Genomic DNA, 143485 nt, shown 5'->3' with positions numbered 1-143485 from the left:
AGAACTACATTCATGGAGAGTAAAAGGAGTCCACAAATAATAGACCCACTTTCTGAAGCTCTGTGGGGGACAATGAAAAGGTTGAGGACAGACAGACAGACTCTATATGGGTGGAGAAAGCAAAGCTTATGAGATCAGGCTAACAAAGGGAATAGAACAATCTTCTTACCTTGACACATAATTTGTACACCACTCCTCTTTGTTTCCAGGGTGTGATGCTCAGAAACCCAGTGTGGAATTTATAGGCAAATATGCTTAGGAAATGAAATTGTCATTTCTTGCAAATACTTTTGCGGTATTGTTTGCATGAACTGTGACTGAGCCCGGAGGCTCTTAGCATCCTTTTATATAACCTGCCTGAAACTGGAAGACATAGAGGTGCCTAATGCTCATCTTTGAGCAGGGATTCACATTATGTAATCACAAAGGAATTTCTCCCATTTATCTCTGCCAATCTGCAGCCGTGGAGAAATGTATCGCCCTGCTCCAGTGTCAAGGTGAAAAGATAATAAAATTGCAAGTTTTCTGAGCTGTTGATAAAAAGCTGGCCGGACTTTGAGATGAAGTCTATTTATCAGCCTGTGTGTAATACATCTGCAGTAAATTCAATTCCTCTCAGGATTAACTTCTGAGTAAATGTACTGGGGGCTGAGGGAGTAACGGTGGGAGGAGGGGGTTGATGCTCCTAAAAATACGGGGAACTGAGTTTATGAATCAGACATCAAGTTAACTGGTAGACCATTTCTGTATTCTTGAGATATTTTCAATTATAGGCAGTCCTTGACTTACAATCAATCACTTAGCAACCATTTGAAATTATGACAGACTTCCTTGGGGGTGTGTGTGCTTCCATTCCAATTCTGAAGTTCCAAAAGCTGTGCCCTGATTAAGAGAAGTGATGATAGATAGCAGTCTTCAGTAGTTGGGGGGCTATCACAGAGAAGAGGGGGTCAACCTATTCTCTAGAGCACCAGAGGGCAGGTCAAGAAACAATGGATGGAAACTAATCAAGGAGAGAAGCCACCTAGAACTAAGGAGAAACTTCCTAACAGTGAGGACAATTAATCAGTGGAACAGTTTATCTGCAGAGCTTGTGGGTGCTCCATCACTGGAGGTTTTCGAGAAGAGATTGGACAGCCACTTGTCCAGAATGATATAAGATCTCCTGCCTGAGCAGAAGGTTAGAGTAAAAGACCTCCAAGGTTCATTCCAACCCTATTATTCTATGTTCTGTGTTCTACATACAGACACACATGGACACTACCTCATCCCTTTAACTAAGACAATATTTGGAGTTAGTAATTCCAAAGATGGGTTTATCTGTATTGTGCTTCTGAACCAAAATTTGTAATGTGCCTAGTTGATACTTTAAAATGCTTGCCTTGAAGACTGTGGGCTGCTCTTCTTATCCTCAGCCCTTCATCTCTGATCCTCTTCCCATGCAAAAGAGGGCAATCTCTCCCCTCGGCTGTACTAAATTCCTGCCTCTTCTTGCTCTCCTTTCCTTCAACAAAATAGACCTCATTGGCCATACCTATGTGGGATCCCGGCCTGCAGGCACAAGAGAAAAAGATAAAGCATTCATGCAGATGACTCAGTTTCAAAAGCAATCAAGATGCTTAAAGTCCTGCAGTAGCTGTAAAGAATAAAAAGGCTCCCTCTTACATGTGGATTTTTTAAAAATAAAAATAAAATAAAAGACGGTCCGCCTTCGCATAAAGAGGAAGGTCACCATTTTTTTTCAACCGTTGCGCGGGAATCTGGGAACAAGAAAGGGCAGACATGTTTGCCTGGACAACGACAGCTCTATCGTCCTGCTTTTGTTCTTCTGAAAAGGGATGGCCTTCAGCCATTCTGGGAAAACGCTGAACAAAGTGAGTTCAGTCCAACAAAGAGAAGCAAATGGGATGTTTCCAAGGTAGAGAAAACCCATTCCTGGTGTGAGATTGGCCCATTAATCATGCCCAAGTCAAAGGAGCTGCCAGCAGCATGGAGAAGGTTTTGTGTAAAGAGGGAACGGGAGGCGGAGGAGGGAGGCAGCCAAATTAACCGAAAGATGTCTGGTAACATTTGCCAACAGACCAAGTCACTTCAGATTTTCTTCATCCAGTTTCCCAGACTTGCTACACTGGCGATATTTTCACCCAAGAGGATGTTGAACAATGGGGGTCTCATTTAGAAGATGATGTCTCGCCAACTCAGCACATTTAAGTCTTTGGGAAGAGGGTAAAATATCGCCACGGGTTCTGAGTCCTTAAGCCTTTGTGGAAAATCCTGCAAATAATCTACTGTTGGTTCAAGTTCTCTTGGTCTGAATTTTAGGCAATGGATTTGCATAGTTTTGTGTATAAAGGCAAGACCTGTTACTGGGAATTTACATTCTTTCTTTGTTAGCTAATAGATGAATGTGTCACATCACAGAATTGGAAATGCCTCTTAAAAGACAGTGTGTACCATTTCTGTTTTCAATAAGCAATTTTACTGTCTTGTCAGAAACTGAGCAAAGTGGAATCTCTTTAAAATTTGGATGGAAGACTACCAGAAAACCCCAAGACTTGACCAGGAATTCAGAAACTTATTCCAGAAGAAGATGGCTTCTGTATAGGTTTATCCGGAAGTCAACAAGAGTTAAGCTTGACTCAAAGAAGACTCAACTTAATTAAAAATGTAATAAAATCACAATTTTGTTTAATTGAAGGAAACTTGGAAATCATTTTGACCAATTCAGCTAATTAATGATGATGATGAATTGTGTCCTTTCTCTTATAAAGGCCTTGATCCACAGAGATGTGTGCAGTTGGGTATATATGGAATACAGAATAACAGAGTTGGAAGGGACCTTGGAGGTCTTCTAGTCCAACCCCCTGCTCAAGCAGGAGACCCTATACCATTCTGGACAACGGTTGTCTAATCTCTCCTTGAAGACCTCCAATGATGGAGCACCCACAACTTCTGGAGGCAAGCTGTTCCACTGGTTAATTGTTCCCACTCTCACGAAATTTCTCCTTATTTCTAGGCAGTTTCAGGGATTTTGTGGAAAAGCATTAACTTGAAAACCAGTGTGAAAAACAGAAGGCACCTGCTTGCCAGTAAAAATCCTCCAGCATCTCTGGCCAAGTCCATCTTCTACCATCTTTAAAGATCAGGCGCTGAACTCAAGAGTTTAGATGTAGAGAGTTACTCTCACTACCGTCTCCACTTGAGGTTGTCATATACGCTCCTTTCTCCTGGGCCCAACATAAATTTATCCTTCCCCCCCCCCAAACTAGAGATGCAGCTGAATAAAAATGCCACTCAGTTGATTACCTGCTATACTAAGGCCATATTCCACCCTCGCATTTTCAATGGATGGAAAGGAAGGAAGGAAGGAAGAAAGAAAGAAAGAAAGAAAGAAAGAAAGAAAGAAAGAAAGAAAGAAAGAACATCTGCAGAAAAATGTCTAAGTTTTACGTTACTAACACCTTCTAATAGATGGAGCCTTTGTACACATTCTTGCATAGTTTACACAGCTGCTAATAGAAATTGCCTGGGGAACATTGATTTTGAAGAAGCGAAAACCCTGCTTTCGTTCTGACATGGAAATTTCCTCAGCATAGGCTTTAGCACAAACCTCTTGCCTCCTGTGTGGCCCAGGCTGAATCAGTTGACCATTTTGTGTTTTGACAAAATGGCCCAGCTGGTTTATCAAGAGAGAAGATGGTCCCTTGCTGGCAATCAGCTGTTGTGGCTGCGTTAAGATTTTTCTCGGCAAATAGATGACACATATGCAAAATGAAGCGGGACTCTGTGTTGGAAAACAGCCCCCTACTGAGATATGATTAGCACAAATGTGGGATTAATAATGCTAATGAAATTACAGAGGGAGGCAATTGCTCAGGGAGAAGACCTGCAGTTCACAAATACACATGGCACAACTGTTCAAAGTTGTACCCTTCTGATCCCTCTGGAGAACTCAGCTGGAATGTAATGATCTTTCATTCAACGGTGACCATTTGACAACATTTCAATCACTTGGTCATCTGTCACGTTGGCATCATTGTACCACTCCTACAGATGTTCCAGCTGCCTTTCCTTTCTGCGCTAAGACAAGGGTTGTCTTTCCTCCCTCAATAAGAAACGCAATCCACTCAACAACCCATTTCAATCCAGTTTGGGTTTGGGTAACTCTATCCTGTGTGCTTCCAGCAAAGTAGCCCTCTTAGTTTCTTGAAAGGAGTAACACGGAAGACTCCTACAGTGGTTGAAAAGCAAACCAATTTATTGCCAATTATTGGGAGATGATGTCTGCTTTATTTTATGTTTGGAGTAGAGTCCCGTGTGAAAAACACTGAACTGCATATATTTCTAGGGGTTGTTCGAAGGGTGGATAACAGATTGCATAATTATGTAGAAATAAGCATCTTAAGTCAAAATGCCCGTAGATTCTAACAATGCCTAGATCTTTTTCATGGACGTTGTTTTACCTGCCTAGGTTACCAGACACTATAGCTCTCTTGTTCCAATGCCAACTTTGATTTGTTTGTGGAAAGGTTCTCCTTACCTGAACAGATTTTTTTTCTGCAGATTTAGGAACTAGCCATGCAATGCATTATTTCCACTTGTATTTTATATTTTTCAGCTTCCAGCTGGGGCAACCAACCAACCAACCGAAGACTCTAATGTAAACGTACAACGAATGCTGCAAGTCTGTTATTTTCCAGTGAAGTGTGGAATAGAATAAACTCCTGTTCTGGTGCAGCTTGAGAGAAAAAGAGAAAGCTTTCATATTGAGAGTCTCCAGCAAACCCACCAGACCAAGCAAAGAATTATTAACAAAATCCAGAAGCCAGGAATCAAGGTGGAGCAGGGGAACACCGTGGTGACTTAGATGTTCGCTTGATATAGCAGACGATGGTTAAAATGTTTATTTCCAAGACCCTCGCTGACTCATAAGCTTTAGCAAATATGTTCCCAACAATTTTCATCTGGGATGGATGGATTGCCCTTTTTTGCCCAGCTTGGAAAATGTTTGGACAAACCAACTGTTTATCCAGACAAGTCTGAACTGGTGTTTCTGAGGAGAGAACTTAAGTTCTGAATGTTGGACTAGTCTGGCTATCTTGTTTTCTTTCTTTCTTTCTTTCTTTCTTTCTTTCTTTCTTTCTTTCTTTCTTTCTTTCTTTCTCTTTCTTTCCCTTTCCCTTCCCTTCCATGTCCTTTCCTTTCCTCTCTCTTGCTTTCCTTTCCCCTTTCCTTTCCTTTCCTTTCCTTTCCTTTCCTTTCCTTTCTTTTCTTTTCCCTTTCTTTTGTTTAACATTAGGCTTGGCTGTTGCTAGGCAGAGACCACCATAAAGCAATCAACATCTCCAGAGAATTAATTTTATTGTAGTATTGATCACAAGATGAAAGGAATAATTACAATGAGGTTTGATGTCAGTCTTAATCAGTTGGAAGCCTGGCTGTGGTGCAAATTGTTGCTGAAAGTGCTGCAATGGGTTTGTGTTGCTTTTATTTTGCTCCTGCTTTTTAAAAATCCGGTGGCAACTTTAATCTATGAAGCTTCCCCATTTCTGCTGTTTCCAGCATTCTCATTTAACTACGTAGCGCTAGCCAGCAGTGAAGAAAGCTGCGCCAAAATTAATTTCAACATTCACTTCGGTGTTATGCGTAAAAATCTGATCATAAAAAAAGCATGGAATTTACCAAAGAAAAATCTGCAAAATGGAAAGTGGAGGAGGGGGATTTTAGGACTGGCCAATTCTGACTGGAGATGAAGAAGAGAAAAATGGGGAAAGGAATGCTTTGTCCAATTAAAACATGAAAGAAAGAGTACTGGATGAAGAACGTCCCCAATTTAGTTGGACTGATTCATAGAACATAGAATTGTGTGGCTAGAAAAGATCTCGGAGATCTTCTAGTCCAACCCCCTGTCAAGGCATGAGACCTTATACCATCCTGCTCAAATGGTTGTCCAGGCTACTCTTGAAAACCTCCAATGAGGGAGCACCACAACTTTGGGAAGCACGTTATTCCATTGATTAATTGTTCTCACTGTCAAAAAACTTCTCCTTACTTCTAGGCTGGATTTCTTTTTAACAAGCTTCCACCCATTGCTTCTTGTCCTGCCCTCTGGTGCTTTGAACACAGAACATAGAATAATGGAGTTGGAAGGGACCTTGGAGGTCATCTAGTCCAACCCACTGCTTGAGCAGGAGAACCCATACCATTTCAGACAAATGGTTGTCCAGTCTCTTTTTGAAAGCCTCCAGTGATGGAGCACCCACAACTTCCGGAGGCAAGGCATTCCATCGGTTGATTGCTCTTGCCGTTATGAAATTTCTCCTTATTTCTAGGTTGCTTCTCTCCTTGGTTAGTTTCCATCTGTTGTTTCTTGTCCTGCCTTTTGTACGAGACCCCCTTGTCTTTATAGGATTCCCTGAAATATTGAAACACTGCTATCATGTCACCCCTAGTCCTGCCTTTCATTAAGCTAGATATACCCAATTCCTGCAACATTCTTCTTATGTTTTAGCCTCCAGCCACCTAATCATTTTTGTTACTCTTCTCTGCACCCTTTCCAGAGTCTCAACAATCCTTTCTTCTCTGTGACAACCTCTCAAGTATTGGAAGATTGTATCATGTCACCCCTTCTCCTTGCCTTCATTAGACTAGACATTCCCATTTCCTACAACGGCTCATCATTTGGTTTAGTCTCTGCTCCCCTAATCATCCAGAGTCACAGGAGCCGAGGAAACAGCAGTTCTAGGGGATTTGTTAAATTTGTTGGCCACAATAGCTCTGCTACTGTCCAAAAAGTGATTCTGCATCTCCTTTCTTTTGTTCTCGCTTTTTTTTCTACCCTCTACCTTTCATTCTTATATACTAATGGCCAGAAAAACCTAATCTGCAATTTATAGCTTCTGCCACTGCTCAAGGCATAGATTGATCAACTCAAATGGCTCCAGTGGAAAACTCACTGCATTAACAGAGCAACCGATAAATTTTAATTTAGCGCTCTTTTCTGATGAGTCACCAAGGGCTAATTATTCCTATTATTTGCAGAATAAATTGTCCCCTTCCAAAGGTGGCGAATATTCATGGCAGCCTAAGATTAATCTTTCAAGAGGAAGTTCTCCTTCTTGCTCTTAATTAAAAATGTAAAAATCAGTGTGGGGTAAAAGTTAAGGAAGAAATAAGGAAGATGGAAAATGATCACAGTTCATTACCAAATGAAAACTAACCATCTCATAAAGCAGAGTTTCTTTTATAATTTATTTCGACAGCAAACAGAACCACATCTGGAATACCACATCCATATTATAAAAAATAATTTGAGACTTTGGAAAGAGAGCAGAGATGGGCAACTAAGATGATTAAAGGCCTGGAGATTAAAACATATGAAGAACGGTTGCAGGATTTGGGTTTGGCCAGTCTAGAGAAAAGAAGGACTAGGGGGGGACATGATAACAGTGTTCCAATATTTGAGGGACTGCCACAAAGAAGAGGGAGGTCAACCTATTTTCCAAAGCACCAGAAGGCAGGACAAGAAACAATGGATGGAAACTAATTAAGCAGAGAAGCAATCTAGAATTAAGGAGAAACTTCCTAACAATGTGAACAATTGAAGGAGTTTGTTCTCACTAGATCTCCGCTACTGACCTGGATGTTGGAGGTGTTCAGTCTATCTCTAGATACTCAGCCTTCTTGATATTGAGGTGCAAACCAAACTGGCTAAGGTGATAAGTCCATATCCAGACGTAGCACTGAAGTTCTTTCCTGGTCATAACTGTGAGCAGGACTCCCCATTTATCTGCAAATATTAGCAATGGGTAATACTGAGGAGCAAGACTCTAAGTGTCTTCTTTTCTTAGCACAGGCCTTAAAACTACAGAACTCTTTTAAATCTGAACTGAGCTATTATAGACACACATATTCCTTGTGTATCTAATCACATTTGGCCAATCAAATATTCTATTCTATTCTATTCTATTCTATTCTATTCTATTCTATTCTATTCTATTCTATTCTATTCTATTCCATTCCATGTAAAGGAGACATCCCTCCTTTTTCCTGATTCCTGATTCCTAGCCCTAACCCTAACCCCTTTCTCTTGGATAAATGTGAATTGATATCTTCCCAAGAAGCATGCCACAATGCCATAACTCAGCTTATGCAGAGCTGTTTCTGTACAGATGGCTCATTCTCAGATCATGTTACCCTCCAACATCATTCCTTCCAAAAATAAAACTGATGACTTGGCTGGTGAGCTGTCCCCTTCCCCTTTTCCTTTCTCTTCTGGGGAAGGTGGGAAGAAAATCTCTGGACCTCACAATGAAATCACCTATAGTCTCAGGAAGTAGCTGAGATAATAGGAATGGCTTTTTGGATTGTTCATCATTTTACGGAGAAAGCCATAACATTCTGTCTGAAGAAATTCATAACCATTAGATTATGTATTGGCAGGAGAGAAAAAGATCCATCTTACTAAAAAAAAATAGTAGAGCTGAAAAAATAGGAAATATATCTTGAACAGAACATCATGATAGCAAGAACACAGCGATCAAATTACTTTCCTAACCTTGGGGGATTCTCTGCAGAGAGAAGGATGGCCAGAGGTTTATTGGCAGAACACTGATGAAATGAAAGTTGCCTCTGCCTATATTTCTTCAAACAGTTTTCATCTTCTTGTGATTACCACTTACATTCTCCCCAGAGAATCTAAGAAATGGCCAAGCCATTTTCAGGTTGAACTCAACATGTGCTCAGGACAGAGATAGATAGATAGATAGATAGATAGATAGATAGATAGATAGATAGATAGATAGATAGATAGATAGATAGATAGATAGATAGATAGATATAGATAGATAGATAGATAGATAGATAGATAGATGATACAGAGATGATAGATAGATAGATAGAAGGTAGATGATAGATGATAGATGATAGATGATAGATAGATGATAGATAGATGGATAGATAAATAGAGATGATAGATAGATGATAGATGATACATAGATGAAACATAGATAGATAGATAGATAGATAGATAGATAGATAGATAGATAGATGATAGATAGAAGGTAGATGATAAATGATAGATGATAGATAGATGATAGATGGATAGATAAATAGAGATGATAGATGATAGATGATACATAGATGGATAGATAGATAGAGATGATAGATAGATGATAGATGATACATAGATGATAGATAGATAGATAGATAGATAGATAGATAATAGATGATAGATAGATAGATAATAGATGATAGATAGATAGATAGATAGATAGATAGATAGATAGATAGATAGATAGATAGATAGATAGATAGATATATGCAAATGGAGCAGGAACCTCCAGTGATGGAGCGCCCACAACTTCCGAAAGCAAGTCATTTCATCGATTAATTCTCACTCATTTCTCCTTAGTTCTAGGTTGCTTCTCCCCTTTATTAATTTCCATCCGTTGCTTCTTGTCCTGCCTTCAGGTGCTTTGGAGAATAGCTTGACTCCCTCTTCTTTGTGGCAGCTCCTTAGATATTTGAAAACTTCTATTATGTCACCCCTAGTTCTTTTCATTAGACTAGACACACCTAATTCTTGCAGCCATTCTTCCTGTTTTTGCCTTCAGTTCTCTAATCATCCTTGCAGCTCTTCTCTGCACTCTTTCTAGAATCTCAACATTTGTACCTATATATATATCATCGTGACCAAAACTGGATGCGGTATTCCAAGCTTGGTCTGACCAAGGCATTACAAAGTGGTACTAAAACTTCACTTCATGAGAAAGCTGCATCAGAGCTTGCAGGGCTTTCAGCTTTATTCTAGTTCAACCTTGATTTAATTTTCTGCATCTCAGCAGATGATACTGAAGTCTGCAAGAAGTTTAAATGACACCCATTAGGAGCTGGATGGATGTGACTTTTCTGGCTTGTGGCAGCTAAAGACACTGCACACTTTCCAGGGATTCTCAGAGCACAAAAGCATGGGTGGAGCACACTCTGTGCATGGTTTCACTCAAACGTCCTTCCACTTCATTCAAAAATTCTCATGGCAGCAAATTGGCAGGAACTGGATATATGTAAAGCCAGCCAGCCAGGCAGAAAAGTGGAGAGTAAATTAGCTGCCCATCAAACTGTCCAGGCAGAAGCAGAATCATTACTTACTGTCAAGGATGGAGGTATTTGACGGTAATGATTTGCAAGTTGGAAAAGAGTCTTTTCTACATAGGCAGGTCATCTGTGCCATTTTGTTTCCTCTCTCATTCTTGGCAATCCTCAACTAATGCTTAGTTTGTATTGTTCTTTTATAGCATTAGGTTAACTGTATGCTACTGGTTAACTAACAGAGAGGTGTTAAATCATATAAAATGAGACACATCACTAGAAGCTAAAAATCATAAAACTATGTTTGATGTACTTTGGTCATGTTATACATGCAAATACATTGGAGAAGGAAACGATGCTAGGAGTGGTTAGTGGAACAAGTAGAAGGGGCAATCAAAGAACACGCTGGCTTGATAACACCAAATCTGATACAAAGTTGAACATCCAACAATTGAAAGAAGCTGTGCTGGACAGGGAAGCATGGAGAGCATTTGCCTACAAAGTCAGCAAGAGCTGGACACAATTAAATGGTTAAAAACAACAACAAGGCTACTGATTGCCTTTCACCTTGGAATGTATGGATGGTTTCATTCATAATGTAGAATAAGTAACAGATTGCTTTGTGGAGTTACCACTTGTGATGATGAGTAATTATTTCAAGATGAAGTTCTCAAGATGATGTACCTGGAGTGCTGAAGTCCTTCCTGATCTACAGGTTAGGAATGTATGAAGGTTACCCCGGGGAATTTTGCCTTGACCGTGCTTTAGGCAAGATATCCTTTCCAAGCTGCTTCACAAACTGACAACTGACAACTGCTTCACAAACTGACAACTGATCTGCACAAAAGGAGATTATGTCATGGTACAAACTACAGGTAGCTCTTGACTTATAGCAATTTGTTTAGTGACTGCTCGAATTTACAACACCACTGGAAAAAAAGTGACTTATGACCTTTTTTTCACACTTACGACCGTTGCAGCATCCTTGGGGGGGGTCACGTGATCAAAATTCAGACGCTTGGCGACGGACTCATATTTATGATGGTTGCAGTGCTCTGGAGTCACGTGATCCCCTTTTGCGATCTTTGGCCAACTAAAGTCAGTGAGAAGCCAGATTCACTTAACAACTGTGTTATTAACTTAACAGCTGCAGTCATTCACTTAACAACTGGGGCAAGAAAACTCATTTAACAAATGCTTCACTCTGGGGCTCAGTTGTGATCATAAGTCAAACTGTTGTTAAGTAAATTGACTTTAGTTGTCAGAAAGTTGCAAAAGGAGATCACGTGACCCCGGGACAATGCAATGGTCATAAATATGAGTCATTTGCCAAGTGTCTGAATTTTTATCATGTGACCAGGAGGTTTCTACCACGCTCATAAGTGTGAAAACTGGTTCGTAAGTCACGTTTTTCAGCGCTGTTGTAGCTTTGAACAGTCACTAAACAAATTGTTGTAAATCAAGGACTACTTGCATCTGGCATCACATTATGGGCTTTACACTCTTTCTGCCTCTCTCCTCCCAATTTATTCCTATTGTTTTTGTTTTTATTTATTTATTCAGCACGTGGCATACAATGTCGGGGGGGGGGTTACAAACGCTAGACACAATGCCATTTTGACAGCCTAGATTGCTAGTTCAGTCTAACAATCTGTCATTCCTTTTTTGGCAGTTGGTCGATGGTGTTCACAGCCGTTTTAAGCAAAATTAATGCCAGCATATATTAAGCGTCCATTTCTCTAACTCTTATTTGCAGATTAGAATCCTGGAACTGATCCCACCACTTTCTTTTGTGTCCTTCTCTTTGCCTGGAAAGGAGAGGAAGGTAAATTCCAAGGCGGGATATTCCAAGCTGTCTTTCATTTCCTCCCCTTTGAAGACAGAAATGGGAGGCTAATTTCCAATGGCCATTTCTTACAGCTGCACAACGGCGGGGAGCTATACAACCTTTGCATTCCGAGACCACCATTCCACCACAGTTTGATGCAGCTGTGCACACATTTTCCAGATGTTTTTTTTAAAAAAACAACAACAAGGGAGTACTCTGAACGTTCCCAGTTTTCCAGCTGCACCATTTGCACTAGGAAAACAAAGGAATGCTTACTATATGTAGAAAAAGACTCCATTTCAAACTGTTGTTTATGCAATCCTGCAGAATGTGGTTTCTGCAATTGTTCTAGTCCAGCCCTCTGCTCAAGCAGGAGACCTATACCATTTCAGACAAGTGACTGTCCAGTCTTTTCTTAAAAACCTCCAGTGATTGAGCGCCCATGATTTCTGAAGGCCAGCTGTTCCACTGGTTAATTGTCCTCACTGCTGGGAAGTTTCTCCTTAGTTCTAGGTTGCTTCTCTCCTTGTTTAGTTTCCATCCATTGTTTCTTTGCCCAGAATGATCTAGAATGATTCTTGTCAAGCCTAGAATGACCACCAGAAACATCTTTGTTGCTCTTTTCTGTACTCTTTCCAGAGTCTGCAGATCTTTTTTATAATATGTTGACCAAAACTGGATACACTTAGAATACTGCATCCGGTTTTGGTTACCATATCATAAAAAAGATGTAGAGACTCTGGAAAGAGAGCAGAAAAAAAGCAATAAAGGGCTGGAGCCTAAAACATATAAAGAATGATTGCAGAAATTGGGTTTGCCTAGTCTAGTGAAAAGAAGGACTAATGGGGGACATGATAGCAATGTTCCAATATTTAAGGGGCTGCCACAAAGAAGAGGGGGGCAACTTATTTAGCAGACCACCTGAAAGCAAGACAAGAAACAATGGATGGAAACTAATCAAGGAGAGAAGCAATCTAGAATTAAGGACAAATTTCATAACAGTTAGAACAGTCAACCAGTGGAACGACTTGCCTCCAGAAGTTGTGGATGCTCCAACACTGGAAGTTTTTAAGAAGAGACTGGATAGCCACTTCTCTGAAATGGTATAGGGTCTCCTACTTGAGCAAGGGGTTGGACTAGAAATTCTCCAAGGTCTCTTTCAACTCTGTTATTCTGTTAGATTTTACAAGATGTGCAGAAGTCAAGCCACAGAGATGCGCCTGTGAACTTGTGACCTGAGACCATCAAGAGAAGGAAACGAAAGGGGCACCATCTCCGAGTGTCAGTCAGAGAATTCTGACTCAACAACACACGAGAGCAAAAATATCATTCGGGATTTTTTACAGGCTGGGCCAAAAGAACAACATTTGCAAAAAAAAAAAAAAAAAAGCATTCTGGACAGATGAAAATGCTGAATCCACCAAGCAGGGCCCCAGCTGTGTGGGGGCAGCCATGGGGTGGAAGCCAAAAGGAGAAAGAAAGAAGCAGCAGGTGGGTACACAGGCTTGGCTCCTTGCCTGTTTCCATCACGAGAACTGGAAATAGGGGATAACAGCAATGGTGGATCCTGCCAAGTTGAGTTTTTGTTTTATTTTTTAAACGTGTCTTCTCCTCCTCCCCTGATGGATGAAGAAAATGCAAATTCCATACTGTCCATGGGCGGAACAGCGGGATATTACTCAGCACATGTGGTGAAAAGTCCACAATGACTCCCAGGTGGGTATTCGCCTGTCCCACCCCTCTGCCTCCTGGTTTTTTTTTGGGGGGGGGGGAATGGCTTTACTTGTCCATGCCTCTCCCTAAACTCCATGGTGATGACTTGCTTTGGTTCTCCACTTTAAAGAAGCTGTCCTTTTGACTCCCAGCTGGTTCTGCAAAGCTGGCTTTCTCAACCCTGAGCCAAAATCTGATTGCAGGAGACAAAGGCCCTGGTGTGTGTGTATGTGTGGGGGGGTGTAGGTCATTTGTGTTGAAATGCATTCGCAAATATTTAGTGCAAGGGATGATGGAGGGTGTGGGGTCAGCTTTGCAGGATCTGAAAAGGTCTAACTCAAGTGAAATGTGAACACGCTTGGAGAACCAAGCTGATAATGAAAGGCAACACGTTCTGGTGGCTCCTCTAATTGTGCAGCTGATCCTAATCACGTCCGAAAGCCAACGAGGGAGATCGATCAAGCTCTGCCACTGAAGTGGGTTACTAAATTGAGGCTGCAAAATTCCAGACAGTCAGTAGATGGCAGCACTGCACAGTGAATCAGAAAATTAACCCCTCCCTGCCATCTAGTGGTCACTCATAATTTTCTTCTTCCTTTCTCTCCTCTGCCCTCAACTGCCTAAGCTGATGGAGGGGTGGTGGTGGTGGAGAGAATGTGACACCTGAATTTTCTCACTTAAGTAAGAAAAAATAAGTCCAAAAGATTGGACTTTTTTAAAGTTCAACCTGCTTACCTAGGGGCTTAGACAGCTCTATTCCCCCAGCCCCTAAAAGCAAATATGAACGATATTGCTAGAAACAAATTGCGTTTATCATCTCAGAAATAAATGAAAGTATACAGACCCTTTAATATAATTATTTTCTAATTATTTTGTCATTATAACTCAAATAGTACTCCATCCTTTTATCTGCATTAATTACTGTAAGCCAGTAATAGAAGTTAAAATCCCACAATTAACGCAACTTCTGAAGGCAAATCGACGAATTTCAGGTCAGTTTTTGTCATTTTCAGTGAAGTCGTTTGCTTTGAGGGGGGAAAAGAGATGGTTTGGAGGGAGCATCTTCAGGGGAACAGTTTGTCCTCCATCACTGGAGGCTTTCAAGAAGAGAATGGACAGCCATTTGTCTGACATGGTACAGGGTCTCCTGCTTGAGCAGGGGGTTTCGACTTGAAGACCTCCAAGGTCCCTTCCAACTGCGTTATTCTGATCCAGGGAACTATTTACACAAAACAACAGTTTAGTGTCCTGATACTTGGTGTTGTCTCTGAGAGCCAGGAGCAGAATATTCAGCTGGACCCCTCTTCTTCTTTATCACAAGTCCAAATATGGATGCCTTATTACTGCCTAGCTGTACCACCAAGCTTTGTTTACTTTTTTACTGGAAAGGAGGCAAAGAGGCAGAATCCCATTTTTGGCGTTTAAAAAAAACTTGACTAAGCTGACAAATGTTTCCTGGGGGGACAAGCCACTGCTTTGCGACTTAATTTTGTAATTCCAGATTCCTTTAAAATACACACACACAAACACACACAATGGAGGCCGGAGGCCAACATAAAAGAGAAAAGCAATCGATAAAACCCGCCACAAATGAATCCTACTTATGCCTTTTAGCACCCGACCCTAATAAATTAAAAAACAAAGAAGAGAAAAGAAAATCTAAAAGCAGGGGGATGGAGGTGATTATAATCTTTCAATCTGAGTTAAGAAACGTGTTTTCTCTGGAAATGCAGGGGGTGGTGGAAAATACTCTGGAGAAGGCAATTCCCTCTTCGGGGTTTGTGAAGCGGTATATAAGTCTAAGGACTATTCCATTTCGCTCTGAGATATTCCTTCTTCGTTTTTAAGTAGTGTATATCTCAGCCCAGTCTGGTTCTCCCAAATCTCACATTAGAGATTTATTAAAAAGGTATTACAATACTGATGGTTTTACTATCATGCTTCTTCCTAACAACCCTCTAGGTGGAATTCTCTCTCCCTCCTCCCAACCTCTCTCTGTCTTTTAAATGCCAGCCACGTTGAGATGATGCTTTTTACTGAGTTGTCCAGCACTGCCCAGACAGAGCTCCCCCCCCCTAATTAGTCATCGCCTGCTCAACAGTGAAAAAGAAGCCTTCCAGGGTTATTTACGCAGCCTTTTTTTTCATGGCTCTTTGCCAACATTTGTTTTCAAAGATGCTCTGTGGAGCAGAGTTCTTGCAGTCTCTGACGCCTGCCTTACCAGAAGGAACGTGCTCGGTGCATAAATGTGGGGCATCTGAAAAGCAAAGACTTCTTCTTTCTTCTCTCTTCCTTTCTTTCTTTCTTTCTTCCTTTCTTTCTTTCTTTCTTTCTTTCTTTCTTCTTCTTCTTCTTCTTCTTCTTCTTTCTTTTTTCTTCTCGTTCTCCTTCCTCCTCCTCCTCCTCCTCCTCCTCCTTCTTCTTCTTTTCCTCCCTCCTCCTCCTCCTCCTCCTCCTCCTCCTCCTTCTTCTTCTTCTTCTTCTTCCTTCTTCCTTCTTCTTCCTGTTCTATTCTCAAACATTACCTTGATTTTGTTCTCATATTTATTGGAATACTAATAATAACATTTTAAAAAGTAAAATATTGGGATGAAGATCCAAGCCACATCCTTTCCACTCCTTATTCAAATGCCTTTGACATTGTACCACCAGGTTTTCTTATGTGTTTCACACTGCCCTTCCTTCAAGAGCGGATGGAGGCAATGTGTATCCAGTGGTTCTCCCTCTTCCTATTTTACTAAGCAACACCTCATGTGAAGTAGGATGGAGGAAGAGAGGGCAGTTGGCCTCAAATCATCCAGGCAGCTTCCATGATTGAAGGAGGACTAGAACCAGGGCAAAATGGGACAAAATCCATGTAATAATTGTCTCAGCCACAGAAATTTTGGACCCAGCTGCCGTCGTAAGTCAAGGAAGACCTGTCATGTTTAATAATCGACAGCATAAATACGAATAGGCACATAATCAATCAACCCGTTTGAGGGTGGGCGGAAAGACAACATTAAATTTAAGATATTGAGGCAGATAAAACTTGCTTTTACTTAGCAGTGAAAGTTGACTTTAGTGCAGCGAAGCAACTGCATAAGGCTGCTCTAAAGTGGAATAATATGGCAGAAAAGACCATCAGCCCCATGCACGTGTTTAATAATAGACTCAAAAGGGAAATGGTTAGCTTGACAGAGGGGTGGGCTGGTGATAGGAGAGGCTTTTGAGATATGAAACTCCCTGTCACAAGATGGATTGACAAGCACAGACTTCAAAATGCTTTAAAAAGCAATTGGATGCATTTAAGGGAGACAGAATAAGTGTCTGTTTCCCTGAAGACAGATGGGAGGGGGAAGCAGAAATATAGGAGAGTGACAAATGTTGTCTTCCTTTTATGTGTGGGCTTCTTGAATGCTTCTAAATGTCTACAATGGGACCGGTGTGAGTTGACTTTTCCTTATGGCTCTAAAGGAGCAGAAACTCCCAGCCATAGGAACCACTATAAGTTCATGAGCTCTACCATTCCCTAACGGGACCTTAAAAGTCATCTAGTATCATCAAGTAAAATGTGAACAGACAGAAAAAGTATTGCAGAAAGATTATTCTGAGGATTGCTAATTGGGGTGTGTCTTTTTTAAAATGGTGGGGTCTCCACCTCCACTCTTCTTGAGATGAAAAAGAAGGGCAATGCTGGCCTCAAAAAAACAATAAATGAATGAATGAATAAATAAATAAATAAATGGGCACTTTATTTAATGTTACATATTTTCACGGCTGCCAGATTGGCCTATGCACAAAACTGGAAAAACAAAGAAATTCCAACAGAAGAAGAGATTCTATATAAAATCTTATCGTGTGCTGATATGGATAGGCTCACTATGGAGTTAAAGGATAAGACAGAAATGGACTATTTTGAAATCTGGGACAAATTTTATTCCTGGTACGAGTCAAGGAGAACTGTTCGTCTTTTAAGTTAGTGTTAAGATTGTGGTATATAAAACTGTATGCTAGTATATAGAGAAATAAATTTGAGACTGTATTATATAGGAAAATATGTATATATAGAGATTAGGAATTATATGTATGACAAGGAACAAATTGTTAGGATTATATATACTGGAATGACACGTTATGTCCTTTTTTGTTTTTTTAACTGTTTTATTAATAAAAAACTTTTAAAAACCCCAATAAATCAGTTTCCCTGGTTATTTGAGTATCTGATTCCGAGAGACAAATGACAAGCAAAGATGGGGTGGTTTTTTTAAAACCATATAAATATGCCAACTCTGCAATTCTAAACAAAAATTGCATTACTATTAGATGTTGAACAGTGTCCCAACCAATGCAGCAAACAGACCCAAAAGCTTAGCATCCCCTACAAAGGATCCAGAAGCACCTGAGGAATGTCACAGTGGAAATTCTGATTTCCCACATCCCTGTGACATTTAATATGCCCAGGAAAAAAACTGCATCAAGCTGACACATTTCACATCTTATTATTTCCTCCCTACCCCAAAACAAACTTTTGCACTTTCATAGATCTCTGGAAAGAAATTGACCTATGGGTGAGGGAGTCGGAGGGCTGGACCTTTAAAGCAGATCAAGAGATATCCCATTACAAAAAGACCTCGAGTTACGACTACCGTGGTTAGTCCAAAATTTCTGTTTTTACGTGAGACCTTTTTAATGCCTCATTTTATAACTTTTCTTGCCCCAGTTGTTAAGCGAATCACTGCAGTTGTTAAGTTAGTTAATGACTTGACTTCGCTTGGCAGAAGTTCACAAAAGGGGATCACGTGACCCTGGGACACTGCAACAGCCATAAGTACAAGTCAGTTGCCAAGCGTCTGAATTTTGATTATGTGACCCTGGGGATGTTGCAACAGTTGTAAGTGTGAAAAAAGTCATGTCACTATTAACACCACTTTACAAGGCCTTGGTAAGGCCACACTTGGAATACGATATCCAGTTTTGGTCACCACAATGTAAAAAAAGATGTTGAGACTCTAGAAAGAGTACAGAGAAGAGCAACAAACACGATTAGGGGACTGGAGGCTAAAACATATGAAGAACGGTTGCTGGAATTGGGTACGTCTAGTTTAACGAAGAGAAGGACGAGGGAGGACATGATAGCAGTCTTCTAATATCTCAGGGGCTGCCCTAAAGAAGAGGGAGTCAAGCTGTTCTCCAAAGCACCAGAAGGCAGAACAAGAAGCAACGGATGGAAACTAATCAAGGAGAGAAGCAACCTAGAATTAAGGAGAAACTCCTGACAGTGAGAACAATTAACCAATGGAACAACCTGCCTCCAGAAGCTGTGAATGCTCCAACACTGGAAGTTTTTAAGAAGAGACTGGACAGTCATTTTTCTGAAATGGTGTAGGGTTTCCTGCCTGAGCAGGAACTAGATGACCTCCAAGGTCTCTTCCAACATTATTATTATTATTATTATTATTATTATTATTATTATTATTATTATTACTTTTTTTACTGTCGTTGTAACTCTGAACAGTCACCTAATGAATGGTTGTAAGTCAAGATCACCTGTAACAATGAGGTCCTTGCATAAACTACACAAATTCCATAATTTGCATCATTTTCCCAATGCCGAAACACCCAAGATGTCACTGGGCTTTCTATCAGATATCTATTATCCTGAAATGAGCAGTCTTCGAACCAATGAAGTGCAGCAGACTCCCAAACCCATCATCTCATGGCAGCATGTCTGAAGGCCAAACGTCATTAGAGTTGGAATCTCACATCCTCTAAAGGTGGGCCAATTTCTCATCCCTTGGAGATTGGTTTTTAATTTTCCTAAACCTTTTTTTTTTTGAGTCACATACCTTGGGCAATTATGAATACCTGGATCTGGCTAGTGGGTGGTGCTGAAAACCGGAAGTGGAGAGTGCCGTGCCTTTCTGCTTCTGGCACTCTTTGCACTCCTCCTTCCTGGTGCATTTTGGTTAATTGTTTCTCCCTCCTTTCATTGATGTGGGATCCTCAAGGAAGTTGCCAGCCCTTTGAAGTAGGTCAGCTCAGGAAACAGACACTACAAGAAATATTAGTGCTCTACTTTATAGATATAAGAGGCCATAATAACAGACTCTTGAAAGCCTCATTCACCATGTTCCTCTTTCCCTCCCTCTTATACCAAGGACAGCCGAAGCAAGATAATCTTGATTTTCTTTCTAACACTTTCTCGGTTTCCTGGGCCATGCTCATGTTTTACTAAACGTCCCTGCTTATCTTCTCTAAGATTCCCAAGACATAAGGCAGGAAAACAGAAGCCCTTTTCACCAAAGGAACTGCAAGGGGGGCTCGGGCCCTGTATTAATGGGGGAATTCAACAACAACTAACCGCGACGGCCTCTTTGTTCCCAGCCTGTCTTTCAGTGGAACACAAGTGAGTTTTCTTGGATCAGGGAAGCTCATTTGGCATGCAAAAAAAAAAACCCTCTCCCAAGACTCAAAGGAGAGCAGTTGAAATGTGTTCTTCTGGGCACCGACTTCACTTTTGGTGGGAAAACGCGGCCGTCTGCTTCACTCCCGGGCAGGTGAAAAGAAATTTGTTCCCTCTTGCAGAAAGAAAAGAGGTTTGGAAACCGAAACAAAGGAAGATGCCAAGAAGAAGAAGAGCGTGCAATTTATTCCCTCAGGTTAGAAGGCCAATCTCTTCCCACTGGGGAGGCAGTTTTTCAGCCGGCTGACGAAGGAAGGCTCCGTCTGACATTTCAATGGGGACCGAGAAGGCTGAAGGGGAGGGCCAAAAAAGAACTGGACGAGGAGCCCAAAGAAGTGAGAAACGGCGGCATCACCCACTCAGGCGCCCCATCACGGGAACCCTTCCATTCTGACACCCAGGCGAGGTGGCATAATTGGGACATTCACGGAGGATGAATTGGGTTGGGGAGGTCCCAGAGGAGAAGATAGGCTGCCTTCTTTGAAACCCAAACAAGAGGGGGGGGGGTGAGCTTGCCAGGAGAAAAGGCCAGTTCTCATGGAAGGGCGTACAAAAGAAGCCAGGATCACCTGACTTTTGCCCAAAGATGCAGCAATGAGTTTCCTTCCCAATTCTTGAAGAATGAATTAATTAGGAGTATTTTTCTTTGATTTCCCCAGAGCTTGGAGTCCAGAAGAGAAAGGGGCCTCCTTCTGGGAAATCTGAATTCAGATCTTTTCAGTTTTTAAAAAATGTTTTATTATTTTATCATCAGACATGACAGTATTTTGGACGTGGAGAAAATCTATCTAAGTGCTTGTTAATATAACCAATCAATCAATCAATATATTGAGAGAGAGACACACACACACACACCCTCTGGGGAATCTGGATTCAAAACCTTTTTGTTTTTTTAAAAATTGTTTTCTAATATTATTATCAGATATAGTATTTTGATCATGGAGAAAATCTATCCACGTGGTCGAAAGTCAGGGCTACCTGTGACGCAGAAGTCAAGTGATGCCACTAGGCACTCATCGGCAGTGGCAAAGAGACGTCAAGAGAATGTTTTTCCTCCTCTTTGCCTCTTCCATTCTTCTGCTGGCTCCCACCCTCCCTCTGGGCGATGAACCGTGGAAGCTCTTCCAATCCAGGTGGTGGCAGGTAAAACAATGAGCTGTGTTGACAGGTTGCACCATGCATCTCGGGTCGAAATATCCCCGCCACACCCTGCATCTTTGCCTTGGCTCAGCTTGTTGGGGAAAGAAAACACCCACAATTTCCGGTGCAACAAGGAAGGCAGCCTAGAACTCAACCCACGCAGACAATTCCTCCCACCTGCCTGAGGGTCCAATGGAGAATGCCCATCCAGGGGGCACCTGGTTGGGGAGGCTGCATGAGAGACAATGATCTCCATGGCCACCACCCAACACCCAAGAAAACAAACAGGGTGTGACATGGGTGCAGAACGAGTTAAGCTAGTCCTGCCAACACAAAAGCTGTGTGCTATTGCACCTGTGTTTACTAGCAAGACAGTAGCACTCCTCCGCAGTTACACTCAAGAGGCATAAGCAACCTTTCTGGAATCAGGAGGAAGGTGCTGGTGGGGGTTTAATCAATTACCTTGGCAGCTGAATGCAGCAGTGCACATATCACTGACATGACGATGTGTCTGGAAGGGCATTTTCCATTCAGATTCTGGCATAATCTCCATGATGTGCCGTCAATTTGTAACACTGGTAATAAAGGCTTTAGGATAAACATGCCTGGAAGTTCTTTGAAGTGTTTCATTAGTCGGAACCATGACACCTTTCTTAAAAATAATTTACAAAGTGCATGAAGCTGAACTCCACTAGAGAAGTTGATAGTTTAGGCACATGCTCTATTGTCTTCCCCAATCTACTGGTCTTCAGAATTATGAGATCATACTATACCCCAGATCATTGTTATCCTTGGATAAATTGATTTAACCTCAGAGGGATCAACTTTGGAGTTCCTACTCTCCTGGGGTTATGAATAATCCAATGCTGACCATGTGGGGTCCTTGGTGCTCTCTGAGCTTGGTGAAGAGCACTAATGATATTCCTTAGTTTGATAATGAAACATCTGCAAGAAAACCAGCAAGCTCCAAGGGAGCACCAAGGACTCCACAATTCAGCCCAGAACTACAAATATCCTCTTCTCTCAAATCCTAACCACACCTAGTTCCGTGTAACGACTGCATTCACCCCCTAGGCTTAAACTGGGCATTGAATGGACCCAATTTGTGACATTGTTCAATCCCTTGAATGTTATCTGTGGGGACCAATTATGCATGCAATTGGTCATGCCATGCTGAACAGGGTTGCCGCTGTTTTCGCTTCCGTGCCCAGAGGTGCAGACTTTCTTCAGCTCAAGAACCACACATCAATCAGTTCAGTTCTCCAGCAATGCCTACAGACTACGCCATTAGCTAACCACACAGATTGGGGTTTCACATCACGTAGTATACATTGCGGTAGAGTTGGCTAGTTGGTAGTTCCATGTGATATGCAAACGCAACCTTTATGTGGTATGCTAAGCCAAATGTACCTTCAGGGCAATTTCCAAAGTGGACATAAGGGATGTCTAAGCTGACCTTCTCAGCCACTCTGACTCTTTTTCACAAGAATCCACTCCATTAGGAGCATCCTCCGGAGACCCACTGACTGACAACAGAATATTATTTGAGTCAAGAAGTCTCTGAAAAATTGAGGGAGGGAGACAGGACTCAGAATATTTCCCACTTGTCAGCTGCACAATTAATTGCCCATCAGCAGGACGGCTGCACTCCAGTTGCTAATCTCTCTGAGTATGCAGCTATAAATTTTTCCCACAAACCTATTAATAAACTATAATAGCAATATTCGGAGAATGAATGGTCCATAATCTAAAGTCTTCCAATGACAGAACAATCAAAAGGAAGGTGAATTATGAAGGGGAGGGGAAGAAGCAAAGCCAGATAATAGTTATATTGAATGGCTGAGAAGCTTTCACTGCAATTACATCAAGGCCTAGACAGCATTCTAAGCACAGCAAGTTCTGTCTTTTATTATTATTATTAATTCAGGGACAAACTGGAGAAGTTTTTAAATCCAGAAATCTTTGAGGATGTGCACAAGAAGCCACAAGACATGTCCCCAGGGTGTTGTCATAAAAAAACAAGAGGGATGGGGCAACCCAGAGATTCTTTTTTAGGAGTGTCACAGCTGCCATCTTTTTAAACCACATCGGCAGATGCCCCTCATACTGTCCAACAGAACATAACTATAAGCAAACTGGTTTGGATTTACCTTAATTTCTTTGGATCTCTTTTTTCAAAATAGTTTAGCCATTGCGTCTGCTTTTTCTTTATTTTTTTTTAATACAGGAAAAGGAAAGGGAAAAAGAGAAAGAAAGAAAGAAAAAAGAAAGGGAAAGGAAAGGAAAGGATCTTTAATCTTCATCACAACAAATACAAGCAAATGTTGTAATTCTTCACTCTAGTTTAATAATTTATTTTGCTATTCCATTCATGCTGGTTTGATATTCTGAGAGTCATAACTAGCTATGTATTTGGTTAGGCAAAACTCTAACCCTAAAACCACAGAATATGACTCAGGAAAATTTAATTTAGAGTGGTCCAATCCAGAATCTTTTGCTTACTTAACAAACACAGCCACTTATATCATTTGTATGTCAGGTTTTGGGGAATCTTCCTAACTTTTGACCATAAACTACCCCCTTTAATCTCAGGACTCCCCAATATCAAGCGACCATCAGCACAATCAGATTAATTTGCTGTAGATGTTACTAAGACAAGCTCTGATGTCAAAGGGCAGCCAGTCCATAGAAGTGAACAAACTGCAGCTTTCACTTCAGGCTTACACACAAATGACAGTTCCAGGAATGATCTGACAAGCTTGTCATTTCTGCACACGCCCAATGCAATTTTCATTTAATCAAGAGTTATTTTGACTGCCTTTCAGCTCGCAATAAGTTTTTGCTGCATGTGTTGTCACAAAACCAGAGAGAGAGGGGAAAAAAAAGAATTAAAAACTTGGGAGTCACCCTTAAGAAGACTATCTATGGAACGGCCAGGTCCATATGCCACCCTCATTCTAACCATTTGTTTGCTTTTGAATTTTTTTTTTTAAAAAAAAGATTATGCTGCTCCAAAGTCATCAGTGCAAAACTGTTTAGAGGAAGGCACCTTTGGCTGTGGTCTATTGTTGTCATTAATATAAAGTGTCATAGTAGGGAAGAGACCTTAAATGTTACCCCAAGGATGACAAAATGACAAAAGCTGGACTTTTTGAAGGAGATGGAGAAAAATTAAATTTTGACATATGGATTTGAGGACTGCGAAAATAGGAAAATAGATTTCCCCCCCTTTTCCTTTTCAGGGGAAAATGGACATTATATTGAAGCCTTAAACTAAAAGTCAAATGTAAGTAACAGAATAACAGAAGGAATTAGAAGGGACCTTGGAGGTCTTCTAGTCCAACCCCTTGCTCAGGCAGGAAACCCTATATCATTTGAGATTGATTGTCCAATCTCTTCTTATAAATCTCCAATGATGGAGCACCCACAACCTCTGGAGGCAAGTTTCTCCCCCCCCCAATTAATAGTTCTAATTGCCAGGAAATTTCTCCTTAGTGCTAGGTTGCTTCTCTCCTTGATTAGTTTCCGTCCGTTGTTTCTTGTCCTGCTTTGGAGAATAACTTGACCCCCTTTTCTTTGTGGCAGCCCCTCAAATAATGGAGCACTGCGATCATGTCACCTCTATTTCTTCTTTTCCTTAAACTAGACATACCCAATTCCAGCAGCCATTCTTTATATGTATAAGTGTTCCTTATATCCTTGGAAGAAGAACTCAGAAGTAATTCTTGATATATATGTTTGTTTCCCTTTCTTTTCTTTTCTTTTTTTTTTTGGACTCATTTGCACTTCTAACCCTATTCTCTCTCTTTTATGCTTTATCTTTTCTCTTGATTCTTTGTTTATGTTGTTTTTTTAATATGTATGCTTTGTAAAGTATAATAAAACTGTTAGCAAACAAAATGGCTCACTGCTCATATAACCCCAACCAGGGCTGCATGGGCAGCCGTACAAATTGCATGAATAAATAAAATCAAATAAAAGTAATCATTGCCCAACTTTTTTTTTTTTTTTTTTTTTTGCAGAGAGAAAAGCAAACAATGCTCTCATCTCATTGCTAAAGATGAATCAGCTCCAGGAAAGGAAGACTGTGTTTTTCTTTTGTTGTTCCTCCTCAAGCAGGTGCTCAAAGGCAGACTATCCCTAAATATGGAATTTCCATATGACAATTAAGGTGATGATGGGTTTGTTTTTTCACATAATGATATTTACTTGCTACTGCCCTAATTTACTTTAAGTGACCTTTGGTGCTGTGTGAAGCGTGCATGTTTATGCCCAGGTATAAACACAGGATATGCATAAGCAAATGAATCTGTCCTAAAAGGCAGAACACCTCAAGATTATCTGGATGTCAGCCTTCCTGGTAGTCCAGACAGGAAACAGACTGGATGAGCTAATTATACTTTATTGTAAGGCTACAGAATCATGCAAGTCTGAAAGTACAAATCTCTTACCATCTCTTTTACAGTCTGAGATGTTAGAGAAGGCCCCTTCTGAGTCTTTTTCTCCACCTGTTATGCAGCTGTGGGCTGTGTCCCCTCTTATCTGATCATTCTGTAGGCAGCATCTCTATCCCAAGCGCCCCCAAGACCATTCCCATGTACTATTACATCAGAAGACAGAGTGTCATTCAGAGAAGTCAGAACATACAAAATGGGCTGCAGTTATGGAATCAGGAGGGGCAGTGTGGAGTAGTGGTGAAGGTGCTCGATTAAGAGCAGGGACACCCTGGTTGTAGTCCTCCTTCAAGCGTGGAAGCTGCCTGGATGATTTGAGGCCAACTGCCCTCTCTTCCTCCATCCTACTTCACACGAGGTGTTGTTAGTAAAATAGGAAGAGGGAGAACCACTGGATACACATTGCCTCCATCCGCTCTTGAAGGAAGGGCAGTGTGAAACACATAAGAAAATCATATGGTACAATGTCAAAGGCATTTGAATAAGGAGTGGAAAGGATGTGGCTTGGATCTTCATCCCAATATTTTACTTTTTAAAAGATTATTATGAGTAGTTGTATTCCAATAAATATGGAAACAGGAAGAAGAAAGAAAGAAAGAAAGAAAGAAAGAAAGAAAGAAAGAAAGAAAGAAAGAAAGAAAGAAAGAAAGAAAGAAAGAAAGAAGGAGGAATGATGGATAGATAGATAGATAGATAACCAGGCAGACCAGCCGAAAGACAGACCAGCAGACAGACGGATGCTACTGGTTGGGCTTCTCGCTGAAAATCAGCAGAAAGGCTGATTTTTATTATTATTGTTGTTATTTTTATTATTCCATATTTTGCCATATCATTGTTTGCTGCTGCAATCTTGGAAAACTCCAGGAAGTGGAAAAACAAATTTGATGGGCTTGTCATGGGCTGTCACAGAGGAAAAAAAAGAGGGGGGGTTTTGCCCTGTTCTCCAAAGCACCTGAGGGCAGGACAAGGATTAACAGGTGAAAGCCCACTAAAGAGAGGTCCAACCTGGAACTGTGGAGAACTTTCCTGACAGTGAGAAGAGTTAACCAGTGGAACGGCTTGCCTCCAGAAGTTGTGGGTGCTCCATCACTGGAGGTTTTCTAGAAGAGACTGGCCATCCAGTCAACTGGGATGGTATAGGGTTCTCCTGCTTGAGCAGAAGATTGGACAAGAAGACCAACCCAATGACAGAGTGCTACCTACCACAGCCTAGCTGGAAGCAGAGGCAGCGGGGACATTTCCTCACCAGAAAGCAAAAGAGGTAAGCAACTAGAGGAGACACCCCCCTTCTCCAGTGCAGATTTCTGTCATGTCAGCAAACCTTCTTCCTTAGAGATAGATCCGGAGGAGGATTCTCCAGATTTGTGACTGCTTCTTTTCTCCTGCTGATGCCTTCTGAGATATGGCTGGTAGGACAGCATGTTAGGTAATTGCACAATTACATGACATACTGCATTCCGGGCAAGGCTGTATCTGCTCATTTTCAACCCTAATTCAGTTTCCACCAGGCTGCACAGCGGTGAAATTCCAGGTCTAATTTCCACATGTAATGTCAGAGCCTCAGAGTCATTCACCTGACAAGTGGAAAGGGGAAGGCTTCCTTTCCGCCAGAAAAGGCAATAATTACTCGCAATTTGATTTTATTGGCCTCCTATGAAGTGATTATCTTTAGAGGCCAGAAATAGAAAAATAAATTCATTCGTTGGCCACAATGGGGTGATTCATGGAGCCGAGATTTCAACGCCCTTGACCTGATTTGACAAATTCAAATGGGTGGACATGGAAGGATGGAGGAAGAAGGAGAGAAAAGTCGTCCTTGGCTTTCAAACACAATTGCTAAGTGAGACATTTGTTGAGTGAGTTTTGCCCCATTTTATGACCCTGCTTGCCACGTTTGTTAAGTGAATCACAGCAGTTGTTAAGTGGATCACCCAGTAAATAAGTGAATCTGGCTTCTCCATTGACTTCACTAGTCCGAAGATTGCAAAACAGGATCACCTAAGCCCCCAGGACACTACCACCGTCATAAATAAGAGTCAGTTGCCAAATGTCTGAATTTTATGGAAACTAATGGAGGAGAGGGGCAACCTGGAATTAAGGAGAAACTTTCTAACAGTGAGGACAATTAACCAGTGGAACTTGTCTTCAGATGTTGTGGTGCTCCATCACTGGAGGCTTTTAAGAAGAGATTGGACAACCATTTGTCTAAAATGGTATAGGATCTCTGCTTGAGCAGGGGGTTGGACTAGAACATGTCTCCAAGGCTCCCTCCAGCTCTGTTCTGATTAAAACATGGGGTGGTTTCACAGGTCAACCTATTAACAGGTTTAATTAACCATTAACAATGATTATCTTTTAGTAGATCAATTGATCAAACCATTGCATTGATTAAAGTCAGGCTTACCCGTGCACAGAAGCTATTTGGAGTGCTTGATGTGGGAGATAGGTTTAGTTTAAAAAAAGAAGACGAAGACAAAAATCCTAGCGAGAAAAAGACCAATCTTTAATATTATTCTTGTACTTATTCTAACATATGAATGTTAGAGATTTTTTAAAAAGCTAGACTCGCAAATTGCACTGAAACCTTAACAAGCATGAGCCTAATCTTCAGAACCCAGAAAGACGAAATGCTTGCTAATCAAAGGCATCTTCTTTAGTAGAAGATGTTTCTTAATTGCACTTCTCAACCAATGTTCTAACAAACCATCAAAGAATAATGATGAATCTTCAATATGTTGCTGGAGTCAGCAAGGAAATCCATGTGGAGGAGGTATGGTGGGTGGAGAGACACAGACCCGCTCTCTGCAAACCTTCCATGGCCTTGGAAGGGCCCTGTTTATTCACGTGAAAATAAAGGAGCATTTTAAAGAGCTTCAAAAACATTCTGCTCTTCTCTTGAATGGAGCCAGGCCCCGAACTCTCTTTAGCTTATGAAAGGTTTGGGTGGTGTAAACTGAGGTCCCAAAGCCAATCCATCAGAATACCTGTTGTCTTTTCTCGGTGATTTGTCACGTCCCACATTCTTTGCTTCTTTTCCTGTCACTTCATCCTTTCTTCTGGATAGCCTTATTTTGAAGCCCTTCCCCTCCCCTCCCTGCTTTTCTTTTCAGGAGCAGACAAAGACTGCTGGAGCTGAGTTCCGTACTCCTGCACCCTTGGCATTTTGCAAAAGCTAAAGACGGGGTTGGCTTTTGTTCTTCTCCCGTTTTGTTGGAAAAGTCCTGGGGCAGCCCCAGGTGCAAAAGAAGAGCTGTCTGGCCACTAATCAAACACGTGGAAATTAATTTGGGCTGCAAAAACAACTCTTCCATAAACATGCCCTGGGGTCCCCTTGCCATGCCAAAACATGTTCTCCCACCACCCACCCCCACCCCAGGATGGCTGAGGATGTTGTCTTCTCTCCATAGGTGGCTGAGTTTATTTCTTTATTGATTGATTGATTGTTTACCATAGAGTAACTCTGAACGGCTTACAGTTACATCTTGGTTAAAACAAAGAATGTTAAAATCAAACCTTAAAACCAAATGCATTGCATGGTTCACATGCATCCCACCAGGACACATTGAGGTTGGGTATAATGCATGGTGCAAATCCAGCGGCTGCATTTGGAAATCATGTTTATAGTTGAAAGAGCTGACGAAGCTTCTTGGATGAGAAATGAAACATCTTCAAAGAAAAATAAGAATGTCCAGTTGCCTCTTGAAAAAGCACCTTTGGGACAACCATGACCTGGATGACGGAGAACCTCCACAGACAACTGGATTGGAACTTTCATTACTATGTAATTTTAGTGATAATCTACAGCTTCTGAAAACTGGGATTCCCCCCTCCCCTCAAAATTTTGGCTACCCCATTTGGAGTTTGTATCTTCTGGAGGCTCCAAACATGGGACAGGAAGGCTGCAACATAAAGAAGTCTGGTGTTTTTAATTGGTGAAATGTCTCCATATCTTGTCAGCTCTGCCCCCAGCGAGGTTAAACCAAGTAAATAAGGACGCTATACTGCTGTTAGGCCTGGCATCACCAAGTCAGACAAGCATGAATATTCATCACCGTGCTCTATCAGCTCTTGGGGAAGGCAATACATGTAGTCCTTGACTTGTAACCATCTCCTTAGTCCAGTTGTCAGGTTCCATGTATTAAATATGGGGTTCAAGAGAATATTATCCTCTGAAGATGGTAGCTTTTGTCATCTCTGACAGTTCTTGATCTTCTACTACTAGGTACCATCCATTCAGGTCCATTAAAAGGAGCATTGTGTGCAATTTCAGTCTTTTATTTCCAAGGCGAAGCATTTCCAGTTTCCAGTTTGACCATGTTGAAGTGTACCCTTTCTTTTTCAAGGATTGGTCCCTGTGGCATCCTGCTTGTTATCTTCCTCCAGTTCGAAAGCAGCCTTTGAGCATCCTTTACAGGGATTGGCTCCCTCTTTGTGGATTTCATTCTTTCTCCCAATTACTTTGGGGACGATGCTGAATATTCCCACACAAGCAAGCAAAAGTCCCAAATAAACTCCTTTAGCCCTTTTCATTTCCACTGCTGCAATTTCACCCCAGGACATAATTTGCTCAAAGCCTCACAAAATTGCTGGGTTCTTCAACAAATTGAGGTCTTTTTCTGCATGCAGCTTCTAAGCCCTGGGGGGGAGGGGGGAAGAGAGAGGGAGGGAGGGAGGGAGAGAGCTGGTTTTGCTCTTGACTGAAAGCAACTGAGCGAATAAAAGAGAACACAGAAAAAGCAAGGGGGGAAAAAAGGATGGGATCTGCAGGATTAAATCCCTGGTTTTTGTTAGGTTCAAGAGCTCTGGAATTCATGATGGTTCCTTGGTCCATTGTTCAGGATTTTAGTCTCAGCAGGTTTGAGTGTAGATTAGGCAACGGGGCTGATTCAGAGTGATTTCCCCTAATTCTCCCTGGGCATCAGCCTGGTATTTTCATTTCATGCTTCATTTGCCAACTTCAGCCGCTCCATTTGGCAGAAGTTGGGAGGGGGGGGAGGCTCTTAACAAAGCGAGCCAATCTGGCTTGATCCCAGTAATTTCCTACATTAAAATCCATTTGTTGATCCTGCGAGGAGCGCGGAGCAGAAGGCAATAGATGGTAGCTGTGCCATTTGCAGATAACTGGAGTAGCATCACACGCCTAACGCTGAGCATGCAAATGAGTGAACCAGCATGACGGTATCTCCATGTTGCAAGGGAGTTTGTCACAGACATTCAACCCAACTAGGTGTCCTCTGGATGTCTGGGTTTTCAGCTTTTGGAAGATTCAGCAATGGGGCAGCTGGCTGAGAATTCTGGGATTTAGAATCTACGCAACATAGGGAAGGTCTATGATCCTCACACCTTGTGAGGTTCAAAGGATTTGGACCATCTATTAAGTTGCAGTTCAAAAGATTTTTTTTGCTGAAGCCTATACGCAGGAATCTAGTCAACTAAAGTTCAGCACTAAATTGGTGCCAGTTAAGGGACAACAGAAGTCAAGAGGATTTGGACTGGGATGGTTTGAGGCAACTCTAAGCTGATGGCACATTTAATTCCACCTCCCCCCAGCTCTGCTTGCTGTTCTCCTATGCATCTACCATAAATATGGAACGAGAAAGGATCCCAAACACCAAGAACCAGTGGTTAGGAGTAGGAACCAAGGGGAGAACCAATTTCTTTCTTTTCATCTCTTCAGGCTAAACAAATGTTTCTTGCAAGTTGTAATTCAACAACATCTGAAGGTCCCAAGTTGTCCCTTCCTAGTTTTTTCCACCCATTAGTTTTAACCATGGAGCAGCAAAATAAAACTCAAGATTATGACAACCTCTCCGGTTTTTGAAGACCCCCTTCCTATGGTAGTTACTATCTTCTCCTGCCTAGAGCAACATCAGGATTTCAACAGGTCCTTTCCCAGCCTTCTCATCCCTCTTTGCTTTCCTTTGGACACATTCTGGCTCATCAATAATCTTCTTAAATTACAGAGCCCCAATGCCCGTGGAATGCAGCTAAAAGGAAGAGTTACAGAGAAATGAAAGTGTTTTACTACTGGCCTAAACGATCCCACTCTTCTCTCACTTCTGAAGGACTCGAAGCTGAATCCGAACTCCTTCCCTGATTGATGCTATTGCCTAGAATATCATTCTTCTTTCTCCATCCATAGGATCCCACGCCATGTGCAAATGATAGCCAAACAATAATGTAACTTTTCCAAAAGTTTCATTAATGTTTAAAAGTGGATGGAGAACTCCTCCCCTTGCCAACAACAATAGATTTAATTATAGGAGCACTAAGTAAAGAAAGTAGGAAAGAAGAAAAAGAAAGCTCCTGGAATCATTTTCCTACAACAGCATTTAGATTTTCCTGGGAGAATTTTCTTGGGGTGCACAGAATTCCACAATTGTACATGACTCATCTCCTTCCTGTCATTCCAAAGACACTGGCAAAAGCAATATCCAATGCTCAGCTTTTCTTCGTCCTGTCTCTGGGGCTAGAGCCAGCCACTTCTTCTCTGATTCGGTTTATTAACCTCTCCTCTTTGAGACAATCTGATTGTAGCATCTCCTGGACCTAGTGTGCCAAATCCTCTAAGAACCTATCTAAGGCCACAAAGTCTTGGGTGCAGCTCCCAGGCATAATAATTGCTACCAATCTATTAAATGTATTTTAATGAAATTTCTGGCCATGATGGATGGATGGATGGATGGATGGATGGGTCCTTGGTGCTCTCTGAGCTTGGCTGTTTTCTTGCAGACTTTTCATTACCCAAACTAGATAACATCCTCAGTGCTAGGCAGCACTGTTTACATAGTTTGGGTAATGAAACATCTGCAAGAATACAGCCAAGCTCAGAGAGCACCAAGGACCCCTCATTTCAACCCTGAGTTACAAAAATTCTCCTTTATTGGACTTGATTGATTGATATAGACCAGGGGTCTTCAAACTTGGCCCTTTTATGACTTGTGGACTTCAACTCCCAGAATTCCTCAGCCAGCGTGCCGATCTAGAGGAAAAGCAAGGCTAACTGGATAAGGAACTGTTGAAGCCCCACTGACGTTTAATTATGCTCAAAATGAAATCAGTCACTCTTTACAGCTTTGTTCCTGGGGATAACATGGTTATCTCTTCTGTACAGGATGCAGCTCTCAGGATCGCCTCTCTGAATATTCATCTGGATTAAGCTGAGGATGGGGAAGCGGTATGAATTATGCAGTGTATTACAAATTGTGGAATAAATGATGCAAAATGAGGGGAAAGTCATTTGAATCTATTTGATTTACATAATGTATAAAAGCAGAAACATCAATATAGAATCTTAATCTAATTACCGTGGAATTCATATTTATTTTGTTCAAATTAATTTCAGTACTATGGACTTCCTTCCTTCCTTCCTTCCTTCCTTCCTTCCTTCCTTCCTTCCTTCCTTCCTTCCTTTCTTCCCTCCCTTCCCTATGAGTCTGATTCCTTCCTTCCTTCCTTCCTTCCTTCCTTCCTTCCTTCCTTCCTTCCTTCCTTCCTTCCTTCCTTCCTTCCTTCCTCTTTCTTTCTTTCTTTCTGTCTTTCTTTCTTTCTTTCTTTCTTTCTTTCTTTCTTTCTTTCTTTCTTTCTTCCACCATCACAGAAAAACAAGCCAACAAATGAAACATGTCCCAGTCCCAAGGTTCTTCTCATCTAAAATTTTAGAAAAGAGAAAAGATAACTAATATCCTTTGATTTTTCCAAAAATGGCAGATAGCTCTAGTCTAAAGGGATGATCTATAACCAGGGATGTTATAATCTCTGCAGGCAAAAAACCTCTCCAAACCATAGTATAGAGATTCAGAGGTTAGGCTACAACTAAGAAGTTCCAGGTTCTTGTCCACCAGCCACTATGCTTCTTACATTCCAGCCTACCTCACAGAGTTCTTGTTCTGAAGAAAAATGGAGCAGGGCATGCTTGTGAGCGCCTTCTTGAAGTCGTAGAGAAAAGGCAGGGTAAAGAAAATCTAAGAAAGAAAGGAAAACAACATTTTTGGAAAGAATATTTCTTTTATAAACTCCAATTAGGTATTTGCTTTTAGAATTATGAATGCAAATTAAAGCACTAACAGATTGCTCTATTTTTTTCACCCCAAATGTTTTCTAAATAACAAAATAGGAACTGTTTTTAGCTTTGCACCAGAGCTCAGCAGTTCCTAAAAAAAGAGACAGACCTGTGAAAGAGAGAGAAATTGACAAATGTTCTATTTTTCAGACCAAGAAGTCTTTATCAAAAGGCTAAAAATTAAATATCAGAAGAAGCAGAAACTCCTGATAATAGCAGTCATTGCAAACTTAGACTGAATAGGCAATGTCTAAAGCAAAACTGATTTGCTATGAATCTTGTTTTTTCCTGTTTTCCTCAGTTCTTTTTTTTTTAATAGGAACATGTGCAGCAATCTAAAGTCAGAATATATCATTCTGTTTTATGGCCACATTCTCATTTTCTACTTTATGATCCTATTTTTAAAAAAATTGGTTTCTTTTGCTTTCAATTCTTTTACTTTCTGGCAACTTGCCAGCAGATAAAATGTAGAGATGCAAATTTCTTAGGATACTGCAGCTTTTATCTCCAATATGATGAAATGAAAGCATTCTAAAGTACGTTCAACCAGCTGCTTGATTAAATTACATCTTTACATTTGAGGAATATAATTTTGGAAGTAAAGCGGAGTCTACGTGACGTATTTTGCATTTTCAAAGTAGCAAGGTCAATTTAGATTTAACAAAAGCCAGCTACAAAACTGAAGATATCTTTTCATTTCTCCCCAAAGGAAATTTACATTTTCTTTCACAAGGAGAGAAAGGGAGGAGGGTGGGGAGGTGACTTCTATCATGGCTTTGAGAAGAACTCAGCTGGGTTGGGTCAAAAACCCCTTATCCAGTCCTGAATTATGTTCACAACTTGTTGGGAAACTCACAAATAAGATAGAAATGGAGATATTGCGTAGCCATCAGACACCGAACAATTCACTAACTGCAGTGAATGGAGTTTGCACAACACTAGGCTAAAACATGCCTCACTATTTTGTGATTCAGTGTGGCGGGCCACACTAGTGCAAGAAAAGAATTCCATATTCTAGAATTCCACCAAAATTCCCTTCTCCTTTGCAGAAGGAATCCAGAAATAAATTGTCCAAGGAATAGTCAAGGGCTGGCTTTTCAGGTTTTTATTTTCTTGAAGGTCAGGAAATCTTTATTTGCTTGACCCAATTTTTTTCTTCTTCTTTGCAACACTTTTTAGATTTTAAACTTCTGAACTGAGGGATTTGAGGCTTTATGACACAAAGAAGCCCCAGAAAAGATGAGTTTTATTTCCACCCTAAGAAGGTGCTCAGTGCTCTTTCAGGAAGCACGGAAGGCTGGAAGAAAACTGGATGAAATATAAACACAGTTGAAATGTTGCTTGTGGGCTGGCAAGCCTGAGAGAGTCAAGCAATAAACAGTGGTAATAAACAGAATTGTTTATGTGCTTGTAAAATGGGTGTTGAAGTGGGATGTCACTGGGTGTCTCCTTGTTCTCTCTTTTATCACAAAAGACCAGACATTCATTTCACCTTGGATATCCTCAGGAATGTTCTGTTCTGCTTCCCAGAGTAAATGTTTCCCAAAACATCTAAACACTTCAATGTGAGTCTGTCAGGAAGATGGAAAAGACTAAAAGCACTAGCCATAAATGAAGCCATTGTGCCAGTCCAAAGAGTTAATGGTTGTGGCACCCAATCTTAATTCAGAGACTTCCAGAAGCTGCAATTCCCAGAATTTGAACAGGGGGTTGGACTAGAAGACCACCAAGGTTCCCCCCCCCCAGCCCTATCATGCTATGTTCTTTGAATTCTCACCGATAGCTAGCATACCTATGGAACTGGGGGAATTGAACTGGGGGTGCTGAAAGATGGGAAGAACTGCTTTATATTGCAATTTTTGGCCCATTTAACCATGCAGCAGGCAATGCTAGAATCCAGGACACCACACTGATCATGAATACTTGCCTTGACACCAACCGGGTTTATTTTTATTTTATTTTTTGAACAAGCAAGCAAACAAACAATAGGAAGAACCACTAGCTGAGCATCAGGAAAGCAAAATGTTAACAATCCTGTGTTGCATCTTAAAGAAAAAGGAAGCTTTTCGATACAGGTTGTCCTCAATTTACATCCGTTCATTTACTGATCGTTCAAAGTTACAACGGCGCCAAAAAGACTTATGATCATTTTTCACACTTATGATTGTTGCAGCCATCCTTACGATGGTTGCAGCCTCCCGGGGGCACGTGATCCCCTTTTGCGACTGCCTGACAAACACAGTCAATGGGGAAGCCAGATTCACCTAACAATTGTGTTACTAACTTAACAACTGGAATGTTAACTGGACAAAATTCACTTAGCCATTGCCTGACTTAGCAACGTAAATGTTGGGCTCAATTATGGTCCTAAGTTGAGGACTACCTGTGCCCTGGGGCAGGGATGGGAATGCAAAGCGTGCATGCTACACACAACCTGGGCAGAAGCCAAAAGGATGCCCACTGGTGGATGCAAGGCTTTGGAGGAAACCTAAGCTTCTCAGGTGAAGGGAAGGTCATTGACTAATGGACCACCTTTGAATCCATTATGCAAATATTAAAAAGGGCAACTGTTGACCAGCAGAGAACCCAGGAGCTCAGCATTAAATGGTGGCACAGGGCAATGACCAGCACCAGGAGGGTGCCAGCCAGCAGAGTCAACTGGATCTGGAACTGCTAGTAGAATGAAGAAAGCCCAGGAGAATATCTGAAGGGCTTAAGACTAAATTGGTTCAATATTTAGAAGGGACCTTGAGGCTAAAGCAGAGGTCCCCAAACCTTTTGGGCACCAGGGACCGGTTCCACGGAGAGAGGTTTTTCCACAGACCAGAGGGTGCGTGGTTTTGTGTGCTGTCTGCATCCCGCGGATGGGGCTTTGCTTGTTTGTGTGGACCAGTTGCTGGCATGCCATGGTCTGGTACTGGTCCACAGACCAGGGGTTGGGGACCCTTGTGCTAAAGGACATCTGGGACTCCAGAACCTTCATGCCACCAAATGTTTCCCTCTCAAAAGCTGTTGCCTGTTGCCTTCTGTCTTTGGGTTGATTAAACATCTCAGACATTTGCTCACTAGGAGAGCAGAAAGAATGACAGAAGCCCCCCCTCCCCCCCCCCCGCACCTTCAATCTATCTTCCTTGTTCCTGTTCAATTAACCTTTTCAAAACTCCTTCCCTTTTGCCCAAGACAATGTAAAAGTAACTGCTCTCTCACTCCATTTTTCTCTCTTTAGCTCACATATGCTTTACCAATTCCCCTCCAAAAAAAATAAATCAGTACTCTTAGGAAGAGGAAGAGGAAGAGGAAGAGGAAGGAAAGAAGGAAGGAAAGAAGGAAGGAAGGGAAAGAAAGAAAACAAAGAAAGAAGGAAAGAAGGAAGGAAAGAAAGGAAAGAAAGAAGAAAGGAAGGAAAGAAAGAAAGAAAGAAGGAAGGAAGGAAAGAAAGAAAGAAAGAAAGAAGAAAGAAAGGAAAGAAGGAAGGAAGGAAGGAAGGAAAGAAAGAAAGAAAGAAAGAAAGAAAGAAAGAAAGAAAGAAAGAAAGAAAGAAAGAAAGAAAGAGAAATCCCATTTGCCCAGGTCTGTCTCAGCTCCCGGGCTATAGCCCGTGAATTTGTTTGTATTGCCTTCCCATCCCTACAAAGAGGATGTTCACAGATGGTTCATGGTGCAGATGTTTGCCAAGTGTATATTAAAGTGCCTATAGATAAGATTGCAGGCTTTTATGTTTGTTTGCATATATGCACTCAGAATATCAGTACAGGCTTAAAGTAAATCATGTGTTGTTAGAAAGAAATTGGTTGTTAACAGCTCTGGCAAGGAAGCGACCTGTTACAATTGACACACACACCTTTACTTCCCAATTTCTCCTTCCTCCATTTCAACTTAGCAACAGCCTTGGATAAACACCTTTTGCAAACAACAAATTCCAGCCCAGATCTGCCCCTCCCCCCTTAATGATCAGTGCAGGAGAAACCAGAAGGGGTCATTCCAACAAACTGGGACACTGGCTGATCTCTGGGGCAAACTATCCGTATTTTCAAGCAATCTTCACCCCTAAGTCTAGAGGGTCCTGTTTCCACCTTAATTAACTGTGTTCGCAAAAGAGTTCTATTTGTTAAGAGACAGCCACTGTGTCCATGCTCAGGGGTATCCTGGATGGCTTGTTTATTTCTTCCAAGATGAGAGGGGACTGTGCAAGTTTGCTCAAAGTCCCAGATCAATTCTCTGCTCTCAAACATGAAACAATGGCAAGGCAACAAGACTAGATGCACGAGAGCATTTGGTGGCATAATTCATGGCCTGGAAGCACCGATCATGCTAAACCCATTGTTTTCAGCTCCGTGTGAAGGCATTTGCTAGAAGCCAATATGAGTCAGATGTGTCCTTACATCATTGTGCAAATGGTGTCATGGCCTCATCAGGCCAATGGCCCAGATTAATTACTTCCTCCGTCCTGGATTCACCCATACCCCATGCTATTCCTCTGGGATTCTGGCAGCCAACCCGATTCGGGGTGCACAAAATACAAAATGCCATGTTTATTTTGCATTGTAACTTCCCTAAGCTCTCCCACGCAGCTCAAGAACTCTTGGCTTATCTCTCATTGAAGAAGCCACCTCAAACTGCAGTCCATCAGTCCATCCATCCCACCTTTAATCCTTGTTGTTTTAACAATAGGGTGGCCGGTGCTGCCATAAACTGTGATTTGCAAACTGTTGTGACTCAGCTCACCCATCGCCCAACGCAAAGCCAAGTGTGGTTCAAGGCCAGGACTGCATTCCTGTGACATATAGCAGCGTATTAGTCAATCCATTTCAGCCCAGCGTGTTTTTAATCGGTGGAACTTCTCCTCTAATAATATTTGAAATTAGAAGATTGAGAAAAGAGAAACGTTGCTCCTTCAGATGAGGTTTTGTCAGTTCTCCCACTGATTTTCTCCACACCCTCTCTTCCAAATTCTCGGCTGGTGGAAATGCTTATGGCTACAGGTCACTGTGCAGGTAATCCTTGACATATGACAACTGGGACTAGAATACATGTTGTTAAGCAAGGTGGTTCTTAAGTGAGTCACACCCGATTTTAGAACCTTTTTTTGCCACAGCTGTTAAGCAAATCACCGCAGTCGTTAAGTGAATCATGCAATGGTTAAGCAAATCCAGTTTTCTCCATTGACTTTGCTTGTCTGAAGATTGCAAATCACGTGACCCTGGACACTGCAATGGTTGTAAAGATGGGCCAGTTGCCAAGAACCCCAAATTTTGATCGGGGGGGGGGGAGGAATGCTGTGATAGTGGTTGAGGGCAAGGACCGGTAGTCACTTTTTTCAACGCCATTGTAATTTTGAAGGGTCACTAAATGAACGGTTGTGAGTTAAGGACCACCTGCAATGGCCTCTCCCAATGTGAAGTAAAGGTTGTGGAAAGATGCTATCACACTCCTTCTGCTTCTGCTCCCATCCCGGGCATCTGGCGACCAATTGTGGAAGGAGGAAGCTTCAGCAATGCCTTTGATCTGATCCAAGCTGGTTCTTCTTAGGTCCTGAAGACAGAGGGAGGGCAGCAAAGGGGGAAAAGTTTGGTGTTTTTTTTACTTTGAGGTATTCATAAAAATAATAGATGATAGATAGATAGATAGATAGATAGATAGATAGATAGATAGATAGATAGATAGATAGATAGATAGATAGATAGGCAGGCAGGCAGGCAGGCAGGCAGGCAGGCAGGCAGGCAGGCAGGCAGACAGACAGATAGATATAAAGATAGATTATACTTGATAGATAGATGATAGATAGATAAAATTTAGCTCCCATAAGCACCTTTCATTGAAAAAGCATTATTTGTTGTGCAATAAATGGATGCAGATTAAGCAACCTTGAATTAAAGAGAATAGAATAGAATAGAATGGAAGGGAAGGGAAGGGAAGGGAAGGGAAGGGAAGGGAAGGGAAGGGAAGGGAAGAGAAGAGAAGAGAAGAGAAGAGAAGAGAAGAGAAGAGAAGAGAAGAGAAGAGAAGAGAAGAGAAGATGGAAGGGACATTGGAGGTCCCCCCAAGCAGGAGAACCTATACCATCTCAGACAAGTGACTATCCTCTTAAAAACCTCCAGTGATGGAGCACCCACGATTTCTGTGGGCAAGCTGCTCCTAAGAGTAAGGATAATTAATCAGTGGAACAGCTTGCCTTCAGAAGTTCTGGGTGCTCCATCGCTGGAGCTTTTTAAGAAGAGATTGGACAACCGCTTGTCTGAAATGAGTCTCCTGCTTGAGCAGGGGGTTGGACTGGAAGACCTCCAAGGTCCCTTCCAGATCTATTCTGATTGATGGATTACCTCCCAAGAGTGATTACGGAGGCAATAAAGACACCAAGCCACACGGATCTATGACTTGGTGTCGCAGGGAAGGAGGCGTTCCTAGTCCTCAGTAAAACAAAAAACAAAAAAACGCTTCTGCTTCTTCAGGAGCCGTGCGTGACACAATGCAGTATCACCGGCTAACTCTGCACTCCTAACTGCCGGCAGTTCGATTCCGACCGGTCGAAGGCTGACTCAGCCTTCCATCCTTCCCAGGTGGGCAAAACGAGGACCCAGATTGTTGGGGGCAACCGGTTGACCCTGCAGACCGCTCAGAGGGGGCTGCAGAGCCCTGTGAAGCGGTATATAAGTCTAAATGCTATCGCTATTCATCCCTGGAAAGGTGAGAATGAAAACTAGCCCCCCCCCAGGGGAAAAAAAACCTATTCCCACCCTTCCTTGCCCCCTGACATCTCCCCAGCTGCAGTTATTGGGGCTCTCCCTCCCTTCTCTTCTTCGGCAGGCGATGCTTCTCCAGCCCACCCCGTCCCCCCCCCCCGAAAAGGCGGAGGCAAGGCTGGCGTCGCCTGGGGAGGAAAGTGCTCCATCGTTCCCGAGGCGGCTTTCCTCCGGGTTCTTTCATTGAGATGCAGCCGGAGCCGAAGGCGGCGAGCAGGGTCGGCACGGAGTCCTCCAGCTGCTGAAGAGTGGGCGGGGGTGGGGCCGCCAGTCCTTAACTCTGCAGGAAGGGGGTGACTCCATTGCGGACAATTCTGCTCACTGCCCCCCCCTTCCTCCTCTCTTCCCCCTCCCTCCCTCCCTCCGTGCCCCCCCCCGCGCGTCTTTGCATCGAAGGACGGTCCGCGGCTGCCCCGCTTAGCCTCACCTTCCCTCCCCGCCAGGTGGAAAGGCTCATGAAGCCGCTAAGGTAAGCTTGCCCCCCTCCCTCCCCCCAAAGGGGTGCCGGGGAAATAGCGGGGCGCGGAGGGGGGGAGGCAGGACTGGGAGGAGGGTAGCTTTGCCTCCACGCCTTAATGAATAACCGCGACCCCTCCCCATCATTTATTGGGTAGAACTCGCAGACTTTATTTAATTCAATTTCCCTTCCCCCCCCAGGGAGGGGGGGTTAACCATCCTGCCATTGATACCGCCCCCCCCTCCCCGCATCTCTTTGCTAACCCAATTTAGACGAGGGACCTGTTGGGGATTTGTCACCCACTCAGCTACCCATCCCTGGTTTGCGTGCCACTAAAATTCGGGTAACTTTTTTTTTTTTAACCCCCTTAAAATAAAGCCGTTTTTTTTCTCCTTTCGGGCGCTTGATCTCTCTCCCCCCTCCCCCCGCTTTTTTCTTTTAAAAAAAAAGCACATTTGGATCCACATCTTTACCCGAGAGTAAGTGGCAGCCAAACTCTGTGTGGTTCTTCCAGAGGGGATGCTATCCAACTGTGCAAAGGGCTCTGCGTGTCTGTGTGTGAGGGGTGTGTGTTTAATTCTACCGGCTGTAACCCCAGCCTGTGCAGATTTACCATGGAGTAATTGGGGGGGGGCAGCCTGATTCCTGACTGCACCAGCTAAGTTTGCAGAAGCTTATTTGTGAGTGAGGTTTGTGTCTTGAGGCATGCTGGGGCCAACCTCTTTCCTGGATTCGGGATGCTGTTACTTGGAAGTTGGTTTGCACACAGCAAGCAGTAAGGCTACCACTCTGAGTGCCTTTAAGGAAGGCACTTGTTCCCCCCCCCCCCCCGTCAATCCTGGTTTACTTCTGAGTAGCTCTGCAAGGGTTGTAAGCCACTAGCCTAGCCGTGATGGGTGAGGAGATTGGCCCTAACTCGGATTAAGTCAAAGCTGTATAAACCACACCAGGAAGGTGTGAAGGCAGCTAAAGGCGACAGGTTGCAATTAGCTTCAACGCGGGTCCAAATTAAGGTGTCCTTCCTGGATCAAATCTTGGTCTTCCTTTGGTTCCTCTGAGAAAATAAATCGCTCAATGGCCAGTCTGGGATTCTTGTTACCAAGGATCTAGTACGGAATCTTTCTCTGACCCACTCTCCTTGGAAATGACAGTTTCAGGCACCAGAGCTGGTTTCTCACAACACCTTAGACTAGACTGAAATGGGCTGACTGCCATGGGCTGTTTGAAGCATGTAAACTAGCCCATGATATTGGGCCAAAACTTCTGCTTGGATATAGTTTGTCATGTGAATCCAGCAAGAACATGTTATTGACCTGGGTTTAGTGTGTTGTACCAACCCTAGTGTTATCAAGCCAGCCAATTCATAGCAGTCCATTATTCCTACCAGTGAGAAAGAGGCATGGAGAGAGATTAGATAAATAGATTCACACAGAGGGGGGGGGGAGAGGCAGAGGCAGAGGCAGGGAGGGAAAGAGAGGCAGGAGAGAGAGGGAGGGAGAGAGGGAGGGAGAGAGGGAGGGAGAGAGAAGGAGAGAGAGAAGAAGAGAGAGGGAGAGGGAGAGAGGGAGGCAGAGAGAGGGAGGGAGAGAGAGAAGAAGAGAGAGAGGAGAGAGGGAGGAGGGAGGGAGAGGGAGAGAGGGAGGCAGAGAGAGGGAGGGAGAAGGAGGGAAAGAGAAGGAGAGAGAGAAGGAGAGAGGGAACAAGGCAGGAGGGAGAGGGAGAGAGAGAGAGAGAGAGAGAGAGAGAGAGATCTTTTCTCCAGTAATGAGCTGTTATAAATGAACTGGGAATCAGTTTTGGTTAGTTTGGCAGAAGATGCCAGAAAAAAATAAAGGGCATTGTAAGATTTGCTGTAATCCTCCTCCTCCTCCCCCTCCCCCTCCCCCTCCTCCTCCTCCTCCTCCTCCTCCTCCTCCCCCCCAATCCTTGACCAACAAATGATCATAGCTTTCAAATATTCTTGCAGATTCTCAAAACATCCACTCATCCCATCCTTACGTTTTTAACCGTTTTGCTGCTGATTAAGCCAAAATTGGCTGGGTTGCCCTCCGTACACAAACTACACTCCGGGTTGGTGCTGGGTGTGAAACCAGCAGCTTTCCAAAGTGAAGGCTTGCAAGAGGCTGAGCCTCGAGCTCTTTGCCCAAAAGGAAGATCCGTTTTTTAATTCTAAGGTTCCCGTCCTTCGTACTTTCTTATCCTTATTTCCTCCTAAATCTCAGAATTATGCTGCAAAAGAAATTCTGCAGAAACCAGGGGATAAAAGTTATTTTTAGGCGGGCAGGTTAGTACTCTGCACATGCTTGGTTATATTGTAAGACTGAAGAAAAGTGCTGCTAAAAGAGAAAAATGTCTTTAGAGACCAGGCAGGCATCTTTACACCCACTAATCAATCTAATTAGCTCCTTTCTTTTTTAATGCACTCATTACTTTGTGCCAGAAGCTGCTGGCTGGGGCTGAAAGTAACCATTTCCGAGCCAGCGTTTAGATTAAGCTGTTGGTGCAACACACTTGCACCCTGCGTATCACAGTTTAACATGTTGTGTAAGCAGGGCCAAAGGACGTGGCCCACTGATGTGTCTAAGAAATTATGAACATCTTCCATAGATGTGCATGCACCTATGCACCAACATTCTGGGTGTGTTCATGCAACACTCTTTGATACAGAAGGCCCTTGACTCACAACAGTTCACTTAGTGATCAAAGTTACAACACCACTAAAAAAAAGTGAGTTATGACTTTTTTCACCCTTACAGCCATTTCAGCATTCCCATGGTTATTTGATCAAAATTCAGATGCTGGGAAACTGACTCATATTTATGACGGTTGCAGTGTCCCGGGGTCATGTGATCCCCTTTTGTGACCTGACTCAGTGGAGAAGCCATGCTACTAATTGAACAAGTGCAGTGATTGACTTAACAACTGTTGCCTGGAAGGTCGTAAAACGGGGCAAAACCCACTGAACAAATGTCTCACTTAACTGAAATGTTGGAGTCAGTTGTGGTCGTAAGTCAAGGATTACCTGCATTTTGGATAACTTTATTGGATTTTTTTAAAAAAAAAATAAATAGGGTGATAAAAACTGTCCAAAACTAACATTTAAGGTAGAAAAAGAAAAGGATAGAAGGAAAGAGGAAGCCAAGCCAAAAGTGCAAAAAAGAAGAATATAAAGAAAGAACTTCCAACTTTCTTTTACAACGGATACAAATATAAATTTACATTGGCTCTTACTCTACATTTACCATATAATTTTCATTTATTTTCTATTACCTACTATTTTCTAATTGTTTATTCATGTGACATTCTTAACCTCGTTCCTGGATTAACCTGCTTTTGCACCCAAAATCACACGTAAACACACACAAAAGCTGTTATCACACTCAGCACCAGCCATGTTTAGCTGTTGTGTGAATTCACCCACTAAGTTCATCAACCCAGCTAAACGTTGTCCTTTAGCAATGCAGCACCGAGGAGTGGTTTTGAATAAAACACATCCCCAATAAATACAAGATTAAGAACAGATTAAAATGAAATTCCTTTGCTTTTCCCCCTCTCTGCATTTCATTTGTTTTATGTAATATCTATTGTATAGAACAAATCACATGCAGAGGGGAAATAAAAGCATCGCCCGAAACCTTATTCCTGCTGTGTTTTGACAAATTGGAAGAGTTAAAAAAAGAAAAATGCAGTGCAAAGTTCAAATCACAGGATGGGCAGCGAACCAGCTGCTCAAACCGTAGAAGGATGGAAAACAGATGGGGAGAGCAGAGTTTTCCAGAGAATTTTTAGCTGACAAACCCAGCGAGCAATCCCGGAGTAAGATGGCAACGGGTCAGAAAGGAGAGGGAAAAATGTAGCTTCGCCTGTTCCTCCATCTTGCACCCCAAGAAGCAATGCAAAAGTGCCTTCCAGATGTGCTAGAACTAGGATTCCCAGAATTCTCAGTGAATCTGTAATAGTAGTAAAGTTGGAAGGGACCTTGGAGGTCATCTAGTCCAATCCCCTGTTCAGGCAGGAAACCCTACACCATTTCGGACAAATGGCTGTCCAGTCTCTTCTTAAAAACTTCCAGTGTTGGGGGGAGATTAGTTTGCAAGATGGAATCATAGACTCATAGGACTAGAAGGGACAGAATAATAACAGAATAACAGAGTTGGAAGTGACCTTAGGGGGGTCTTCTAGTCCAGGGGTCCCCAATCCCTGGTTGGTGGACCGGCACAGATCCCTCCCTGTTGGAAGGAACCTTGGAGGTCATCTAGTCCAACCCCCTGCTTAGGCAGGAAACCCTACACCATTTCAGACAAATGGCTGTCCAGTCTCTTCTTAAAAACTTCCAGTGTTGGAGCACCAACAACTTCTAGAGGCAAGCTGTTCCACTGATTAATTGTTCTCACTGTCAGGAAGTTTCTCCTTAGTTCCAAGTTGCTTCTCTTCTTGGTTAGTTTCCATCCGTTGCTTCTTATCCTGCCTTCAGGTGCCTTGGAGAATAACTTGACCCCCTCTTCTTTGTGGAAGCCCTTCAAATAATGGAGCACTACAATCATGTCACCCCTATTTCTTCTTTTCCTTAAACTAGACATACCCAATTCCAGCAACTGTTCCTTATGATTTAAGGAGATATTTATTCTAAATAGTCAATTCTCCCTATTCAGCCAACACCCCCCCCCATCTCCCCCCCCCCGCTCCAGGGAGAGCAGCGCCATCTACTGTGGTCCATGCAGTTCATTATGGATTTAAATTGAAGGCAGAGACCCCACGTTATACACTTTGCTTGTGGTTTTGAAGAAAATCCTGCATCATGCTTCGAAGGGGGTTTATGGACACCATTTTTAAAAAATAACTTATTTTATTTTTTAAAAAAAACTTATTTGGAATTTTTTAAAAAATACCTATTTTGCTTTTTTTTTTGTTTTCTTAAATTGCAAAATAAGATCGGGAATAAGCAAGGTTGCATGCGGCGGACGTTCTCCAGACCACGCCCTGTGGATGACTTGAACTAAAAGCCCCAGCATTTGAAAACATCATTCTCACTGGGATTTTATGTAAGGTCCTGCCATAACTGGGAGAGATCACGAAGGCTGCATTACCTGGGATTTTGGGGGGCACCATCCTGCTGTAATCTGGAAGGTCTTATTAAGTGATCTGGGCTTAAATCTCTTATCTGGCCATCTGCGGCGCATTGTTCATATTTATTTATTTAATTATTCCCCACCTTTATTGTTTTTACAAATAAATTCAAGGTGGCGGATATATCCGCCACACCTTCCTTCTTCTATTTTCCCCCAGAAAAACAATGCAGTCAGGTGAACGTTCAGATAAAATTTGGATCTCATGCACCGCATACCGAATCACGTTGGATCAATCGTCTTTCCATCTAATTAAACTTCCCTTGCAAGGACACAGCCTCTTGATTGACAGGGGTGTCTGCAAGATCGTGATGACAACGGGGCAATCAATCTCTCTTTTTTAACTGAGTAGACTGTAGCTTATAACATGCTAGGCTAGGATTAAATGGAGCTGGGCGGTGAGTGGCTTGTAGGAATCCATTCCTCGTTTTTGCATGCTGAGTGACTCAAGTCTGTCCCTCTAAACCAGCGGCTCCCAACCTTTGGGGCACCAGGGACCAGTGATGTGGAGAAAGGTTTTTCCACAGACCGGAGGGCGCATGGTTTCTCGTGCTACCTGCATCCCACGGATGGGGCTTGATGTCAGACCTGCCCCCAGTCAGCCCCTCAGGAAAGTAAGACTCTTGAATCCATTGTTGAATCAAAAGAACAGGACAGCAGAGAACGGCGGTGGACCTGACACTTTTTGCACGGCCCAGTTTCTGGCGGTTGTGGCCGAGTGCCGGTTCATGGACTGGGGGGGGGGGTTGGGGACCTCTGTCCTAAATCATCAGATGTTTGATGATGTAAGGCCTTGCATACTAAGAGAACGTAGAAAGCGTGTTTTGTTAACCAGAGCTGAAGTTTGGTTATGTTTATGTCAGGGGCCTAAAATGTCCAGATAATTAATGAAACCAGCATTCATGACAGTCCTTTAGGCAGACGTTAATAGCAGTGCAAATGTTAAGCTGTATTTGAGACACACCCTTAAATCAGCATCTGTGAGGTGTGAGCCCTGGTAGTGCAGTGGTTAGAATGTAGTACTGCAGGCTATTTCTGCTGGCTGCCAGCAGTTTGGCAGTTCGATTCCCACCAGCTCCAGATTGACTCAGCCTTCCTTCTGAGGTCGGTAAAAAGAGGACCTCAGATTGTTGGGGGCAAGAGGCTGACTCTGTAAACCGCTTAGAGAGGGATGTAAAGCATTGTGAAGTCTAAGTGCTATTGCTAGTTTGTAGTTTGTAGTTCTTTTGTAAAGGAACTGAATTAACAAACTTACTTGTCTTAGCCACAACTTCTGGAGGCAACTTCTGGAATGGCTTGCCTTCAGAACTTATGGATGCTCCATCACTGGAGGTTGTTAAGAAGATACTGGACAGTCATTTGTCTGAAATGGCATAGGATCTTCTCCTTGAGCAGGGGGTTGGACTATAAGACCTCCAAGGTTCCTTCTAGCTCTATTCTGATTATGATTTTTTCCCACGAGTAAGGGTGACCCCCCCAGACTTGACCTGTTCACCCAAAAGAGTTTCAGAGGCTACCTTCTTGATCCCCCAATGCAAATCGAGGATGCAGTGGAAAAGTATGCAATGGGGGTGTGTGTAAAAGATGGGGGTGCTCCCCGCTGAGATCCAAATCGACAGTGGACGGTTCCCCGTCCTCCCCCCTCCCCGTCCCTGTGACCGCTTTTGGAAGAAACCCACAAGTGTGAAGTTTACATCTCAGCCTTGTGACGAACAGTCTCCTGCGGGAGGCGAGAGCGAAAGGCACCATCTGCCAAGTTGTGCACACAAGGGTTGTGCATACAAGGCAGTCTTTGTTCGGCTGCAAAGTCTCGCTCAGCCCCATAGAGACGCGGGGCCATTGCTTCTTCCCGGCACATGTGGGGGCCTTCTGGCATGGGCCACTGCCTGGCTGGGGGAGGTCAATCCCACTCATCTCTCCTTCTCCAGTTCCCCCCCACCCCAACCAAATTGCTGGCAGGTTCAAGAGAACATCTCGCAGAATGAGATGCGAGGGGAAAAAAAATTATTTTGCCTGTGGCTGGACCCCTTTGAGAAACTAGAGCAGAGCAGCCATGCCAATTTTTGCTCTGAACTGGATTTGGGGAGAGGGGTGGGATAGCCAGGCCAGGAATTGCTTAGACCCTTTTATTTATTTAAATGTCTATGGAGATTCTCGACCATCCAGGCCACTGTTTGTCCCAAAGGTGCTTTTCCAAAAGGCAACTCAACTTTCTCGTCCTGTTTCCTTTGAAAACATTTCGTTTCTCGTCCAATAAGCTTATTTTGCAGTTCGGTTTTATTCGTTTGTTTTGTCTGTTTAGCGGCTTTATCTAGCCCTACCCCCACCCCCACCCCCCTCCACCTACCATGACTTTGGGCAGCCTGCAAAACCTTAACAAGAAGAACCAGAAAACGCTCAAGCATAAATGAAAGAGAAAACAGGGAAACCCAAGACTGCAGGACAACAACTTTTCCTAAAACTTCTTCAAGGGAAGGAGAAAGGCTGCAAAGATTTTTCAAGGGCAGTTCCCCCCCCCCAACCGATGAAAGAGACATCAGTTCTACTCCTGAGACTTTCCTGCAGGTTCTGCAGGAGGGTGGGGTGGGGGTGGGGGGTGTCAGGAGAAGGAATGGCCCAAAGACAGGCCATTCACGCACACACCTCACTAGGAAACAGTGCAACAGTACGATGGTTCGCCCATGAGAATTTATTCCCCATTTTATCTGAATTTCTATCGCAAGATAGAAGTTTGCACCCTTAAACCCCCTTATTGAGTTCACACGTCTTTTCTGGTGCTGCACAATAAACTAACCACAGGGGATGAATTTCCACAGCATCCTAAGTCACACCTCTATAGCACACACAGTACCATCGTCACTGGGCAGGACAAAACCTTAAGCAAGGTTAAAACTCGGCAAACTTCATACTTGGTGCAGGTACAACTTTGATTTACGACTACTGTTGAGCCCAAAATTTCTGTTGCTAAATGAGACATGTGTTCAGTCAGTTTTGCTCCATTTTACCATTTTTCTCGCCACAACGTTTAAGGGAATCATCGTCTGTTGAGTTAGTAAGATGGTTCTTAAGTGAGTTTTGCTTGTCAGAAGCTCTGAAAAGAGGATCGCGTGATTCCCAGGACTCGGCAAACATCATAACTATGAGTCAGTTGCCAAACCTCTGAATTTCGATCACATGACCCGGGGGGGGGAATGCTTGCAACAATGTGAAAAAAAGTATGAAAAAACAGTCAGCAGTCCTTTTTTTTTTTTTCCAGTGCTGTTTTAACTTTGAAGGGTCACCAAATGAACTGTCGTAAATTGAGGACTAGCTGTCTCGGGTAAATGCGTTGTGCGAGCCCAGAATTGGAACTTCAGAAGTTGCCCAAGGAGAGGAGATGGGTGAGTGGGTGGGTGGGTGGGCAGGAAAAAAATATATATGTGTAAAAACAGTCCCAGGTGCAAGGAAGCCCAGGTCCTAGGACCCACCGCTTTTTGATCCTTGTCCCCTTTTTCCAAAACTCAACATTCCCTCTCCAGCTTCTCGTGGTGGAAGAACGAATGGAACCTCCAGGGTCAGGAATGGGCTTCTGAATAATAAAGGGCAGAAGGTGACAGAAACCCCTGCAAGGGCAGAGGGGGAGACAGGACCCCGTCCCCACCGGGTCCACCTCCCCCTCCCCTCCCTTTGCATTCAGTTCGGCTGGCCAGGGCCGCTGGAAAGCCGCTCAGGAGAGGCGGAGGAGCGGCCAGGCTCTGGCTCCGGCGCCGCAGCTAGCCTCTCTCCTTCGCTCGCCCTCCTCCGGAGCGGCTCTCCGGGCTGGCGCGCCTGGCATCCAGCTGCAGCCTGGCTTCCTGCCTTTGGCGCGATTGGCTGCCACCCGGTCTCCGCCTTGCCCAGGCGAGGCGGGACCCCAGGCTTGCGAGTAGACACGCCGAGCCAGCACGGCAGCTCATTGGACGGCCGGCAGGGTGATTGACGGCTGGGGCTGTTTGCAGGGAAGAGAGACGGGGAGGGGGGGGGGAGTCATTCCTGCAGGCTGGCGTCGAAGTTCGCTGCGCCTCCGGGCTCTCGAGTTCGCCTTTTCTTCCCCTCGTCGTTTTGACTGCTGCTCCGTTTTCTCTCTGGGCGCTTCTGCTGATTCCCCTTCTTCTTCTTCTCTCCTTCCGTGCCTCTTCCTCCTCCTCCTCCTCCCGCCGCCCCTGCTCCCTTCTCCCTCCTCTCCGCCCCGTCTCTCCTTTTCCTTGGCAACCGCCCTTCTTACAGGGAGAGGCTAGTGGTTAGAGCTGAAGCTGGATGGATGGTTATGGGGAAAGGGGCAAGCGCCAAAGCCCTTGGACCGATCCAGTTCCTCTGGTGGCTCTCCATCTTCCCCGCAGGTAAGCAAGCCGCGCGCCTCTCCCGCCGGACCCCCCCCGGCCCCTTTGTTGGTCTGGGTTTTTTTGGGAGGGGGGGGGCTGCCTTGAAAACGTTTCCTTGGGAAAGGGGTCTTTGCAAAACAAACAAAAAAACCCAAAGCCTGCTCCGATGGGCTGCTGGCCCCGCAGCCTGGTCCTCCAGCCCTTGGAAAGCATCGGAGAGAGAGCCGGGGCGTTTCAACCCAGCCGGATTCCCCCCTTACCCGGGCCGGTTGCTTAAAACAACAACAACAACAGCAACAACAACAACAAATGCCTCCCGTGTAGTATTTCTTCGCTCGGCCTTTGTCTCTCGCCTAAGACGGAGTCCCTTGCAAGAGAGAGAAACCCGCAGAAGTCGACTTTTTTTTTTTTTTTTTTGGAAGAGCAGAGTTGCCAAAATTGCTCTGGATAGTTGGAAGTTTAGGCTGGGAGCGAACGGAGCGCGGCGGCGTGTGTGTGTGTGTGTGTGTGTGTGTGTGTGTGTGTGTGTGTTTCTGTTTCCAGCCCCCGCGTCCTGCCTTTCACAAATTTGGGGGCCAGCAAAGCAACGAGGCTGGTTTTGTGGCAGTCTCTCTTCTCCCTTCGCTACGGGAAAGTCCTAACGCCAGCTTACTCCGAGGTGGACCCGTTTCGAAGTGGGGTGGAGTGTGCTGGGGTGGGGGGGGCGGCGGCGGCTCAAATCGCGTTTGCACCGTTCACTGCAGTTTAGCATTTGAATGCGGAGTTTAGGATTTCTCTGCCCCGGGAGGGGGGGCGGGGTAATTCGGAGTGCTAGTTTTGGACCTCTGAATCCGTACATGAGTGGGATCTCTATCGGAAAAGATCGTCTGGGAATCTGCTTCTGCGTTCAGATCTCTTCCTGAAGGCCCCGAGGTCCCGTCCCCGAAAAAGGTCCATGGGGGGGGGGTCACCGTTGAAAATGTGGCGGTGGGACTGGTTTACCAGCATCATCCCCTTTTGACCCTTTTTTCAGAAGTTGCAGCCTGCCCGTTTCTTTCCAGAGCATGCCCGGCTTAGCATTCCCAGATGGGTCATAAGAGTTTGCAAAGGAAGCAGGGGGCTCTGGAAATCACTGCACGCGCCTCACCCGCCGCTCTCATTTTAATTTATCCAGGCTTGCATCTTGGAAAGAAGTTATGGTTTTATTTGGGGGGGGGGCGTGGAGGAGGAAGATGGCGCCCAGTTGCTGACAGCACAATTCACTTGCTCCCTCCTTCGTTTTATGCTGCCTTATTGTTCTTCGCAGGGTTTTTTTGGGGGGTGGGGAGGCGAGCGAGGACGGGAGGGAAATAAAGGAATGAACATTTGAGCACCCCCTTTTTTGGAGGGGGGGAGAGGGTTGAAAAAAAAAGTTGGGGAGGGCTATGCCGGCCGATGGATTTCCCGGCTGTAACCTGCTCTTAGCGCTTGTTCCGTGCTTGGTTGCGTCGCCAGATGTTGATCTATTTAATATTTGCAAGCCCAAAGAAGGAGGGCAGCTGTTGGGGGGGGGGGGAAATACAGGCGCTGAGAAGGTTTTGATCTCCTTTCTTGATTCTCCCTTCCTCCCATTCTCTCTCCTCCTCAGTTGCCTCTTGCTTGTTTTCCTTTGCTGAGTTGCAGATGGAGCCTTGATTTTCAGAAAAAAAAAACCTCCCTCTTCTTCCTTTTCTTCTTTTTCTTTTTCTTCTCTTTCTTCTTTCTACTTTCTTCTCCTCCTCTTCCCCCGCCCCCCCGCCCCCGGTTTGTTTTCACGAAGTCGGGAAAGGAGTGAATTTTTCAGCATCGCAGCTGAGAAACGCCATCTGTTTCCAATGAATTCCCCCACTGCTTTTTCACAGCGTTTCTGGCAGATCCGGCTTTGCAAATTCCTGCCTGCTTGTTTTCGTTGGGGGAGGGCAAGCGTAACTTCACACTGGCGGAGTTGTTCCTTCCAAAAATCTCCAATTTCGTGGCCGCTGGGCTGGCTTTTCCCCCTCCCTGCCGTTTACCCCAGGCGGTGGAGAGGAGGGGGACGAGCAGAGAATGGGGTAATGCACGAGGTGTAATTTGTCTGTTGATACAGGCTGCGGAGTGACTTTAAAAAAAAAAAAACTCCCCTTTGCGGAGGTGTGAATTGATGGCTGCCAAGGGGAGCATTTTTTTTTATTATTAGAAACAAAGACTATCCACCTTATTAACACCTGTGTACATCTTGCCCGAGTGTGCAGACAAAATCATAAGGGTAATCATCATCCCTGGGAACACCAAGTTGACAGAGTTCTTGAAAAGGAACAGGTCAAGATCCTGTGGGACTTTTGGATCCAAACAGACAGGTATCTGGTCCACGACACACCTGGCATCACTATTGTGGAAAAGAAAAGAAAAAAGTCTGGTTCATTGATATTACAACACCAGGTGATGCACAAAATGCCTAGGGGAAAAAAAAATAAGGACATATTGTGATTTGCAAATTGAAGCTGAGCCACTGTGGAAGAAGAAATAATTGTGCCAATGATAACAGAACCCCTTGGAGCAATACCCAAAGGGCTGCCTAAATACATAGAAATTTTGAACATATTAGACCTGAATATCCTGACTTTGCAAAAACAATACCCCCAAACAGCTTACTTGCAACTACCTATAATACTCAGCCACTACCTTAACAGCTCTTGGGTCCTTGGTTAGGACTTGAACTGTTAAGTGTTTACCAGTCCCAGACTGTGAGTCAAATGGAAGATGAAATCTTAAATAATAATAACCATAACAATGGCATTCTCCTGGTTTATCCCAAGTCTTTGGGAAAGGACTCGATAGAGGCGGCACTCAGCCCTCTCCGTGGGCACACGTGCCATGCCCCAGAGATGGCAACCGTCCTCTTCAACCAGCCGCCCGCTAACTCACTGAGGTCCCACATAGCCGGATGCATCCCAGCACCCATGCGCTTGCTGGTCTCTGTGTGTGGGGGCCGATGGCGTCAGGCAGCAGCCACCCCGGCCCCTGCATCGACTTGCCCTGCAACATGGCACCCCTGCCCTACCTCGCCTTGCCTCGCCTCACCCCAGCCTCCTGCCCACCGCCCCACCCACCAGAGATCCCTGGATTTCCCCCAACCCTGCCTGGTCATGCCTACCCTGGCCACACCCACCCATCTGTCATGACCACTGTAGCCACGCCCACCCGGCAATACATAAGTGAATTTTGGGTTGAAGTTTGGGCACTCGGTCTCTAAAAGGTTCGCCATCACTGCGATAGGTGAATTAAAATGCCAAATCCAGTCTGAACATCTGGCTGACTGTGCCACGAATTATAACCATCGCCATGTTTTCTTAACTTTCACACTTTGCAGTAATTCTCATGAAATGGGTCACAGGACCAATAATCCATTGTAAAATAGCCATAGTCTGGGGGGTTCCTTAAACTGCCCATCTCTATCAATGGGAAGTCGCTATGGGGTCCAAGCAAATCCCAAAATTTTTGAGGGGCCCTTGGTGCTCTCTGAGCTTGGTTGTTTTTTGTTTTTTTTTGGCAGAAGTTTAACATCTTCAGTGCTAGTGGTGATTTGTTGTTGTTAGTTGTGAAGTCGTGTCCAATCCATCGTGACCCCATGGACAACGTTCCTCCAGGCCTTCCTGTCCTCTACCATCTTCTGGAGTCCCTTTAAGCTCACGCCTCCTGCTTCTGTGACTCCATCCAGCCACCTCATTCTCTGTCGTCCCCTTCTTCTCTTGCCCTCCATCTTTCCCAGCATCAGGCCCTTCTCCAGTGAGTCCTTCCTTCTCATTAGGTGGCCAAAGTACTTGAGTCTCAACTTCAGGATCTGGCCTTCTAAAGAGTAAATGATGTTACCTAGTTTGGGTAATGAAACATCTGCAAGAAACCCACCAAGCTGAGAGAGCAGCAAAGACCTTTCATTTCTACCCTGAGCTACAAATATTCTCCTTTATTGGTACAAAATTCTTTTCTGGTGAAACACACGTCATGCTCCAAATCACCTTGCAAGAAGGAACTTGATTTTTGATCTGGAGTGTGTTTGTGCACCCATTTCCTTATTCTTAGTCTCAGCAGCCCAAATATGAATAATAAAAGAGGTAGGGTGGGGGTGGGGAACTTACAAAGTATTCTTTTGGCGTGACAGGTTTTTTTTTTATGGGGAAAGGAGGGAATCGACTAAGGCCTACTGAAGCTGACGTTATGTAAACCTTCCTTTGTTGGGCTCAAATTCTCCTGAATTCATCTTGGTTGTAATCTCTTTTGGAGAGAGTTAACTAAAAGGATCTTTCTGGCAAGGGATAAATTTGTGCCTTTGTTTCCTTCTTATGGCCAGTCTACCCTTCCTGGTATAGTATTTTCTCTGGGGTTAATGACCCTCCTCATTAGCTTCAGATAATTAGGACCTCTGAAGATTTTTTTCTAACTACTCTTGTGTTCCTAGAGCTCTTCTTTACTTTTTATAACGTTATTTAATCTCTTTTTAAAGTCTCGGGAAGTTTGCAGCCTTCAACACATCTTGTGGCAACTTATACTCTGCCTTGTGAGAGAAAGATATGAGAATTTGCAAAGGCTTATGGTCTGATAAATCAGTGGGTCTCTAAGGAGCTGCAGGGCTGAAGTCACCCTATACTAATTGAGCCCCCTGGTCTCTTAGCAACACTGCTGTAAGCATTGCTTTTTTTTTCTTTTTTCTTTAAAAAAAAAACCCGCCACATTGTGTTTCCTTTGTAGGAATATAATGGTAGTGATTTACAAATAGATAGGCTCTAGATTGCATTGCACCATTGTTCCTTGATTTTATGCAAATTCTTGATTGGTATCCCAGAGAGAGAGAGAGAGAGAGAGAGGTTTTTTTTTCTATCCAAACTTTTCTTTGAGTAATCTACAAAGGTTCAAGAGTGTTTTGAGCCAGGACAGACAAATTAAAAGTCAAGACACGACTTCTAGTTGACATTCAGTTGAAATAATTCCTGTAAGAATGATTTCTTACAGGAAAGAAGCTTCTTGGATGAGAAGCAAAACATTTTCGAGGGAAAAAAAACCCAAGAAGGTCCAGTTGCCTTTTGGAAAAGCACCTTTGGGATAACCATGACCTGGATGATTGAGAATCTCCATAGACATCCTGTAAAAAATGCTTCCCCCTTCAGTCACATTGGGTGGGAACTAGAGTGATCTTGGGGGTATGAAGGCTTTGAGGACTGCCCTCAAACATTTGGGGAACTGGGGGTTTCAGGTTAGCAGGTTCTAACCTACAGAGTCCACAGGAAATCTAAAAAAAAAAAAAAAAGATCTGGGGGCCAGGAGCAGAATGCTACTTTTGATGGGGTTAGCAAGCTTCTTTCTCATGTTTTTCAGGTTGATTTCAAGGCTAGAACAGGGTATGAATTATTGGTCAAATATGAGATTTATTATTGGTCAAATATGGGTGCTTCCATCACTTGCCGTATTTTGAGAGAACCTGCCTATGGGGTACCCCAGGTGTTGAAAATATTTCTCATATTTTGTTTGACTGTCAATGTTATGCCCCCATTAGGCTTAAATATTTAGCATGCCTTTTGGAAAGAACAGCCTACATTGGGTTCCCAACTACCAATTGTCACATTTCCTCCTGAGCTCAGACATACATATTGTGTGTAGAATTGCTATTGCAATTGTTCTGAGGTAAGGAGATCTATAAGGTGGGGTCCCCATAAAGGAGCTGTGGAGAAACTTCAAAATATGGCCTTGAAAGTCTGAATTTTTATGTCAGGAAAATTCAGAGCTTTCTGTCTGTCTGTCAGGTTTTTCCATGGATTGTTCTCCAGTAATAAATTAAAATAATAATAATAATAATAATAATAATAATAATAATGATGATGATGATGATGATGATGATGATGTATCAGAAAGTTACTTGGAGAGTCTCTGCCTGCAACCCCAAGTTAGCCATCTGTACTAATATGCCCAAGATGTGAGGTTAATCCCTGTCTGCTGGTGGGCAACGAAGGAGATTATCGGATAAATTGATAAAAAGATACAGCTTTAAGAATCTGTGGAGATTTTCAGTCACCCAGGTCAGAGTTTTCTCAAAAGTGTTTCTTCAAAGGCAACTGGATCGTTTTGTCCTTGAGGAAGAAAAAGGAGAAGAAAAAGACATTTTGCTTGTCATCCAAGAAGCTTCGTTGGTTCCAGCCGAATGGTGGGGGCGATCCCACCGTCCCTTATCACATCGCCCTCACCATCCTGCCAGAACCGATGAAGCTTCTTGGATGAAACATCTTCCTGGAGGGAAAAGCAGTCCAGTTTCCTTCTGAAAAAGCAGCTTTGAGACAGCTTCAAGAACCAAACCACCTTTGGAGGAGGAGATAACAGGTTTTTAGCCCTACGCTTTCTGAAGTGGCTTTACTATGGTCCCGCTGTACCAATGACTTGACAGACAAAGGATGGGGGAGCTGTTTTAACTCCAGTTATCTTCTGAGTAAATGCTGCGGAAGGGGAGATGTCAACAGCTGGGAGTAGAGGAGCGTTAACTTAAGCCCTTCCTAATCTGATGCTCTGAAAGACGATGGTAGGCCTGGCCTTTGGGAGTGGGGAGGAACGAGGGACACGTTAAGAGGAAAAAACATTCTATGCTCTTTCTGAGAAAATAAATAGAAACTGTGGAAAAGAAGCTCAAAATACAGCTAGTCCTCGACTTAGTGGCCACAGCTGAACCCACCGTCTGCTCAGCAAGGCAGTGGTTAAATGAGTTTTGACAACCTTGCTTGCCCCAGTTTTTGTGTCAATCACTGCAGTTGTTAAGTTGGTGACACGGTTGTTGAATGAATCCAGCTAATCTGCCAAGCACCCAAAATGGATTCTTTTCATGAGCACAGCAAAACAGATGGCAAAATTGGACACAAGTCGCTTAATAGCCTCATCATCGCTTAGTGTTGGACAAAGGCCGATGTTCCTGTCCATAAGTCAAGCGCTACCTATAGTCAAGGTGGCAGCATGGGTATATCCTCAGAGCCCCGCCCCTTTTCTCTGTAGGTCGACACCCCTAATCTTCTGCCATCCTGCTTTTGAAGTACAGTAGTTGTTTATCGGAGATCTTTTTCTCCGAAGAAAGCAAAACAACTCCCTTCAGAGTTGAGATAAATATCAGGAGTGCCCTATTTTCCATAGCAAACATGCAGAGTCAAGGTTTTGGGAGAGCTGCAGATTCAGGATGGTTGAGCTGGGAAGAACGTGGATGCTCCAGAGTTTGAGGAATGCAAGTGAGTTGCTGGGCGGACTGGAGTGATCCAGACTGGTATTACTGGCTAGAAAGACCAAGTGGCTTTCGAGACCTGGAAGAGAATCTGCCCGGCAGATCTGATGTGCGTGGGCAGGTTTTTGGGAGGAGAAGTTTTAGAAACCAGAGTAATTGGAAGGGTTGCAAAATTAGGGTTGGGAAGGGAAATTGACCACTCCGTTGGGGTTAGTTGCCCAGCAACCAAACTTATTGTGCCCATTTCTATAATAAATGCAGCGGTCTCTTTTCCTTTTAGGATGGTTGGAAATTGCTTGTAAAATCTTTTTCAAGAGCTCTGCAACCTGCAATTGTCAAATTTTGTAATTAGGAGGACAATCCCACAACACAGCTCTCCTGCCTTTGTTTCTCTTTTAATCACCTGGCATAATCATCCTGGATACTTGAGTGATTCTTAGTCACTCACACATATTACAAGGGTGGTGTGTGTGTTTGTGTATGTGTGTTTTACCACAGAAGTAGGTAAGTTCCAGACCAGTTTCAAGGAGATAGCAAATTCAGAATGAGATCCAAGTTTGTTGGACTAGCAGTGAACGAGAAGCCATCTGGTCTAGAGAAAAGAACTAGGGGGGATATAATATCAGTCTTCCAATATTTGAGGGGCTGAAACAAAGAAGAGGAGGTCAGCCTATTCTCCAAAGCACCAGGGGGGAGGACAAGAAGCAGTGGATGGAAACTAACCGAGAGAACCAATCTAGAACTAAGGAGAAATTTCCTGACAGTTAAAACAAGCAGTGGAATGGCTGGCTTTCAGAACTTGCAGATGCTCTATTTAAAGATGAGACTGGACTGCCACTCGTGTGAAATGACATAGAAATTTCCATTTCTAAGTAAGTCAATTGTTATTTCAGTTGTGCCCAATTTTACAATATTTTTTTGGCCATGAACGAATCACTGTAGTTAAGTGGATCTGTCTTCATTAAATGAATCTGTCTTCTCCCATTGATTCTACTTATCAGAAGCTGGCTGGGAAAATCAAATAGCAATCCCAGGACGCTACCACCTGTTGTAAATAAATGCCTGTTGCAAAAACATCCCAATTTTGATGATGTGTCCATGGTTGTAAGTGTGAGGACCATTCGCAGGTCACTGTTTTCAGTGCTGTTGTAACCTCAAATGATTGTTCAATGAATGGCTGTTAAGTCAAGGACTCTCCTGGAGTTTCTTTGATTTTTGAAGAATTATTCCGATCAATAGGAATGGATTCAGAGAAGGACAGGGGAAAGGTCTTAATTTTAAACCTGGTTTGTCAGGGGAGATGGGAAGGACTGGGCATATTTAGGCCTCAGAAATATAAAATTTGGAGCTAGCATCATGGTAGCAATTCAGTTAAGATCCATCAGTTCCATTTTACAATACGGGACATGGAGTAATGGATTTAATTTGCAGGCAGATCAATTCCAACTGAAGATTAGAAGAAGAAAAAAGCCCTTCCTGATTGAGGGGGAACAATCCACAATTTGGAGAGTCACTGGACTCTCTTTAATGGATGTTTTCAAATAGAAGTTGGACACCCCTCTGTCAGAAGGCTTTAATATGGATGCCTTTACCGGCCAAAGGGGTGACTGAGCAACTAGGTCAGGGGTCTTCAAACTTGGCCCTTCTATGACTTGTGGATTTCAACTCCCAGAATTCCTCAGCCAGCGTGCCTGGCTGAGGAGTTGAAGTCCACAAGTCATAAAAGGGCCAAGCTTGAAGACCCCTGAACTAAGCGCTCCCTACCAAATGTGTGACACTAGGAGCAGAGAAACAATTTAGAAGAAACAGTCACTTTTGTAAGACTTCTGTGGGCAGGCTTAATTAGCCTGTTAAAGAGCTAATGGTTGCATTTGAAGAAGGTGCAATTTGTAGTGTTTTTTTTACCTGGATTAGCTTTCTCCCCCCCCCCCCCAAAAAAAGTGGTGATGATGGGGAACTTGGCAACTTAACTTTGTGGTTTATTCAATTGTGCAAATGCCCCAAGACAAGCTGATGCAGGAACCAGACTGTGGATGCTCTGAAAGTCGAGCAAGAAGATTAGTCATTGTGTGAAGGATGTTTTCAGAAATTGTAGTCATGCAATGAAGGTAGTTGGCACAGCTGATTAAGAAGAATAGCTGTCCTTGCACTGACATGAAACAAAGGTGGCTATGGGGCCACAGCCAAGGGGAGAGGGGATCTCCATGTTCACAGCTCCTTGGAAGTAGCTGGAGAAATTCAAAATGGATCCAGCCGTCCATAAATAAATAAATATAACCATCCATCCTTTCTCCCGTTTCTTAAAATGTGCGTTCCACTGTTTATGAAACCCACAGATTGAAGTGGCCTGTTTTCGGCTGTTGATTTCCACACCCTTTTCTGGAATTGACACCAGCGCCTGAGATGCAAGGAGATTTTGGCAGGCACCCCGTTGTGTGTTCAAGTTGTATTTAGAGATATGCGCCCAGGGCTCTTCGCTGTAGGCCTTTGGGCTTGCGTATGCGAGAGGCCCAGCAAGCAAGAAGTTGTAGTGTTGCACGATCCTAGCAACGCTTGAGTTCCAACCAGGAAACTTTCCGTGCCAGTAATTTAAAAAAAAAAAAAAATAGAAATTGCAGCATGCAGAGTCCTGTGAGAATACCTGGAACAGGGCTGGCTCACCTGAGCGTCCTGATTGATATGCAAGTGCTTGGTGGAGCCTGTGCACACCTGTGTGAGAAATAAGGTTTTGTTTAGGCCCGAAGGGAATAGCACAAAGGGAATAGCACGCAGCTTGGGGGAGTGAGGGGGGCATAGGCAGTCTCTGTTTTCCAGCCCCCCCTCCCTGGGCTCCCCTCAGATCGTGCTGCAAAACGGTCACCTTGGAGAGGGATTTTAATTCCCCTCCCCCCAAAAAAGAGCCCAAGGTCTTTGAAAGTTTATTTTAATAAATCATATGCAGCCCCCCATAGATTAAAAAAAAGATTTACCTGTTTTGAGTTTGCCTGTGCCAATAAATGGCTTGCTGGGAGCCTTTCAAAGGAAAATCATCGTGTTCACGATGAATGAATATATATATATATATATATATATATATATATATATATAATATATATATAAAAGGAGGACGTGATTTTCTATAGACAGGTAGTCCTTGATTTACGACCTGAATTGAACCCAAAGTTTCTGTTGTTAAGCGAGACGTTTGTTAAGTGAGCTTTGCACTTAATGGCCTTTTTTGTCATGGTTTGTTAAGGGAATCATCGCAGCTGTTAAATAGTAGCAAAGTTGCTAAGTGAATCTGGCTTCCCCTTTGAATTTGCTTGCCAGATGTCGCAAAAGGGGGGTCACGTGACCCCCCCCCCGGACACTACTACCATCATAAAGATGATCCAGTTGCCAAACATCTGAATTTTGATCACGTGACCATGGGGGGGGGAATGTTGCAACGGTTGTAAGTGCGAAAGGAAAAAAATCCCTTTTTTCAGTCCCGTTGTAAGTTTGAGCGGTCAGTAAATGAACTGTTGTAAGTCGAGGACTACCTGCAGGAGCATGCGCAGCTGGTGGGTCCTCAGGCCCTCCCTTGTTTTTGCAACCACCCAGGAATGACATGATTAAAGTGCACGAATGACGGAAATGGAGGGATTGCAATCACTTGGCCAAAGTCTATGGCAAAAAGTTGAGCCAGGTTTATGAAGTCTGTCCTGCTGAATGTCTGGGACTGCACGACGCTTCCTTAGGGGGGGCTGGGGGGGGGGTCAAAAGCTGCTCAAAAAAAAAAACCCGCGAAGTCGGAACAGTCCAAATCCATCTGGGTTTGTTTGTTTTTTTCCGTGAAAAAAAAAATGATTTGCCAGGCATTTAGAATCTTTCTTAACCTTTCCGGAATGTCTGTCTTCCAATTTCAGCTGCTTTCCATTCTTCCTCGAGCATTGGTGTGGGGTGAGTAGAGCCTTGGGGGGGGGGGGAAAGAAGAGAAATTACTTATGTGTGGGTCCCTGAGGGAGAGCCTTGTCTGGGTCTACGGTAGAGAGGCCGCATTTATCCTGTTGCTTGTTTTGCAGCCCTTCTCCAAAGGGGGGGGGTTTCCTTCTTGTAAATGCCCGCTCCTCCCATTTCTTGGGGCAATTCCTTCCTTTCTGCCCAGTTCTGCAGCGTGGATTGTCAAGTTGTGTCCTGGATGGCAGGTGGGGGGGGAGGTCCTCAGGAGGAAACTCCTAACACTGAAGGTCATCGAGAAGTGGTTGAAGGATTTTTTTTTCTTTCTTTCTCCTGGAGAAATTTGAAAAAGTGGGGTCCAATCCAATTTCTGGGCCTGAAAATTGGATGGAGAATTGAGGTGTCCCTCTGGTGCTTGGACCCGTGTATGCAGTTTCACACACACACACACACCCTTTGCCTTCTGTCATCGGTTTATTAATACAGAATCCTGTTTGTATTCCACGCCTGCAAAACTTAACTGGTGTAATTCACGTTTCTTCATGGTTCCTCTCCTGCTGCATGTCCAAAGGGGTCTGTGCTTTGTTTGTCACACGGCGGGGGAGGGGGTGTCTTGCTCAAATCAACACAGCTGATTGTTTTCTTCATCCAACCTTAAAACAAAGTGCAGATTCCCTGTCAAGGGATTGGGGGTGGCTGCCATAAATTTAAGTGGCTTTAATTGGATTTAAGAGATTCACCCCCCCCCCAAGGAAAGACACCTCCCTGGAGATTAGTTGTGATGCAGAAATGGCGAGGTGCTTTCGAATATCAAAATGCTGCAATTCACTGGGAAGACATGGCTGATTTCCTGGAACGTTGAACTCTTTCCATTTCACTTTTAAATTAAACCAATCCCAAATGAACAAACAAACACTCCTAGATATATTCATAGAGCTTGACTGGATTCACACAACGTCCTAGGCTAGGCTGCCATCAGTTTGGATCATTTGTGGTTCAACATATTGTGCCCAGCCTTGTCTTAGTTCGTTGGGTGAGCCAGGCATGGTGTTAAGCTATAAAAAAGCAAATTTGGGTGTCTCCGTATATGTAAATATAAAAGTTGTGCTTTACTGACCCATGCTTTGCATAGTGTGTGAACTTGACCTTTTGTTTCTGAACACCAGTGTGGAGATTTGGATGGGTCACACTGTTAATGCATTGCCTCTGAACACATGAAGGGTGTCTTCGTATTCTGCATTTTGGATCTGGTTGTGGGAGTCGGCTAGATGCCCTGTCCATACCAGAAGAAGTGAGAGATTGCTTGGTCCAGTCACTCCATCTCTTCCAGCCCAGAATCCCAACTCAACCTGGCATCTTACCACCTCCATGATTTTTGTTGCTGTTATTTGTTGTGGTTCAGTTGCCAAGTCATGTCCAACTCTCCATAACCCCATGGAACACAACACACCAGTCCTCTCTCTCCATCTTTTACTATCTGCCAGGATCTGCCCAAACTTACATTCAGGGCATTGGTGACACCATCTCACCATCTCATCTTCTGCCATCCCCTTCTCCTTTTGCTTTCCATCTTTCCCAACATCAGAGTCTCTTCTCATTTGGTGGCCCAAGTTGTCATACGCATAAAGCCTCCATTTTAGGAATGCTGGCTCTTTTGTCCTCCATTCACACCTCTTCTCCTACGCCATTGAAACTTGATCCGATTCCTTTGCGCAGGATGGAGAAATTTATGGATCTATTTGTTTCTTTCCTCCTCTTCCTTTTTCTCCTTGCTAGAGACCCCAGCTGGTCAGCTTCCATTGTCTCCAGTTTTTCAGAGCTGCTGTTTCAGGGGTCTTTGCCTCCATTTGCAATTCTCCCTTAGTTTTCCGGATTTACAGGACCTCTGCCCACCCACCCCCCACTCTTTTGTGCTGCTAGAGGGGTGGGATGCTCAATTCTTCTGCTGCTGCTTTTCCCAGGTCTGAATGGCTCCTAAAAAGCAGAGACTCTTCAGAATGGCCAGAATGGATGAGAGGTGGCCTCCCTTTTTTCAGCTCTGACCCCCTATTCAAAGGCAGGTGATATCTAGGCAGATCAGATAATTTCTATGTGAATCATCTTCTCCAGAACTGAAATCCAGCCACCCTTCATACTATAGTAGAATTTTGTGCTGCTGCAATGATAATCAGGAAAAACTGGCTAAACCACTAAACACCCTTGTTTTTAATCAATATTTTGCTTCGTTATTTTCTGATAATTTTTAGAGGACATACATTTTAATGCTTAGTTTTATTATATGAGTTGCATTATTGTTAGATAAATAAACATGGTATTCTTGCAATAAGGGTCTTTAGAGTATACCACATCCAATTTATTTTGCAGTTGCTAATATATAATTGCACCCTCTTCTCCCTGTTGATCCTGATTGTAATTGCTATCTTTTATCTCTCTTTTTACTATTTTATGTTGTTGGTCTTTGACTGAATAAATAAATACATTTCAAATTTCAAATGCAGGTGTGATGACACACACACACACACACACACACACCCCTTAGGGTGGATTTGAGCTGTTAAACTCCCTAGTGGTTTGGCTGATAAAGTTTATCAGACATAAGCCACGGTCAAGGTTGGTACAACGTGTTGCAAAACTAATTTGCGCTGTTGCCATAACATACTGCAAAACAAATTATCTTCTGCCTTGAAGAGATGGGCTGGTTATAAGAGAAAGGATCACCTCTCTGTCTGGATTTGGGGTGAACTCAGCCACCTCTGAAGGCTGGTGATGGCCATGATGCTTGGGGGCAAAGGAAAACCACAGCTTAGGTGCAATTGTGCTGTTTGGGCATTGAACACCTAACACACAAACTTCAGTGGTGTACCTAATTGTTCCCAGCCTTCTTCACTCTTGCCCTCCCTTGCTGTATAGACTGGGGTGTATAGTCAAAGACTTGGGGGTATGCATGCCGCGTGTCAACAATTTCTCGCCTGAAAATAGAACAGAAATGGGGCTAACGGAATGCAGAAATGTCTGGGTATGGGTGCATAAAAAAAAAAAAACCCAAGATGGCAGCAGCAATTGTGTGGTTATGGCCCTGCCCTCTATAAATATTGATTGCACAATGACACCCATCTACCTGTGGTGGCATAGGTCCAGGATGTCTTAGCTTTGTAAAAGGCAGGTTATGGATACTCTGTGGCCCAAGGAATATTTTGCACTGAGAGAACATAAATTCTGTGACTTGCCTGTGCATTGTGCACGGAGGATGTTTGTGTAATATTTCTTGGCTTCCTCTCATTTTTGCCGGCAACATTTTGTCTGGTTTTGCTGACGGGTTATCCCCTGGCCACCCCAGACAAATGTGCTTAGCCAGCTTGCAGATCTCAGCGAAGATCGTCCATCCAATGTAGGCTGACTGAGATTGATGCAAAAAAAAAAAAAAATCCACAAAGGTGCAATATGTTCCTCCCTCTCCCCACTGTGAGTGTAGGTGTCTTGTGAACTCAGGGGCTTACTAAACAGACTCCTTTGCCTGTGAATGGGGATGCAGCTACTACTCCTTCAATTAGCTACTTTGAAATACAGCATTTGGGTGCCAATGTGAGCAGATTGTGGGATCAACCAAAGGGACTAGAATCTGGCTGCTTTTAAAAGAATGAAATGAACAAGAACCGCAACGCTCAAGTTTTGTTTTTTCCTTCCCTACATCGTGTTCTGTATCAGTGTTGTTTTTAATTGGCGCGTGTGTGCAAAATTGCATCCTGTATATAAACACTTCTGCTTTGCTTGCAAATAAGAGGCAGTTATTTGGGGAAAGTCTGGGCCCAGGGCAGGCTTTGCCTCCCCCCACCTCCTGAAGTTTCTTCTCCCCCCCTTTTTTGTCTTAATTTTCCAAGCAGCAGACACAAAGCAGCTTGCTCCTATGCTAAGTCATCCGTGGCTGGGACCCAAATGCATTTCTGAGTCGATGGAAAATGGATTATGCAGAATTGAACAGAGTTTTCTTGGCTACTGTTCAAATGAGTTCCTCCAGACCTCTGCCAGGACTGCCTGTTGTCAGAAATATTTTTGGCTAGGATTATTTGGGGGGGGGGGCTGCAGGGGGGGACTCAGTTGCTAGGGAGGGAAGTGCAGGGTGCTTTTTCCAGCAAGATCTTAGGATGGGATGCTCCAGATAAAGCTTTTGGATGTATTAAAAACCCCCAAATGCCAAAGCAATTTTTTTTTTTTGGCCTCTCCATTAAAAAGGGGGATATTTCAAAAGTGGAAAATTGCTCTAGCTCAGTGGTTCTCAACCTTTTTAATGCCGTGACCCCCAACCGGTCGTAAGTCGAGGACTACTCAACTGGTGCAGCACCGTTTGCAGAATGGGGCTTTTGGCAGGCTCAGCAGGGCAGAGACAGCCTGGACAATTCCTATTGGCTTTTGAAAGCCAATAGAACTAGACTCTATTCAAGAGAGTCTATTCTATTGGCTTTCAAAAGCCAATAGAATAAAAGGGAGTAGCACAGTTAAGGAAAAGGGGGAAAAAATGGCGGACTGCATTGTTTGGCGACCCCCATGAAATGGTCGTTCGACCCCAAATGGGGTCCCGACCCACAGGTTGAGAACCACTGCTCTAGCTGATTGTACAAGAGATCTGTCCTTCCAAGGAGGCACCATGTCTCTCATTTGCACCCCTTGAACCCTCACAAAGCTAGCAGACTCCCCAATTTGGTGAGGTTGCAGGTAGAGGCGCTTAACAATTTGACGGGACTACAGACAATCCTTGACTCACAACAGATCGTTTTGTGACTGCCCGAAGTTACAGCCGCACTGAGAAAAAGGGACCAATGACCATTTGTCACACTTAACGACCGTTGCAGCATCCCCAGGGTCGTGGGATCAGAATTCAAATGCTTGGCAACTGGTTCATACTTAGGACAGTCAGTGTCCCGGGGTCACTTTTGTGACCTTCTGACAAGCAAAGTCAATGGAGGAAGCTGGATACCCTTCACAACCATGTTACCTATTTAACAAATGTGGTGAGAATGGTCGCAAAATTCACTTCACAGACGTCTCAGTTAGCAAAAGAATTTTGGGGCTCAGTTGTGGTGGTAAGTCAAGGACTGCCTGCATAAATTTATCTGAGTAGAGAACTTTCCTTTTGGGAGAAAACTTAGAGAGTCACACTTGGCTGAGGGACAGACGATTGGAGGTTTCGGGGATAAGATTCCAGTCGAAAGCTGCAGTGGAGAAAATAAATTTAACAAATAAATTGGAGGCTGCACTCTTTCCTTCCCCAATTTTTTTTTTTTTTTTTTTGGATATGACTGGGTTCAAACCCAGCTTATCTCTTTGCCCAATGCCATCAGACCCAACTTGACCTTCCCTTTTCTTTTCTTTTTTATATACCGTACTTTCCGGTGTATAAGATGACTTTCGAAAGCGTTGAAATCGGCGCCGAAGTCAGGGGTCGTCTTATATGCCGTGTCGTCTTATACGCCAGAAATAACGGTAGTTTCCAGGGTATAAGATGACTTTCTAGGCATGCAACTCGGCGCCGAAGTCAGGAGTCGTCTTATACACTGGGTCGCCTTATACGCCGGAAAATACGGTATATTATAAGTTGCATCCATTTATTAGATAGAGACCTCCTCATCTGAAATATTTGTTTATATAGTATATTTTTCTTGTTAAATAAAATGAGAAAGCTTATAACTATTTGCAGACCCATTAGGTAAAGGGAGAACAATTTATCAGGTTTTTTTTTTTTTAATTTTATGTTTTCAGCATCCAGCCAGGGTGGATTTTTATATAATGTTGGAAGTTTGGGTCATTTTTTTCCCCCTTTTCCCCCTTTTTTATATACACATTTTTTTCTTTTGCTATTGCTGTTACTGTCAGATGTATGGTTTTTTTTCTGGGTTTTTTTCTGTTTTGTATTTTATTCCCATTGATAAAACATCATACATACATATATATATTTATTTATTTATTTACATATTCCTCACTGTATGAATGCTTATAAATCAAGGGCCACCTGTACATTGCAGTATTAGCCATTTAACTTGACATAAGCAGGTCTGATCCTGCTTGGTGTTTTTTCCAAGCTTGGCCAAGGACAGCTAGATGCTCTTCCTTGCAGTGGTAATTCTAAACTGCTCCCCAGCTTGCCTTGACTTCTGGTTTTTGTTCTGTGGCCTAAGATTCGTCTTGTTGAATTTGGACAAGCCAGCCGTCATCAGAGATTTCCTTGCGTGGCTCTTTGGCTTTCATGCTCCTTTCCTCCCGAATCCTTGTCCCAATTTTTCCTGCAAGCAATGTGATCTTTGCTTCCTGCTCTCCGGCCAAAATGCCTGAGTCAGAAGAGCAGTTTGGGCTAGAAAAAGATACAGAACGTGATCCGACAGCTGCACAGGCTATCAGCCAGAAAAAGCTCAGCGTTGCTCTGTGTCCAAATCTCTACTGAACGGGGTTGGGGTGGGGGCAGGAAGTTAGGAAAGGAAGGGAGATGATCCTGGCTCTCAACGTGAGCCCTTGTCCAATTATGGTTTCTAAGGATAGAATCCCACAACGTGCTCAACATGCTTATCTCATCAGCGCATTCCCTGAGTTCATCCAGCCCATTGAGTCACAAAAATGAGTGGGCTGGATTCACACCACCCCCCAAAAAACCCCAAAGCTGGAAATGCTGCTTAGCAGGTGGTGGATACAAACGGAACTGCTTGGTTTTGTAACTGACCTGGTTAAACATGTTGTGTGAAATAAGCTGCATTTGGTTCCATGACTGTGAATTATTTGACATATTTACTTTAATTCCTTGAACTATTTTGAGCTAGCCTAGCTGAAATCTTTCTATGGGGTTTCCAAGAGAATAAACCTGCAGCACCGTAAGATTATTTGTGGTTGATGAGTAGATGGTTATCCCCGGAATCCAAAAAGTTAGTGAATATTGTATCCAGTTTTGATCGCCGCAATATAAAAAAAATGTTGATACTCTAGAACAGTGGTTCTCAACCTTTTTAATGCCGCGACCCCCAACTGGTCGTTAGTTGAGGACTACTCAACCGGTCGTAAGTCGAGGACTACTCAACTGGTGCAGCACCGTTTGCAGAATGGGACTTTTGGCGGGCTCACAAGGGCAGAGACAATTCCTATTGGCTTTCAAAAGCCAATAGAATAAAAGGGAGGAGCACAGCTAAGGAAAAGGGGGAAAAATAGCGGACTGTGTTGTTTGGCGACCCCCGTGAAATGGTCGTTTGACCCCAAATGGGGTCCCGACCCACAGGTTGAGAACCACTGCTCTAGAAAGAGTGCAGAGAAAATCAACAAAGAAGATTAGGGGACCGAAGGCTAAAGCTTATGAAGAACAGTTTATAGGAACTGGGTTTGGCTAATCTGATGAGAAGAAGGACTAGGGGTTTCATGACAGCAGTCTACCAATATATAAGGGGATGACCCAAGAAAGAGGGAGTCAACCTATTTTCCAAAGCACCGGAAGGCAAGAAAAGAAGCAATGAATGGAAAGTAATCAAGGAGAGAACCAATCTAGAACTAAAGAGAAATTTCCGGACAGTGAGAACAATTCATCAGTGGAACAGCTTGCCTCCAGAAGTTGTGGGTGCTCCACCACTGGAGGTTTTTAAAGAAGAGACTGGACAAAGCCTTTGTCTGAAATTGTAGGGGATCTCTTACTTGGACAAAGGGTTGGATTAGAAGACCTCCAAGGTCCCCTTCAGCTCTGTTTTTCTGTTAAATTATGCTGCCCCCAAGTTGGGTCGCTTCAGCAGAGGATCAGATCAGCCGGTGCAGAGAGAAAGTTTATCAGGAATTATTATTTATTTATTTTAAACAAGTTTTATTGTTTTTTTCATTTTACAAACAAGTGCTTAAGAAACAACATGGTGGCTGGGCAATCAGTTGTCTACAAAACAAAGTCATACTCATAAAAGTTCAGATTAAGTCATTAAAAACCTCCTCTCTTTTCCCTCTAATGACATATTATATTCAAATTGATATATTTCAATACAACTAAATCAATCATAACAATCCTCAATAATCTTTCATCTAAATAAATCCACAAATCCAGATCCTGTGTTAAGTTCGACTAATTTCACTTGCTATGTTCCATATTTCTAATCTAAATACCTAGTTAACACTTCAGGAAGCTCCCCATAACCTTTTCCCTTAACATATTCAATAAACATTTATTTATATCATTTCTTCTTTTTTCCTATTCCTCTTCCATTACAAAATGACTATCAGTTCTAATAAGAAAAGAAAATATTAGTTCAAATCAGAAAGGAAAAAAAGAACAAAGAAGAAAAAACAGAAACAAAGCAAAAAAGAGAGAGAGAGAGAAAAATACCTTTCTATTTCTATTATTCTTTATAATCTAACAATCAATCCCTCAATATCTGTATCAGGTTTCTTTAACATCCTCCCAAAATTACTATACCCAAAACATATTAATACATAGACAAAACAACTTATTATTAAATTCAAACGTTTAATTAATTTTTATTCAATCTAACCTCTTATTTAACTGTCTTAAGCCATAAATCACGTGGAGATTTGACTTTTCAAAACAACAAGTTTATCAGGAATTATTAAGCTCCTTAAAGAATAACACAGCTCCAGATAGCAATAGCACTTAGACAATGTACCACTTCACAGTGCTTTACAGCTCTCTCTAAGCAGTTTACAGAGTCAGCATTTTGCCCCCAACAATCTGGGTCCTCATGACTAGCTGTCTAGATGACTAAATGATTACTTGTTGCAGGAAAACAATAGCGAAAACTTCTTGGCTTCCAAGAATCATCTCTTGTGGCAACACGAAAAGGCTTCTCAAAACCAGATTTCCTAAGCTGGGGATCCTAAGAATTGTGGACCCAACACAATTGCCTGCCTAGAGTCTGATGCAACCTGGGCTTCTGAGGGTTTTATTGTCTGCAACCTTGAAAAAAGGACTTGGTTTTCGTTCTGTTTTGATCTCTTTCCCGCTCACGTAGAACCGAGGTACACTCCCTTGTATGTTTGCGGAGTTTATGCATGACACCTGCCTTTGGAAATTTGGCCTTATATGGAGAGATGAGTGAAATGGCAAAGCGTATTATATATTCATTCCTTCAGCTGAAATCTGTACAATCCATAGAGCAATATCTCCCCCTGTGGGCCTTGTGCAGTCTCTGACTCTTCCCTACTCATTCTCACCACCTCCCCTATCTAGTTTGAGCAGAGATTTATTTTTTTCCTCCCATCAAACCTGCAAGCTCATTAAAGAAAGAATAGCCAAGTCAGGAATTCTGTGATAAAGTCTTTCACAGCGTTCACTTGCAAACCTAACAATTTTAGTGACTTTCCATTTTTCTTCTTGGAGCTTGGTCTAGCATTTAAGGCTGCAATGGTACGCGTTTGACCAAGAAAATTGGCTTGTTGAATGCTGGGGGCTTTGCATGAACTCAATAACTTGGTTATTCCAGGTAACTGGCTAAACACAGTCTATAGTTCCTTCTTACTGAGAGAAGGACTGTCTTTCCATTCGTGATGATCTCTCCACCGTCCCTGGTGTCCAAAAGGCTGGTGGGTGCTAGAATAGGAAGCCACACTCGACACTTCCAAAAAGTGTGTTCTTCTTTCTCTCTCTCTCTCTCTTAGCAATGTCTCCCTGCAAGATCATGAAGTGCAACTCGGAATTTTTGGCCGCAACCTCCGGGACGCAGCCCCCGGCCCCGGAGGATGCTCCTGAATTCTGCTCTGCCCTGCGTGCCTATGCCCTCTGCACCCACCACACGGCTCGCACCTGCCGGGGAGACCTCTTCTACCACTCTGCAGTCCATGGCATCGACGATCTCATGACCCAACACAACTGCTCCAAAGATGGGCCCACCTCCCAGCCTCGCCTCCCCCCGCTGCCCCGGGGTGACAGCCAGGAGCGCTCGGACAGCCCCGAGAGCTGCCATTATGAGCGTAGCTTCCACAAACACTCCTTGCGCTCCAACTACACCCACTGTGGGCTGTTTGGAGACCCCCACCTGCGGACATTTTCGGACAGCTTCCAGACATGCAAAATCCAAGGGGCCTGGCCGCTCATCGACAACAACTACTTGAATGTGCAGGTCACCAACACTCCTGTCTTGCCTGGCTCACTGGCAACGGCCACTACCAAGGTAGGAATGTCCCTGGAGCTTAGCCTGGCTTGGGGAATCTGCCCCCTGGTGGGTGTTTTGGGAAAGCTGCTTTGCTTCACTTCTCACCGAAGTCAGTTTGAAAGATAACTATTGTCCAGAGCTATTTGGAGACCAGTGCAGCCTTAGAGCTGTTCCAGTAGCTACTGAAGTTAGCAATATATTTGTTCAGATTTTGTGAATTAAGAGGGTTCTTAAGTGCTGCTTGTAAAAGAGGAATTTTAGAGGGAGATTCTTAGCTGGAACTCACCTTGCGTTTTGTCTGCCTTTCTTATGTAGGGGTATTTTTATAACTGAAAACATAAGTAAGAATAAAGTAGAATGAAGAGTCAAATATATTGCCCTTTAAAGGGTATCCAAAATTTCCAGTCAACTGAAAAGTTGGCCTCCCCCAGTTCAATGGCATCATCAAATTATTAATCAAACCCCTAAGCTAAGCACTAAAAATATTTTAGGACAACTAGCAGAAGAGAGAAATTGAGCGTCCAGGTCTGATGCCACAGACGTGGATGAATTGTGAACAGATCTAAACCATCTTGCCAAAGTCAATAACCTTTTGCCTTCCAATCCCTCCAGCTCACTATCATTTTCAAGAGCTTCCAGGAGTGTGTGGATCAAAAGGTGTACCAGGCAGAGATGGATGAACTCCCAGCAGCCTTTGCTGATGGCTCCAAGAATGGCGGTGACAAACATGGTGCCAATAGCCTGAAGATCACCGAGAAAGTCTCCGGCCAACACATTGAGATCCAGGCCAAATACATTGGCACCACCATCGTAGTGAGGCAAGTTGGTCGCTACCTCACCTTTGCTGCCCGGATGCCAGAGGAGGTCGTGAAAGCTGTGGAGGACGGAGACAACCAGGGCCTCTACCTCTGCCTCCGGGGTTGTCCACTCAACCAACAGCTGGACTTCCACGCCTTCCCTTCTACCCCAAAGGCTACTGAAAACCGCCCTCGCTGGAAGGGTTCAAACCCATCTTCTTCACCAGAGGTCTTCACGTACGAATCAGCCACAGCCAAATGCAAAGAGAAACTTCCAGTTGAGGACTTATATTTCCAGTCCTGTGTCTTTGACCTCTTGACCACAGGTGACGTCAACTTTACCCTGGCTGCTTATTATGCTTTTGAAGATGTCAAGATGCTCCACTCGAACAAAGACAAGCTTCATCTGTTTGAAAGGACACGAGACTTGGAGTCGGGGGATACGGCCACCTCCGAGTTTTCCATGGCTCTGCTTCTTTCGCTCTTGGCATTCCTGTACTTGAATCAAAGTCCATCCCTTTTCTTGTAGACTGGCCATAGACACACCTGGTTGAGTTGGGAAACTGAGGAACACTATTATGGTTTGGGGCAAGTGTGAAACTGAAGCAACCAGTGATTGTGTTGTGTCGACCCAGCTATGTCTGGAAAACAAGGCATTGAATGACTTTGCATCTTGCTGTCAACGAAGGCTTCCCCCCATGTGGAAAGGTTGCCAGGGGACTAGAGGTCACATCAGCCCCCTTTCTTCTTCCTCCAGTTGCTACGGATGATGGAGAGCTCTTGCTTCTCATTTTTCCTTGAACACCCCTTTCCCTGACAACGGCATTTATATAATAGTGTTTGGAGAGGCAACTAGAACTGTTGCTTCTGGACTGTGCAAATTGTGGCTTGGAGACAACTGTTCAAAGACTGTTCAAAGAGTCCTTAAGTGGGCAGGCATGGGCAGAGTCCCACGGCATCCTCCTCATGGAAAATGAGTTTGTGTGGTTGCATCCTTGTGCATGGGAGCCCGCTGGTGCACACCTCTCTCCAGACTGACTTGGGCAGCTGCTGGCAGCTGCTGTTGGGTGGGTGGAGGTGTATCAGTGGTATTTCCCTCTGCTTCCAGAGGGATGGTGTCTGGGAACCGGTCTGCAAGGTTGTGATTGTCCCCTTGTCCATCCTCTGGGCAAACACCACCCCTACACACTCATTTCCTTCCTGCCTGCTCCATTTTAGTCTCCTTCATAGAAAATGGCTTCCTTTTGCTTTAGCAGAGAACGAAGTGGGGAGGAGTGGGTGGAGTTGCCCTGGTTTCATGGGCAACGTGAGCAGATTGTGTTCCAACTCTTGGGCGTGGTTCGAGAACCACAGTGCTTGCCCTGTTTTCAGACCCGTTGTCCACTCCTGTCCTGGTACTTAGGAAAATAAGCTAGGGAACTAGGCCAGTATTACGCCAGTCTGTGCCACCTCCAGGTGCAAAGCTTCTGGTTTACATAATGCTCAACTCTTTCATTTTGGAAAACAAACTAGGCCTATCTATAGGAGAGCTGCAACATTGTTTTCAGCTGTGTCGGTTTTCGGATCATAGTTGCACCTTCTTCCCCAGTGACTTCTTCCTTTCTGCTTCTGCAGTGGGTATCATGAGCTGTTCCGGTCACTCCCCTGCTGTGAAGGCTGGTAGCTGAGTGGGTGGCATTACTGTACCATTTGGGTCTTGTGTTATCTTCAGGAAGCTCGCTCCAAATTGAGCAGCCAATTTAAGCCAAAAAAATTGGGCTGTGCGTTTCCCAGAAGACGGATAGGCCTCATAAACAATGCCACTGTTTTATTTGAGGGATGAAGGTGGAAATGGAAGGTCTGTCTCAGTATTTTGGAAACACCAGTTTACAAGATGGACCCACTTTACGTTTGATTCCTTGTATTTTTCATTGTACAAAACCTGAGCTAAGGATTTTCTGAAATGTTCTGTTGGGTTGAGGTCAAGGTGCCAGATGAGAAGTCTCCCATTCTAAAACTTATCCTGATCTCTTTCTATTTTGAGTATATATCAGGGTGGGTGTTTCCCCATCCTTGGGAAGGGGATGTATTGTGTGGGTTGGTTTGCTGTATACATTGACAACATGCCAGTTTTGAAAGTGAGCTCAACCTGCTCCTAAATTGTTAGCCCTATCTGACCACCACAACACCAGGATATCCAGATATATACAAAGCCTTGCTTTTCTATACTTCAAGCATGAACATCTGTCTGATCATCTGCCCGCTCATATTTTATCTTTTTTTGTACATACAGTAAGTTGAATGCATACTAAATCTCACATATGGTCATTTTGCCATCCTAAGCCCTTCTGTTTTTGAACTTCTTGGAGGAATCAAACACTTATTTTGTACCAAGAACAATCCAAGTCCACTTGCCCAATTTTCATTGTCGAGCTGAGTCCTTTTCATTCCAGTTTCACCGTGGGTAATACTCATTCAACAAAGAGACACAACGGTGTAGCCACTGGATGCAGATATTTGCTTGTTGTGATACATAGAGTGTTGTGTTGGCCTAGCGTGAGTGAGCAAAGAGATGGGATTCTCCAGCTTCCTTCCTAAAATATTTAAAGGAACAATTTTATTACTTCTCTTCATGATTGGTTCATAAGTGGACGTGGTTGTCTTCTCCCTTTGGTTTATATTAGTTGGATAAAACCAAATTCGGTTCACTCAGAGAGGGTCGTAAAGGAGACAGGGTGCTGTCTTCCCACATTTTCAGATGTCTAGAAAGTCAAGTCAAGATGGATGTCTCTGTGTGCCTACACTTAGCTAAAAAGTACCTTGAGCAAACAGTGCTAGGGTTTTGTAAAATGGTAGGTTAGAATATCTATCAAGTTATGTTAATGGTTCATCCCACAGTATTGTCTCTACCAGGATGCTTACATCCTCCACCTTCTAAAGTTGTAACTGTAATTGCTCTGAGAGTAATTGCAAACGTGTAATCTAGATGGACCTTCTCCAACTTGCTGTAGGTGTTCAAAAGAAGCTAGAATGACACACATCCATCACCATATAATTGCATCTGTAATGAAATCAAAACACAGGTGACATTCTGGCATTATTGGGACTTCTAACAAATGCCTGTGCAAAGAGGTGTTTTCCACCGTGGCCTTTTTGACCGTAGATTGGAATCCCGATAGATTTGGAGAAGAAAGATAGGAAATCTGTTCCGGTACTAGTTCAATGGATGTCCCGGGTTGGCTGCCATAATTTTCATTTAATTTCAGGGCTTGGTGGTACCGGGGGGGGGGGGCAGGCTGTCCACACAGCACCTGGTTGCCAAGCTTTATCACCGTTGACCCTTTTTAAGATAGAAGTTTAGGTAAATCATAGATGGTAGATCACAGGGATGAATGACTGTGGGGACTGAAGATCAGCTTGCCTTCATAATTCATGCATGCTTAGATAAACCCATGGCACCTGTTCCCATTCAGTTCTGAAACACAATGCATTAGCACACTAGTTGTCCAGTTTTTCCAAGACTTTCTCCAAATTTCCATCATTATCTCTTGCAGCTTCTTCCGAGCTATGACAGAAGAAATGCAGTGCAATTTTTTTTTAATGTTTTGCCCAAGTAGCATTTAGGGAACTGGATAAACCATATATGGAAATCTTTGGACGACTTTATACACTTCAGCAAAGGAAACCTGAGATTTATGAGACTTATGTTTGCAATGAAGGTGAGAACTTGCCCCTCACGTGAAATTTTTCTCAAAATAGCCTTCCCCCAACCCAGATGCTTCTAGCCATGCTAACTACAACTCCTATAATCCCCAACCAATGATGTCACTACGAGAGGAGGGGGATTTTAATCCAAATTAACTGGCCACTATCAAAATGATAGGGTTTTTTCTTTTAGCATTTCCTAAATCAAAATTCTTAAAAACAGTAAAATTTTATAAATGGGGAGGTTTTTCTTAACCAATTTTTCCTCATTCCCTTCAATTTATTTCTCTGTGGTGAGCTCTAAAACCATTTCCCAGGTATTGCAATATCGTTTCTGAAGTCTCTAATTATTAGCAAAGCACTTTATTTTTTTTTATTACCTTCAGCCAAATTTTGGCTTCTGAGTGAAGTCAGCCAATGTGACCCAACAGGCTCAAAACGAAAATCTGAACAGCGACGGGGAAAGCGCATAACAAACACACTGCCTCCCTTTCCAGTTTATTGCATGTGTGTGGAAATTGTATGGGGTGTTGTGATGTAAATACTGTAAATTATTTATTGATTAAAAAAAAAACACAAATTTCTTTTTCTTCCCAATAACGCAGCCATGAATTTCTGTTGATGCAATCTTTAGGACGAAGAGAAAAAGAAGGCATGAACCAGATCACGTGTGCGTGTGTTGAGCGAGCTAGTTCACGATTAAAACCAGCTCACCTTGCTGCCAAAATAATTACCAACTTCAGAAAACCAAAGATCCATAAAAATTAAAATGATGTGTCATTCGCTTTTGGTTAGAATAGATTGTGTTGGGGAAGATAGCTTAGGTCACATACAACTTTTGGCCTGATTTCAAATCTCTGCACTGAGACCTTTTCTAAAATACTGGATTCTTTTTTTCAGAGAACAGATCAATTTGATGTCAGAAGCAAAAAGGGAAAAAAAATCCAGAAAATGTCAAGCAATATGAAAAAAGGAGGTGAAGAAGAGGAAAAAAGAAGGACTGAGGAAGATTTTATCATCACCATCTGGAACCGGGCTTTATGTAACAAAGCCCTCAATACTTTCAACACAACTCAAACAAGGCACAATTTGAGAAAACCATGAGTTAAACAATCGCAGAGAGCAACTATAGAAAAAAAAACCACAACGGAGAGGTGGAAATTCCAATTTATGGCAAACTCACTGATCTTTTAATGTACAAGAATCTAAAGAACAGGAGCTTAACAATAGAAAAACCTTAATAATTCTTTAAAAACAACATATTTACATCAGATGTCATTAAACAGTGGCAAATTCCTTTCTCAAATATAAATTAATATTAATTACTGCATTTAGTCCTTTAAGTCCAGGACTGGAATTTATTGAGTCTTCGTCTCCTGGCATCATGATAATATCTGGAGGGGAAAGAAGTAATCAAACATTCAACTCAAAGAAAGAGGCAAAAGGACCGTATCATGTGTCTATGGAGATTCTCAGTCATCCAGGTCATAGTTATCCCAAGGATGCTTTTTCACAAGGCAACTGGATATCACATTGGCTTGGAAAAGGGGCAAACCTCCACTGATGGAGCACCCAGAACCCCAGTAGAAAGGTAGCTGATTAAGTGTTCTCGCTGTCAGGAAATTTTTTCGGTTAGATCTCTTTTTAATGAACTTCTACTCATTACTTTCTCTTCCACAGGCTAAACATACCTATCTCCCTCAACCCATTCGTAATACTCAGGAGACTTAAAATAAGCGTATCTGGGTTTTGTTGACATAAGATGGGCAGAGAGATCAGGCTTTCAATATTCTGTTATTATATCCTACAACAGTACAGTTCCACTAGTCCTTGCCATCTCTGCTCCGTGATCTGGCTGACGAACACCACCGCTTTTGGCATGCTGATTCCTGCAGAAGCCCAACGGTGCAGCCGAGTGGCCTGCATATCACCTCACCTGTATTCACGCTGGTCCCGGTAATCTCGTTCACTGTTGTACTGCTCATACGGGCGTTTATAAGACGTGTAGCTTGGCCAGTAGTTTGCTGAGCTCCGATATTGTTCTGGGCGCACCTGGCGATTCGTATATTGGCGCTCCTTGTACCAAGGCTGCTCGTATGGGTGGTAATAGTGTCTGTCCCAACTTTGAATGGCATTGCCACTATAATTAAATCTGTGGTCCCTCTGCCATTCGCTCCGTTCTGCATGACAAGGAGGGGGAAAGAAGGTAGCACTCTTTTCACAAGAAGCCCAAGGATTTTATCCACTTGGACTTCATCATCTATACTCCACCTTTGTCTACCTTTCATTTGATTTTTATTATCTCTTTTTAAGAGAATCAAAAAGAGGAGGAGGAGGAACAATAGGGAACATAATAATAATAATAATAGCATCAGTAGAAGGAACAGCCCATCCAGAGTTAAATTGGGAGGCCCTTGAACCAGATGGCCCATGTAGTTCCAGCAAGGGGATCAAGAATAGTCATGCATTGCCACCTCTTCCATCTCAGGAAGCAAGATGGGACCTCAGGAAGAAGGGAAGAGCCTCTCTGGTGTTCCAGAAGATCTCTGTCAGATCTGCCATCACACTGCTTCAGCCCTCCTTTGCTTTGACGGCAGCCTGCCCTAAAATATGGGGAGGGAAGATGGTGGGATGCAGGAAGGGGGATTGACAGGAACCAGAAATGCCAACCAAAGACAACAGTTGAATGACCCAAGGAAACAAGCATGGGAAAGGAATATGAATGTCCACCAAAGAAGTGCCAAACTTTGGGAATTGTTACCAAAACACCTAATTTGACCCACATTGGACACTAATAAGGTGACCAGGGGGAAGGGCTTGGGAGGAAGGGAAAATTACTGGGAAACCTCAGATCTAGCTTTGCTTATGCTGACACCACTTGCCTTTAGTAAAAGTATATCTTTTGCTACAAATGGAATTAAGATTTTTTCTTTGCTAAATGCCCAAGCTGCGACAGGCCTGACAACCTCTCACCTGTGTTGCTGAAATGCCTTCTACTTGACTGCTTGTAGTTCTCCCGTGGATGTCCATGCATCTGGGGAGGGTGAGGAGGTGGCTGCTGCAGCTTTTGAGCATGAGGGCTATGTGGGACAGGAGTCATCTGAGCATCCCGACTGGGCCCAGGAGCTTCTGAATGAAGGGGCCGCTTGCCGCTCGTTGCCTCTTCCTTCTTCTTCTGTTCCTGCCGACAACATCAACGGGAAACTCAAAAGGCGAACATTAACAATTACATGGGTTTTATTAACCAGGAGTTTGACCCCCAACCTACGTATCCTGAACATTGAAAGGCCACCTACCCTAAAAATAGAATTTCTTCTCCTCTCTTCTACAGCCCAACTTCTGGCTCTTAAGAGAGCAATGACCCAGCCAGGAGCAAAAAACGGAAAAACGAATAGGGGAAAAAAAATGCAGAGTCCCATCTACAAGTCTCAATCACAACTTCCTCCAGTTCCTGAGGTTTTCTTTTGCACGAGATGCTCCCTTTCTTTCCCTCTATTTATATTTGTACCTCTTCCATTTTATCACACAACACAAACATATGCACAACCACACACAACCCTGTCCTTACCGCCAGTTCCTGAGCTCGTTTTTTACTAGCCATCTTGTATACTTTATGTAATTTCTTGGCGTTAAAGTCAGTGAACTTGGATGCAAACATCCAGAGGTTGCTGGAAAGAAGTGAAAGGGATATTTTAATTTTCTCTTTTTACGAGCTGGGTCAGAAGCCTGAACTTTTCATGCCAGAGGAAAGAGATTCCCCCCAAAAGCCCTGGAAGCAGTAATGGAGAGGTGTTTTATTCTGGGGGGCCCAAATCCCTTCTTACATCCCCTCTGCTTCCAAAAATGTCTTGCTGCAAACTTGAGTCATGAAGAATCCTGAGATAAAGTCAGCAGATTTTGATCTAAGCACGACATAACCCAATCCGCTACTTCCCTTTACTACTGCAGATGCCTGTATCATGAGTTTTCTAGGAGTTTGGACTAAAATGTGTATTTTCTTTTTAATCCTTCAATGTATTTCCACGTAGAGGAATTCAACACGATCCAACAACTGGAGACTGCATCTCATTGGCAGCATTATCACACCTTTGAGTGTCAAATCCCTCAAGGATCTTGAGACAACTGAAAGATTGCAAGCGGTCACGGGAATTCAAGGGGAGTTAGATTTAGTTTTGTTTGTGGCTATGTAGAGCTTCTAGGCTGCTTCCTCTTTTAACTCCATCCCCCAGGTTCTGCCTCTCCTTTCCCTACACCTCCAAACTTAAAAAGACACCTGATGTGCTGGTCTGACTGCAACATCAGGAAGAGAGAGAGAGAATTTGAGATTGGTCGGTAGGCAGATTACCTTCTCCATACATTAAGAACTTCCTGTTCAGTGTGGTGTTTCAAACACTGAGCAATGTGGTCTCCTATCTTGAGCAGACAACTCCGAGTTTGCTCCAGCTGCTCTTGTTCTGTAAGTCCATTTTCTGGCTTATCCAACTGCTTCAGGGCCTTCTTGACTGGCCTCAGCTGCTTTTTGCACTTGGAGACAGAAAAAACAGAGGTCCACGTTAGTCTGGCAGCAGAAAAGAGGAAGCCTCAGATCCAGGCAACCTTTTGAGGCAAGGTTCCCATTTTGATGGGGGAGGGGGTCTGCTGTGAGCACCCTCTCAAAATGGCAGCCACAGGAGTCTTCTTCATTCACAAGTCACCAAGCTGTAGGGAGGATATTTTTTGAGTTGATGGGGCATCCTTCTTGCAAAGCAGAATCTCGCTTTTCGATCACACTCTCAGCAAATCTACAATTCTCCTGTTTTAGAGATGAACTGGCTGGGAGGAAAGTAATTTTCTGCTGAGGTGAATATGCCAGTGGTCGGGGTTTGGCTTTGCAGCATGTCAGCTATCTTAACTCAGAAGGGAAAGAAAGAAAGAAAGAAAGAAAGAAAGAAAGAAAGAAAGAAAGAAAGAAAGAAAGAAAGAAAGAAAGAAAGAAAAATTGAAGGAACCTGAGGTATATCAAGCACAACATCTGCACCCACAGGGTATCAAGCCCCAGGGAGCTGGGCAAGATCAAGGCATCGAAAGCTACCCAGATTTCAGTCTTTAAGACTCATCTGTGGTACTCATAAAATCTTGGAGAGCATACAAGAGATTTCCCATCCTTCTTTAGGTGAATTCCTTAAAGTGGAGGAAAAATATTTTTTGTTTTGATCTAGAGTCTAACAGAAGATTTTATTATAGAGGCAGTCTTGACTTACAACCATCTGAAGGCCTTTTTTGTATCCTTTTCTCCCCACTTCTCATTTTTCAACTTTCCCCCCCCTTTCCCCCCCATTTCTCATGTTTAAATCTTTTGGGGTTGGTTAAGTTTTTAATCTTACCTTTCATCGAAGCTTAATAAAGTTGATTTATTAAAGAAGAGGTAAACTGATTTTGTAACAAAATCTTCCCCTGGAAGCTTTCTAGGGTCAACGATCGGCCCTCTTTTGACTTTTCCCCAGAGTTCCACCCCATTCCTCGAGAAGACTCACAATGGTGAAGGTTGCATGGTCTAAGTCATCCTCTTCCTCTTCATCAATGGGGACAGGCTCACTTCCTGCCGTGATGTGGACGGGACCCTGAGCCAGCGTCTTCTTCCCTTTGTGGCCAGATTTGGCCTCGTTGCCTTTGGGCTGTGAAAGGACAAGAGGAGATAGCATCCCTCTAAGCAGCAGCACAGGAAGGAAAATCACAGATGTGCCAAGAAGGAAGTGGAAGGGGAAAAAGATCAAGGGGGTTGAGAAACTGGATTCTGCTGCCTAGATTTTCCAGGCGATTTCTTTGCCCCTTAAAACAGGGTTCTCCATCTCTGTGGTTATAAACTAAAGGTAAAGGTTTCCTCTGTCCAGTCATATCCGACGCTAGGGGATGGTACTCATCTCCGTTTCACGGCCGAGGGAGCCAACGTTGCCCAAAGACAATTTCTGTGGCCATGTGGCCAGCATGGCTATATGCCCAAAGGCGCATGGAATGCTGTTACCTTCCCACTTGAGGGGAACCTATTTATCTACTTGCATTTGCATGCTTTTGATCTGCTAGGTGGGCAGGAGCTGAAGTATATGGTATTTAAGACTTTAAGCTGCTGGGGAGAACTGAGTAATTTTAAGAGCCTATATAGCCAGATACGAAAGCATCATTCAATACATGCTCAAGGATAGCCAGTTGCAAATGGTGACCTCATAATCAATCTAGGAGTTGTCTTCTTCTGAAATGTTTCTTAGACTTCTCAGTCTAGATCACCATCTGGGGAGGTCCTGATGTTCTCCCACCCTATTAACCCAACCCAATCCTTCTTAGCTTCCCAGGTCTAACAAGCCAAAGCATTCACCCTGCCCAAATGTCTGAAAAATGGAGAATAGGGATGTTCTACCCATAACATGAAGTTGGTCATGGCTTATTCACACAAACAGACAGCCAGGTTACCAGCACACGTATGTGAACCTTGTTTAAAATCAGCAATGGCATGGCCACCAAGACAGGTTAACACCAGTAGGTACCTGTTCTTTTTTATCCTGTTGCTTTTTATCCTTTTCTTTCTTCCTTTCCTTTTCCCCTTCCTTTTCTTGGCTTTTGGCTGGCTGCTTATCCTTGTTCTCTTTCTTCAACTTCTTTTTCAGGGTATTCTTATTCACCCCGTCCTCCTTTGGGGCAAAACATGTGAATGCGCACAGAGCACAGAACATTCACCTTACTCTTGATGGAGGGAGGGGGGCAATGTATCTTTTTCTTAAGACAACTGACATCTGTACGCTCAAAATAATAATAATAGAAATAAATGAATAAATACCGCAATCCTTGACTTACAACTATAATTGGGACCAGACATTTCTGTTGGAAAGCAAGACAGTCGCGCCTGATTTAATGGCCTTTTCTGGCCAGGCAGTTAAGCAAAACCACTGCACTGGTTAAGGGAAGCATGCAACTGATAAGCAAATCCAGCTTAGAAAGAGGAAATTGCAGACTCCAAATTTTAGTCCGCCATTTTCTCCACCAGAAAGTCCCAGATCCTCAGTAGCTCATGCTTACCTTCTTCTGTTCTCCTACTGACAGGTTGTCTGAAGGCTGTGCAGAAGAGACCTCGCTTCCTGGCTCCTCCTTGATTTGGGGGGGCTTGTTTTCCTTCCGGATTTGGGGCTTCACCATTTTGGCTTCAGCCTAGATCAAAAGAACAGCCCACAAGGGCATAGAAGATCAGAAAACCCGCTTTGCTGGCCAATTTGGTGGACCTTCTCTTTATTTGTGTCAACCCTTCCCTGTATAGTGTCTCCCATCTCACTGCATATTTCTGGGGCTCTGGAGAGTGACCAGCTTTAAATCTCAATGGCAAAGCTTTATCATGGGCAGAGATGGTGCACCAATTGGGCCTCCTGGAATGTTTGCTTCTACCCAGGAGCAGATGGCAGCTGTGACAGTTGGGGCCTTTGCATGGATTCAAACTATGTGCTAATTTTCCACCACAAGGACTGGAATCTTGAGTTTTACACCTACTATCTTCCAAACAATGCATAGAATAAACCAAAGGGGCAAACTGAGCTTGCTTTTTGGCGGAACTGACCTCCTCTGTTTTTTTCACACTTTCCTTCCTTTTCAGGTCTCTTTTGATAAGTTTCAGCAGATAATCTACTCGTGCCTGGAGCTGCTTTCCCTGTGGCTTTTTATCGGTCTCAACTGGTAAAATCTGGGGATGGGTGGAGAAGGAATAAACATAAGAGAGGTTTAAAGTCACCCACCTAACTTTGTGCCCAAGGCAGGACTAGAACTCATAGTCTCCCGGTTTGTAGCCTGGTGCCTTAAATGACTAAACCAAACCGGCTATTTTACGCATAAAATAAAAGCAAAAAAACATTGCTTGTCAAGCTGCAGAGCCACTTCTCCCACATCCGATGCTGCCACATCCTGCAGATGTCCCTTTTTCAAGCATCATAGTTTAGCGTTGCATCTATAAAGCTTCACCCATGTGTGAGGTTCCTTGTACCTTGTTGGTCAGGTTCAGTTCTGGGTCTGATTTGATGAGCTCCCAGTTCCTACATCCGTGCTCGTAAATTCCCCGCAGCAAGCAAGAGTCCTCTTCCACTCCCCAGTCTGTATCGAAATGGGCAGATTTGACACGGCAGTTCAGATGGAACCTGCAAAATTGGAGGAGAGGACGGGCGAAAGATGAAAAACAATTCCGTGTGAGACGCCCCTTGTTAATAAAGTTCCACATCGGAACTGGATAAGACAAAGGAAAGGCAAAGTTAGAGGTATGTGTGAAAGCATGGTGAAATTGTCTCTCTTAAACCTCTTCTCCCTAGCTGACCTCAGTTCCACTTAAACTGAGCAGAGGGCCATTCCTTAAATTGCTTTAAAAAGGCTTAGTTGAAAAGAAGGCAAACAAAGTTGATCCTGAAGGAAGTCTTATTTCTCCCCAACTTATTTTTCCCTGGAGAAGATGAGGAACCAACTTCTGCCTAGCCTGTAAGAATCTAGCAGAATAACCAAGTTGGAAGGGACCTTGGAGGTTGTCTAGTCCAAACCCTGCTCAAGTAGGAGATCCTATACTATTCCAGACAAATCGCTGTCCAGTCTTTTCTTAAAAGCCTCCAGTGATGGAGCATCCACACCTCCTGGAGGAAAGCCCTTCCATTGATTAATTATTCTCACTGTCCAGAAATGGGTTACTAATTTAACTGCAATGATTAGCTTAACAACTGTGGCAAGACAGTTTGTAAAATAGGGCAAAGCTCACTTTACAACAATCTTACTCAGCAACAGAAATTTGGAGTTCCATTGTGTCTGTAAGGCAAGGAACACCTGTAGAAGAACATTCAAAGAAGATTTCAACTGCAGGAGACCTGCTGCTAATCTAGTAAATGATCCTGGACTGGACTCTTGGTCTAATCCAACAATTCTCTTGGTTATCTTCTCTTGAGTCAAAATAATGGCTGCCTCTTCCATATTTACATTCTAGAATCCATTTAGATGTCTCTTCACATGTATGATATTATCTTTTTCCAATGTAAAGGTCAACAGAGCATAAATAATAACATACTACCTAAGGGTCCATTTTGTTTAAGAGCAATGTGTGATTTTTTTTCTCCTCAAATACCTTTTCTTCTTCTTTTGGGGCCACTCATGGCTGCTATACAAACACACACAAGCACTTGTGTATTTCTTACATGGTCATGCTTACCTTGCCCTCTCCACTGGGTCAGATGGCATGACCTGATGGAGCACTGCAAACTCCTGCTCATGCTGAACAATGGCTTTGACATTCACCTGGACTCCAGAGATGTTAATTGTGGGTCCCTTTCTTTTCCCTGGTCCTTTGTCTGAACAAAAGGAGCCACACAGAGTTTTCAGTCACAATCAGATGAGGTGAGTTGGGAGTCGCATTTAAAGAGCACATCAGCACCTGAGACTTTAACCTGTTTCCATTTGGGGGCTAAAGTACCAGCCTGTTATTGTAGGAGAAAAGCAGGCAGAACTGCAGAGGGTTAGAGTTAAACATCTCATCAGTTTAGAATCCTTGCAATGTCACAAACAATCCAAGTCACTCTCTCTTGAATTCTGTTGAACCTTATTTGGTGTCAATTTAGTACTGAACTTTAGTTGATTAGGTTCTTGCATAGAGGCTTGAATAAATATTTTATGCTGCAACTTAACGTACAGTCCTGATCCTTTGCGCCTGACAGTGATTTTGAAAAAGAAGGAGTAGGGTTGACTACCACCCTTTTCCCATCAAAGAAAGCCCCTTTGCTCACTTTCAGTTGGGTTCTCCTTCAGATGCTCCTCGTACTCCTGCATGGCTGATGCACAACTGTTATGGAGAAGTTCCCCCAAACGTTTCAGATCAGCTACAGATTTGTCCACAAGTTCGGCATCCCGAGCAATGCATTCCAGTCTAAAAAAGGAGGAGATGGGATGTAATAAAGCTGCTGTACAGCAAATCAAGACCCTCCCCTCCAAGACACGCACAAATCAGACATTATTTTAAATCACTTCCAGAACATGGATGGACTAAGAGCAGCTACCGGAGAACAAGTCATAGCAGCTTGGTGGGACATCACTCCAAACACAATTAACGATGTATCCCACATAACATGTGCAAACCCACAGGTTGCTTTCCTAGGTCCTGCTGATCTAACTGAAGACTTAAATGCAAAGATGAAGAATACTGAAGGATCAGGAGAGGCAAACCTGCCTCCTAATCTCCTAGGAGGATGCAGGAAGCCTTCCGGCAGGTGGTGATGTCACTACAAAGGATGAAACTGAACATTGCCTACAGGACCGTAGGGGGATAGGAAAGCATCATTTTATTTATTTAAATACTGTAATTGATAGGACCAGCCATCTCCTGGAAGTGATTCTGAGTGGTGCATGGCAATTAAAACATAACATCCCACCAATCCTCTGATGTCCCTACAGTTGTAATTTAGTAGACTGCACCTTCTCTCTAATCTGGCACTCACCGCTCCAAAGGAACACCAAACTTCTTGTAAGCCTTGATAAATCTGTGGAATTTAAACAGGGAGAGCAACGACTGTTAGAGAGGGTTGCTAAAGGCCTCCATTTTGTTTTTCCCTCTGTTTAAATTATTAGTGACCTCACTAAATTTAATTTAAATTAAACCTGTCCAGATGCGCCCGGAGTGCAATTCTCAAGTTGCCCAATATTTACTAAGTCAGGTTAAGCAAAGGGAGGCTGCAGAAGGTTTTTACATTATTTTCTTCCTTTGCTCTGGAGGCTCAAGACCACCGGAGTAAACTCCCCTCATTTCATCCCCACCAGGCCTCACTGCGAGGTAGGCCGGGCATCCCTCCCACCCTTTCCAGTTCACCTTAGCTCTGGCAAATGATGAAAAACACATCCAGAAGAATCCCTGGGTTTCTCCCCGGTGCCAACCTTCTGATTTCGGTTTCTGTAAATCCTTCCACCATGTCCTTCTGAGTGCTGCAAGGCCTCCTTTTGCATTTTGGCCTTTGGTCATCATCTGATTCCTCCTTCTCGGTCTCTGAGCCAAATAATATCTGCAGCTTTCTCTTTATGCCAACACCCGAATCACTGTCATTGGGCTGAGGCTGCCAGGGCCAGAAAAAGCCCAGGTTTAGAGGGATCCTCTTTGCCAGAGGATGCAAACTGCAGGTTCTCTGGACTTACAATAGTTCATTTAGTGACCGTTCAAAGTTACAACAGCACTGAAAAAAAGGACCTATGACCGTTTTGCCCACTTAGGACTGTTGCAGCATCCATTCTGCATGGTCATGTCATTTACACTCAGATGCTTGGCAACTGGTTCACATTTATGAGGGTTGCAGTGTCCTAGCGCCATGTGATCACCTTTTGTGACCTTCTCACAAGCAAAGTCAGTGGGGAAAGCCAGATTCACTCACTGTGTTCCACACCACTCCTTTTAATTGCACTGCTAATGCTACAAATTGTGAAATCTTTGATACTCTTTTTCTGGGCCTGTACCTTAAACTGGGAAAACAGTTCGTTGGTTGCACTTGTGGACGGTTCGTGTTCTCCTGTCTTAGCCAGGTGTAAGATTTCCTCAATGTCCATTTCCTGGAAGCAGGGGCAAGAGTGCAGTCAGACACACACCAGTATGAAATATTACATTTGTCCTTCTAAAGTTCTGATATGAAAATGGATTGGATTGAGTTAAATGTCTGTCCATTACAAATGACATCCCAAGAAGAATCAAGGTAATCTCCACCCAGAAATATGGATCAGAAAACTCACCTGTGGTTCAGATTCTTCTCCTTCTGCTTTTTTAAAAAGGTCTTCAGCTCCAAACTTCAGGATGGCGGTCAGTTCCTCCTTGTTGAATGGGTTTGTACTAGAGAAAAACATGAAGCCACTGGCTCGAACAAAGCTTTCCAGTTCACAAGTACTTGGACCATATCTTAGCTCACTTTTCTAGGATCTCAAATAATCTAGTTCCTCATCCACCTCCTAATCTTTTTTATCTAAGAAAACTAGGCAATTCGCAATTCTGAGTAGCTAAAACAATTCTGTCTTTTTAAAATCAAACAATGTTACAAATAAAATGTTCTTTTTAAAAAAAGACAGTAATCTTAGCATAAAGCGTGTGTTTAGGTATCAATGACCATGTCTGGCTGACAACCATTAACCATCTCATTTTATCTCATCAAACTTTCAAAACAGGGATTGATGCTAAATGACTTGGTTTGTACTGCCTGCGAAGCTGGAGGAAGTTCCAGAATCTACTGAATTACTGCTGTTTCTCCTCCTCTCTTTTCTCCTCCTGTTCGTAAAGGCAGTAACATTTACCACTTGCCTTTATTGAACTTATAATCTTCTATTTATAATCTTCTATTTATTGAAAAAGTACCTTTCGAACAACTATGATTTGGATGACTGTGAATCTCCATAGGGGTAGAGAGGATCCCTTTCCACTGAACAATTCACCCCAATTAATAAGGCTAAGTGTTATCACTTTCCCAGATTAACATTTAAAGGGTAGCATAAAAGAGCCACCTTGATCAGCACACTAAAAGGCTCATCTCCTTACTTGGATCTGTCCGAGCTATTGTCCAAAACCGTCTGTCTGGTGGTGTCCATCTGCTTTATCATGGGATGGTCCAGCACCATCTTGTTCTTCCCTGTTTCTATAATCTCCTCTTCCACTGTTCCCTTTGTAACCAAGAGATATATATTTACCTGCAGAATCCAGGAGATGCGTGAAATAGCTATATAGGTAGCTTTTTATCCCTGGTGCAGCCAAGGTGAGGTGCAGAAATCTCTTTTTGGATCTCTTCCTAAGTCAATGACTCACCTGACCTTTGGGAAGGTTTGGGAAGGAACAGGGATCAAAGACTAGCATGTTGCAAATCAAAAGCTACTGGCTTCTAACACCTTACAATAAAAGCAAAATTTGTCTTACCAGGATTAGTTACCTTTGGGCTTGTAGATGTCACCTTTTCTGCCATGTCCACCAAGGCAGCCCCTTTGGGGGAATTTCTGAATCTCTACTTCCAAGCCCACCCCACCCCCCAAATTCCCTCTATTGATATTATTTAACTTCGCTGCTCACTATTTCAAAAAACAACGAAAGAAATAACCAGAGTTTTTCTTTCCCAGCCTATCCAATCTGGAAAGGTAGGATCTGAAAACCTGAATGCCTGAACTGGGTCAACTGATGAAGAGCCACATGTAAAGTATGTCCACTCCACAATTTGTCCAAATTCAAAATGACCAGTAGGAAGGTTCCCCCCCCCCATATAACTGCCTTCACCCCTGGGTTCCAAGTTCTAAATTCCATTGCTCAGTGCAGGAAGAGGTAACTGACGTGGCAGGCAGCCAATCCGGTTTATGCTTAAGGTGTTAGCCTAGAAACCAGGAAACTGGCATTTTAGTCCCACCTTATGCATGAAAGCCAGTTGGATGACTTGGGGTCAGTCACTCCTTTTCAGCCCAACCAACCTCACAGAGTTGTTGTAGGAAAAACAGGAGGAGTATTAAAGTATGTTCACTGCATTGAGCTACTTATAAAAGTAATGAAGGCGGGATAAACATCCTATAAATAATAAAAATAATACTTACAAAGTTCAGGTGATCTGAAAGGAGTTAGAAGAGGGAAATGATAGGGTTTTTTCTTTTAGCATTTCCTAAATTAAAATTCTTGAAAACAGTAAACTTTTCCAAATTTGGGGAGCTTTATTAACCAACTGGCATCTTTTATTCCCTTCTAACTTATTTCTCTGCTTTTGGTGAGCTCTAAAACTATTTCCCAGGTGTTGGGATATTTTTTCTTAAACCTCTTAATTATTAACAAAGCACTTTATATTTTATTATGTTCAGTCAAATTTTGGCTTCTGAGTGAAGTCAGCCAATGTGACCCAACAGGCTCAAAATGAAAATCTGAATAGTGACAGGGAAAGGGTGTAACAATTACACTGCCCCACTTTCCAGGTTATTGCATGTGTCTGGAAATTGTATGGGGTGTTGTGATATAAATATTGTAATTTTTTATTGATTTAAAAAATGCAAATAATTTTTTCTTCTGAACAATGAAGCCATGAGTTTCTGTTGATGTAATCTTTAGGACAAAAAAAAAAGGCATGAATTGAATCACGTGTGTGTTTGTTGAATGGGCTAGTTCACTGTTAAAGCCAGCTCACCTTTCTGCCAAAATAATTACCAACTTCAGAAAACTGAAGATCAGTAAAATTAAAATAATGTGTCATCGGATTTCAGTTAAAATAGATGGGGACAGGGAAGATACCTAGCTTTGATCATATATAGGCGGGCAGGTGGGAAATTCCACATGCCTGCCAGCCAGAGGTTAAAAACCATGCAGATGCGCCACGATTCAAAGTTGGTGGGATATTTTGGCTTTGTGAAAACCCTCCACTTTCTCAATAGGCAATTTTGGTGCCTTCACTCAAACAACAAGACATGGAGAGTTATGCTTCCAGCTGCCCTAGATGTGTGGCCGCAAAGCAGAGGCAAGGAAAAACACAGCATTGCTCAAAATAGGTGGCTGAGCCGTCAGCACCTTGGAGAGAGATTTCCATGGATTTTATTGTGGAACTCCCCGAAAGCTCAGGGAACAACAGTAATTTGGGTAGTGACTGACTTATTCTGAAAACAGGTCCATCTCATCCCTTGCCAAAAGATTCCAACAGCCAAAAAAAGTGGCAAAGATGTTCTTGCACCACATTTACCACTTCTATGGAGCACCACAACGCATTATCTCGGATAGAGGGATCCCATTCACGTCCAAAGTTCTGGAGAGCTTTTCTAGACTTCCTCAGAACCGAGCAAGGACTTAGTTGTAGTCACCATCTGCAGGCAAATCACAATTGATTCAAATCCCTGCACTGAGATGTTTTCCAAAGGACAGGACGCTTTTCAGAGAACAGATCAATTTCACGTCAGAAGCGAAAAGAAAAAAAAAAGTTACAGAAATTGTCAAGCAATGTGAAAAAAGGAGGTGAAGAAAACAGACTGAGGAAGATTTTGTCCTCGCCGTCTGCAATCAGGCTTTAAGCTGAAGTTAACAAAACCTTCAATACTCTCAACGCAGCTTCAAACAAGGCACAATTTGAGAAAACCAACAGTTAAATAATTGCAGAGACCAACTATTGAACAAAAAAAACCCAGAGAGATGGAAATTCCAATTTATGAAAAACTTCCTGACCTTTTAATGTACAAGAATCCAAAGTACAGGAGCTTAACAATAGAAAAAATTTAATACATACTTTATAAACAACATATTTACATCGGAAATCACTTAGACAGTGGCAAAGTCCTTTGTCACAAATATAAATTAATATTAATTACTGTATTTAGTCATAGGGATTTCATTTCCCTTTAAGTCCATGACTTTATGCACCAGAGCTCTTCTGCTCCAGATCTTTGGGGGGAAACGCAACAATAGGGTTATCATAGCTGGACCACTGGTAGAAATCCAACAGCAGCAGAATCTTCTCCTTCAATTCTCCAATAAAACTTCATAAATGCATCAAATCAGGCACAAACCCAGATTTCATAGGCCACCCTCCCACTAACATTTTGTAATTCCCAACCCGGTCAAGAACAGAACATACAAACATTCGGGATTTATTATGCTTACAATTTCGTTGTAACGATACCCCACCTAAAACTATCGGCCCCAAATGTATTTCACCCTTATGGGAACAAGTCAAAACTTAGGAGTGAAACAGTAACAATTCTAATTAAGCAACAATCAGGAACATATCAGAACTTAGGGGTGAAATAGCAACTATTCTAATAAAGTAGCAATTAAGCAACGTATCAGAAATTAAAAGTGAAAGTGTCCCACCTGAAAACTATCGGTCCAAGTATATAATTGCCCATGTCAGAAATTAGGACTGAAATAGTAACTAATTAATTGTATTCTAATGAAGGAACATATCAGAAGTTGAGAGTAAAAACTTCTTAGGGACAAAATAGCAACTAGTCTAATTAAGTAGCAATTAAGCAACATGTCAGAAATTAAAAGTGAAAGTCTCCGACTTGAAAATCATCAGTCCAACTATATTTTGCTCTTAGAGGGACATGTCAGAAATTAGGGGAGAAATAGTAACTATTCTAATTAATTCTATTCTAATTAAGTAACAATTAAGGAACCTATCAGAACTTAAGTGTGAAAAACTATGGGCCCCAAATATATGTTACCCTTACAGAAACACTAGAATTTGGGAGTGAAATAGTATCTATTCTAATTAATTCTATTCTAATTAAGTAACAATTAAGGAACTATCAGAACTTAAGTATGAAATAATAACTATTCTAATTAAGTAACAGGAAGCCATCATAGCTAAGGTATGAAAGATTTGTTCTAATTAAGAAGATAAAATTCTTAGCTTCCATTTTCTGTTGAACAAATCTGGAATTCAATTCGTCAACCTCAATTCAAACCATGTAATCATAATAGGACCTTAAACTCCATAGTGTCTTTTCTACAATCATAGTTTAGCAGGTGGGAGAGAAAAAAAGAAGAGTGTATGACACATTCGTGGATGGACACAGTTATGTAAACATAGAACAGGCCCCTCTAGAAACCTAGAAAAACAGTCTGATTATTTCCTTCTTATGTCACTAGTTACCTTTTAACACTTAAGGAACTGACTTGGCAGTGGAACTCTTTTTATCAAAAATTATGGCTCAGAATTGTTGCTGGGGGCACAAAATTCACTCGAGAGGTGATAAACCGGGGATGCTACTCACAGAACTTTTCAGCATGTATTTTTGGCCATTGCATTTTTAAAAAGCAATAATTTAACCCAAACAAATAGATTCGGGGCCAAGTGCCCACACATGAACACATGTACACATTTCAGTGTGGGGAATATATCCGTCAGAGTTGGGGTGGGGTTTTTTTTGGTTTTTTTTTTTTAGAAGATGCTGCTGAGAAAGATCATCAAAGTATAACTATGACTCAGATCTTTGCCACCTTTGTATAAAAATGTGGGTCAAAACTCCATGTTATCCTTCACTCCATGACAGGCTTCCTTCATCTTGCTTAGTTCGTTGGTGTCTCCTTTCTGTGGATGGCAGCCATTGGGGTTTTTGAACCTTCCTAACTAAAAGTGCTAAATTGACCATCTTGGGATGTTCAAGAAATACTGCCTGAACTGGACCCCTCCCTCAGCTCCTTTCTCCAAGCCGCATCCCTGGTGTTCCCATGGATCATGAGGAGAAGAAGAGGAAAAAACAGGAGCTCCACAGTCAATTTCTGAATATTGAAGTCCCCCAGTGCCGTGGACATACTGTCCTCTCCTTCACAACCATGGAAATGAAAATTCTGCCTTTATTTAAAAAGTGTTCTCTGTCCACATAGCGCTGCTTGAAGTCCCAACGTTGCTAAGGTAAAGAAAAGCATGGAGAGGAGAAAAGGAAGGATGAGATCACAAACCCTCCCTTCTTTTGTTTCGTTTTCTGGTATTCTGGCAACCTTAAGTCCACAAACTTCCAAGTCTCTTCTCTTCGACAAGATTTCCAAGCATTCTCACCAAAGGTTGGCTTCACTGTTCTCTAATTCAGTCTCGCTCCTGCCCTCCCCAACGCCAAATTTTTATTCTACTACTGTAGTTACTGAGGTCTTCTCTATCATTCCCCCCCAGCAGCAAATTGAACGTCAACTCCAAAGGGGTGTTCACTTTCATCTCTGTCTGTATCCTACGCAGCCATCTGTCCATTTTGTGAAATGTGCAGAACTCAAGTTGGCATTGCAGACACAAACACTAAATCTTCATTCCAAAACCTAGGGGGAAGACTTGACCTTGTTCTCTACGGGTCCCTTGGTGCCAGTGAAGACCACTCCCAACGTTCAGCCAGTGTACTGACGGGAGGCAAATTTGGGGCTAAAATACAGGCCCTTGGTGGGTCCTGTTCTTCTGACCCACCACCAATTCTTACAGCCCAAAGCTCTACAGCACGATATTCAGGCTTTCTGGTTCCAGCATGGATGGCCCAGTAACTGTTGTTTCTGTGGGCCGGACTAGCACTTTCCATTGGCCTCTGCTTCTGGGCCTCTAGGTTTTCCAGCCACTCCAGTTATACTCTGGATTGTTCTTCTGCTCTAACGGCCTATCCAGAGGTGATCGGTGCTGGATGGGAGACTTGACACCAAGTGGAGATTTCTGAGAAGCTGGAGAGCGAGGATCAGGGATCTGGGAGTGAGGAGGGGGAAGGAGTTGCTTGTAATCAGCAGATTTGTCTGGGTGGAAAGGCCTGTAATGGTCTGAAGGCCCTTGCCCATGATAACCCAAAGGGGGTCTGTGGTCAGACATCCTCCGGAAATCTTGTTGGTAATTCTGGGACCGGAATTCATCGATTCTTCGTCTCTTGGCATCATGGTAGTATCTGGAGGGGAAAGAAGTAATCAAACATTCAACTCAAAAGAAGAGGCAAAATGACTGTATCTTGGGATGCTTAACTCCCTCTGGTGCCAAGAGTCTAGAAGAGAACAGGAAAGCCTTTGCCAGCCCAGTTCAGTAGTATCTCCCAGGGGAAAGACTAAAAGAAGGAAAGAAGATTGACAAAAGAAAAAGAGTGACAAAAGCCCAACTGCTTTGCACTCTGGGTTATGTGTCCATGGAGATTCTCAGTCATCCAGGTCATAGTTATCCCAAGGATGCTTTTTCACGGGGCAACTGGAAAGTGTGGTGTCCTCGTGAAAAAGCATCTTTGAGATAACTGTGGGTCATGATATCACAAACGCTTGCAAAAGATTGTCAGAAATCATAGACTCATAGGACTGGAAGGGACTTTAGAGGTCTTCTAGTCCAAACTTCTTCTCAAGACAGAAGACTCATACCAACCCAATCAAATGGTTGTCCAGTCTATTTTTGAAAACCTCCACTGGTGGAGCACCCAGAACCCCAGTAGACAAGGCAGTTGATTTAACTGTTCTCACTGTCAGGAAATCTGTCAGTTGGATCTTTTTTTAATGAACTTTTACTCATTACCATCTCTTCCACAGGCTAAACATACCTATCTCGCTCAACCCATTCGTAATACTCAGGAGACTCAAAATAAGCGTATCTGGATTTTGTTGACATAAGATGGGCAGAGAGATCAGGCTTTCAATATTCTGTTATTATATCCTACAACAGTACAGTTCCACTAGTCCTTGCCATCTCTGCTCCGTGATCTGGCTGACGAACACCACCGCTTTTGGCATGCTGACTCCTCCAGAAGCCCAACGGTGCAGCCGAGTGGCCTGCATATCACCTCACCTGTATTCACGCTGGTCCCGATAATCTCGTTCACTGTTGTACTGCTCATACGGGCGTTTACGAGAGACGTTGCTTGGCCGGTAGTTTGCTGAGCTCCGATACTGTTCTGCGCGCACCTGGCGATCCGCATAGTGGCGCTCCTTGTACCAGGGCTGCTCATATGGGTAGTAACGGTTTCTGCTCCAACTTTGAACGGCATTGCCACTGTAATTAAATTTGCGGTCCCTCTGCCACTCGCTCCGTTCTGCATGACAAGGAAGGGGAGGAAGGTAGCACCCTTTTCACAAGAAGCCCAAGGATCTTATCCACTTGGACTTCATCATCTGTACTCTACCATTCATTTGATTTTTATTACCTCTTTTTAAAGAGAATCAGAAAGAGGAGGAGGAACACAATAATGTCAACCTTGCAATGGACCTGGCCGAAGCCATTTTCCTTGTTGCCAGTTACCACAAGCGGGGGGGGGGGGAATGGGGCATTTTCTATTAGACTGAACATTTTTCCATCCCATGGGAACCAAGGTCATTTCTGTTTCCCTCAGAAAGGCTACCTGGATGTGTTATTGGGGAACGCAGTTGATTGCATAGCCAGTGGGGTGGGCCTGTAACTTTGTATTACTGTTGCTTTGGGGAGGGGATTTTAGTCTTGGTTTCACTTTTGACCGTGCTGATACTTTATACCCAATAAACATGTTCTCAGAGGAAACCTCAAGCCTCAGAGTTCTGTTTTATTTGGCCTCATTTATCAGAACCATGACAAATAATAGCATCAATAGCGGGAACAGCCCATCCAGAGTTAAACTGGGAGGCCCTTGAACCAGATGTCCCATGTAGTTCCAGCAAGGGGATCAAGAATAGTCATGCATTGCCACCTCTCCCATCTCAGGAAGCAAGATGGGACCTCAGGAAGAAGGGAAGAGCCTCTCTGGTGTTCCAGAAGTTCTCTGTCAAATCTGCCATCACACTGCTTCAGCCCTGCATCACTTTGATGGCAGCCTGCCCTAAATATGGGGAGGGGAGATGGAGGGATGTAGGAAGGGGGATTGACAGGAACCAGAAATGCCTATCAGAGACAACAGTTGAATGATCCAAGGACATAAGCATGGGAAAGGAATACGAATGCCCACCAAAAGAAGCACCAAACTTTGGGAATTGTTACCAAAATACCTAATTTGACCCACATTGGACACTAATAAGGTGACCAGGGGGAAGGGCTTGGGAGGAAGGGAAAATTACTGGGAAACCTCAGATCTAGCTTTGCTTATGCTGTCACCACTTGCCTTTAGTAAAAGTATATCTTTTGCTACAAATGGAGTCAAGAGTTTTTCTTTCCTAATAGCCCAAGCTGCGACAGGCCTGACAACCTCTCACCTGTGTTGCTGAAATGCCTTCTACTTGACTGCTTGTAGTTCTCCCGTGGATGTCCATGCATCTGGGGAGGGTGAGGAGGTGGCTGCTGCAGCCTTTGAGCATGAGGGCTATGGGGGACAGAAGTCATCTGAGTATCTCGACTGGGCCCAGGAGCTTCTGGACGAAGGGGCCGCTTGCCGCTCGTTGCCTCTTCCTTCTTCTTCTGTTCCTGCCGAGCAGAAAGACATCAAAGGGATACTCAAAAGGCAAACATTGACAATTACATGAGTTTTATTAACCAGGAGCTGTAGAGGAGAGGTCCCTGGAGAATATTTGAGGGCCTCCTCTAGAAGAAAGGATTAAACAAAAAAGAAGTGAAAGCCTTAAGGCTTCCCTCCTCCCACCCCTTCAGTTGTGACCAAAGATGCCTTCATCATCAAGGTTTGCTAGGCCAGTCACTTTTGGCACCCCAGGGACCTCCACAATTGTACTTGGCAGGCACCCTGAGGAAAGAGTAGTGCAAGTCCATCAATGGAGACTGGACAGCCAGCCACATGTCTGAAATCATATGGGGTCTCCTGCTTGATCAGGGGGTTGGGCTAGAAGACCTCCAAGGTCTTCAAGCTCTATTTGGATTGCTTAATAAAGAGCTGATTCCAGCCAAAGGAGCTACGTTCTCACAGAAAATTACAGTCCCATCAAGGAGTCACCCAGAGAACACCATGGCTTTGATCCCCAACCTATGGCCCCCGAGCACGGAAGGCTACCTACCCTAAAAATAGCATTTCTCCTCCTCTCTTCTACAACCCAACTTCTGGCTCTTAAGAGAGCAATGACCCAGCCAGGAGCAAAAAATGGAAAAAGGAATAGGAAAAAAAATGCAGAGTCCCACCTACAAGTCTCAATCACAACTTCCTCCAGTTCCTGAGGTTTTCTTTTGCACAAGATGTTCTCTTTCTTTCCTTCTCCTTATTTATATACCCCTTCCATTTTACCGCACAACACAAACATACACACAACCACACACAACTCTGTCCTTACCGCCAGTTCCCGGGCTCGTTTTTTACTAGCCATCTTGTATATCTTATGCAATTTTTTGGCGTTAAATTCAGTAAACTTCGATACAAACACCCAGAGATTCCTGGAAGGAAGTGAAAGGGATATTTTAAATTTCTCTTTTTACGAGCTGGGCCAGAAGCCTGAACTTTTCATGCCAGAGGAAAAAGATTCCCCCCAAAAGCCCTGGAAGCAGGAATGGAGAGGTGTTTTATTCTGGGGGGCCCAAATCCCTTCTTACATCCCCTCTGCTTCCAAAAATGTCTTGCTGCAAACTTGAGTCATGAAGAATCCTGAGATAAAGTCAGCAGATTTTGATCTAAGCATGACATGACCCAATCCGCTACCTCCCTTTACTACTGCAAATGCCTGTATCATGAGTTTTCTAGGAGTTTGGACTAAAATGTGTATTTTCTTTTTAACCCTTCAATGTATTTCCACGTAGAGGAATTCAACACGATACAACAATTGGAGACTCCATCTCATTGGCAGCATTGTCACACCTTTAAGTATCAAATCCCTCAAGGAGCTTGAGACAACCGAAAGATTGCAAGCGGTCATGGGAATTCAAGGGGAGTTAGATTTAGTTTTGTTTGTGGCTATGTAGAGCTTCTAGGCTGCTTCCTCTTTTAACTCCATCCCCCAGGTTCTGCCTCTCCTTCCTCTACACCTCCAAACTCAAAAAGACACCTTACCTGCAGATCTGACTGCAACATCAGGAAGGGAGAGAGAGAGAGAGAGAGAGAGAGATTGTGATTGAAGGTTTGGTGGGCAGACAGATTACCTTCTCCATACATTAAGAACTTCCTGTTCAATGTGGGGTTTCAAACATTCAGCAATATGGTCTCCTATCTTGAGCAGGCAACTCCGAGTTTGCTCCAGCTGCTCTTGTTCTGAAAGTCCTTTTTCTGGCTTATCCAACTGCTTCAGGGCCTTCTTGACTGGCCTCATCTGCTCTTTGCACTTGGGAGACAGAAAAAACAGAAGTCCACGTTAGTCTGGCAGCAGAAAGGAGGAAGAGGAGAGGGAGCCCCAGATTTAGGCAACCTTTTGAGGCTAGGGGCCCATTTTGATAGGGGAGGGGGGTCTGCTGTGGGTACCCTCTCAAAATGGCAGTCACAGAGGTCTTCCCCATTCACAAGTCACCAAGCTCTAGGAAGGGCAACTTTTGATTTGAAGGTCCTTTTTTGTATCCTTTTCTTCCCTCTTCTTCTTGTCATTTTTCAACTTTCCCCCTTTGATCACCATTCCCTATTTTTAAAACTTTTGGGATTGGTTAAGTTGGTTAAAGATCAACGACCGGCCCTCTTTTGACTTTTCCCCAGAGTTCCACCCCATTCCTCGAGAAGACTCACAATGGTGAAGGTTGCATGGTCTAAGTCATCCTCTTCCTCTTCATCAATGGGGATAGGCTCACTTCCTGCCGTGATGTGGACGGGACCCTGAGTCAGCGTCTTCTTCCCTTTGTGGCCAGATTTGGCCTCGTTGCCTTTTGGCTGTGAAAGGACAAGAGGAGATAGCATCCCTCTAAGCAGCAGCACAGGAAGGAAAATCACAGATGTGCCAAGAAGGAAATGGAAGGGGAAAAAGATCAAGGGGGTTGAGAAACTGGATTCTGCTGCCTGGATTTTCCAGGCGATTTCTTTGCCCCTTAAAACAGGGTTCTCCATCTCTGTGGTTATAAACTAAAGGTAAAGGTTTCCTCTGTCCAATCATATCCGACGCTAGGGGATGGTACTCATCTCCGTTTCACGGCCAAGGGAGCCAGCATTTCTGTGGCCATGAGGCCAGCATGGCTATATGCCCAAAGGCGCACGGAACGCTGTTACCTTCTGACTTGAGGGGAACCTATTTATCTACTCGCATTTGTATGCCTTTGATCTGCTAGGGGGGCAGGAGCCGAAGTATATGGTATTTAAGACTGCTGGGGAGAACTGAGTAATTTTAAGAGCCTATATAGCCAGATATGAAAGCATCATTCAATACATGCTCAGGGATAGCCAGTTGCAAATCTGTCTATTTTGGTGACCTCATAATCAATCTAGGAGTTGTCTTCTTCTGAAATGTTTCTTAGACTACTCAGTCTAGATCACCATCTGGGGAGGTCCTGATGTTCTCCCATCCTATTAACCCAACCCAATCCTTCTTAGCTTCCCAGGTCTAACAAGGACAAGCCAAAGCATTCACCCTGCCCAAATGTCTGAAAAATGGAGAATAGGGATGTTCTACCCATAACATGAAGTTGGTCATGGCTTATTCACACAAACAGACAGCCAGGTTACCAGCACACATATGTGAATCTTGTTTAAAATCAGCAATGGCATGGCCACCAAGACAGGTTAACACCAGTAGGTACCTGTTCTTTTTTATCCTGTTGCTTTTTATCCTTTTCTTTCTTCCTTTCCTTTTCCCCTTCCTTTTCTTGGCTTTTGGCTGGCTGCTTATCCTTGTTCTCTTTCTTCAACTTCTTTTTCAGGGTATTCTTATTCACCCCGTCCTCCTTTGGGGCAAAACATGTGAATGCGCACAGAGGACAGAACATTCACCTTACTCTTGATGGAGGGAGGGGGGCAATGTATCTTTTTCTTAAGACAACTGACATCTGTACGCTCAAAATAATAATAATAGAAATAAATGAATAAATACCGCAATCCTTGACTTACAACTATAATTGGGACCAGACATTTCTGTTGGAAAGCAAGACAGTCGCGCCTGATTTAATGGCCTTTTCTGGCCAGGCAGTTAAGCAAATTCACTGCACTGGTTAAGGGAAGCATGCAACTGGGACACTATAACCGTCATAAATCTGAGTCAAATTGTCAAGCAGCCGCATGTAAATCAGGTGACCATGGGGATGCTGCAACGGTCATAAGTGTGAAAAACGGTCCTAAGTCCCTTTCTTCAGTTCTGTTGTTAACTTCAAATGGTCACTAAGTGAAGTGTTATGACTTAAGGACTACCTGTACTTGTGCTAATTAAAAAAAAAAAAAAAACCCACACACCCTAATAGTAATCTATACAATTCTTGGTAGCATCAGGATCCTTTCTCAAAGAGACTATAACAAGGATTTCAGCAGGTCTCAGCTCAATGGCTCCATTATTCCGGGATTTTTCAGAAGTATAGCCCTTATAGCCCCCTAAATTTTAGTCCGCCATTTTCTCCACCAGAAAGTCCCAGATCCTCACTAGCTCATGCTTACCTTCTTCTGTCCTTCTACTGACAGGTTGTCTGCAGGCTGTGCAGAAGAAACCTCGTTTCCTGGCTCCTCCTTGATTTTGGGGGGCTTGTTTTCCTTCCGGATTCGAGGCTTCGCTACTTTGGCTTCGGCCTAGATCAGCAGAAAAGCCCATGAGGGGCACAGATGATCAGAAAACCCTCTTTGCTGGCCAATTTGGTGGACCTTCTCTTTATTTGTGTCAACCCTTCCCTCTATAGGAGGGGTTCTCAACCTTGGCAACTTTAAGACTTGTGGACTTCAACTCCCAGAATTCTGGGAGTTGAAGTCCACAAGTCTTAAAGTTGCCAAGGTTGAGAACCCCTGCTCTATAGAGTCTCCCATCTCACTGCATATTTCTGGGGCTCTGGAGAGTGACCAGCTTTAAATCTCAATGGGCCTCCTGGAATATTTGCTTCTGCCCAGGAGCAGATGGCAGCTGTGATGGTTGGAGCCTTTGCATGGATTCAAACTATGTGCTAATTGTGCCCATTCATGGACAGGGAGGCCCCATTCATGGTGATTCAAGTCCTAGTTGCTTCCCATTTGGAGGGCTGCAATGTGCTTCACCACGGGTTGTCCGTATTTTCCACCACAAGGACTGGAAACTTGAGTTTTGCACACACTAGCTTCCCAAACAAGGCATAGAATAAACCAAAGGGGCCAACTGAGCTTGCTTTTTGGCGGAACTGACCTCCTCTGTGTTTGTCACACTTTCCTTCCTTTTCTGGTCTCTTTTGATAAGTTTCAGCAGATAATCTACTCGTGCCTGGAGCTGCTTCCCCTGTGGCTTTTTATCGGTCTCAACTGGTAAAATCTGGGGATGGGTGGAGAAGGAATAAACATAAGAGAGGTTTAAAGTCACCCACCTAACTTTGTGCCCAAGGCAGGACTAGAACTCATAGTCTCCCAGCTATGACTAAACCAAACCGGCTATTTTATGCATAAAATAAAAGCAAAAAAACATTGCTTGTCAAGCTGCAAAGCCACTTCTCCCCACATCTCCACATCCTGCAGATGTCCCTTTTTCAAGCATCATAGTTTGGCGTTGCATTTATAAAGCTTCACCCATGTGTGAGGTTCCTTGTACCTTGTCGGTCAGGTTCAGTTCTGGATCTGATTTGATGAGCTCCCAGTTCCCACATCCGTGCTCGTAAATTCCCCGCAGCAAGCAAGAGTCCTCTTCCACTCCCCAGTCTGTATCGAAATGGGCAGATTTGACACGGCAGTTCAGATGGAACCTGCAAAATTGGAGGAGAGGACGGGCGAAAGATGAGAAACAATTCCGTGTGAGATGCCCCTTGTTAATAAAGTTCCACATCAGAACTGGATAAGACAAAGGAAAAGCAAAGTTAGAGGTATGTGAAATTGTCTCTCTTAAACCTCTTCTCCCTAGCTGACCTCAGTTCCACTTAAACTGAGCAGAGGGCCATTCCTTAAATTGCAAGGACCACCTGTAGAAAAAGACTCAAAGATTTCAACTGCAGGAGACCTGCTGCTAATCTGGTAAATTATCCTGGACTGGACTCTTGGTCTAATCCAGCAATTCTCTTGGTTACATTCTCTTGAGTCAAAGTAATGGCTGCCTCTTCCATATTTATGATCTAGAATCCATTTAGATGCCTTCATATGTATGATATTATCTTTTTCCAACGTAAAGGTCAACAGAGCATAAACAACAACATACTACCTAAAGGTCCATTTCGTTTAAGAGCAACGTGTGATTTTTTTTTTCTCCTCAAATACCTTTTCTTCTTCTTTGGACCACTCGTGGCTGCTACACAAACACACACACACACAAACACTTACATGGTGATACATGGTCATGCTTACCTTGCCCTCTCCACTGGGTCAGATGGAATGATCTGATGGAGCATCACAAACTCCTGCTCATGCTGAATAATGGCTTTGACATTCACCTGGACTCCAGAGATCTTAATTGTGGGTCCCTTTCTTTTCCCTGGTCCTTTGTCTGAACAAAAGGAGCCACACAGAGTTTTCAGTCACAATCAGATGGGGTGATTGGATTTAAAGAGCACATCAGCACCTGAGACTTTAACCTGTTTCCATTTGGGGGCTAAAGTATCAGCCTGTTATTGTAGGAGAAAAGCAGGCAGAACTGCAGAGGGTTAGAGTTAAACATCTCATCAGTTTAGAATCCTTGCAATGTCACAAACAATCCAAGTCACTCTCTCTTGAATTCTGTTGAACCTTATTTGGTGTCAATTTAGTACTGAACTTTAGTTGATTAGGTTCTTGCATAGAGGCTTGAATAAATATTTTATGCTGCAACTTAACGTACAGTCCTGATCCTTTGCGCCTGACAGTGATTTTGAAAAAGAAGGAGTAGGGTTGACTACCACCCTTTTCCCATCAAAGAAAGCCCCTTTGCTCACTTTCAGTTGGGTTCTCCTTCAGATGCTCCTCGTACTCCTGCATGGCTGATGCACAACTGTTATGGAGAAGTTCCCCCAAACGTTTCAGATCAGCTACAGATTTGTCCACAAGTTCGGCATCCCGAGCAATGCATTCCAGTCTAAAAAAGGAGGAGATGGGATGTAATAAAGCTGCTGTACAGCAAATCAAGACCCTCCCCTCCAAGACACGCACAAATCAGACATTATTTTAAATCACTTCCAGAACATGGATGGACTAAGAGCAGCTACCGGAGAACAAGTCATAGCAGCTTGGTGGGACATCACTCCAAACACAATTAATGATGTATCCCATGTAACATGTGCAAACCCACAGGTTGCTTTCCTAGGTCCTGCTGATCTAACTGAAGACTTAAATGCAAAGATGAAGAATACTGAAGGATCAGGAGAGGCTAACCTGCCTCCTAATCTAGGAGCATACAGGAAGCCTTCCGGCAGGTGATGATGTCACTAAAAAGGATGAAACTGAACATTGTCTAGCAGGACCGTAGGGGGATAGGAAAGCATCATTTTATTTATTTAAATAATTGATAGGACCAGCCATCTCCTGGAAGTGATTCTGAGTGGCTCACAGCGATTAAAACATAAATCACAATGTGAAACCAAAGGCTCCTGAGGTTTGATCATCCCACCAATCCTCTGATGTCCCTACAGTTGTAATTTAGTAGACTGCACCTTCTCTCTAATCTGGCACTCACCGCTCCAAAGGAACACCAAACTTCTTGTAAGCCTTGATAAATCTGTGGAATTTAAACAGGGAGAGCAACGATTATTAGAGAGGGTTGCTAAAGGCCTCCATTTTATTTTCCCCTCTGTTTGTGGTTCTTGTCCCACTCTCTTAAATTAAACCTGTCCAGATGCGCCCGGAGTGCAACTCTCAAGTTGCCCAATATTTACTAAGTCAAGTTAAGCAAATGGAGACTGCAGAAGGTTTTTACATTATTTTCTTCCTTTGCTCTGGAGGCTCAAGACCACCGGAGTAATCTCCCCTCATTTCATCCCCACCAGGCCTCACTGCGAGGTAGGCCGGGCATCCCTCCTACCCATTCCAGTTCATCATGGCTCTGGCAAATGATGAAAACACATCTAGAAGAATCTCTGGGTTTCTCCCTGGTGCCAACCTTCTGATTTCGGTGTCTGTAAATCCTTCCACCGTGTCCTTCTGAGCACTGCGAGGTCTTCCTCTGCGTTTGGGCCTTTTGTCATCATCTGATTCTTCCGTCTCGGTCTCTGAGCCAGACGATCTCTGTAGCTTTCTCTTTAGGTCAACATCTGAATCACTGTCATTGGGTTGAGCCTGCCAGGGCCAGAAAATAGCCCAGGGTTAGAGAGATCCTCTTTGCCAGAGGATGAAAACTGCAGGTCCTCTGGACTTACAATAGTTCGTTTAGTGACTGTTCAAAGTTACAACAGCACTGAAAAAAAGGACCTATGACCGTTTTACCCACTTAGGATCGTTGCGACATCCATTCCAGATGGTCATGTCATTTACACTCAGATGCTTGGCAACTGGTTCACATTTACAATGGTTGCAGTGTCGCAGGATCGTAAGTCAAGGACTTCCTGTACTTAGCAGCCCAAACACTCAATGCTCCATGAAGGGGTGGGAGACTTAAGTAAGAACAGCTGAAGTTTCACAAGGCCACCCGTTGCCTTGAGCCTGGGTGTTCCCAGGAACATGTTTGCCTGTGTGTTTCTCAGCACTCAACAATGTGTGAATGTTCCCTTCTGCAAAGCTAAACATCTACTGTATCTCCAACAGAACCATCTACTTCTGAAGAGCCGCCATCCTGCTGGTGTTTTGAAGGGTTTTCTCCACCTAGGATGAGATGTGATGTCACCTGCTATGGGTCATACAGTACAAAAAAATACCTTTTTGGCTGAGCTGCGAATTCTGGGCAGCATGTATATCTCATCTAGTTCCTTTTGTCGCTCCTCCTCTTCCACTTTCTTCCTCTGTTCCTCAGGAATGATGTTTTCCCAATCCTTTTGAGATATTTCTTCCACCTCGGCTTCTTCCTCCTCCATTGTGGCGAAGTTTGCTACCTGGGAGGAGAAACAACCAGGCTTTTCATACTGGGCTTCCATATCACACCCTGGACATAAACGGTTTCAACCCCTCCCCTCGGGACGCCACTATAGGGCATTGCATGCCAAAATAACTAGAAATAAAGACAGTTTTTCCCCTCGTGCCTTCACTCTGCTGAACATCTAATGACCACAGAACTGTCTTATTTCTAAGGATGTTTAACCATGTAGTAAAGCTGTATTACTATTATCCTTCTCGTCTTTTCTACTACCTTCTCCTGTTAGTCTCTTATGATTATATTATGTGCACTGCAAGATTATGCACTAGAGACAAATTGGCCAAAGGAGATGCTCCTCCTCCTCCTCCACATCACTCCTTTTAATTGCACTGCTAATGCTACAAATTCTGAGTTCTTTGATGCTCCTTTTCTGGTCCTGTACCTTAAACTGGGAAAGCAGTTCGTCGGTTGCACTTGTGGATGGTTCGTTCTCTCGTGTCTCAGCCAGGCGTAAGATTTCCTCAATGTCCATTTCCTGGAAGCAGGGGCAAGAGTGCAGTCAGACACACACCAGTATGACATATTACATTTGTCCTTCTAAAGTTCTGATATGAAAATAGATTGGATTGAGTTAAATGTCTGTCAGTTACAAATGACATCCCAAGAAGAATCAAGGTAATCTCCACCCAGAAATATGGATCAGAAAACTCACCTGTGGTTCAGATTCTTCTCCTTCTGCTTCTTTAAAAAGGTCTTCAGCTCCAAACTTCAGGATGGCTGTCAGTTCCTCCTTGTTGAATGGGTTTGTACTAAAGAAAAACATGAAGCCACTGGCTCAAACAAAGCTTTCCAGTTCACAAGTATTTGGACCATATTTTAGCTCACTTTTCCAGGATCTCAAATAATCTAGTTCCTCATCCTTATCCCTTGGTAAGAAAAATTAGCCAATTTTCAATTCTGAGTGGTTAAAATAATTCTTGTTGTCTTTTTAAAATCAAACAGTCAATGTTACAAATAAATTGTATTTTTTTTACGAAAAGAAAAAGACAGCAACCTTAGCATAAAGCATGTGTTTAGGTACTGAACAGTTCGCCACAATTAATAAGCCTAAGTTTTATCATCTTCCCAGATTAACATTTAAAGGGTAGCATAAAAGAGCCACCTTGATCAGCACACCAAAAGGCTCATCTCCTTACTTGGATCTGTCCGAGCTATTGTCCAAAACCGTCCGTCCGGTGGTATCCATCCGTTGTATCACGAGATGGTCCAGCACCATCTTCTTCTTCGCTCTTTCTATAATCTCTTCTTCCACTGTTCCCTTTGTAACCAAGCGATAGATATTTACCTGCAGAATCCAGGGGATGCGTGAAATAGCTATATAGGTAGCTTTTTATCCCTGGTGCAGCCAAGGTGAGGTGCAGAAATCTCTTTTTGGATCTCTCCCTAGTTCAATGATTCACCTGATCAAGGACTAGCATACTACAAATCAAAAGCTACCAGCTTCTAACATCTTACAATTAAACCAGAATTTGTCCCACCAGGATTATTTATCTTTGGGCTAGTTGATGTTGCTTTTTCAGCCATGTCCACCCAAGCAACCCCTTTAGGGGAATTTCTGAATCTCCAACTTCCAACGCCAGCCCCCCCATCCCCCCAGCTCCCAAATTCCCTCTATTGATATTATTTAACCTTGCTGCTCACTATTTCAAAAAACGATAAAAGAAATAACCAGAGTTTTTCTTTCCCAGCCTATCCAATCTGGAAAGGTAGGATCTGAAAACCTGAACACCTGAACTGGGTCAACTGATGAAGAGGCACACCTAAAGTATGTCCACTCCACAATTTGTCCAAATTCAAAATGACCAGTAGGAAAGATCCCCCCTATAACTGCCTTCATCCCTGGGTGGTAGGCAGCCAATTCGGTCTATGCTTAAGGGCCTAGAAACCAGGAAACTGGCATTTTAGTCCCACCTTATTCATGAAAGCCAGTTGGATGACTTGGGACCAGTCACTCCTTTTCAGCACAATCAACCTCACAGGGTGTTGTGGGGAAAAACAGGAGAAGTATTTAGGACTGGAGGCCAAGGCATACCAATAACGGTTGCAGGAATTGGCCGTGTGTAGTTTAATGAAAAGAAGGAGCAGTGTCCCAACATCTAAGGGGTTGCTACAAAGAAGAAGGGGTCAACCAGTAAATCTCTGGTCCTGGTGACTGACCCAAATTTGTTTTTGGGTCAACCTATTCTCCAAAGCACCTGAAGGCAGGAGAAGAAGCAATAGATGGAAACTAATCAAGGAGAGAACAAATCTCGAAATACAGGGAAATGTCCTGACAATTAGAACAATTAATCAGAGGAATGATTTGCCTCCAGAAGTTGTGGGTGCTCCAACACTGGAGGTTTTTAAGAAGAGCTTGGGCAACCATTTGTCTGAAATGGTGTAGGGCTTTGTGCCTGAACAGGGGGTCGGACTAGATGACCTCCATGGTCCCTTCCAACTCCTGTTCTGTTCATCCCTAATCCCCCTTGCTAGGAACTGAAATCCACCCCATCTGCAGAAGACCTAAAAGAAGAGGAGAATGTTTCCCACTAACTTGTTTCTTTTGCCCAATCCGGTGAGCCCGAGCCTGGGCCTGCAGGTCATTCTGGGGGTTCCAATCCGAATCAAAGATCACCACCGTGTCAGCCGATGCCAAGTTGATCCCCAGGCCGCCGGCTCGCGTGGAGAGCAGAAAGATGAAGTCCTAAGGACACGTGACAAAGGGAACACACATTAGACCTGCGTCTGCAGAGGTCCAGGAAGAGCATCAGCAAAGTCCTGGTGAAGGGCCAAGAGTTGTGGGCACAAGGGTTATGTGCCAGCAGGGCATCTCAAGTAGATGGGAGGGAGTTACGAAGGGTAGCATCACAACTACACGCCTTCTACACCAGGTACAGATAATCTTCGACTTACAACAGTTCATTTAGTGACCGAAGTTACAACGGCACTGAAAAAAGGGATTTTACAGCCGTTTTTCACACTGAGAACCGTTGCAGCATCCCCAGGGTCACGTGATTTACATTCGGGTGCTTGGAAGTGGTTCACATTTACGACGGCTGCAGAGCCCCGGGGTCATGCGGTCTCCTTTTGCGAACTTCTGCCCAGCCAGATCAATGGGGATTGTGCAAGGCCCACTTAACAACTGCCTTGTTTAGCAATGGAAATTCTGCACGCCCCCCCCCCATTGTGTCGTACGTCGAAGACGGCGCGTGGCTCCAAAATTAACTTTCCGGTTATCTACGTGCCAATTCAACCCCATTAATTTTCGTCATTTTAACAGAGACTTGAGTTCTCTGAATCACTTTGGGAATTAAAGCCCTATTAAACTCGGTGGGATTTTCTTCCTTATACTCCAATCACAGATCACTCTCTTTAGTCCCGTTGAGAGGCGCAAAAAGTACCAAGAGGTTTTTTTTGTTTTGTTCTGTTTTGTTTTTCTGGAGTAAGCTTCTAATTGGCTGAGATGTCTCTTTTTCTCTGTGTCGCCAAGTTCTCTCTTTCTCCAATAAGGCAGCCAGCAGAAGTGTCAACAAAGCTTTAAAACATGGCCAAGATAGGCTGACTAAGCCAGCTATGTTTCCGTTGCAGCGAGAAGCTGAGAGTCAGCTCCTGTGACCTACGGTTGGTCCTTCACCAATGCAGAAGCACAAAGTAAACTTCTCCTTCCCCTGCCCCGTGCCTGCCAGTCTCCTCCAGACCTTTCAGATCCCCAGGCCTTTGACCAACACCTTCCTTCACCTCCACCAAGGAAGCACACCTTGCTATCCCCTTCCTAGGCAGCCACTGTGCCCCTCCACTTGTTTACAAAACCAGCTGCAGCCATACCTCTGAGCCTTCAGCGTTGAAATGATCCAGGGCCTGTTTTCGGATTTCTCCTTTGATGGAACCGTCCAGGCGCTGCAGGAAACAATGGCAAAGTGGTCAGAGGACCTCTAGGGTAAGCTTTACCTCCAAACCACCCCCAGCTGCCCCCCTTTCTCCTCCAGAAACTCAACTCTTCCCCCGGATGGTTTCCTTCAGCTTAAAGCAAGACAACATTCTAAAAATAACCACGAGTAAAAATAACTTGGGCCGAAGCTACTGCTGTTGCGGGGAATGATGGTGGCCAGGAGGCTGAAAGACCAGGTTCCTGCAGCCAAGCTAGACATAATCTATAAAGTGGGGTTTACAGAAAAAAAGAAAAAAGAGTGAGACAGAGGTCAGGGGAAAGTGACCCACACCCAGAAGTGTGTTTCCCTGGAATCTGGATTAAATGATACGTTAAAAATGGATTTCATCCTATGATAAAGGGCTGAAGGAGAGGTGGGTTAATGCAGGTAGTCCTCACTTTACGACCACAACTGAGCCCCAAATTTCTGCTGTTAAAGAGAGTTTACATTTATTGAGTTCTATCTATCTATTTATCTATCTATCTATCTATCTATCTATCTATCTATCTATCTATCTATCTATCTATCTATCTATCTATCTATCATCTATACCAACCAACCAACCATAAAATTCTTGGTCTTCACCTGGAAAGGGTAGTGCTTGATGGTCAGATACTCCGCCAAGATGTCCAACATTCTCACCATCTGGGAGAAAATGAGTACTCGGTTGCCCCTCTCGCGGAGCCTGCTGAGCAGTTTGTCCAGAAGAATGAGTTTTCCACTGCTCCTGATTAAAGACTAAGAAGACAAAGTGACTATGAGATGGTGGTTCAAAACCTGATGGAGCAAAGTTGACCAAGCAATTGAGTATCATGATAGATTTAGTGGATTAACAGAAGTAACAATGACAGTGAATACAAGGAGGGTGCCCCATGTTCTAATTCATCTTGCCCGTGAGCTCAGTAGCTTGGCTTAGGCAAGTTACTCTTTCAAAACCTGTTTCCTTGCTGTAACAATTTCTTATAGACCGCCTTCCACAACTTGCCACCCTCCAAATAATAATGATAATAATAATCATCATCATCATCCACATCTGCCTATCCCAGGTCCTGGGTAAGGACTCGATAGGTAGACAAAACGCCAAATCCAGTCTGAACATCTGGCTGACTGTGCGATGATCCATAATAATAATAATAATAATAATAATAATAATAATAATAATAATAATAATAATAATTTTAGCATTGACAAATTCGCTATTAGTCAATTGCAAAAGGCGGCCTTACTAGGAACTGCTTCCATCTTGTGACAATATCTGTAATACCATCAAACATCCACATCTGCCTATCCCAGGTCCTGGGTAAGGACTCGATAGGTAGACAAAATGCCAAATCCAGTCTGAATATCTGGCTGACTGTGCGATGATCCATAATAGTAGTAGTAGTAGTAGTAGTAGTAGTAGTAGTAGTAAAGTTGGAAGGGACCTTGGAGGTCATCTATTCCAACCCCCTGCTCAGGCAGGAAACTCTATACCATTTCGGACAAATGGCTGTCCAGTTTCTTCTTAAAAATTTCCAATGTTGGAGCATTCACCGCTTCTGGAGGCAGGTGGTTCCATTGGTTAATAGTTCTAATTGTCAGGAAGTTTCCCCTTAGTTCTAAGTTGCTTCTCTCTTTGTTTAGTTTCCATCCGTTGCTTCTTGTCCTGCCTTCAGGTGCCTTGGAAAATAGCTTGACTCCCTCTTCTTTGGGGCAGCCTCTGATATATTGGAACACTGCTATCAGGTCCCCCCTCGTCCTGGTTATGTTGGTTGGAGAGAACGGAAGTCCTGGTTCAATATGTCTGATGTGCTCAAGTAAGAGAAAGCTGACTTTCAGGCTAGATCTCAAGCTCCTGTGAGATCACCTGAAGCTTTTGAGATATTTGGAAGCCTTATACAATGTTATGCATCAGAGCTTCTTAACCTGTTCCTCCACTTTACCTAAACTCTTCTCCAGAATGCCATGCTTAGCCACACAACCAGCCAACAATATTATGAGTTCCATCACTGAGTAAATCCTTAATTTCTTTGTTGAGATTCAGGCTTTAGCAATACACAAGTCTTTAGCAATACACGAGTTGAAAAGATCCACAAAATGGTCTCAAAATAGCAGCAGGAAGATTGCACCTTCGGACTTGCGAGATTCTGCAAATGTAGCCTTCTAATAACGCAGAATTAGCTCATCTAGTTAGGTTTCCTGTCTGATTGACCTGGAAGGGCTGACATTACCAGAAGTCTTCCCCCAAGCTCTCCCTACCTGCAGCCTCTCCTGATTGTTTTCCCTCTCGTTCTCTTCTGGAGGTTTGATCAGGTAACAGTGATTGCAACATTTCTTCAGCTCCATCACGATGTTCAGGAAGCCGGAAGTACTGCCACGTGTTCCCTTGGACAGGGCTTTGTAATTCCTTGTTAAAATCCATCTGAAGGGTCAGCAGATAACAATATTAGATTCAGCCCCTTTGGCGGCTTCAAAAAAAGCACGCGAGCACATGCAGAATATGGAATAACAGAGTTGGAAGGGACCTTGGAGGTCTTCTAGTCCAGCCTCCTGCTCGAACAGGAGACCCTATGAAATACACGTGCTGAGTATTCCTGGCCCACCACCAGAAGAACTCTTACTTGTAATACTGCTTCTGGAGGGCAGACATCTCCACCCGCAGGATCTGCTCCACTTTGGCGGGGAGGGATTTCTCCACGTCTTTCTTCACCCTGCGCAGGAGAAACGGTTCCAGGACTTTATGCAGACCCTGGTACCCATTCTCGCGTCCTTTGCCATGGTCCTCTTCAAAGTCTTCCCAGGATTCAAACCTGAACAGTCACAGGCAGGGCAAGAGGAGGGAGGGAGAGAAGGAGAGGGAGGGAAGGAGATGGGGAGGAAGAGAGGGAGAGGAAGGGAGGAAGAGGGAGAGAGGGAAATAGAGATGGAGAGAGGGAGGGAGAGGGAGAAAGGGAGGGAAAGAGAGAGGGACAGAGGGAGAAGGGGAGAAAGAGTGGATGAGTACCATTCAGGCTTATCTTCAAAGCCAACTGTGCAGATTCAAAAAGCCTCATGCAGCTCATTCTTCCTTTCTACAGGCAAGGAGTTCCCAAGCATTTCACATCAACCACAGACAGCCTCATTCTTTTTTTTTCACCTTTTAATTTTAACATAGAAGGCTGCCCAGCTCCATAGAGACTCTGGGCAGCGTTTGATGTTAGGAAGAGGAAAAAACAAACAAACAAACAAGCAAACAAAAAAAAACCAGTTGTATTTTCAGAAAAGACCGATAAAACTGATAAAATTCAACCAGGGAATCCTACAAAATTTTACTAAAAGGCAAATGTAAAATGCTTCTGTGAATGCTTCTGTTATCAAATAAAATTTGCTAGCAGAAAAAGTGCTATCAGATTCCTGTCTTTTTTTTTTTTTTTTTTTGCTACCGTAGGCTAAGAGAGACAGAATTTTTTAATAAGTTAGTATTAGGCGTGTATTGAGAACTGCTGCATCGTAATTTGGGCTTCTAAACGTATCTTGTTCTAAAGGCAACTTTAAGCTTTGCTTTCGCGGTTTCTGTCCCTGCATTATGGCTAAAGAGTTACTTCCTGACTCAACTTACTTCTCTGGCATGATAAAATGGAGCAGAGACCATAGCTCTCTGAGGGAATTCTGAAGGGGTGTCCCAGTGATGAGCAGGCGCTGGTTAGACTTGAAGTCAATCAGTGTCTTGTAGAGCAAAGAATCATCGTTCTTCAAGCGATGGGCTTCATCCACCCCTAGGAACGCCCAGTTGATGCTTCCGAGAACTGTCTACAGAGGAAAAAACAGATAGGGGTACAGTAGAGCAGTAAGGTAGAACATTTTAGGGAAGCCCTTTTCATCTACTCTGGAAGACTTACAGCTGTATCCCAAGTGTGAGAGGTTGGGATACAGAAAGAAAGAAAGAAAGAGAGAGAGAGAGAGAGAGAGAGAGAGAGAGAGAGAGAGAGAGAGAGAGAGAGAGAGAGAGAAAGAAAGACCCACAAAGGAATGGATTAGCAATGCTGGCTGTGGAATTCTGGGAGTTGAAGTCCAGATGCCTTAAAATTGTCAAGTTTGGGAAACACTGAACTATAAGAATCTAAAACTTTCTGAAACAAGATTTGACTCCTAGTAGCAGCCCCCCTTCCTGAGCCAAAAATGCTAGTGCAGACAGAAGAAACAAGATGACCAGGGTTCTGCTTTCTTCCAAGTAAAAAACTGCTTTAGCCCATCACCCACCTTGTCTTTCAAGAGTATCTCGTACGTTGTGATCAGCACGTTGAACTTCAGCCGTTTGGTCTGAGAGTGGATCCACTCGTACTCACGGATCTGAAGTAAAATAAATGAATAGGTTGGTTTGTTTACATCGCCATTCCCTTAACCTTGCGTTTCTCAATCATGGCAATTTGAAGATGTGTGGATTTCACCTCCCAAAATTCCCCCAGCCAGCAGAGCTAATTATACCACCTAATCATCCCACAGCTCTGTTATTTTTATACAAAAGCCTGATTCGCTCCACTCTCTTAAGCCAAAATGAAATTTGATTTTACTTTAGCAATAGCACTTAAGACTTATATCCTGCTTCACAGTGCTTGACAGCCCTCTCTAAGCCTTTTACAGGGTCAGCATATGGCCTCCAAACAATCTCGGTGCTCATTTTACCGACCTCAGAAGGATGGAATCAAACTGCTGGCAGTCAGCAGAATTAGCCTGCAATGCTGCATTCTAACCACTGCGCCACCACGGCTCCTATCCTGTCTTGGGAAAGCTGTCCACTGTAGTCTATTCAACAGGGTTAAACCAACAGTGGATCTGAGCATCCAGGCAAATGTGCGCATAGTTCCGCATGCCAGCTACCCAACACACAAGAAGAGGGCACTTTAATTTCTCTGCCATGCACCCTGCAACAGATCTGTCCAAAGATAAAAAGAGTCGGTCCTGGTCCCATTCATCCCCCTTCCTTGACTCCGGTTTACGCACAGTGTTCCTGCTCATCTGATCTCCAATGTAGACAACCACGTTGATCTCCGGGGCCCAGATTTCAAATTCCCTCTGCCATGAGGTTAGGGTTGACAAGGGCACCACAATCATGGAAGGACCATAGAGCTGGTGCTGATAGAAGAGGCAGCAGAGGAAAGAAATGGTCTGGATGGTCTTGCCCAAGCCCATCTCGTCTGCCAAGATGACACTGTTGTTCCTGAGGAAGCAAACGAGCAAAAGGGTCAAGACAGCCTAGCCACATTTCACAGTTCACACAGTGAACTCCCTTTCAATTCTGGAGAACATCTGGAGGCAAAAGGAGATTTGGATTATTTCACCAATGCCTTCCATTGAGGATCTGTATACTGCAAAACCAGAAAGAGGGCTGAGAAAATATCTACAGACCCCTCCCCTTTTGGACATAATTTAATTCAACTTCTCCACTCAAGACACCACTATAGAACATTGCGTGCCAAAACAACCATATAGTTCCCCCACCCACCCCCACCCCCCAGTGCCATCACTCTGCTAAGCGCTTAATCCCCACAGCACTGTCTCACTTCTCATCTTTTCTCATCTTCTTGTCTTTCCTACTATCTTCTCCTATTGGTTTCTTATGGTTAATCAATTGTTGTTTATAACATATGATTAATAATTGTAACTATGATTTATGACCGATTACTTGCTGTTTATATGTACTGTGAGCTTCTGCACTGGAGACAAATTCCTTGTGTCCAATCACACTTGGCCAATAAAGAATTCTATTCTGTTGTGTTCTGTTGTATTCTGTTCTACTCTACTCTACTCTATGCTACGCTACTCTACTCTACTCTACTCTCAGTGACCTGCCTGCCCTCACTTACTTGCACCAGGAGTGAGCCAACCAATTTAGGCCTTCCAGCTGATAGTCCCGGAGCTCCAGATTGTCTCCACCAATGTAGGAGGGTTGCTTTTTCAAGGCCACAAAGCGAGGTCTTTGCTTCAGCACCTAAAAAGAAGAGATCCATCACTCTCCCAGCTTGACAGACCTGTTGCTCTGGGGAATACAGGTAGTCCTCGATTTACGAACACAAGGGAGCCCAAAATTTCTGTTGCCAAGTGAGACATTTGTTAAGTGAAGGAAGGGAGGGAAAATCTGCAAATGGAGCCTAATCCTCTTCCGGAGTTGCTAATTTTCCACGTAAAAAGCACAATATTTATTCTAACGGAGTAAGGTCCAGAATTTGAAAACCTCCCTCTCCAATATGAAAACCTGGGCAGAAAAAACACTCATCTCCCTTGATAACTCTATTCTCTGTCAGAACAACACTACTATTTTAAAGATAAATCATTTGAGGGGTGGGGAAACCTCTTAATTAGGATTTAGTACAATGTATTTTCAATTATGCAGCTACTATGGCATATAAGTCTAGAGGAGATTATAGGCCACCGGGGAACTAGATGACCTCCAAGATCCCTTCCAAATCTGTTATTCTGTTAAACCAACCTTGCAGTCCCGAGTCGGCATGGCTTTGGAGTTGTTCCTACTGTTGAAGCTATCGATACAGTGCTGGAATTTTTTGCTGATCAGAGCTTCGTCTTCCCAACTACACTCTGCGTAAGGAAGCCCCATCCACTTGCAAAGGTATTCTGGCTCATTGGAGCAGGACTTGCGGTTGTGAGCTGGAAATATTAGGGTATGGGGTGGAGGGAGAGGAGATGAAGAAATACAGTACATGATAAGAGCCCAGCCATATCCTTAATGGGCATGGCAGAAAGGACAGGAGCATTTGAGTATTGTGCTCTACTGAGTTGCAATCAGACATCTCTCTCAATCCGTATCATTAAACAAAGCGTGTAAATCAGTAAAACGAGCGAGACCCCTTACCTGGAAATTCAGTTCCAGGAGTTGGCGATTTGTTTGTTTTCACCGCTGTGCATGAGATGAAAAAAAAAAGCATCCATAAATGCAATGATTAAATGAAATTAATTGATTTAATTTATATGCTGCCTTTATTATTTTTTATAACAATTCAAGGAGGAAAAATAATAATAGTAGTAGTAGTAGTAGTAGAGTTGGAAGGGACCTTGGAGGTCTTCTAGTCCAACCCCCTGCTCAGGCAGGAAACCCTTTGCTGGTCAGAAATTCACAAAGGGTGATCAAGTGACCCCGGGACACTGCAACCGCCATAAAGATGAACCAGTTGCCAATCATCTGAATTTTGATCATTTTGAATTTTGTGTCCCTGGGGATGCTGCAACGGTCGGAAGTGTGAGAAACAACCGTAAGTCACTTTTTTCATTGCCGTTGCAACTTCAAACGGCCACTAAACGAATGGTTGTAAGTCACGAACTACTTTCTCCTGCTTTCCTTCATTCTCAAAAAAAAAAAAAAAAGCCTTTCAAAAGAAAATTCCAACTTTCTTTTGAAAGCCATAAATGCCCTCAGTTTTCAGCCACACAAAGCACATTTTCCCAAGATATACAGGGAGTCCTCAACTTACAACCACCATTGAGCCCAGCATTTATGTTGTGAAGTGAAAAATTTGTTCAGGAAGTTTTGTCCCGTTTTACGACTTTTTCTCGCCACATTTGTTAAGTGAATCCTTCTGTTCTTAAATCGGTAATACGGTCATTAAGTGAATCTGGCCTCCCCCCCCCTTGACTTTGCTTGACAGGAGATCGCAAAAGGGGATCACATAACCCTGACTGCGACCGTCATAAGTGTGAGTCAATTGTCAAGCATCCAAAAATCGCGTGACCATGGGGATGCTTCAACGGTCATGAAGTGTGAAAAAGGATCCTAAATCCCTTTTTTCACTGCTGTTGTAACTTCGAATGATTACTAAACGAACTAGTGTAAGTTGAGGATTACTTGCAGATGAAGGATTGAACCAGAAATACACGGGATGGGACTGATTCACCTTTGACCCCAAACTCACCAATCACTCTTTCCACAATCTGGTACTGCTTGTTCAATTCAGCCGCCAGCTCCTGTTGGCAGTTGTAATACTCGATGTCTTCTGGAGTGACTTTTTCCAACCTGGGTACAAAAAAAACCCAAAAACAAAAAAACAAATTAGGGTGAGGGTTTTGGGTTTTTTTGCAACAGATGTATTAAGACTATTCTGATCTTGCTATTGTACCAAAGTTTTAGAAGCAGGGCTGGGCGCACCCCAAATAATCTCTTACAAAATTTCAATTTTCTTAAATTGTTTACAAAAGATGAGTGATTTGTTTTTCGTTGGAAAAAAAATAGGATTTTTTTTTTTTAAAGTCCCCAAACTAGTTTTTAGAGAAGTAAAAATGGCTGAAAGCTCCTGGAATTGAGGCCAGGTGGAATAGCCATATAAAACTTTGTGGGTGTTATCTGAAGAAGTAGCCACAGCCAGTTTTCACTTGACTCCATATAGGAAAGGGTTCTGTATCTTTGGCAATGTAGAAAAATCTAGTTTCCAAATGTCCAGCTTAGGAGCAGAAATTAGGATCCTGACTCCTAGAGACACAAAATCTTAAACCCTTTCATCTTAAATCCTCTTTAGAAGTTTCCTAAAGAGATGAGAAGGACACATCAGTGTCTGCAGGGGGGCAAGACAGTATTTTTTGCAAGGAGCTTGAGAGGTTTTTTTTTTTTTTTTGGATTAAATCCATCTCGTTGGAGTGTTTCTATCTAATCTGGTGGGGATCCACACGTTTTTAGTACAGGTAGTCCTCAACTTACAACCGTTCATTTAGTGACCATTGAAAGTTACAACATCATTAAAAAAAGCGACTTATGACCATTTCTCACACTTACGAGGGTTGCAGCTCTCTCCCTTGGTCCTGTGATCAAAACTCAAACCGCTGGCAACTGACTCACATATATGATGGTTGCACTGTCCTGGGATCATGTGATCCCTTTTGCAACCTTCTGACCAGCAAAGTCAATGAGTAAACCATTCACTTTACAAACTTGTAGCTAATCAACACTGGAAGTCTACCTATTGAGTCCTTACCCAGGACCTGGGATAGGCAGATGTGGATGTTTGATGGTATTACAGATATCATCGCAGAATGGAAGCAGTTCCTAGTAAGGCCTCCTTTTGCAATTGATTAATGGCAAATTTGTCAATGCCAATGGTGTTCAAGTGGTGCTCCAGTTGTTTTGGGATTGCACCCCAGGCGCCTATGACTATTGGTACTACCCTTGCCTACCCTTGCTTGTTTTTGCCACAGTCTTTCTATTTCTATTTGTAGGTCTTTGTATTTTGTTATCTTCTCCAGTTCTTTCTCATCTATTCTGCTGTCTCCAGGCACTGCCACATCCACTATCCATACATCATCATCATCATCATCATCATCATTATTATTACTTAACTACTGCAGCGATTCATTAACAATTGTGACAAGAAAGGTTGTAAAATGGGGCAACATAAATTTCAGGGTCAATTGTGGTTGTAAGTTACAGATTATCTATAATCCGATGTGTTCAAAATGCTTCTTGGGCCACCGAAAATAAAATAAAAATAGGTTGGGAACCACAGGTTGAACTCCCGTTTTCCATACAGGAAGCCCAGTTTTAATCCACATTCTTAGCAGGCCAGAAGGAAGAAAAGCCTACCAACTGTTGATTTCTTCCTCTTTCTTCTTGAAGTTCTCCAGCTTCTTGAGACCTTTCACTTTCTGCTGCTGCAAGGATTCCTCACTTTCCCACGTGCTGTGGATATACGACCAACCTTTCCATTTAATTAAGTACTGCACCTCCCCTTCCTCCTTTTCTGGGTCAAAATCGGCACAGGGATCACCGTTGGCTTCTGTTGAGTAGACCGTGGTGGAGGCCCCAGTGGCTGCCGAAGGAGCAGAGGTGAAAGTAGGTCAAACCTTGCAAAACAGTCTTGGGCCATTTGCTCCTACGGAGGGCTCCAGTCACTTAGCTGTACCCACTTCTAAGGAATTCCATTTCGTTTCCCTGACTAAAAAGTTTCCCCTACTAAATTTCCTGACAGTTAGAACAATTAATCCAGAAGTTGTGAATGCTCCAGAACTTTTAAGAAAAGACTGGACAACCATTTGTCTGAAATGGTATAGGATTTCCTGCCTGAGTGGGGGGTTGGACTAGAAGACCTCCAAGATCTCTTCCAACTCTGTCTACTATTCTATTCTATTCTATTCTATTCTATTCTATTCTATTCTATTCTATTCTATTCTATTCTATTCTATTCTACTCCTATTCTATTCTATTCTATTCTATTCTATTCTATTCTATTCTATTCTATTCTATTCTATTCTATTCTATTCTACTCTACTCTACTCTACTACTCTACTCTATACTCTACTCTATACTCTACTCTACTCTACTCCTCTCTCCACTCCACTCCACTCTCCACTCTCCACTCCATTCCATTCCATTGTGGTCAGCACTTAGCACTCCTTGAAAATGCTCTATTTCTGAGTGTGAGAGCCTTTTTTTCCAGTCTTTGTTGTGTTTTTCCATGACTCTGAGGGTTTTCCCAAACATGCTTATCCCAGAACTAAAAGGCTAAGTCTTTTCAAAGCCTTAAAGATCCTGTTCAGAAAAGTGGCTTGAATGATCAGTTGGATATCAGGGTACTGTCTACAGACTTAAAGGCATTATACTGGCAAAGCCCTCCCACTCTACCCTTGATTTGGTCCACACTCAGAAGTCTTTATAAAGTCAACACATTTCAATTTGCCTTGTTCAAGGCAACCCCCCCCCACCTCTCTCTCTCTCGCAATACAAAGCTAGTTTTACAAGGCCTTGTTGGCTACTATAATGAAATTGCCAGATATTATACGTCCCTAATTCCTAAACTGGGAATTTTGCAAGCTGTACCAAAAAAAAAAAAAAGGAGAATATTTGTCAGTTCAGGGTTGAAATGAGGGGTCCTTGGTGCTCGCTGAGCTTGGTGGTTTTCTTGCAGACATTTCATTACCCAAACTAAGAAACATTAGCACGGGTGATATTATCAAATTTGAGAAATGAAATGTCTGCAGGAAAACCACCTAGCTCAGAGAGCACCAAGGACCTGTTTGCAAACTGAGTTTGCAGTTAAGCATTCTAGAAGCAAAGATGCGTTCTCTGGAAGGATCCAACTTGGAGAAGGCTGCTTTTAAACCAGATGCCTATCTCGACTAGGAAGAAACACTTGTAGGAACATCTGAATCCCAGGAGTATTTTCCTGCACTCACCTCCTTTCTTGCCCATTCTCTTCTCCAGCACTTTCTCAATGGTTTCGCTGTTACTCTGCTGCTCCTCTGCTCCTTCTCCTGTCATCTCAATCAAGTCATCGGAATCGGTCTCAAAGTCATCGTCTTCCTTGTAACTGCACGAGACCATGTACAAGGACAGTTCAGGGTTTTCCTTCTGCTGAATGGGTTCTCCATGCAAATAAAGAGCAACTTCCAGACAGGTGGACTTCAAACCTTGTCACCAACAGCTGTTCTGACTCGGGAGTTCTGGGATTTGAAGTCCACCCATCTGGAAAGGGCCAGGACTGGCCAAACGCCAAACCAAAAGGATTATTTTTACAAGGTAGAAAGAGAGATTAACATCTCCAAGCCTGGTCTCCAAGCTTAAAGGGAAGATTCCTGGTGATAAGATGGCACAATGCTGGAATAGATTAGGGAAGTTGCGGGTTCATCTCTGAAAGTGGACAATAACTTCTCATGGATGATTTAATTGACTTTCCTGCCATTGTAGAGGATTAGATTAGACCAGTGTTTCTCAACCTTGACAATTTTAAGGCATGTGGACTTCAACTCCCAGAATTCCACAGCCTTAAAATTGTCAACGTTGAGAAACACTGGATTAGACCAGAGTTTCTCAACCTCGGCAACTTAAAGATGGACTTCAATTCCCAGAATTCTCCAGCCGGCTCCAGGACACTGCATAATCTGGGTTCACATACTGAGGTAAGCTATGGTTTGCTCAAAGAGGGCTAGGTAAATAATCCATAGTAACATAGGTTCACATATTCATTTAATGCATAACTAGATTAGTTCATGTAATGTATAATGGCTGGGTTCAGACAAACAAACCACCCCATGTTGGCTGAGCATTTGTGAATCCAGTTCTAGTTTTTTCTGCTATTACCTGACATTTTTGGCTGCTCGGCGCTTAGTTTGTCTTTTGGGAGCCTCATCTTCTTCATCATCATCATCTTCCTCTGATGATTCGGTTTTCCTCCGCCTGTTTGCACGCTGGGGTTTGCTGCTCCTTTTTGGGAGGGATTTGCTCGCTGTTCTGAAATGAAACAGACCGATATAGTAGTACCGTAGTAATAGCGAAAGTAGCATTAGCACTTCAAGTTATATACCACTTCACAGTGCTTTACAGCCCTCTCTAAGCAATTTAGAGTCAGCATCTTGACCCCAACAATCTGGATCTTCATTTTATCAATCTCGGAAAGATGGAAGGCTGAGTCAACCTTGAGCCAATCAGGATTGGCAGAATTACCTTGCAATACTGCATTCTAATCACTGTGCCACCACGGCTCAGTGGTTGTAATAGCAACTGAGCATTCTTCAACAGCAGACCAGGAAATCAACCCCCTAGCAAGGCTAAGGTTGCTGTTATTAGGTAAAGGATTCCCCTGTCCAGTTGTGTCGGACTCTAGGGGATGGTGCTCATCTCCATTTCTTAGCCAAGAGAGCCAGCATTGTCTGAAGATGTTTCCGTTGCCATGTGGCCAGCATGGCTATACGCCAAAGTTGCACAGACCGTTGTTACCTTCCCACCGAAGTGCTACCTATTAATTCACTAGCATTTGCTTGCTTTCAAACTGCTGGGTGGGCAGGAGCTGAACCAAGTAACAGGAACTGACCCTTTCCAGCTGACAATTTCAGCATTGTTAACTGTTGAGCCAGTTATTGAGACTGGCTACAAATAGCAGAATCTTGCTGTGCTGGACCTTCTCCTCTTCCTTACACTCCAATGAATTCAGGTCTCTACCTCAGCCACTTCCAAATGCTATATCACTGTTTTGTACTTAAAAAAAATGTTTCCACCCCTTTTGCCTAAGCAATGGTTCCTGTATATTTCAATCAAGGTCATCTTCCTTACTCTTGTTCTACCCTAGAAAGTTTTGCCATTATTCTGTCTTCCCGCTAGGCAAAGCTTCCATCATTGCACCCAGAATACCAACTCACAATGAAATGGTGGAAGAACAGGGTTTAGAGTGGGGAAGAATAAGAGGAACCTCAAAGAAGGATGCATCAGTTTTCTCACCTTCTTGAACAAAGTCTCCTGGATTTCACTTTCTTCACTTCTTGTTCGCTCTCTCCACTGGAGCCTTGATCTTCATCATCTTCTTCATCATCATCATCCTCAGATCCCTCCCTTTTCCATTTACCTCTGTGTTTATAAAAGTTGATAAAGAGTAATAAGCACGATGACTATCACTACGATCCATTATCATGGTTGCTGTTACTTTTACATGCCAACTAATTAAACACCCCCCCAAGAAATAAGTAAGGAAGCTCTAGATACACAGAATATTCACCTAATGTTAGACAATTAAATTATTAACTAGAGCTGTGCAGAAATAAATTCATACAGAATGTGCAACCTCCTTAAAGCAGCTGCATCTTTTCTTGAGATGAAGCGGCTGCCCTTTGCGGCCACCTGCGAGTTCAGGAAAGGCAAGCCTGCTTTAAAGAGCTAAAAACAGCTGTTTACTCCAAAGCACCATTCAGAAAGCCCCCCCCCCGCTTAGCTCTACTATTCACAATAACATCTGTTCAATTAACAGTAAGAAAAGCAAACAGTTTGGTTAAATACACACAATCCCAGTTACTCAAAAGACCCCCTATTTCAAACTTCTGGCAAGTGTGAAAAGAGACATGAGGTCTCATAGCTGGGATATAATTGTAGTTTCCAGGACAATTAAAGCTATTAGGGGAGGAGAGTCTACAAGCCACATATAGTCAATCGAGGCTCTCGCATGGTCTAAAGCAGGAGTGTCAAACTGACAGCCCGCGGGCCGGACGCGTCACATGGAAGCCGCGCCCACCTCATTGCCAGCAATGGCAAAACCAGCCCGATACGTTGCGCAACGTCAAGTGACATCGCGAGTTTGAAATGCCTGGTCTAAAGCAGGTATGATTGTGTCACATGTGTGATAAGGATTAGAATTAGTTCGAGCTGACAAACCGGCATTTATTTTTCTCTGCTGATCTTTCCTTGTGTCTTCTGACTCAAACCTCTTGTAGAAAACCACATCACCACGATTTTTAGTAGTTTTTCAGTGCTGGAAATGCACCTCAGTGATCTGGAGGTAGCCCTGAAGCATCCGCACCCATATCTGGGCTGCAATGTGGCTTGGAGAAGAGGGAAGATGATCTGTAGGACAGCACCAGCTGTAGCACCATTGTTTCTTTGCACAAAGTTTCTTGACTGTTCCTTTGGAGGGGGGGTGGTTTCTATGTTTTTCTTTTTTGAGGGAAGATGGGAACGATAAATGGGACAGGAACACTTTGGCTTAAGCAACTATCCAGAAGTCTTTCCACAATTAAGAAGATAGTAAAATTTCCGTCTTTTGAACAGAAACAAGGAACTCCTTCTATCCTCCTTTATTTCTTTATTCATCCAATTTGGAATGATTTTTTTTTTTTTGCATCTGACTCCTTCAAGACGGCTTCCGGATCAACAGTGAACCGAAAATGGACACCCCGCCTTTTTTTTTTTTTTTTTAAATAGAACAGCAATCTTTTCCAATCAGGACCCTTTGTTTAAAAGTCATCAATCCCCTCACAGCCAGGAGGACCACTAGGCACACTCTTGAGATTATGGGATGTAGAAATTCACCCGCTTGAGGAAAGCTATTCTAATACTCTGCACGAGCAGAATGTGTGACGGGGCAAGTTCGCCACAAACACCTGGCAACGAACATCCCAACCACCCACTGCAGGCAAATTTGCTTCCGAAACGAGGCAGAGTCCTCGTAACTTACATTTTTTTCACTTGCCTTGGCCCTCTTCTTTTGGGACTCTCATTTTCAGACTCGCTATGCCCCTTGAACGGAAACAGAGAAGGAGGGAGGGAGAGAGAGGGGATGACCAATAAAAGAGGCTGCTGGTTGATGGCTGCATATTTTGCTGCAAATATCGTCGGCATCCACAAAAGGGGTTGGACACGCCTTGGGCTGACGCCCCAGATTTAAAGCCAACACCGTCAAAAGGGAGACATTCACTACCATACAGCAAATAAATAGGCCACACCCTTTCGGCCCATGATCCCAACAGTTCCAGTGGTGTTGTGTTGTGTGTGTGTGTTTTTAAAGAAACTCTGTTATATCGTGAACACAAGTGGGCAAAGGTACTTGAAAAAGAAACCCCAACTGAAGACAAGAGCCAAACAGAAGGAAGAGGACCAGGTCACCGCTAATAGCAGCCACACACCCGAGGCTTTCCAAGCGTAGCAGAAGACAGGATGCAAGCCGCAGGAAGGGAAAATCCCGCTCACCTGTACGTGGGCTCCCCCTTAAGGAGAGGATCAGTAATGTGGGGTCCTTGGTGCACTGATGATGTTACCTAGTTGGGTAATGAAACGTCTGCAAGAAAACAAGCAAGCTCAGAGAGCACCAAGGACCCAACAGTTCAACCCTGAGCTAGAAATATTGTCTTCTGCCAGTTTAGGTGACTGCCATACCTGGCTTTCAAAGACACATCGTGAGTCACACTCCAGAAATTATGAGGGACCAGGAGCAACTACTCCCCCCCAAATGGGGAAGGGCTGAATAAGCACTTCTAAACTTTCATTTCAATTTAAAATCATATAATGTCCATTTCATACTTTCAAAATCTTTTTGTTTGTTTGTTTTTGTTTTTGGATTTAATAGCATTGGTAAGCTGCTGAGAGTCTCCCAAATGCAGTGGGTAGGAATCCATTGATTAATTACCTGAGACCGGTAATTAATATATGCAAAAAGAAAAAAAGAGAGAAAGAAGAGGAGGAGGGGAAGGGAAACCCTTAAAATTCATTTCCTAATTTTTATACAAAATTACTCTTACGCTTACATATATTTATTAGATCTTATACAATTAAACTATTGGCAAATCATTCTGTTCACTCACTAGTAAGGAAAAAGAGAAATTATACACGACAGCTAAATGCCCATAAATCTGGATAACCTAGTCTCAAAGAAAAATTATTATTATTATTATTATTAAATAACTGGATTATTAAATAAATGGACAGCTCGTTCAGTGCAAAATGGTGCTCAGAGGCCGGACTGTTAAGAGTCAGATTTACATGACATCTTGTATGTAAGGATTCTCACAGGTGACAGGGTGAAAGACAGTGTACTGCTGCTGAACAAAACAGCCACAAAAATCTGCTCAAGACTGACAAAAACAGATTTAAAAATTTAAAAATCATCCAAGTATATTAGAAACCAGTAAAGAGACGAAGATCTTCACAGTTAACATTGGACAGAGCCCTACAGAGTCCTACAAGATCTGTCTGTCTGTCTGTCTGTCTGTCTGTCTGTCTATCTATCTATCTATCTATCTATCTATCTATCTATCTATCTATCTATCTATCATTCAAGAAAGGTTTTATACAAAACAATTGTTAAATAAATTCTGGTTCAGTTCACACAATGACAAAGCCAAACATAACAACAAATCTCATAGGGGCTTGGTGTAATACATATTGTGAAGTTCAGTTGCACGAACACAGGCCTGGGATCCAGAAGTATTTATTAGAAAAATGTAACCTGCCCTTAAGTGCCCTGGCCCCAAAAGGGAAAAAGAATGATAATAATTAGAATCATGACAACGTCGTTTTAAAAACCTCTGAAGATGTTCTCTTCTGCAATTTTTTTTGCAATGCGGTGAATCCAACCTGAACTGGAGAGAGTTTAATTCGAAGACAAGATGGGAAGGGTCAAGAGAATAATTCTTTCTGATGCAAAATGTTCAAATCTGGTGCCTTCTGCTAGGCACCTAAATCCATATATAGGCACCCAAGCATAAATGGACCCATTTTTAGAGGACTCCCTTAACGGGAGGAGCGGGTGCCGCTTGCCTTTTCAGGTGCTCGAATATAAATTTAGGTGCCTACCTTTGGACTTCCAACTTTAACATTTTCAGTCTGATTCTGAACTTTGCTGAGCCTCATTTTCTCCATCTGTAAAAAACAGAAGGGAAAACTTGCTTACCCGCTTTGGACAACGGTCATGGTGGGAAATGTGCACACAAACGGGAAAAAGAAAGAAGAAAAAGAAAAAAAAAGTGGGAGAATCAGTCACTCACAAAAACGGCACAGAAAAGGTGGCCAGTCCAGTAACCACACTGCCCCAGAAGGTGATTTTGGATGGAAGCGAAGAAAAGAAATGGTTTTGATGTCTCGGCCATCAGATGGAAAAAAAAAAAAAAAATTAACCACCTGAACTCATCTCATGCATGGGATTCAAGAGATGATTATATCTATAATATAGAAAGGGAGGTAAAAGGTTTAACGCGAAGGAACAACACAATATATAAACACATCACACTTTTTATCATGCACTCCTTTGGTCATGCCATCTTTCTGGAATCTCAAGCAGGGCTGTTCCTGCAACTTCTCCGTGCCTCCCCCAAAGGGGCTTTTTTTAGGAGACAACTGAACTTTCTTGTTTTTCTTGGAAGACGTTTCGCTTCTCATCCATTCCCCACTATCCAGTCAGAGCTGAAGAAGCTTCTTGGATGAGAAGCGAAACGTCTTCCAAGAAAAACAAAGGAAGTCCACTTGCCTCCTGAAAAAGCACTTTTGGGACAACCATGATCTAGATGACAGAGAATGACATCTCCTTGTCTCTCCCCACGGACAGATTGCCCAAGACTTCAATGAGGATCATATAATTTCCCATTTGGACCCAGGAAAGGTCCAATGGACACCTTTTTTTGACCTGGGTTCAGTTGCAGAAACAGCTCTTCAGGACTGCAAAATGAAACCACTGAACAGAACAACTGGGCTCTTACATTCTAAGAGTCCAGTAGCTTTTGCCCTTTATGGGTTTCCTCTCCCCTTACCTCGTCGTTTATAGTAAAACGCGAAGGCTCCTGTCTGCTACGATTGGATCGTCTCACCCCGTAAACATCGGGATATTCTTCCCACATCTGCAAAATAAAGCAAGCCGGCATTTGTATTCCCTTAAGGCAGTGGTTCTCAACCTGTGGGTCGCGACCCCATTTGGGGTCGCCAAACAATGCAGTCCGCCATTTTTTCCCCCCTTTTCTTTAGCTGTGCTACTCCCTTTTATTCTATTGGCTTTTGAAAGCCAATAGAATAGACTCTCTTGAATAGAGTCTAATTCTATTGGCTTTCAAAAGCCAATAGGAATTGTCCAGGTTGTCTCTGCCCTGCTGAGCCCGCCAAAAGTCCCATTCTGCAAACGGTGCTGCACCAGTTGAGTAGTCCTCGACTTACGACCGGTTGAGTAGTCCTCGACTTACCACCGGTTAGGGGTCATGGCATTAAAAAGGTTGAGAACCACTGCCTTAAGGCATGCTAAGGGCGCTGAAAAGAAATTCATCTATTATAGTCTCCTGGCAGTCTCCTGTGATATAGGCTGGACTACCTGAATGAACAAATTAGATGGCAGGTGCAAAGGATCGGGACCACCTGTTAAGTTGCAGCACAGATTTATTCAAGCCTATATACCCAAGAATCTAGTCAACTAAAGTTCAACGCTAAATTGGCATCAGATAAGGATCAATGGAATTTAGGAGGGGTTGGACCTGGACCCTTTGTGGGAATGCAATGATTCTAAGCTGATGACGTGCTTAATTCCATCCCCCAGCTCTGCCTGCTCTTCTCCTATGTTAGATCTTTCTTGGGGCATAGGGATAGAATTCAAAATGCTTTAAACCAACACTCAAAACATGATCCTCAGAAGACCCACAAATCCCAACCAAGCAAAATTATCACCCCTTTCACCCCTTGACCTTCCCAATCTGCCAAGTTGTCCCCACTTTTAGCAAGGCAATGCTGTACTTTTTTGACGTCAGCTATCCTTTCTTTCTTGGATGCTGGTTTCTCCTTAGCTTCCGGAGGGGTCCGCTGAGACTTGGATGCTGTGGACCCGCTCTCTGATTCGGACTGACTTTCTGAAGACTCGGAGCTGCTGTTGGATTCACTTCCATGATCACTGCCTTGCTCACTGTCTGACTGGCTCCCCGAGTCAGAAGCTGAGCCCTCTTCAGATGCCGAGTGACTGTGGAGAAAATAGCAAGATTTTGTTTACCTGCAAGGATATAAAGCAGGTTATCGTTTGAGATCTCCAAAAATTATATGGTCTTATTATTTCTTCTAGCAATACATCTGCATAACTATGTGTACTTCATTACCTTGGTCAACATGCCTCCATCACAAAATCCATCTAGTTTGGTGGGATCTACTTCAGGCTTTCCCCGATTCAGAGGAAGTTAACTGTCATGAAAATTACAACTTATCTTTTTTGGGATGGGGGAAGAGGAGATACTCAGGTTTGGAAAGCTCATCTACCTACAGGCTGAGCCATTTTGAGGTTTCAAATGTGCATATTATTTTGCCAGACGTACAGAAAAAGTTACAGGGCTGGTCAGAAAAACCTCTCGACGAACTTTTGAAAGAAGCTCAGAAAGTATATGTCAGGAGAGGTGAGGAGAGGGATGAACGAAAAGGAAAAATGATGGTAGCAACTATGAGGGAAATAGTAAAGCCAGAGAAAGAAAGAGAGAGACCGTTGTTAAAAAGGAGGGATGTGGGGCGTTGGCCACCGGAAAGAAGATGGCCACCCTCCGATGAAAGGAGAAGACCGAGCCCACGGTCAGGTATGGCCAGGTCGGCCATTTTAGGAAAGATTGCCCTTTCATGAAGGAAGAGCTCTCCATCAGCTCTCCACTGACTGATGGAGAGCTGATGGAGTTCGGATTGGGAATAGACGGTACTGGCTCTGACCCAGTCACTCTCATTACGATAAAAGTAGTAAAGATAGAAAAACAGAGTAAGCAACATAAACTGTTCCATTCTTTCTATAAAGAGTTGGGAACCAAAATTGAAATACCAGCCATCACCCAAAATTTGTTGTTTGATTTGGCTGAAAGAATAGTAGCATGTGGCTAAAATGGGCCTATCAACTGGATCCATGGAGAAGGGACAGGTGGCGTGTCATCGGGACCAGGAGATATTTAAACCGTTGCCAATTCTGATCGTGTGTGGCTTCTTGATTGTGTTAATTAGAAATCCACCAGTCTTTGCAAATGCTTGTAAATAAAAAAATTTTTCAGTGACCTCCAAGTCTCTTTTGAATCTTAATGTTAACCCAGACACAGGGTTTACAAAAAAGGACCATCCAAGCAACCAACCTGGAGGCTAAAACATATAAGGAACGATTGCTGGAATTGGGTATGTCTAGTTTAAGGAAAAGAAGAAATAGGGGTGACATGATTGTAGTGCTCCATTATTTGAGGGGCTGCCCCAAAGAAGAGGGAGTCAAGTTACTCTCCAAAGCACCTGAAGGCAGGACAAGAAGCAACGGATGGAAACTAACCCAAGAGAGAAGCAACCTAGAACTAAGGAGAAACTTCCTGACAGAACAATTAATCAGTGGAACAACCTGCCTTCAGAAGCTGTGAAGGCTTCAACACTGGAAGTTTTTAAAAAGAGACAGCCACTGGTATGAAATGGTGTAGGCAGCGTTTCCTACCTGAGCAGGGGGTTGGACTAGATGTCCTTCAAGGTCCCTTCCAACTTTTCTCACTATTATTATAACCATAGCAACTGCCCTTGCCATTCCACACCAGATGCTGTGCATCACTTCAGTAAATTCATGGTCAATTCTAAGGCTGGTTGCTGGACCGTTTCAGATTAGTCTGGTCTTATTCAATTTGTCCATTTTTTTTACAATGCTGCTTGCCATTCATTAATACAGCTCAACAGATCATTTGCATTTTCAGTTAACAAAGTGCTGCTGTCATCAACATAGCAAGGAGATTGATTCTTCTTCCTCCAATTTTAAAACCACATTCAAAGTGCATTATAAAATAGCCTATTTGGATCTATTACTCAACACAAAACAATTAGCAATAAAAGCTAAAAGGCTAAGCAGCTGGAAATAAAATCAGCAATAATACCAATGTATAGGCATGGCCAAATTTATAGGCCTGGATTACAGCAGGCTGTTTCTTACAGTTTTTAAAAACAAGTTTTCTCTTTCCTCAAGTGGAGTTCACCAAGAAAAGAATCTCATAATATCCCTTCAAAAAAGAAAAAAAATATCTTGCATGAGTCAATGAATTCAATGGTAGGAACTGGGCTGAAGAATTAAAAAAAAAAACCTCTTCCAGGTTTTATCTTGTGGTAAAAGGGCAATAAATTCCAGATACAGATCCCTGAGCCGAGCACGTGACACAATTGTTGGCATGTACTGCAGTGCATTAGAGCATTTATTTTACTTTAAAAGGTGTGAAAAGCAAAACATGGAAAAGCAACGGAGTGAAATTAAAATGCATTTCTTTAGGAAACGGGCAGAGGGCAGCAAGAAAGCAGGAAAGAGCAAGCTTTGGGCATGCAGTCAGAAGCCATTTTGAAAACATGATCTGTGAATAAGCCACCATTTTACGGCTATCCCTGCATTGCTCCCTCTGGAGCCAATTCCAAAGAGAAGAATAAAGTAATTGCTAAAAGCATCATTAAGCAGAAGAAGTTTGGAAAATGCTGGGACTAAAAATAAAAGGGTTGCACAAACAAGAGCGAAGGTTTAATCCTTCTTTTCTTTGTTCTGGGAAAATGGAAAAGGAACTCTTTAGGATTCAGACACCTGAATGAACAACAAGCCAAGAACAAATGAAAACAAAAACAAACAAATTCCTAGAAACCAGCCAGCCTTTAAACTTTCTTGAGAGAGGGGGAAAGAGTATTAAATTATAACTAATTGGAATTGAATAAAGTTACCTGCCCTGCCTCTAGATATTTTAACATGCTGTCAGAACAGAAAGGGACTTTGGAGGACGTCTAGTCCAACCCCCTGCTCAAGCAGGAGATCCCTTCTTAAAAGTCTCCAGTGATGGAGCATCCACAACTTCTGGAGGCAAAAAATGACTTTAGTATTTGCTTCTGTTGTTTTGTCCAATTATGGAGGGGGAAAAAAGGCCCAGGTTTTGTGACCTTTTAGTCTAACTAAGGCAAAAGATCCCAGATTTTTTTTCTTGTGTTAACCCAGTGCAATACTAGCATTACCCACGCTGCCATCTAGTTCTTCAGATCTTGTAGCCCTGCAGTGTAGACAAGCTTATAGACCAGTGATGGCGAACCTTTTAGAGACTTAAGTGCCCAAACTGCAACCCAAAACCCACTTATGCATCGTCGAGTGCTGGGTGGGCGTGGGCCATTGGGTGGGCATGGTTGCAGTGGTAACAGCAGACTGGATGGGACTAAAAAGTTCAATCAATCAATTCCAACTTTGCAAGATCTTTTTTCCCGCAAGAAGTTGAAATTGACTGATTGAACCCTTTTTTTTTTTTTTTGCACACAGCGGCGGAGGCCTAAAGCGAAAAGGTTTTATAAAACCCAGCTGAAGGCCTAGGACTTGGGTGACGGCGCGCGTGCCCACAGAGAGGGCTCTGAGTGCCACCTCTGGTACCCGTGCCATAGGTTCGCCACCACTGTTATAGACATTGCTGTTGCCAACCAAAACACTGCATGTTCTTCACTTTTAGATTTCCTGCGCTAATTCAAGGCACAGCAGAACAAAACAGCAGAATGAATTGGGAAAGGAAAATTAGTTAGGAACAGAAAGTTGGGCTTGCCGAACTCATATAAACATTTTTTAATGAAGGCAGATTTGAGTTCTTAGGGAACGCTATCCCTCAGCACCATCAAGCTTCAGATAAGTCTGGCTGCTCATGCTTTCTCTCAAATCATAAATAGAATTATATCTAAAGACGCTAAGAGACAGGAAGGCTTCACACAATATGCAAAAGTGGCACATTTGGGACTATTTGTTGATGTTATTTTATTCAATTTGGATGCCACCCAATGCTTCATGTTGTCCAAGTCCAGACAGCATTCTTAGCTTAGGGTTGAAAGTGTTTGACAATCTAGACAGACTTATTCAATGAACGATAGTTTAACTAGGGATTAGTGGGCTGTATGAAACAACCAGACACACAAAAGCTAGCTGTCTATTTAACTCCAGTCACAAACTCTAAACACAAAAGAATATGGCTCCCTTAATATCTACACATCAATTTTTGTCATTAAGGACCTTCCACATTTGTCCTTTAAAAGATGGCAACTTGATGGGCTCAGAAGAAGATCATTAATTAATCTCCTTTTAAATAACAACCGAGAGAGCTAGTTTGGGAGTATGCTTAAAAGAACCAGTCTAGAAATTGGAAAACCAAAAGCTCTAGTCTTGGTTTGTGTACCAAGCCAACTGGATGACCTTCGGCCAGTCCTTCTCTCTCAGCCCTAGGAAGAAGGCTATGGCAAAATACTTCAAAATACTGGCATAGAATAGAATTAGAAATAGAACAGAAATAGGAATAGAATAGAATAACAGAGTTGAAAGGGACCTTGGAGGTGTTCTAGACCAACCCCCTGCTTAGTCAGGAAACCTTATACCATTTCAGACAAACTGTTGTCCAATCTCTTCTTAAAAACTTCCAGTGTTGGAGCATTCTCTTCTGGAGGGAAGCTGGTCCACTAATTAATTCTGTCAGAAAATTTCTCCTTAGTTCTACGTTGCTTCTCCCCTTGATTAGTTTCCATCCATTGCTTCTTGTCTTGCTTTCAGGTGCTTTGGAGAATAGGTTGACCCCCTCTTCTTTGTGGCAGCTTCTCAAATATTGGAACACTGCTATCATGTCACTCCTAGTCCTTCTTTTCTGTATGTATGCATGCATGTGTGTAATATCAACCAGGAAATGCTGACCATACGTTTGAAGGAAACACATCAGATTAAAGATTCGTTTTATCCATTATGCTATGCCATAATGTGGTTTCATTGATTTCAGCGTGATATGGAAACTTGGTCACTGTGATTTGTAAGGTACAGTTTGTGAAAGCTCTCGACAACAAGGGTATGGAGTGCAACTCCCAGAATTCCTCACCCAACATGATCACTAATGAGAACTCTGGAAGTTGAAACCCACACATCTGGAAAGCATAGATATTCAGGAAAGGTAAATTAAAAGCTAGTGTGTTCTTTTTTTTTAAGTTAAGATAGAGACCAGAAATGTATAGTTTGTATATAGATATATTATATGTCATTAATGTACAATGTGGACTGAGATGTCAGTCAAAGACGATTTACCATGTTCAATGTTTTTAATCTTTTTTTCTTTGCACTTAATAAAAACTTATAAAAAAAGCTAGTGTGTTCAATAAATCATAATGAAAACTATAGGCACACTGGCTGGGAATTCAGGGAGCTGGAGTCCAACACATGGAAAGGCACATCTTGAGGTTGTCAATTACTAAAAAAAAAAAAGGCTGATTAATTTATCCCAGATTTGCCAGGCATGAGGCCAAGGAAGGTGGCACACAAAATTGCTTGCTTGCTTCCTTCTTCCTGCAGAATCCGAGGAATCTCTTGGCACCTTAAACCAACCACACAACAAAGTGTACCTACCAACTCCAAAACAGTCTGGGGGAGTCCCCTAAAACACCCGGATGGGGGTTCCCGTTTTGACTCTGCTGCTCAAGAGGTAGAGGATATCTGTGCCTAGACACCAACTTGACTTCTGAGTATGTTTCAGACCCACTTCTATGGCTTTGTAGCAACAAGGCTTCAGGCTGTTTCATTTGTTACCTAGTGGCACATAGATGCAGCACAAAGTCAAATGTTTTGGTAAGCCACATCTGTGAAAAAGCCATTTACAAAGAGCTTTTTTCTTCACTTCCCCAGAGCTCAGTTTTAAAATGATTATCTTATTCTTCTAAGCATCAACCTCTCTGGAAGTTCCCAATCAGAAAACTGTCCAAGGTTGTTCTGTGAAAGCCTCCCTCCATCAAATCTAGCTCTACCCATGCAGAGAGCAGCTGGTTCCTTGTAACAAACCACATCCATCCTTGCCAAACAGATGCCCTGTTTGTCTTAAATCTGTGATGGCAATCCAACCATTGTGGGATGTTGCATAAGACCAACCAATTATGGTTTAATGACTTCATTCCATGACTTAGCACAGTGTATAAACTGGATCCCTTAGCTTTGGGAAGAAGGTGTAGATATATTTATTTTAAAAATCAACTTTTTAGCAAACATATTATTTCCCAAATTTCCCTTAGATAATCTGATCCTATCGCACTCATGAATCAATAATAAAATTATCTTTCAGAAGGCCATTATTCATATTATGTTCCAAACTGTACAATCTACATGGAAATTAAATGGATGCAGATACATCAAAGCTTCTACCTCCCATTTAAGCACCGCTTAAATATCAAACCCAAATTCATGTATTGAAATTTCAAAAAATATTGAGTGGCGTCTGGCAAAATGAAGGCTAGAGATGTAATGAGGACGAATGTCACCAAAAATGTCCCACCCCATGGTTATTAAGGTCTTTCACAAGTCCCATAAGCATAATCACTCAATTCCATTTCCCCTCAAAAGACAGGAGAGAGATGGTGGAGAGAATTACTTCAATTTCAGAAGAACTAGAATTTTATATTTGTTTTGTTTCAGCCATTTTTTTCTTCCCTGTGGATATTCATGACAGACGCTGGTTTCCAACTTAATACGTAAGACTTTTCTTCAAACAGCACTGTGAAAAATAAATAAATAGCGCACAGAGAAATACACAAAGTAACATTTAAAAGGTAGGTTGAAAAGCATCTGTGCTACTTGAAACCAAATCAAGACGGTGTTTGAAATGCACCAGGATGTTTGTTTCCTTTTAATTCTTTTTTGGGGAAGAGCTTCAGCATAGCCATAAATCCCACCGTTTCCATCGATCACAGCCTGCGCAATTCGCGTCAGGGCAATACGAAAAACTGTAAAACTGTAAAATGAAAATCCAAAATGGCTGAAAGGCACTAACCAGCTTATGCAATATAGATGCTTTGTGTAGAGTTTTGAAAATCCATCTCCAAAAAATTAAAAGTACCCCTTTTGGAAAAATACCATTTTTAATGAAACATTTCAAAGAGGCGCAAATCAGATGAAATTGAGTTGAAGTACATGTAGCCCTCGACTTACGAAAGCGACTGAGCCCAAAATTTATGTTGCTAAGTGAGACCTTTGTTAGGTGAGTTTTGCCCCATTTCACAACCTTTCTTACCACATGTGTTAAGTGAATCACTGCGGTTGTTAAATTAGTAACATGGTTGTTAAGTGAATCTGCCCCCCCCATTGACTTTGCTTGTCAGATGGTCGCAAAAGAGATCATGTGACCCCGGCACAGTGCAACCGTCATAAATATGAATCAGTGCCCAAGCATCTCAATTTTGACCACGTGACCATGGGGATGCTGCAAAGGTCCCAAGTGTGAAAAACGGACACAAGTCATTTTTGTCACTGCTGTTGTAACTTCAAACGGTCACTAAATGGCCTGTTGTTAAGTCAAAGCCTACCTCTAAAAAGATCTGCGCTTTAGAACAAATTTTCCTATCTTCTAAGTGCTTTCTAGGCACGCTGGACTACAAATTCTATCAACTTCAACGAAAATAAGTTTGTGGAATTAACACGTAGTTTGAAAATTTTTAGAGGGCTTACAAATGAACTCCAAAAAATATAAGCTAGCTAGAGCAGGCTATTTTTTTTTCTTTCTAGGAAATTAAATCCGGTGGTTGACCTGCTCTTATGATGAACAAGATAGCTCCATTTCAGAACAAGCAAGCAGAAGAAATGAAACCATCCATAAATTACATTTGAATGGTGATAAAGATAACAATAGGGAAATCATTAAGAGCAAAGAAGCATTCCAGAACTCATTCCTTTTAGCTAAATGAAATATTTTTTCTGTGGACTCTCTCGCTCTTAGCAAAATGAAATATTTTTTCTGTGGACTCTCTTGCCAAGATGTACATAGAGATTTGTTGCAGTGAAAGCACCAGTTTTTGCAGATTCTCAGTATTTCTGCAGGAGTGCTGAGAATTAATTTGACAGAATATTTTAGAATTAGCAAGAGGACAGTATTAAATACTGTATTACAATCCCTGTGTGTCAAACAACAAAACCCAGACAGTTTGAAAGGACACCATGCTTGGACTGGAGCAAGCATTTACCCTCTTCCTCCCCACCCCCAAATATTTCTTTCAGGAAATCTATTTTAAAAATGTTAATTAAAATAGCAAGTTCCAAGCACATCTTTGAGATAAAATCAATGAGCTTCCAAGATAAAATTCACAATCTGTCAACTGTCTTTACTGCAAAGTGTTCTACCTTTTAATGTCATCTCTCTACAAATTGTGTTTCATTTGAACTCTCACACAATCATCCTGGTGTTCAAGATGACAGGGAATGGAATCTATCCTATGAAGTACATTCAGCCCTTGGAAAACCAGAGTTAAAGATTTACCAATTGAATATTGCTGTTCTTCCTCCCTCTTCCCCAATCACACACTAAAAGGTGAGACATCCCCCCCCCCATACACACATACCTTTTATGGTAAATCTCCTAAATGGGCAAGGGGTGGGGGGGAAGGGAGTGAACCTTGTTGACTTGCAAAGCAGTGAGATGTCACCCACACTAAAAAGTGTCAGCACAAGATATCACAGGATGAAATCTTGCACAGGAATTTATGGGCTCAATTGCAGCGAAAGCTTTTGACGACTAAACAGGGTTAGACTTCAAGTCTGTCTGCATCTCTCTCTCTCTCTGTGTGTGTGTGTGTGTGTGTGTGAACTTTTCCATTATTCCTCAGGAAATGATCTATGCCACAGAGAAAAGGGCAATTCCGAAGCCCTGTCTTCAAAACATTCCGATCCATTTCTTCATTGTGTCAAACACTTTTCATAAACACGTTGGGAGTGCTTCTCTCCAGATTTTGCAAAGAGTACTGGCAAATGACACACTTTCGGTGCCATCCTTTCCCAATCCTTCTGTATTTATGGTGGCGTGGCTCGGATCATTTGGCAGCTGATGAGGACAGGAGCTAGCTTTCCAAAGCTCCCCCCAGACAGAAGAAGGCACAAAGAAATTTGCACTGGTTGCCTAATCCTTTGGGCTGCCCTCTACTTTTCCTCTTCCAAGCCCGGGGCTGGCAGCAGCTCGGCTCGCTTATTCTCTCTCTCTCTCTCTCTCTCTCTTTCTCTCTCTCAATCTCGCTCTCTGGCTGGCTGCCTGCCTGAAAGGCATCACTAGCAAGAGGGAGGCTGGAAAGGGATGTGCAAGGGAGGCAACGTCATCCCGGAGGCAGGGCTGCAGCATCTCCGGGCCCGCCTGTTAGCAAGTGAGACAGCAGCCAACCACAGCCCGCCTCCAACCCAAGATGGCCTTTGAACTCTCCACCAACTTCCTGCTGAGGATTCCCCCCCCCTTCTCTTTTTCAAAGGAAAAAAAAAGTACACAGTGCAATGCAGTATGTGTCTGTCAGCTCTGCGGCACAAAGGAACAGCCATTTTGTGACAATCCAGACCTGCGGTGAAAATGCCTAATGCTCTCATTCTTCCCTTCTCCTCCACCTCATTCTCCACTGCTCCACTGTTTTGGGCAGAATGTCAGCAATCCTCAAGTCTCTCAACATCACCCTCCTCCTCCTCCTTCTCTCCCTGCCTTGGTCCTTGCCTCCCGCTTTAAATATCCTTTGTTGCAAGGGTTGCTTCATAAAATGGCTGCCACTAGCTGAGCATTTGGTGAGAGCCAGGGCGGTGTGAATGTGCAGCTCCTCCAGAGAGGTGGCAGGGGAAAGTGCTTGCAGGAGACCCTCCCCAAGGGCCTCCACTGGGAGGTGAACATGCATGTTTGAACCCTGCATTGTCTCAAGGCATTCCACAGAGGTGGGTGGAGAAGCAGAGAGAAATAGAAGACCTTATCCTTGCTATAACTTGAAGGGGAAAGTCCTTATCATCATATGCTTGCCCCGGTCCCAGGCATCTGACCCAAACTGATTATTATGGTTTAGGCCAGGCCAGCCGTGCTAACTGCAAGTCCCCACTGAATTCAGACTTAGGGAGGAAAAATATGTTTTGGGGTGAGAATGAGAACACACTCCGGGGTTACTCGCTAGCCCAAACTTTTACAGAAATATGGAGAAGCTTGCAATACCTGAGGTTTACACTTCTAGAAGCTCCATATTTACAGGATCCCTTTGCTGTGACAATATATATGGACATTCTTGTCCTTGCTTTTCAGAGCAGGTGAAAAATCTTCCATTTTCAAAAGAACTTTGATTAGCGCCCCAAGACTCAGAACACTTACAAGCCCAGCCCATTGGGGAGTGCCCCTTATACAGGCTTGCCCAAATAATTTAAATTTTAATTTAGGATTGCCTTTCTGCTCTTCTTCAACATTACCATGTTTCCCTTGTGCATTTTCTCTTTTAAATCCTTCAGAAAAAGCACTGCTAGAAAGTGAGGTAGAAATGTAATCAATTAATGGTGCAAATGTGTTTGTGTGGCTTTAATGAAGCATCCTTTAACCAGCTTACTTTGGATGGTGGTTTGCATCATTTTTTTTAGGACTTGGTACAATCCTTCTTGAACATGAATTCTGTTACAGAAGAAAATTAATGAAATCTTTTAAAAACTCAACATTCTTGGTGGACTATCTCAGAGGTTTCGTTTGCAACACCTAAAGTACTTTTCTGAAATATTTAAGTGAAAAAGCTTGGTCATGCTCAGTTATTTAAAACTATCTTCCAGGATTAGAAAACCAGTTAATTTTGACCATTTGTTTCATACCAGGTTGTAGCTGAACATGGATGTGATGCTCACCTCAGCAAATTATAATGTGATCATTTCTCCATTAGTACTATTTGAATACTAAGGAGTATTCCAGACACCATTAGCCAAATTTATCCTTTGAAGCTGTGAAGTGGGGTTTATGCTTTATTTTTTACAATAAAGCATATCTGATCAAAATACTCCCAGGAAGAATGTTCTTTGTACAATGGATGCTTGTATTTATAAACAAGGGGGAGGCCCTTAGAATGGCATTTTGTAGTAAGTAGTGAGGGGCAAAGAAAAGTTTTTTTTCTAAAATAAATATTTGTTACACCCATCTTTTACGTATACCTTGCTCCCACCCAACTGCACACTTATCTCAAACAAATGATGTCACAAATGGATTAGGTGCTTTTCTGCCCCCAGTCTTACAGACAGGAAGTTTCAGATGCAATGTACACAGAACTTCCAGGATGTCTTGCTAAAACAATTTCTGCACAAACACATCTTTAACTTCCCCTCCAAAAAAAGTTCATTTTACAATATGAAGAGTAGTTGCAGTTCAGAAAATAAGCTTTACAACATAAACTTTCAAGCAAGGCCGAGTTATCCTTTCACAGTTCATTTGAACTGAGTGCTGTCAATATAATTAGTGTCTTATTTTAATTCAGTTGAGTGTTAACATTTTGCTTGATGTAGTACTCCTTTATTACCAAGAAAGCAAAACTTCACGTGTGGATGCTATGCAAATAATATACCCAAGAGAATAGAAGGGAAAAGGGAAAAGGGCTGGTTAATCTAATTTCTTTTCATTCAACTCAGTTCTGTTGTTTGCAATAGAGAGCTGTTCTCATCAATGTTGAATCTCCTTGTTCAGTTTGTAAAAAAAAAAGAATGAATTATGTTATTTTAATGTAGATATTGGCATGCTAATTTCAAAGCTAACTTTTTTATCAATGTCAGCAATTCGACTTTTACCACTGTCTTTTGGAGCTAAGCTTCAAAGATCTGAAAGTTATGCAATTAAAAAAAAAACCAAGTTCCTTTATGTTTTTTTCTGAGAATCAAAGCAGCTTCTCCAGCATCCAAAAATCTCGGATAAATCCATATAAGATTTTAAATTTTAAGTGCTCTCTTCCATTGTACTTGTTACATCAAAGGCTTTCCTGACAAAAGGCCTTATTTCAAATGGTAATGTATATAATGCATTGAAAAACAGACCTGATAAAGTATCATGTGTATTTTAGAATTATAAAAATATTCAAAACCTGAAAAGAAAGAATACAAGTAACAAGCCAGGAAAAGGTCAATAAACACATTGCAAAAATATTAGAATTCTCAAAAGATAACTAGTTTCCATTAAAGTATGGTCAATATAAAAGCATAAACAAAAAAAACAAATTTCCTTCTGTTTCCCTTATAAAATATCAGCCTAAATATATTCAGCATCAAAATATGCATTTAAAATGAACATGCACAGAACCTAAGATTCCAAGAAATTATGCCTTAAAATAACACCTTTTTGTAAAATATAAGCAAACCCTATCCATGAGAAAGCTTGGAAACAGTATCAAAATATCCTAAAATGCTGAAATAGTATCAAAGTTCCTTAGCCCGAACTGAATATACAAGCAAGAAGTATCAAGCAAACACACGTATTCTTCTTTTTATTTTAAAATAAACATTTTTTCATTCATAGAACTTTCTGTAGTCTCTGATTTACAAATACCATCAGGCTTCTGTCAGGCCTTCACTTGAAGTTTAAACTCCACAAATTCTTCAAAGAAAAAAAAAATCCCTTGTATGTAAAATGGTGCAATGCAGCAGAGGGAACAAGGTCATTTTTCACAGCACAAAACCCCTCAAAATGCAAAATTTAGCAGCTGAAACTGCATAATATACAGGGTTCCATCTGTGTAAAGGTGCTTTACTTTTTAAAATAGAGCTTGGGGCCTTTCCACTCACACCACAAGTTTCAGAAATTGTTATCAAAAAAAAAAAAAACAGGGTGTGGCATATTAGCAGTCTCAAGGTCATTTTGTAAGGAAAGAATCAAAAGCACTGAAATATATTTATTTCTATCATCAATGATGGCAAGTCAAAGCTGTCAAAAGGTTAACAGTTGCTCAGAATAATTTAAAAAAAAAATAAAAGTTGAGAGATCATACCTCGATGCATGGCTGTGGACGGAAGCCTCCTCTCCTTGGCTTTTGTCCGTATTTCTCAACATCTTTAAATTCTTAAAATGTTAGGGGAAAGGAGGATGGCCGGATTGGGGCTGAAGTCCTGTGCCCAAGGTATTTACTGTCAAAAGTTGAAAGAAAGGTAAGCTCCCACTTTTGCTTTGAGAGGTTTCCAACAACAAGAACAAAAAAAAAAGTCCTGACGCTGCAAAGCTTGCTTAGAACAATAATACAGAAGGGACATCAGGCACGGTAAAAAAATAAAATAAAAATTATCTTTCAAAAAAAAGAAAAACCGCGAAGGAAACACAACCCTGGGGAGCATCCTGCAAACTTTCCCGAAGTCACCCCTGGAAGCAAGTATTCTCGGTATTTTATTGCGTCATTCCAGGATCGTTGAAATCGGTCGAAAAATAACAAAATCCCCCAGTCTGGGGGGAAAAAAGGGGGCAAAATCCCCCTCCCTAACAAGGCATAGCTGATCATCGCTCACCTACCTGAGCCAGGCTCCAGCGCCAGGTCCAGCCCGCTGTTCCCAGCCGTGGGAAAACACTCGCTTCCGAACGCAACGCAATGGGGAAAGAAAACAAACTCCGCTTTCTTTTAAAAAATAACCCATCCGAAATTAATCCAAACGATCCGCGATCGTTTCATCGCCATCGGCAATCATTGCAGGAATAAGAAGAGGGGGGAAGAAAAAAAAGATCCGGAGGGGGAAAAAAAAAAAAAAGCTCATTAGGAGAGCTGACAAAAATGGAGGTACGCCATGGCTTCCAAGCTGGGAAAAACAACGACCTGGGCTGATTCTTTCTAACCAGGCGAAGGAGGGGAAAAAAGAGAGTCTCCCCAAAGCTCCTTTTTCTGCCCGAAAAACGCCCGATCCCCCTGGCCCCGGCCTCCCCGAGAGACCAGGGGCCGCAGGAGCCCCTCGAGGACGTCCAAAAGTTACACAAAGTTGCGCAAAAGTGGCGGAGGAGAGGGGGGGAGAAAAAGGCAGGAGGCTCAGCGCGCTCTCCAAGGCACAGCCGCCATCTAGAGCTTTCTTCCCAGCTCTGAGCTCTGCCTTTGATTGACACTCTACATTTACCCCACAACTCAGGTGATGTACCATAGACCCACCCCTTCATTTCCACCCAAAAGGAAAAAGAAGGGAGCCTCCATCTAATGGGAGCTTGCTCCCCATCACTACTGTCTCCAGCCAACTCCCATCTGTGGAGGGGGCAACTGAACTCCAGCTGGTTCAGACACCCTTTCTAAGCCAAAAGATAAATTATTGGTTGCTTTTGTTGGAAAGGGGCTGGCTTACAATTTAGATCCTTGGACTAGAATTACTTCCTCCCTGGACAGGAAGTTGTGGTGCAAAGAGCCATTTTGAAGGGAAGAAAGTGGGACTTGGGGCTCCTTGGGTTAGCATGGGCAATGGGTATGGGTTGGCAAGCACCCCAATGGGTAATGTCAGTAGAAGTCATCTCTTCAACGGGTCTACTTGGTTATGACGATCTTATTGGTTCTAAACCATTAACTTTAGGAGAATTCCAAACAGAAGCAAAAGTTTTATGTCATCTGCCACTCGAGACTCAATGGCGCCTCCCTGGTGGTTCTATCCGGAAGGGGCAAAATCAGATCCATTGCGTTTTGGTCATCTGGTACCAAGATAATTGTGAAATAAATCCATGTCAACTGGACTACGTAAAGATCATAAACTGATCTTGTGATGTAGCTGAATTATAACGGTATTTCTGCACAAGTGGGACCAAATATCAATATTAACAAAAATCGCTTGCAACTCATAAGCAAAGATAAAACCAGCATTCCGTCTTCAACCATTTCCATACTTGGAAGTTTTAGGGTTTTATCATGACCCCTAATATCTGGACAAAGGTCTTGATCTAGAGCCAGAGACAATCAAAATGACTCACAAATTGTACTACTTATAGTAGCCATCATTTGTCATTTCTCCATATATTATTTCGGTCCAAAAAAGGTCCAAATCACTCTAGGTGAACAATCTGATAGCAAAATACTTAACAAAGTTGCCCAATTACAGAGATTTGGGAAGTGGCCAATTAATACCATTATTCATAATAATTTTTAAAACAAATTAAATATGCAAGAAATTCCATTAGCCTAGAATTAAGCCACCAATGAAGCAAAC

At 43.1% G+C, this 143485-nt stretch overlaps 3 protein-coding genes across 8 annotated transcripts; 1 reads left to right on the top strand and 2 right to left on the bottom strand.

Annotated features, from left to right (window-relative positions):
- Nucleotides 1-50048: 50048 nt before the first annotated feature.
- On the top strand, nt 50049-77064 carry RGMA (repulsive guidance molecule BMP co-receptor a). Of its 2 annotated transcripts, XR_005558638.1 has the most exons (4): nt 50049-50412; nt 71156-71667; nt 72262-76144; nt 77031-77064. XR_005558638.1 is itself a non-coding variant. In XM_039359363.1 (3 exons), exons 1-3 carry the CDS (start codon nt 50334-50336, stop codon nt 72973-72975), a joined length of 1305 nt encoding a protein of 434 aa, XP_039215297.1. In that variant the 5' UTR covers nt 50049-50333; the 3' UTR covers nt 72976-76727. The 2 variants fall into 2 exon arrangements, 1 of the variants encoding a protein (XP_039215297.1); XM_039359363.1 differs by lacking the exon at nt 77031-77064 and having other exon boundaries at nt 72262-76727.
- A 217-nt stretch (nt 77065-77281) lies between these two features.
- Nucleotides 77282-89086, bottom strand: LOC120315256 (chromodomain-helicase-DNA-binding protein 2-like). The gene is made up of 18 exons (XM_039359298.1): nt 89054-89086; nt 88669-88817; nt 87876-87972; nt 87606-87698; nt 87036-87211; nt 86603-86644; nt 85895-86034; nt 85324-85462; nt 84127-84277; nt 83707-83829; nt 83178-83306; nt 82649-82792; nt 81644-81784; nt 80476-80654; nt 79699-79798; nt 79104-79311; nt 78067-78310; nt 77282-77524 (listed from the first exon to the last, which is right to left on the bottom strand). Exons 1-18 carry the CDS (start codon nt 89084-89086, stop codon nt 77470-77472), a joined length of 2343 nt encoding a protein of 780 aa, XP_039215232.1. The 3' UTR covers nt 77282-77469.
- A 2187-nt stretch (nt 89087-91273) lies between these two features.
- On the bottom strand, nt 91274-142925 carry CHD2 (chromodomain helicase DNA binding protein 2). 5 transcript variants are annotated; one of them, XM_039359357.1, is made up of 39 exons: nt 141316-141450; nt 133952-134131; nt 128332-128551; nt 127368-127454; nt 124304-124365; nt 122581-122706; nt 121447-121596; nt 120543-120676; nt 118954-119179; nt 117296-117396; nt 116242-116286; nt 115861-116036; nt 115238-115362; nt 114375-114591; nt 113634-113723; nt 112993-113183; nt 112016-112204; nt 111654-111816; nt 110001-110153; nt 109312-109383; nt 108041-108190; nt 106644-106792; nt 106160-106256; nt 105890-105982; nt 105293-105466; nt 104542-104717; nt 104119-104160; nt 103382-103521; nt 102819-102957; nt 102076-102226; nt 101680-101802; nt 100971-101099; nt 100127-100270; nt 99126-99266; nt 98555-98733; nt 97756-97855; nt 96736-96943; nt 95366-95609; nt 91274-94490 (listed from the first exon to the last, which is right to left on the bottom strand). In XM_039359357.1, the coding sequence occupies exons 2-39, from the start codon at nt 134122-134124 to the stop codon at nt 94160-94162; spliced, it is 5610 nt and encodes a 1869-aa protein (XP_039215291.1). In that variant the 5' UTR covers nt 134125-134131; nt 141316-141450; the 3' UTR covers nt 91274-94159. The 5 variants fall into 5 exon arrangements, with proteins under 5 accessions (XP_039215291.1, XP_039215292.1, XP_039215293.1 ...); XM_039359358.1 differs by having other exon boundaries at nt 96736-96937; XM_039359359.1 differs by having other exon boundaries at nt 106644-106765.
- Between the last annotated feature and the right edge of the window lie 560 nt (nt 142926-143485).

Source organism: Crotalus tigris, unplaced genomic scaffold (assembly GCF_016545835.1).
Source record: "Crotalus tigris isolate CLP2741 ecotype Arizona unplaced genomic scaffold, ASM1654583v1 scf7180000019068.10715455, whole genome shotgun sequence".
Taxonomy (NCBI): Eukaryota; Metazoa; Chordata; class Lepidosauria; order Squamata; family Viperidae; genus Crotalus; species Crotalus tigris.
This window is presented reverse-complemented; position numbering and strand designations above follow the sequence as displayed.

Bases quoted from the DNA above. Each gene is read 5' to 3' on its own strand.
- RGMA (XM_039359363.1), top strand. From the start codon at position 50,334: ATGGTTATGGGGAAAGGGGCAAGCGCCAAAGCCCTTGGACCGATCCAG. The intron at 50,413-71,155 runs GTAAGCAAGCCG...TCTCTCTCTTAG, and splicing joins GCTCTCCATCTTCCCCGCAG to CAATGTCTCCCTGCAAGATC. The intron at 71,668-72,261 runs GTAGGAATGTCC...CAATCCCTCCAG, and splicing joins TGGCAACGGCCACTACCAAG to CTCACTATCATTTTCAAGAG.
- LOC120315256 (XM_039359298.1), bottom strand. From the start codon at position 89,086: ATGGCAGAAAAGGTGACATCTACAAGCCCAAAG. The intron at 79,312-79,698 runs GTAAGGACAGGG...TGTTGTCGGCAG, and splicing joins AACGAGCTCAGGAACTGGCG to GAACAGAAGAAGAAGGAAGA. The intron at 77,525-78,066 runs GTGAGGTGATAT...TTTCCCCTCCAG, and splicing joins CGGGACCAGCGTGAATACAG to ATATTATCATGATGCCAGGA.
- CHD2 (XM_039359357.1), bottom strand. From the start codon at position 134,124: ATGAAACAGCCTGAAGCCTTGTTGCTACAAAGCCATAGAAGTGGGTCT. The intron at 101,100-101,679 runs GTCAGTTCCGCC...CTGCTGATCTAG, and splicing joins GTGTGACAAACACAGAGGAG to GCCGAAGCCAAAGTAGCGAA. The intron at 96,944-97,755 runs GTAAGGACAGAG...TCTGCTCGGCAG, and splicing joins AACGAGCCCGGGAACTGGCG to GAACAGAAGAAGAAGGAAGA.